This window comes from Ictalurus furcatus, chromosome 3, assembly GCF_023375685.1.
Source record: "Ictalurus furcatus strain D&B chromosome 3, Billie_1.0, whole genome shotgun sequence".
In the NCBI taxonomy this organism is placed as follows: domain Eukaryota; kingdom Metazoa; phylum Chordata; class Actinopteri; order Siluriformes; family Ictaluridae; genus Ictalurus; species Ictalurus furcatus.
The window spans coordinates 31,623,152-31,767,330 of record NC_071257.1 but is presented as its reverse complement, the minus strand read 5'-3'; the positions used below and the strand labels follow the sequence as shown (position 1 = coordinate 31,767,330).

Here is a 144,179-nt window from a genome sequence, read left to right as displayed (position 1 = left end):
TGTGTGTTTACCTGTTTTTCCTGTTGCATCACTAAAGATGCACCTTAAAGTTTGGAAACGGAAAAAATATGTAATCCTGATTGGGTAATCTTGTTTCTCACCATAGCAGCTGTTAGTCAACACACAAATGTGACTAATCATATTTGTGACGTTTTTGATGTTATACATGTGTGACACTTATTTAGTGATCTGCACTACACGTGTTATATTAATCATTTTGCAACCATCATTAAATTTGCCTTTGTACCAGTTGCCAAAACACAGCAGCTTGTCAAACTGGTTGACCATCCTTTGCTTATAGAACATACCGTTTCTGAATTACTGCCACTAATGCTACACCCTGGACAATTCATTTTAAGAAACTGATTTTAAGTAGTGATCAATTTTGTCAACTAATTAGGAGTCAAGAATTACTACCTAGCAAACATGGTCTACCACACTGATCAGCTTGGCATGTGTTTTAGTGGTTGGACTTCTGAGCAGGGCACAGGCAAATCTAACTTGGTCAGTCACCAAAAATCATGGTGTACCTGTAAACTGACAAGTGACAAAACCAACATAAATTGACTCACCAGTACAGTTTCAGTGCTCCTTGGCAGAGATTCTCACACCCTGTGACAGGGTCAAGATAAAATTTTACGGGTTACATAGTGATTTAATGTAGCATCTAACCCTAACCCTACCAACGTGAAGTGGTATCTCAGTGGTTAAGATGTTGGTTAAGCTGTTGGACTATTGATCAGAAGGTTGTGAGTTCAAATCCCAGCACTGCCATGCTGTTACCACTGGAGCCCTTGAGCAAGGCCCATAATCCACAACTGCTCAGTTGAAAAAATAAGATAAATGTAAGTCGCTCTGGATAAGGGCATCTGAAAAAATGCTGTAAATGTACCAAATGACTACAATTTTGTAGATAGGAGTAGAGCTTATATTAGACTTCATTCCAAACAATGGAAACTCTGTATTGTATTTGTTCAGTGTATTCCTGGCTAAGCTTAAGGTATCTTAATGTACACTGGCCCATCATGTGAAAATGAATCTAAGTTGTGAGCAAGAGAATATAAAGTCAATGATGTTGAAACAAAAGCAAAGCAGATCTGATTTGATACAACATAAGTTTCTTTTCTGTTTTGCCAGATTCAGAAACATGCAGGAGTTGTTATGGAGATGGCTGCTCAGGAAACATCTTGGAGGCGGTCATTACAGAGCAGAAATTAACATCAGGATACTTTGGCCCATCCAAACCAAATGGTAATGCTTTAAAAATGTAGGACATAAGACATAAGTCATGTAAATTATATATATATATATATATATATATATATATATATATATATATATATATATATATATATATATATATATAGGGTGCCAATATTAGTGGAGGGCACTGCACCAATTTTATCCACTATATTTACATTTTCGTGTCATCTTTAGGAAAGTGTAGTCATGGAGGAGAAGCTGATCTATCAAGTTGGGGGCAAGGTGGCATAAATAAGGATACCCCAACCTCCAGCCATGGTCACCTACATGAAGAAGCAGCATTGGTAGCCACTAATGCTACCACAGAACTACTGGATGACATTAGAGCAGCACTTGGAGATTCTGATTTTCTTCGGTATCAAAGGAAAAATTTTACTAAAGAGAGGAAGTCTCTCACTAAAATAAGAATTAATCATGAATGATAGTGTTAATAGAGTTAATAATGAATAGAGTAGAGTTAATAATGAATTATATGAATAATAGCACACACATACATACTGATATGTGCTGAACTTGCTTACTTAGTAGGTATAGGTGTGCCATGTCCATTTGCTTCTTCAGGTGATATTTCCCTTTCCCACCTGTTATTGAGAATACTTTGATGATTCTTCAAAAATTATGTTAAAGGTGTCGGGGTTTATTACACATTTTAAAGTCATGTTTGCAGTCGTTACGGTCGTTGCAGTCGTTATGGTAGTTACTACCTCTGCCTCCTCTTTAGCAGCAAATCCAAGCTAGACTGCTCAGTAGTACAGTTATGTGCTTGTTTTATATTCCTCAGACTGTTGGGACTAGGCAAGACGTCAGCACTGTGTTTTGTTATAGACACCACTAGCAGCATGTCTGATGACATTGCCAAGCTCAGAAAAGTGACTTCAGCTATCATTAACAGTAAAAAAGGCACTGCAGTTCAACCATTACAATACATCCTGGTGACATTTAATGACCCAGGTAAGTTTGATTCCTGGAGCGCTGCTTGTTTATAGAATGTTAATTTTAAACAGGATGCCATATTGCTATAATATGCTGCATGTGATTACATACATATTAAATACATAATCTAGAGTTTCTTCTAATTTGAACAGGGAACAAAATGTTGCAATGTACAATGCGAATCTTCATCTGCACCTTGGATGATAACATGACCATTACAAAGTGCTGACAGTGGAGATCTCCTTACAAACAACATGGCCATATGAACGATTATTTAAAAAAAAAAAAAAAAAAGTTAAATAATAAAATACATTTGTTGTTAGTCTTAGATTATGTGGAATATCTGCAGTACAAGTCCCTATGTAAGCTGCTACTAAAGAAACAATAACATGTTAAAATGAGCACATTAACATAAATGTATGATTTCATTTGCAACCTGAACTACTGTCAGGGCTGTCAAAAGTGTCCAAATTGTCAAACTAGTGAAAATTAAACACCTAAGATAACATAGTGTTTCTGATATCAGAAATTAATGGAAAAGATGAAGAAACTTGAAAACACCTCAGAAAACATATGTGGAATGTTGCCTCCTCTGTACTTACACTCTTTCAGATTATGGCCCACTTACAAGAACAGTGGATCCTAAGGTGTTTCAAGACGAAATCAATGCACTTATACCTGATGGTGGAGGAGATGATCCTGAAATGTGTCTCTCAGGACTCCAGGTATGAGACAGTAAATCGTTAGGCTGCAGCATTTCTAAAAACATATATTCAATAGAGACGTCATATCATTTGAAAAAAAAGAAAAGAAAAAAAATCTAAATCAAAAATAAGCCTAGGCAAAAATCAACTTTTTAAAGTTTGGTCGTTTACATTTTAAGTTAAGTCTTTTTATTTATTTATTTTTAAAGTTATTCAAATAAAGATGTGATATCATTTGTAGAAAAAAAAAAAAAAAAAAAAAAAAAAAAACATCACTTACTTCAATATCAAAATTAGGCAATATCTATGATTTTTATTTTGCCTAGGCAGTATCAACTTTTATTCAAGTTGCTTTTTTCAATAGTCTATCAGTTTGTCCGTAAGTGAGTCAGTCACTCACTCAATTTGAAGTCAGTCAATCAGTCACTCAGTTGGTTAATCAGTCAGTTAACCATTTAGTCAATCAGTCCATCAGTCTGTAAATAAAAACAACCAATTTAAAAAAAAAAAAAAGTTAGCTGTTTTTATTTAAAGTTAAGTCTTTTTACTGAAAGTTGACTAATGTTTAAGGTGTCTGTTGACATTTTTAAAATTTAAATTGTATTAGAGCTGATTTTTTTAAGTTGAATTATTAATAGACTTTTTAAAAAGTTGACATTTTTATTTTTATTTAAGATTGATGTCTTTTTTAAACATTGACTTCTTTTGTTAAGTTTTTTTTTTTTTTTTTTTCCTTTGCATATCTAGAGCTTCAGGCAACAACAGAATTGAGCACTTAGGCTTGTAGTCTGAATATAGTGTAAGTTCAGTGATAGCCACCTATGTGCAGGTGTATACATCCGTATAGATAGACATGGTATAGTAGTCACTTAGTCCTCTCAGGGTATGCCCACGCATGCATGTTTCAACAATGGAATGATTAGCCACTCAGTCAATCACTCAGTTAATCAGTAAGTCAGTCAGTGAGTCACTCTGGTTACTATGTCACTCAGTCAGTCGGTAAGTCAGTCATTCAGGTGGTCAGTTGCTCAGTCAGCCACTCACTCATTCATTTATTTTGTCAGTAAGTCAGTGCATCAGTCACCCAGTCAGTTAAACAATCAGTCATTTAGTCAGTAAGACATTGAGTCACTTATTTTGTCGCTCACCACAAATGACCTCTTTAGTAAGATTTATCTTCATTGTTACTCGTATGCTTGTAATTAATCAGTGAATACTTTTTTTCCAGCTCGCCCTCACTGGATCTCCAGTGCAGACTGAGATTTTTGTTTTCACAGATGCTGATGCAAAAGATAAACAGTTGAAAAATGCTGTGCAAGCACTGATTGAGACAAAAAAATCTGTAGTGAGTACATGCAAATCATCATAAACACACAACCAAACTACTGATACTGTTATATAGAAATCTTCAAACTTTAAACCATACTGGTCATTTATTTTTAATCCAGCCTTCACTGTGGCACATCTACATCAATATGATTAAATCTTCTTCCTTTCTTACTGTGAAGGTTACCTTCATACTAACTAGATCCACTAGTTCTCCAAGTGCCACGCCCTTATATAGCCAACAGCAAGTTTCTCCTCAGCTTGTCGATATACAGCTCTACCAGGACCTGGCTCAGGCCTCTGGGGGCTATGTAATTGAAGTCACCAACATGAACCAAGCTTCTAACACCATTGAGGCTACCTCCAACTCTACAATGGTAATTAAAGACCTACTTTGATAGTTAAATCATGTTACCTCATATGGTTACATTTCAGTTACATTTCATTTAGGATGTATTCCTGGGATAGGCTCCAGGGCCACTGTGACCCTGAAAAGGATATAGCACTTACTTATGAATGAAAGAATGGCGTGCTTTGGTAATGTTTATCTTTCAATTATTTTACTTGAACACTTTTCTTCTTCTTCAGGTCACTCTATTTCAAACTATAAGAAACCCAGCAAAATATGAAACCTTCCCAGTCTTTGTGGATTTTTCTGTGCAAAACCTGATAATTTACATCACAGGCAACTCTACAGATTACACCATCACTAGTCCCACAGGTGAGTAGACTGGGAAATTAACCAATGAACCCTCATTCTGAGAAACCACTCATGTAACATCAACTTTATACAACACCGTGCTAAATTTTTATAATAATGCTATGATCTAACCCAGGAGTCTCAAAGAACTCCCCCATACTGCAAAGCAGTGAGACTTCATGGCCTATTCAGGGTTTTGCTAACCTTGACATTGTGCAGCCAAATGAATTAGAGCAGGCTGGACTCTGGCACTTCAGTATTAACTCAACACAGCCCTACACCATCAAAGTTGTCGGTAAAATCAGTTCTCTTTGTGGAACATTTCTGCTTAGATGTGAATAAATAAATGCCAGAAATTAATTTTGTTAATGATTATTTTTATTCACTATCCAGGTCAAAGTGAGATTGACTTCCTTTACAACTTTGTACAACTTTTCCAAGGGCTTCATTCAAGCTATGCTGTATTAAACTGCAGACCTATAGCAAGTAAGTGAACACCTTTTCTTAAATGATAATCAGTTAAGTCAAGTAAAAATTTTCCCAGATGTTTCTACTTTTCCCTTTAAAATGGCAGTGGTAGCATAGCAGTTAACTTGTTGGACTTCTGCTAGGAAGGTCATGAATTCAAATCCCAGCACTGCCAAGCTGCCACTGATGGGCCCTTGATCAAGGCCCTTAACTCTGGACTGATCAGTTGAGATATGAGATATGAACACTTCATGAATGCCATTTCTTCATGATCTTCTGAAGTTACATCAGTTACACATTCTTTTCACACCACAAGAGGGACCCCTGTGAATGCATGATACTTAATCCTCTTTTCCAAATGATAGTAAAGTGTTTTTTGTTTTTTTTTGAGTATATATTTTAAAAATATCTAAAAGTGTCCCAACATTAGACCTTTTTAAATCAACACTAAATGCTTGCCCATTTGATCAAGCTTTCAGTTATAAAGCACTCTTGTTAGATCACAGTGATATTACTTCATTACTGTTCAATCTTTTATCTAATTTCTGTAGTACCTTACACTTTTTTGGTCAAGTTTACAGGTTGCATGTCAAAAAATTTGAATATCGAGGAAAAGTTATTTTTTTTCTATAATTTTATTCAAAAAGTGGAACTTTCATATGTTCTAAATTCATTACAAAAAGTGAAATATTTCAAGCTTTTTTTTAATCTTTAACATATTAGAATAAAGAATTTATAATACAGAAATATCGACCTTCTGAAAAGTATGTTTTCAAATTTATGCACTTGATGCTCAGTCGGGGCTTTAATCCTTTTGCACGAATTACTACGAATCGGCCTGTGGCACTGCTGAGGTGTTCTGGAAGCCCAGGATGCTTTGATAGCGGCCTTCAGCTCGTCTGTATTGTTGGGTCTGGTGTCTCTCGTAGATTCTCTATGGGGTTCGGGTCAGGCGAGTCGGCTGTCCAATCAAGCACAGTAATACCATGGTCAGCAAATCAGTTAATAATAGTGGGCACTGTGGGCAGGTGCCAAGTCCTGCTGGAAAAGGAAATCAGCATCTCCATAAAGCTTATCAGCAGATGGAAGCATGAAGTGCTCTAAAATCTCCTGGTAGACGCTGCATCGACTCTCGACTTGAGAAAACACAGTGGACCAACACCAGCAGATGACATGGCACCTCAAATCATCACTGACTGTGGAAACTTCACACTGGACTTCAAGCAACTTGGATTCTGTTCCTCTCCACTCTTCCTCCAGACTCTGGGACTTTGATTTTCAAATGAAATGCAAAATGTATTTTCATCTGTAAAGATGACTTTGGACCACTGACCAATGGTCCAGTTCTTTTTTCCTTAGCCCATGTAAGACGCTTATACATAAATGAACATACTTTTCAGAAGGTCGGCAAGATTACAACAACGAAAGGCTTGAAATATTTCACTTTATGTGCAATGAATCTAGAATATATGAAAGTTCCACTTTTTTAATTAAATTACTAAAAAAATTAACTTTTACATGGTATTCGATGTTTTTGAGATGCACCTGTATTCATTTGAATCTAACTTTTATATTGTTAATAAATTATATAATTTCAAGTTAATTGTTCTTCTATACTTTCTGTTTTATTTGTAAGAACTTTGCATTGTCTTGTGTATGAAATTGTGCTATTTAAATAAGCCTACCTTGCCTTCCCTTCATTTAGACGCCAATATCAGCCTGTTGCTGTCCATGGTCGGCGGGGACAATTTGAGACCTACAAAGGTGTCTGTGGTCAATGCATCAAGTTCAAACTATTTTCCAGGGAAACTAGTCAAGATAGGTAGTGGGCAATACTTGGTGAACTTCAGCAGCATCCCAGCAGGAGAGTTTACTATTCGTGTGGATGGAGAGGCCAGCTTCTTATCAAATGTCATCTTGAAATTTCAGAGACAGTCATCAACTCGGTTCCAAACATCAAAAGTGATTATTACTGTAAGTTTGAATACAAAGAAATCCCCACTCACCCCACATATATTATTATTATTATTATTATTATTATTATTATTATTATTATTTGAGTGCACCATTACAATTTGGTTTTCTTTTTCTTCTGTTCATGGAAATGAATCATTCAAAATTTACAATGGACTAAGAGACCAAAATAGTCATTTCCATCCAATAAATTATCAAATGAAATCAAGGCTGCAAAAAAAATTATTAGACTGATATAAATATACTTATTTTGACAGTGAACAGTGTATTTTCTTGATTCAACATTATTAATTTAATTAAATAGATAGACAGATAGATAGATAGATAGATAGATAGATAGATAGATAGATAGATAGATGGATAGATAGTTAGTTAGTTAGTCACGGTACCATAAACATATCTTCATATGTTCACGACGTATAAAGTATCGAAGTATCACGACACTAAATAACTCAAATCTACAAAATGAACCAAATTTGCAGAAATACATAGATATAAATGAAAACCCTATTGGAAAAACTCAAGAATAATCATGCCATTGGCAACAACAAATCAATGTGCCACATATTTCATCTATTGTTCATTAAAACAATTAAATCAATGAAATTGTCCTCAGACTAAGACTGAACAATTATATAAGGAATAAATCACTGAATTTGGAAATAACAGTTAAACATGAAACACAATCAAACAGGACATTTCAACCACATTTTTTTGTTGTTGTTGTTTTCAAGGATTATACAAGAGATAAAACATATTCATTCAAACATATTCTTTATTTCTTCTTTTTACATCACCAAAAAAATATTCTGGACTAAATGTCCATTTCCCAGGCATTGCTTCATCTTCACCATAACGTCAAGTTGAGTGACAGCAGCACCTCTGCCAACAACTTTCAATGGAAAATTGCTAAATGTTGTCAGATGACAGGCCTCCAGTTCAGTAATATTTTTGGGTTTGTGTGCTGCAACCGTCTTCTTCAAATCCCACCAGAGATTTTCTATAGGATTTAAGTCAGGTGACTGTGATGCCCCTCTAGATTCTTCCAGGAACACTTCTGCAACCAAGCCTTGGTGGAATTTGAGGTATACTTGGGATCATTGTCCTGCTGGAAGGTCCAATGATGCCCAAGCTTCAGCTTCCTCACAGACGGCATGACATTTTCTCCTAGGATTTCCTGATACATCAATGAATCCATCTTGCCTCCCCCACACTGCAAGTTTCCAGTGCCAGAGGATGCACAGCAGCCCCAGAGCATCACCGAGCCACCACCATGCTTGAGTGTGGACAGAGTGTTCTTCCTTCATTCTTCTTTCTCCAGACATACCGCTGATCCATTGTGCTGAAAAGTTCCACTTTTGTTTCATTGCTCCACAGAAAAGAATCCCAAAATTTCTGTGGCTTATTTTTATGATTTTGAGCCGACTTTTCGTGTGCTTTTGGGTCAGTAGTGGTGTATGTCTTGGAGTTCTGGCATGGAAACCTTCTCCGTTCAGTACGGACCTTACTGTGCTCACTGAAACCTCAGTGCCTGTTACCACCAAGTCTTGCTGCAGGACTTTTGCAGTCACGCGAGGGTTTTTCACAACCTGCCTTCTCAGAAATCTGTTTGCAGCCATTGCTAGCTTCCTTTTCTGCCCTGTCCAGGTATTTCATACAGTTTCTGACCCTAACCAGTTCAGGTTTTTGATGTGTTCCAGCTCAAGCACACCTAGTGCAACTAATAAAGCCCTTGATTAGTTGCATCAGGTGTGCTTAATGTAACACATTTTTTGCATATTTGTGCTGTTGTGAGAGATTCTATTCAGGGGGTTGAATAATTTTGAAACTGGAGGTCATTATAAATTGCATTTTCCGTTGAATTTGGGGAAATCACTTGAAGCATTTGTTGTGTTGAACTATTTCAATTGCTTTTGTTTGATTTGTTCATCGCAAACAGCTGAAAGTCTGTAAATTTTGGCAATAAACCTGATTTGCAATGGGGGTTGAATAATTTCGATTGCAACTGTAGATAGATAGATACATAGATAGATAGATAGACACATTCTGACTCCACCCCTATAGTAACAGAGAAAGATGATAAAACATTAGGTCCATCAGCATCAGCAGAACCATTGCTTGTGATGATCTGACAAAATTTGAAGTAGAAAAAAAAACCTGACAGATTTTGTTAAAATTCAAAATGGTTGACTACTTACATATTCATTACATCCAAGCATGTTCCAGGAAATCCAGAGAAAGAAGAATCATAATTTGATGTTAAACAGTTCAAAAGATTTATTAATTGAGGAATTATAGCACCCTCTACTGGTGAATTTAGACAGGTAAACTTCTTAAGTGCTTATCCCTTAATATCTTTTGGTAGACATTTTCTGCTCATGAAAACTGACCTGTCAAACTTGGGCTATAAGATCAAAACAGTAATTAATCAAGAGCTATCAGAGTTTTCTTTAAAAATGTACTTTCTTTCTAATTACCCTCAGGCTCCACCTTCTGAAAGAATTGAACCAGGAAAACAAGTCACTCTACCTTTCAGAGTGGCAACCGATGGCTCTGGAGGAAGATTTAATATCAGAGTCAGCAATGATCACAATTTTGACACTAGCTTTAACACATCCATAACTCTCGAGAGTGGGGGCAGTGCCAATGGCACAGTAACTCTGACTGCTCCTACAAATGCTTCCTTTGGAACTGAAGTCACTGTGACAATCCAGGCTGAAGCAGCTGATGGAAGCGACTTCAACTACGTTGTGTTGCGTCTTGCTGTTGATGCTCCGGTAATCACTTTACATTACATTCAATATTCCAGGATTCTTTCAAAGGATTTGTCAGTGCCTAAATGTAGTTTTTGAACAGTAGGACATTTAGGTTTCCAAGCTAACCATTACATTACACCTTTTTACCATCATTATTTCTGATTTGTGGCAGTCTGGGAAAACCCAGTGTATGTCCCTGTGGCTGAATTTTGGAAAACATCCAAAACATTTTGGACAAGATTTTTGACAAAATGTGTTTTTCTGTCTATATCTGTATATTTTCTGCTTATATTTCACCAACATAACAGAAATGTTTGATTTACTTTTTAACCTTACCTTGGCTATATTTCTAGAAAGACCACGTTGGCTACAAACACCATGGTAAAAACAATCAGTCTGCCTAAAGATGTCTAGAACCTTTCTAGCTAAGTGTGATTTCCTCACACAGTGATTGTCATGCTTTCATGATGTTTTTGGATAGTTACATGCCATGTCAAAATTGACACAAGCCGAATGAATTCTGTTTGTAATTTAATACTCCTGTCAAAATATCCTTACATTTTAAAATCTTTATTTCTTCATTTTTCAATTGAAGAATTTAAAATGCATATAATATAGGATTAGTATTTATTATTTAGCAAAAACTTGCAGATTTACTTCTATATATTTGCATGTATATGTCATCACTTCCATGTGTAGGGTTTTCACAGGCTGCCACACATGATACTCATTACAGACATGCCATTAAAAACAATTTGTGTAGAATCTCAACTGTTTTTTTTTTTCTTTAAGTCCAAAGATTTCATCCCTCCAATGTGTACGATAGTTAGCATAAATGCTGACTGTCCGGGCGACTGCAGAAACTCCTCATGGGACCTCACTGCCGAAGTGACTGGTGGATTTGGATCAAATATTCCGAGTGTGAGAGTCCTCCAGGGAAATGGCAAACTCATCATCACCAGCGTCCTCAATGACACGGGCATTGTCACTACAGTAGTCTACACCTCATCTTGCTGTTTCCCAGAGTTGGAACTGGTTGCTATAGATGAAGTGGGAAATGTCGTCACCTGCTTCAAATCTCCGAGCGCTATAGCTGCATCTATAATCCTCAATTCTGGTGTGGAATTTTTCTTGGTTTTGCCAGTTAAGCCTTTAAGCCTTTGGCTTAATATGGGAGTCTCACTTTATCAATTCATGCAGCTCTAAGAAAAAAAAAGAAAAAAAAAACTTAATTCATCTGATTTTGGTCAATATCTTCATATTTAAGATTACATATTACACATTATTCATGTATTATACAGTATGAGGAGAAAATGTATAAATGAAATACACAAACATCAATCTTCAATCAGCTATTTTGTCTTATAATCACTATAAATCAGCATGTTCTGTTTGTAACTAGAAGGAAATCCTACTTGCCTAATATACTCATTAACGTAAAACTAAACTCTGCTCAGAGTTTAAACTGTGAATGTAATACTGTTTAATAAATGTATGATATATTTATAATTATATATTTACAAATAATATTTAATAAATACTTTTTTAAACTAAGGAATGTAATATTTTTAATTGGAGGATCTGTTGTTATTTTATGTAATTAATTTAATGCACATAGACAACCTTATGAAAAATAATTTCCATGCCATTACTAATATAATATTCACTTTTACACTACATGTTTAAAATATGAGTAAAATTCTTGAATTACTGGGTAATGTCATGAACATACAAGGTAAAAATGTTTCCTGAGTCTTTTGCGATTACATTATAGTAGGCCTACATGCAACAAAGGTTTAAAAGGTTTCAGGATCTAGGATGGCATTTATCTTGTTTGCAGTTGTACAATGGATAAACAGTCTATTTTATTACCAAACTGTACTAAGAACATTTATTTTTTAATTCAACTTAATTACATGCCAGCACTTGAATTTACAGATTTATAGATTTACAGGTGATTATGAGGGAAGGATACATAATGGGTACAATATGTTTCCCCTCATTTTCTTGAATTTTCCTGTCCTTTGATTTGCGATGACATAAAATGTTTGCAAACACAGACTTCATTTGAAACTATCACAGCTCTGTTGACGTCCTGGATTGGATTGGTCAGAAGGTGTTGATTGAAACATGCACCACTTGTGTTTTATTCCTTGCTTAAATCCTTAGTTAATAATTATAACACAGTCCAAAACAAAAGATTTTCTAACAATTAATTTAGGTTATTTAGTGAAAAAATATTTAGATAAAATTCGGGTTAGATTCAAAATGAAGAAACAGAGTTTTGGATCCCACCCTTCACCACTGACTTTGCCTTCATTTTCAATATATGCTCCTAGGCTTACCCCAAGAGGCATGCTTTCATACAACAGATTTACAGAACATCGAATGATTGTAGAAGACGTGTTCAAAAGAAATTGCTCATAGTGCTGATATGAGTAAAGCCGTGCTTTGAAGGTTATTTTATCCTTATATAAAGTCCTGGCACTTTATCCCTTTTAACCTTATGTATAATATCACATAAATCTTAAAAGACAATAGTCCCCTGAGCAACAATTTCCAAAGAAAAATGTCAAAATCTAAATGCAACTACGACAGTCCTTTTGTACTTAACATTTTCTTGCATGAATTATGAAATCTTGATCACGGAGGTTTTTTTTTTTTTTTTTACCTTCATGTTACTTTAATATAAATTTTCAAAATGTTAATGACGTGTCCACTCCAGTGGACTGCATGAGTTCAAACGAAAGTCATGTGTAGTAATAGAATAATGAATATAACAGTCTATTATGTTAAAAATATGAAAATAAAATAGTTTAAAGCTGTAAACCAGTTTTATTGAACATAGCACCATCAAAAACTGAGCACTAGATATTAATAATGAACTTTTTTGCTCATAATTGAATAATAATAATGAGGTTTTTTTTATTTTTAAATAAACGTTAAATAAACGTGCTTCTTCAAACCTTTCAAAAAGTTTCTAAAGGTTCCATTATTATTATTATTATTATTATTATTATTATTATTATTATTATTATTATTATTTATTACTATTTATTACTATTTTATTTAGTTTTATTTATCTTAATTTCTTCAGTGTTTCTAAAATGTATTAGTTCATTAGATCTATTTAAAAGGGAAATTGGCAAAGCATCTGGGGCACAAAGCCACAACACTGCATGCAGATGTAATAGTTTTTTCTTGTGCAGGCAGCATCATGGCATTTTTGCATTCAGTGAGATGGGGATAGTGGCTTCCAGGGCCAAACCTGACTTCAAGGGGTGTCTTGGATACTGTTCTGCACTTCAATGTAAGTGGGGTTCCACTGGGTCTTCCTTTTTTTGTTTATCTGGATGGAACTTGCATTTATTAATGCCCTAGCTACAGTTGCCTTGAAATGTAGAAGATTCTTCTTTTCCAGTCACTGTTTGTTTTTGTGTCGATGAGGATACATTGCAACACATTGATCCATGAGATTTACTGTTCCCATGTATTGATTGTACAGCCTTACTGAAAGTGGCCTTGGAACGCCAACTGTCTTTTTGCCTTTGTTGCTCCATCTCTGGGCCAAATTAGGTGAGCAATGACCAGCACAGGATGAAGCCATGTGGATCAGTGAACCAGTTGAAGCCATGTGGATCAGTGAACACTGTCAATCAACAGTTCCTATAACAGATGGCACACAGAGCTAGGAGAATATTTGAAACTATTTTAAATAGTCCTAACATTCTTAACGGAATTGATGAAGCCCTTGAAAGAAACATACATAATCTATACCCCTTATCCTATTGCATCATGGCGAACCTGGAGCCCATCCCAGGGAGCATTGGGCACAAGGCGGGGTACACACACATTCACACACCCATTCATACACTATGGACACTTTGGACATGCCAATCAGCCTACCATGCATGTCTTTGGAATGGGGGAGGAAACCGGAGTACCTCGGGGAAACCCCTGAACCCCTATAATTCACCTAAATGTTTCACATTCCAGAAGTGGTAGTAGGTTCCTAGTGGCCAGACTGATGCACTACAGGTGATTTCTACACTCACAAGATGTCCACCTTCTTTAGCTTGCAAGAACCAGGTCTGTCGATGATTTAACTCAATGGCTGGAATTGCCTGACGTTCCCTTGGGCAACTGGCATTTTTGAGTAAAAGTTTTATGTCCGTATATAATAATTGAATATTATTAAAACTAATTGTGGTATTGATATCTGTGCAAGACTGTCGCCTCTATAGAACAAAGGCAGGGAAAAGTGACTATCCAGCGAATATCAAACATAAAACTAATTTTATCGCAGTGAAAAACCTGGCTAATTTTCCTGGTGGACATGTCCTCTCTTACTGTAACCCTCTTACTGCCTTTGAAAAGCACTTAATGCACTTCTCGGCACGAAGCAACATGTCTGACAAAGCCACTGATGCATCCCCCCCCCTTTGTTTAGGGACTCGGTATTCCATTTCTGGTGTCAAATGTCTGTGAAACTTGTTCAGTTTATCTCTCAGTTGTTGAATCTTTTTATCTTAATACAAATATTTACACGTTTAGGAATTTGCTGGAAATAAAATCAGTTGAATTTGAGAGGATGTTTATATATATATATATATATATATATATACATACATACATATATACATATATATATATAGTGGAAGTGAGTTGGAGAAGGTAAGTGATTGCACAGAATTCTGTAGAATTCTGTAGAATTCTGTTAATGAGAGGTTCTGTGTTGTAGTGAGCAGTGGCAAGGATAAAGAGAGGATAAAACTGCACTTTGAGCTGGAGAAAGAAGAGAGCTGTGTGTGTTGATGTGGTTTTGACTAATATCCAATAAATTCCTTAATAATACTTTCTATCTGGAAAATAACATACTAGCTCCCTGCTATAAAATATAAAACCTGTTTATATAAGTCTACATCATAATGAGAAGCTTTGTAACTTACTCAGGTCGAGGTCCGAGCCTCTGGGGCAGGAGCGGACTTATGCCTCAGGCTTACTCTTCAGCCCAAATTGATAAAGAAAATAATAAACTCTAGTCTTAGTCTTAGGACTCACCAGTCACTTGTAAAGTTTACAAATCTCCACCCAGGTGGATTTGGTTAATTGCAGAATAGTTTCAAGCAGGTTAACAATTATCAATACAGTAAATAACAATAACTATATTGTAGATCTTCACCACGAGAATCGTGGCAAAGAACAAACAGTTTCACACATAATATATAGTATTACCAAGGTACATCAGATTCTTCACAGAATCATTAGTATACTTAGAAACAAGTTAAATGTTGGCAGGTTAGGAGCTGTCCTTCAGAAAAGAAAACAATTGAGTATACCTTTCATTTCTTTAAGCATATGTGTGTACGTGTTTGAATCACTGAGCACAGGATGTTAGGCTAACCCACAATATCCTGTTGAATCCTCCTGCTAGCTTCATAATGTCTCAGTGACTTTCAATTAGTCGTATGTCAGTTATAGCATATAAGAAAGCAAGGTTTTTCAGCATCTTGTTATTCTAACACTTTGTACTTTTTCATATCACATATGCAAGCAAAAGCAGTACAGCATCTTTGTTATTTTAATATTTTGTATTCATTCAGTTGACATGTATGCCAGAGCTTGGCTTAGATCATGTTCATGTTGGTCATATATATATATATATTTCATCATTTTGTTATTATTCTTATGACAGGGTACCTTGATTATCATACTTTAACATAAACCTCCTATCTCCCTCACAATCATCTTCTTCCCATCATGTTTCCCTAGCTTATCTCATCATTTTCAATAATCTCTTTCAGTTTTCTTTTGGTTCTCCAAACAGGGAAGTAACCCTCTGAACAGTTACTTCTCCGAAAAACAGAGAACTCATTGAGATCATAAACTGCACAAAATGCACAAAATGCATTTGCCCATTTTCTTTAAACTGTTCTTTCTCTGATCTGAACTGCTATGTTTACAGAACAGTTGGTATGTCAGTAAATCTTAATTTTTCTGCATAGATTGGCACCCAGTTATATTTCTGTGTTCAATACCTCAGGAACTTTATGATCATCTAACCAGCTACTTTTAACTTTTCTGCAGACTCCGATGAGGTTCAAAAGTGACTGGGCTTTTTCTGTTGCAGCTCCAAAATTATGGAAAATCCATGGTATCTCCCATTGTGGACATTTTTAAATCCAATTTATAAACTTTTTTTTTTTATTATTCTCCCAAGCATATTGGGTCTTCTATTTTTGTCCTGTCTTTTTATCAGAAGTTTTGTATTTTGATGTTTTTATTTCTCCTTTAGTATCATTCTTTAGTTTTACTCTTTTTTTTAAATTCATTTATTTCATTTTATTTGTGTTTTCATTGTTGTTTGGATTTACCTGATACTACTGAGAAATTTTGGCCAATGTTCTTTGTCCTGACATGTGCTATGCAAATAAAGGTGATGCTATCATCATGTTTCATAATGGGAGTGGCTTTCACAACCATTTTTGAAAGTATTACAGAAAGGAAAAAGCATAAGGAAATGTTCACTGCAACAGAGGTTCACTGCGGTCATCTAGACCATCAGCTTTAAGGTATGATTCACATTATTGCATACTGTTTTATTCATTTCGTTATTTAAGAAATATATACAGTGGGGTCCAAAAATATGAGACCACATTGGAAATCTGGATTTGATCTTTGAAATGGATGAAAAGATTTCAGTCCATGCCAGCTCAATTGCACACTTTTATTAAAGCAATATCGGGACATACCAAATACTAAGAAATTCTGAAATTAATGTAAATATTTCAGATGTTCTTTTCTTCACTCAAGTTGTTGTCAAGTAACATCATTTACAATGAAAATTGCATTAAATTAGAAAATAATGCAAAAGAGAAGCATTTTCACTAGTGCACTAGACTTTTGGACTCCACTGTATATAAATATTCAGAAAGCAAGTCTGTTTATATAGTCATATTATGTTTGGAGGTTATTTATGCCAAGTTTTTATCTCTCTCCAAAGTTTTGATGACGATAACCACAAACATGCTGATCAAGACATTGATGTATTCCATGATGTTCCTCATGACAAGTCAAACTCTGGCCTTTAAGATTTTGTGGTCAAATTCAAAGAAGCATCAGGACATAACCCGTGATGCAATTTTACAGACAACAGCCGATATCTGCAGATTGCGAGCGTTACAAGAGGGACAAAGTTTTGTTCTGGTGAACAACACTGTTAATACAGTATCTGTTGAAATATAAAAGTATTTTTTAATAAAACATGTATTTTATATCAGTGCGTGAATTTCCTATTGCAGGCAGGTGAACCGACAGTAACTTCAGTGGCAAGAGGGTGTTACTCATCTGATTCAGCCAAAGATTTTCAAAGGAGCATTGATACAATAAGTAAATGCAATTCCTGGGTTGACATTAGGCATCCTTTTACTGGAAGTTACCATTTTGACAATGAGGAGTTTTTAGCTGGACAGAATCTTATTACTAAAGGAGTTTCTGCTGTCAAATACAGTATCAAGCAGCAGAGTTATCAAGCTGCCAGAGAGGCACTTGGTAAAATCCTACACACTTTGCAGGTATGACACCATGTCACTGTACGATAATTGCATTGCTAATAATTAAGATACTACTGTATATTGTAGAATATAGAAGATACTATATTGTATATTTCAAAATAAATGTAAAGATGTTACACGTCATTGCTATAATAACTAAAGAGATGACCTAGTTTTATTGGGCATTATATGGTAGCTATTAAGTTAAATATAAGGATTAATTTTTAGTGTTTAATTAATAACTAACAAGGCCTACTTTGATCTGTCGTGTTTGTATTGTAATCTGACCCTGGTTTATGTCTTTCACTAAGGATTTCTACAGTCATAGTAACTGGATTGAACTAGGAAACAGAGAACCTTATTCCACCCTGATTAAACCAGACACCCCAGTTAACAACATAGCAGGTAAATGAACACCCATGTGGTTACATGAATGTTTCTCTGCAGATGTGTTTACCTGTTTGTTTGTTTGTTTGTTTGTTGTTTTTTTTTTCATAGAATAGTAGGACCGGTGGTGCTATACATGTGTTATTTAATCATTTAAGACAATGACAACTAATCTCACCACATTTGTTATACATTAATAACATAAGAAGATCCCTTCATGACAGCTTTATTGAAAACTATTATGACAAGATGCTAGTTATAGGGGATTTTTTTTTTATCTTATTAATATCTATCCTTGTTTTTCTCCTGAATCAACCTCAATCTGCTGTCACCTTAATACCCCTGAGCTCAGAGTATAGCTAACTGGCTATCAACTTTCATAATGAATCATAATAATAATTTTTTTTTTAACCTTTTATGAGCATCGTTATAGTGTAATTAGTGCACAAAATAATATTATTCAACATGTATGTAATCAGGTGCACTGTATGTATTAGGATTTACTGGCATAAAGTTGGCTTGATGTTGAATGTTCGATATTCACAGATATGACCAAATATCTATAATGTTACATATGACATTGTTATAGACGTTTCTAACTTCAATAGCATTTGAAGGGAATGGCGTACGGTCACAAAACCAACTGGAAAATTTTCCTGTAGGTGCCAGGTATAATGCACACTTTTTACATTTTTACATTTAATAAAATAAATTATGAAATCATGTGTGAATATTGCCATGTATTTCACTACCAAATGGGCTCATACACAAAATATTCCATAATTTAAAGCTAAATAGCATTTGAAGGGAATGACTTACAGTCACAAAACCAACTGTTCATCTTGGTGTCATATATGATGCACACCATTTTAGATTTTTGATATTTGATTAAATAAACTATGAAATCATATGGAAATATTGCCATGTATTTCACTACCAAATAGGCTCATACAGGGTGAAGCAGGAAGGCAGAGCGTCGTTCTCCGTCAACTCTGCAGGCTGAACTTGGTTGGCCGTGTCAGCAGACTCAGGCGTGAGCAGAACTTGGTTGGCCATGTCAGTAGACTCAGGCGTGAGCAGAACTTGGTTGGCCGTGTCAGAAGAATCTGGCGCAAGCATAATGTTGTTGGTTGTGACGTCGACCTCAGCCACGAGTAGGGTTTGGGAAGCCGTCTCTTCGACCTCAGACTGGAACTGGGCGTAGGAGGTAACCTCATTGTCCTCCAATAGGAACTTGACTTCAGAGGCTGTCTCATCGACCTTGGACAGGAACTTGGCGTGCTCTCTGAGGTTGAGGTGTGGGTTGGTCTCTTCCGCACCGCAGAGAGATGACATGATATCCCCAGCCTGGCTTGAATACAGAGCAATGGCTACTGCAAAAGTTCAAGGCGAAGCCTGAGGGGGAAGCGACACCCCACAAAGCTAGAGGGGGAGCGACGCTCTCCGCAAGGTCTGAGGGGAGAGCGAAGTTCTCCGCGAGGCCAGAGGGAGGAGAAAAGTTCTCTGTGAGGCCAGAGGGAGCAGCAAATTTCAGAAGCAGCAAAGTTCCTTCGTTCCTCCTGCTGGCTGTGCAGTAGCCATCGCTCCGCATTCAAGCCAGGCTGGGGATATCATGTCACCTCTCTGTGGTGTGGAAGAGACCGCCCCACACGTGAACCTCAGAGAGCACGCCAAGTTCCTGTCCGAGGTCGATGAGACAGCCTCTCAAGCCAAGTCCCTGTCAGAGGTTGACAAGATGGCCAACAGCATTATGCTTGCCTGTCGCTCTGCCTACCTGTTCCACTGAGGACGTCTCTCTGCCTTCCTGTTTCACCGTGTATGAGCCCATTTGGTAGTGGAGTACATGGCAATTTTACATATCTATAATATTTGCATACGGTATAAAAACTTCACAATACTCACACATGATTTCATAGTTTCTTTTATTAAATAGCAAAAATCTAAAAAGGTGTGTCATAGATGACCCCTACATGAACACCTTACAATTGGTTGTGTGACTGTAAGTCATTCCCTTCAAATGCTAGTCAGCTTTAAATTATGGTATATTTTGTGTATGAGCCCATTTGGTAGTGAAATACATGGCAATATTCTCACATGATTTCATAGTTCATTTTATTAAATGAAGATATTTATTCTCGCTTTTACTTCTGAGACACTCTGCCTCGCTAAGATACTCTTTTTATACCCATGTTGCCAATTAACCTAATTAGTTGCAAAATGTCCAGCTGTTTCTTTTAGTAACACTTACTTTTCCAGCCTTTTGTTGCCCCATCCCAACTTTTTGCGTGTTGCGGCCATCAAATTCAAAACTACCTTATTTTTGTTCCTTAAAATGGTACATTCCTTCAGTTTAAACATTTGATATGTTTTCTATGTTCTATTGTTAATAACATATGGGTTTATGAGATTTGCAAATCAATTGCATTCTGTTTTTATTTACATTTTACACAATGTCACAACTTTTTTGGAATTGCGGTTGTAGACACCAGTAAATCTTACACTTCATTCCAAGCATTGGAAACTTTGTATTAAAAATCCTGCTCATTGTATCCATTGCTAAGCTTAAAGTACCTCAATTGCTGACCCATTATGTGGAAATTATTCTAGAAACAAAATGTACAGCATACCATGTTGGAGGGAACATGAAACAAATATCTGATTTCATAAAACATAATTTTCTTATGTTCTTTGCCAGATTCAGCAACCTGCAGGCCTTGTAATGGCAAAGACTGCACAGGAAACATCCTGGAAGAGATCACTGCACAGAAGAAACTAACATCAGGATATTTTGGTTTCTCGAAACCAAAAGGTAATGTGTAAAATCTGGTCAGCAATGAAATAAAGACAGAGGTAATCTAATAAAATTAGGAAGGAATTCAAAGGAATAAAGAATAAAATGCATTTTATATAACTATGTAGAAAAGATAGCAAACTAATATGCACTGCAAGCAATAAGAGGAACATACTGCATGTCATTGGGTAGGTGGAGAAGCAAGATGGTTGTAAATTGGGGAGGGACAGTGAAGGCACAGAGATGGAGAGGAAGAGGGTTCTGTAGTTTTGGGGCAGCAACATAAAAAGCCCAATCTCCCATTGTGTAGAGCCGGGAAGAAGGGACAGCGAGCAGGTGAGCTGAAGATCTGAGAGTATGTGCTGATGAGTGTGGAATAAGGAAGCTAGAAAAGTAGGTGGAGACCAGACCATGAAGGGACTTAAATATCAAAAGAAGTATTTTGTACTATACACTCCTGGGCAAAAATAAGTCTAAAATGGCAAATTAAATAATTAAACAAATGCAATCTTGAGACCTCATTTGCCACCATTTGTTCGTTTACTTTTTCTGCAGTGAACTGTTTGGGGGAAAAGCTAGAAAAAGGGAAATTTACTTCTTGCATGCAAAGGTAAAATCATTACCAGTCTTATATGGCTTATCCACATACTGATACTATGGGCATGGGTTCAGAACAAAGAAGTCAATAAGCCATTGCCTAAGTTTCAGTTAGACACATAAAGTCAATGCTTTGGTTCATACAGTGCCCTCTACTAATATTGGTACCCTTGCTAAATATAAGCAAAGAAGGCTGTGAATAACTGTCTTTATTGTTTAAACTTTTGATCTTTTGTTAAAAAAATTTCAAAAAATACTCTGCTCTCATGGGTATCAAACAATTGCAAACACAACACAGGTTTATCAAAAAAAAAATCTTTGTTAAATATAGGTGTGCAACAATTATTGCCACCCTTTAAGTCAATACTTTGTGCTACCTCCCTTTGCCAAGATAAGAGTTCTGAGTCTTCTCCGACAATGCCTGATGAGGTTGGAGAATACATGGCAAGGGATCTGAGACCGTTCCTCCATCAAGAGTCTCACCAGATCCTTCAAATTATGAGGTCCATGCTGGTGGACTGCCAGAATATTAAATAAAAAATAAATTCTGTTTACAATGAAATTTTTTAATTAAAAAAATGTATACCAATTTTATTCACTCTGAGAAACAAATCACTTGTATCTTCACATTTCATTTCATCTTAAGGAAAATGCAGTCATGGAGGAATAATTGATCCATCAAGTTGGTGGCAAGGTGGAATAAATAAGGATGCTTCAGATTCCAGCCATGGTCATCTACATGAAGTGGCAGCATCGGTAGCCACTGCTGCTACCAGAGAACTACTGCAAGACATTAGAGCAGCAGTTGGAGATTCTGAGTTTCTTAGGTATCAGAGAAAGCCTTTCAATGTATTAAATAAGATTTAAGAAATGATACACAGTGTTGATCTCATACAGATCTTTAAACAAAATACAACATAAAACAAAGGCAACCTGAGTAAAGACACATTACAGTTTTTTTTTTTATTGAAGCAAAAAAAAAAGTTATCCAACACATATTACCCATGTGAAAAACTAATTTCCCCCTTAAACTTAAAATCTGGTTGTGCCATCTTTAGCTGCAATAACTGCAACTAAACACTTCCGACAGCTGGAGATCAGTCTTTCACATCACTGTGGTGGAATTTTGGCAAGTCTTCTTTGCAGAACTGCTTTAGTTTCGCCACACTGGAGGGTTTTTGAGCATGAACTGCCCATTTAATTTTCTGCCACAGCATCTCAATTGGGTCAAGTCAGGACTTTGACTAGGACACTCCAAAACTTTATTATATTTATTTATTTATTTTAGCCATTCAGAGATGGACTAACTCCTATGCTTTAGATAAACTTACGGCCTGAAGACCGGACATTCTCCTTTAGGATTTTCTGGTAGAGAGCGAGCAGAATTCATGTGTTTTTTTTATCCAGAAGGCCCTGAAGCAGCAAAGCATCCCCACACCATCACACTTCCACCACCATGCTTGACCGTAGGTAAGATGTTCTTTTTGTGGAATTCAGTGTTTAGTTTACGCCAGATGTAATGGGACCCCTGTCTTCCAAACAGTTCCACTTTCCACTCAGTCCACAGAACATTCTCCTAAAAGGTTTGAGGATCATCAGGGAGTGGTTTGGCAAAATTCAGATTTGTCTTAATGCGCTTCTGGGTTGGCAGTGATTTTCACCTCACCATTCTTCCAAGGATGCCATTTTTGCCCAGTGTCTTTCTGATAGTGGAGTCATGAACTCCATATGACCTTTATTGATGCAAAAGAGGCCTGTAGTTCCTTTGATGTTGTCCTTGGGCCTTTTGTGACTTCCTGGATGAGTAGTTGCTGTACTCCTGGAGGAATTTTGGAAGGTCAGCCACTTCTGGGGAAGTTCAGTACTGTGCTGAGTTTTTCCATTTGGAGATAATGGCTCTCACTGTGGTCCTTTGGAGTCCCAGAGCCTTTGAAATAGCTTTGTAACCTTTCCCAGACTGATGTATTTCAATAAAATTTTTCCTCATTATTTCTGGAATTTCTTCCAACTTTGGCATAGTGTGTTACTGGGTAAGACCTTTTAACCAACTTCATGCTGTTGAAAAGGTTCTATTTATGTGTTGGTTTGATTGAATTGGGCGGGGGGGGGGGGGGGGGGGGGGAGGGTACAGTTTCACACAGGCCAAGTTGATGTTGGAGAACTTTTTTTGCTTCAATATATAGCATTATCATTTTAAAATTTTACCTTTTTGTTTACTCAGGTTGCTTTAGTTTTATCTTAGATTTTATTTTAATTTCTGAAACAATTTAGTATGAGACAAACACAAAAACAGAAGTAATCAGGATGGGGGTAAATACTTTTTCACAGTACTATACATAAATAAAAGCATACACACATGCCCAATCCTATGTACATGTTAGGTGTGCCATGTCCATTGGCCTCTTTGGGTGATGTTTCTAGCTTCACGTTTTCGATGTTATTCACAACCATATTCTGATGATTCCTCTAACATAGTGTTAAATAGGGTTAATCACACATTTTAAAATTATAACAGTTTATATGGTAGTTATTTCCTCTGCCTTCTCTTTAGCATTGAACCCAGGTTCATCTGCTCAGTAGTACAGTTATGTGTGTGATTCCTCATCCTTCAGACTGATGGGACTCAGCCAGACGTCAGTGCTGTGTTTTGTTATCGACACCACTAGCAACATGTCTGAAGACATTGACGAAGTCAGGAGAGTTACTTCATCCATCATTGACAGTAAAACAGGCACTGCAGCTCAACGTTCAGAATACATCCTGGTACCATTTAATGACCCTGGTAAGTTTGATTGCTCTTTATATGTAATTCAGTCTAAATTGCATGCTGTATTGTATTGCTATTAACTTTAACAGAGAGAAAAAAAGAAAGACTGGTGAGAGAACAGTTGTATGTGATTACATACTGTAGTATACATATTAAATAGCTAAGTAAGTGTCACGTTCTGTCACATCAAAGAGGAGGAGACAGATGCAAATGCAGTTTAAGAAGTTTTATTATATATATAGGTGCATCACAAAAAATGTTAATATCGTGGAAAAGTTCATTTTTTTCCTTTATTTAATTCAAAAAGTGGAACTTTCATATATTCTAGATTCATTATACATAAAGTGAAATATTTCAAGCCTTTTTTGTTTGTTTTGTTTTAATCTTGATGACTACAGCTTACAGCTCATGGAAATCAAAAATCCAGTATCTTAAAATATTAGAATAAAGAATTTATAATACAAAAATTTTGACCTGAGAAGAGCTCTAATCAGCTAATTAACTCAAAACACCTGCAAGTGTTTCCTGAGCCTTTAATCTCTCAGTCTGGTTCAGGACACACAACCACAATCATGGGGAAGATTAAAGTAAATTTTGCATTTCATTTGGAAATCAAGGTCTCAGAGTCTGGAGGAAGAGTGGAGAGGAACAGAATCCAAGATGATTTGGGGTGTCATGTCATCTGCTGGTGTTGCTCCACTGTGTTTTTTCAAGTCGAGAGTCAATGCAGCATCTACCAGGAGATTTTAGGGCACTTTATGCTTACATCTGCTGATAAGCTTTATGGAGATGCTGATTTCATTTTCCATCAGGACTTGGCACATGCCCACAGTGCCAAAACAACTAGTATCTGGTTTGTGACCATGGTATTACTGTGCTTGATTGACCAGCCGATGTGCTTGATCAGTAGCAAAGGGAACACCAGACACTAGATATGAGAGGGGTATAAATAAGACCGGCTCCACCTGCCCTCCCTAAGCAGGTTCTGATCACTGCACGTAATCTTGAACACCTAATTCTAATTTCATGATTTCAAGGTGTGATAAACGGTGTTGGGTAGGTTACTCAAAAAATTTAATCTACTACAGATTACTAATTACTAAATTGTAATCTAGTTACATTACTGATTACTGCATGTAAAAAGTAATCAGATTACTAATAACTTTACTTTCAGTTTACTTTCAAAACCTATCAAACCTACAAAAATACACTGCAAAGTGAAACTCGTGGTATGACATGATCAGAAAAAGTTGGATTTATCATAAAACATGCCTTGGGTGTTGTCACTGTTGATCTATCAGACCAATAAAATATAAAACTTTTCTAACTAGGCTCGTTTGGTTTCGCTAGCCAAGGGGAGGCACAGCTAAGCTATCATTGTATGGGTTTAGCTGCTACAGTGCCATTATCTTTCCTCTGCTCATAGCATGTTCACGTAAACTGGAAGTCATGTAGACATTTACACACCTTGTTTTCCGGCTCAGCATCAGAGGATGTTAGTGTTTTCGTTTCAACCCCTTTACCGGTAAAAAAATAAATAAATAAATAAATCTGTGTATATCATTTGGCAGAATTGAGAGCTGTCAGCCAATAAGACACGAGTATTTCCACGGATTTTCCTGTAAACACTGTCTGATTGGTCTCGCCTCTGTTCACTGTAGATATAAAATTACAACACGGCCGTCTTCTTTTACTGACATTTAGTTGCGCAATGACAAACCGCTCCAAGTGGAGATTTATACGGGGCTAAAGAAAAAGTCTTCGGGGGAAAACATGATTTATTTTAAAAAATACATTTTACTTAATATTGTTTTCTTAACAATACATTTGTAACACAAGCAACAAAATTTTATTGACATCAGTAACTGTAATCAAATTACATCAATTTATAATGTAATGCGTTACATTACTGCATTATCAGAAAAAGTAATTAGATTACAGAAACACGTTACTTTATAACGCGTTACACCCAACTCTGGTGATAAATGTAGGGGTGTACTTACTTTTTCCAGGTGACTGATCTGTTTTTTTGTTGTTGTTGTTGTTGTTAATTTAAATTGTGACAGTTACTGCAAAATGTCAATTTTATGTATCATTTGATAGAGTGTATCAACTTCATTAACAGGCACTGTTTCAAAGAGGATCAAATGTTTGCTTGACAAATTTGTCACGCAATTTGTCATAATTTTTCACCTGACTGTATATAAACAAACAATAAACTATTTCCTCTCTGCCTACACATTCTTTCAGATTATGGCCCACTTTCAAGAACAACTGATCCTAATGTATTTAAAAAGCAACTCAATGCACTTACAGCTGCTGGTGGAGGAGATTCTCCTGAAATGTGTCTCTCAGGACTCCAGGTATGATAAAGTAGTTTAGCTGTTGGATGCTCTTTAAGTCAGTCAGCTCCTCACTCATTCAGTCAGTCAGTCAGTCAGTCAGTCGGTGAGGCTCTCAATGTTGGTCATTCCATCAGTCAGTCAGTCAGTCAGTCAGTCAGTCGGTGAGGCTCTCCCTTAGTTAGTCATTCCATCAGTCAGTCAGTCAATCAGTCAGTGAGGCTCTCAATCAGTTAGTCATTCTGTCAGTCAGTCAGTCAGTGAGCCTCTCAATCAGTTAGTCATTCCATCAGTCAGTCAGTCAGTCAGTCAGTGAGCCTCTCAATCAGTTTGTCATTCCATCAGTCAGTCAGTCAGTCAGTGAGGCTCTCCCTCAGTTAGTTATTCCGTTATTCCATCAGTCAGTCAGTCAGTCAGTCAGTCGGTGAGGCTCTCCCTCAGTCAGTCATTCCATCAGTCAGGCAGTCAATCAGTGAATATCTCAATCAGTTAGTCATTCCATCAGTCAGTCAGTTAGTCATTTGTAAGTCACTTTGGATAAAAGCGTCTGCTAAATGAATAAATGTAAATGTAATGTAGTCAGTCAGTCAGTGAGGCTCTCCCTCAGTTAGTCATTCCATCAGTCAGTCACTCAGTCAGTCAGTGAAGCTATCCCTCAGATAGTCATTCCATCAGTCAGTCAGTCAAATCCCTGCTCTAGGCTGGCCCATACATAATACCTGTTTAGTCTTGACTAATTGCAAGCATACAAGTAGCAATCGTAGCATACTTTTTGTTCCAGCTTGCCATCACTGGGTCTCCAACACAGACTGAGATTTTTGTTTTCACCGATGCTGATGCAAAAGATAAAAGGTTGAGAAATACTGTACAAGCCCTTATTGAGAGAACAAAGTCTGTAGTGAGTACATACAAATTTTCATATACTGTACACAAAAAAATGTATTTAAAAAAAGATTTAATCTATAAATTGTAGATCCGATCATGTATTCGTCTTGCTTTCATCGTAACAATGCAATAATATAAGCAAAACACTGATTACATATTCTTTCTTTCCCTGAAGGTGACTTTTATGCTAACCAACTCCGTTAGTTCTCAGCATCGCAGAAGGAATGACGAGATTGGCCAGCAGCAAGCTTCTCAGGTTTTCAATTCTCAGGTCTACCAGGACCTGGCTCAGGCCTCTGGGGGCCATGCTATTGAGGTCTCCAAAGAAACACTGTCCCAAGCTACTAACATTATTGCAGTTACCTCTAGATCTACACTGGTAATTAAAGGAATACTTTGATAATAGAATAATACTACCGCCTACAGCTAAATGCCAGTTGCATTATAGCCATCATTTGGTCTGCCATTCCTTTTAATACATATTCCTGGGATTGGTGTTAGATCTGCTCTGACCCTGAACAAGATATAACACTTACTGAAGATGAATGAAAGAATGAATAGTACCATCAGTGACATGTTTTATCAATGTTTTTCTTCCAGTTAATTTAGCTGACTTTCTTTGACTTAGATTCCCACAAACAAAAAAAACAGTTCAGCCTACTACTCACCCCACTCTGCCTACTTTAGTAAATAATGCATAAATTATTTTGTAAATTGAATTAAATTAAATTAAATTTTATTTATATAGTACTTTTAACAATATTTAATGGATATTAATTTAGATTTAGATCCCTAATGAGCAAGCCAGAGTCTATTTTGTCAATGAAAAACTCGTTAAGACTGCATGAGGAAGAGACCTTGAGAGGAACCAGGCACAAAAGCTGGATAGTTTGATCATGAGTCATTATTTCTGAGTCAGTTATTTCTGCAAATTGCTGTAAATTCAAACAATACTGAGTGTGTTGAAAAGTATGAGCATCATTTTTTATTTCATTAGCATTTTTAGCTTTAAGTCTAGACCCTGAATAATTTTGCATACCCTGAAAAAAGATCAGATTTAAGAGAACAAATTACATATAGTATACATAAAAATCATTTATCATCAAAACTTAGTTTCAGTGCTTGTATGGAATTTAATTTAAACAATTTTCTAATTGCTAGATTGAATTATATAGAGTGAGTGTGATCAATTCATGTAGTATTAATGAAATCCAGTTATGCCATGAAATCTTACAAGGTTGTTAGCACTGTCAGGAAGAAATAAATATAGTATTCAAAGAAGATCGAAAACACAATGATAATATTGCTGCCTCAGCACACAAAGTTTGATTTCATTCAGGGCTTTAAAAATGATCAAATCATGTAGGATTTACAAAAACAAATTATTGGAATCTAAATCAATTAATTTATGTGAAACTGATGTAAATTAATTAGTTCAGTGAGCTGTTTTAATTGTAGACTGTTTTCAGAGAGTTCAGTCTTGTGCAAGTGAAACCATCCACAGCAATCTTTAGGGTGTTTATGAATTACCAACCACAGCAATCTCACAGTAAACAGCTATCCATGTGGGGCAATCTTCAGGAGTAGCTATAGTTAGACAGCTGACAAGGGTCAAGGAAGGGTATTTTAATCAAGGGTTTAAGAACTGCTAGTTTAAAGGAGTTAGGTACATAGCCAGGGTTAAGGGAGGAGTTAATTGTTTTAATAGAGGTTCGACTGCTTCTAGAAGTATCTGTATAAGGAAATGTGTCTTTAATGGATGTAGTGCACAAGCGTTAGCAGTGCTAGCTCAGTAGTTAAGACGTTGAACTACTGATCAGAAAGTCATGAGTTCAAACTCCATCACCACCAAACTGCCACTGTTGGGCCCTTGAGCAAGGCCCTTAACCCTCAACTGCTCAAATGTATGAATAAGATAAATACAAGTCGCTCTGGATAAGGGTGTCAAAAGCTATAAATGTAAAGTTGGAAATTATGAAAGGGTTAGTCTGGCTGTAGGTCTGTATTCCAATCAGATCAGGTTATTTAAACAGGAGGAAGAAGGTGTGGCTCTGTCGTAGTAGGAACAAAAACCTGCAGCTTCACCTTTATGGATAAGATTGGACTGAACTACATACTATAAATTCTATATCCTATTATGGTATTTACTTATAAGTCTTGACATTTTATGCAGAATCTTCCTTCTTAGATTCGCATTTTTGTACAGTTTGTTGTTATCTTTAAAGCTTAGTGACCTTGCATGAGCTGATCTGCTGTGTTAAAATAAAAAATTAAAATTAGAACTATTTCTAAGCGCATTCATATTAGCATTGAGTGATGAGTAACACTCACTTTTCTGCTTCTAGGTCACTCTATTCCAGGCTATAAGAAATACAGCAAAAGTGGACATCTTCTCAGTCTTTGTGGATTCTTCTGTGCAAAACCTGACCATTTTCATCACAGGCAACTCTCCAGATTACACCATCACTAGTCCCTCAGGTGTGTAGATTGGGAAATGAATCAATAACCCTCATTCTTAGATACCACTAAGAAACTTGTGTAATGTCAACATTATGCAATACTATGCTAAACTTCTATAATAATGCTGTTATCTAACCCAGGAATCTCACAGAGCAGCACTGAACTGATTGGGGCGTTGGGGCTTATTCAGAGAGTTGGTAACTTTCACACAGTGCAACCAAATATTTCAGACCCCACTGGATTGTGGCTTTTCAGTGTTAAATCAACACAGCTCTACACCATCAGAGTTGTTGGTAAAAATCTTTGTACAACTCTCCTAATTTTGTATGAAAGAATAAATTGCAAAAAAAATAATGTTTACAAAATTATTTCTGTTTTTCTATTTACTATCCAGGTCAAAGCGAGGTTGATTTCCTGTTTGACTTTGTAGAACTTTCCCAGGAGTTTCATTCAAGCTATGCTGTATTAAACAGCAGGCCTGCAGCTAGTAAGTGAACGACTCTTTACATGTGACAATCAGATACTCTAGTTCTGAATAAACACATGTTTCTGCTTTGTTTGCCTTTCATTCAGACACCAATATCACGTTGATGGTATCCATGGTCGGTGGGGACAGTGTGAGGCCTACAAAGGTGTCTCTGGTCGAAGCCTCAAGTTCAAACTCTTTAAATGGAACACTAGAAGAGGTAGCTAGTGGGCAGTACTTAGTGACCTTCAACAGCATCCCAGCAGGAGAGTTTACTGTTCGTGTAGCTGGACAGATCAGTTCCTCTAGATCTTCAGATAACACCTTTCAGAGACAGTCACCAACTCAATTCCAAACATCAAGTGTGACCATTACTGTAAGTTTATATTCCAAAAAATTCTTAAACAAATAATAATAATAATAATAATAATAATAATAATAATAATAATAATGCAAGCTAATTAATCAGCATGTGCAAAAGAACTATGAGATCAACACAGCAATTTCCATCCAACAAATAATCAAATTCAATCAAGGTTCACAAAAATTTATATATACTGGCTTTTACATTTTCTTATTTTGAGGAGTAAGAGAGTATTTTCTTGATACTCACCCTAAGAGTCAATGTGTTCATTCCGAAATTTTCTTGAATCTTATTTATTAAGCACAGAGTATACTGGAGACCAGCATTGCTTTTGGTCCACATTATTTACTGCTCATGAAAGCTGCTCAAGTGCAGTCAAAGTTTGCAAAGACTGATTATAATGGCTTTTACAGATTTTTAGGGATTGACTTTCTTTCTACTCACCCTTAGACTCAACCTGTTGGAACAATTGAACCAGGAAAACCATTCACTCTGCCTTTTACAGTGGAAACCAGCGGCTCTGGAGGAAGCTTTAATATCAGAGTCAGCAATGATCGCAATTTTGACACCCACTTTAACACATCCATAACTCTCGAGAGTGGGGGCAGTGCGAATGGTGCAGTAACTCTGACTGTTCCTGAAAATACTTCCTCTGGAACTGATGTCACTCTGACGATTGAAGCTGAAGAAATGGATGGAGGTGATTCCAATTACATTGTGCTGCGCCTTGCTATTGTTGCTCCGGTAATTACTTACATTACAGTACATTAAATATTCCAGGATGCTGTCAAAGAAAGTGCTAATGCCTAAATTCATTTTTTGAACAGAAGGTCATTTCAAAGTTTTCAAATCTGATTGTTAACTTCTTATAACTGCTGAACTGATGATCAATTCTTACATGTGTGGCGGTCTAGGAAAACCCAGTGGAGCTCACTGTGGCTGAATTCTGGCAGACATCCAAAAATGATGAAAATGGTTGTTTTTTTTTCTGCATGGGGCATATAATGACCTCAAGTTTAAGTGATTTATATATATATATATATATATATATATATATATATATATATATATATATATAAATTGCCTTGGCTATCTTTATGCAAAGATCATGTTGGGTACAAACACAATAAGAGAAAGCAGTCTGTCTGCCTAATGATGTCAAACACCTTAACATAGCAAATGTCATGTTTTGTTGACATTTTTGGATAGCTAAATGCCTGCTGTCAAAATGATGCTCCTGTGCCACAAATGGAAGGAAATCTTGAAATTTAAATCAAGTAATTTAAAATGTCGAAATCTCACCATGTGTAGGGTTTTCACAGGCTGCCATGCATTATAGTTATTACAAAGTGACTGGGGCCAAACTGGGTAAAAACTCAACTTTTTTTTTCTACTTCTTTAAGGTAACAGACATTACTCATCCACTATGTGAGGAGGTTACCATAAATGCTGACTGTTCAGTGAACTGCAGCCTTTCCTCATGGTACCTCACTGCTAAAATGACTGATGGGTCAGGTATTCAAAGTGTGAGAGTCCTCCAGGGAAATGGCACACTCATCACCACCACTGTTCTCAGTGACACAGGGATGAATGTCACGATGGTAGTCTACAACTCATCTTGCTGTTTCCGAGAGTTGGAACTGGTTGCTGTGGATGCAGTGGGAAATGTTGCCACCTGCTTCAAATCTCTGAGAGCTAGAGCTGCTCCAGGCGGCCTCACTTATGATGCAGAATTTCTCTTGATTTTGCCTGCTTGTCTTTGGCTAAATATTGGAGCCTCTGTTTACCAATTTATGCAGCTCTAAGAAATCTGCATATTTGGGCCTATATAATACTAATTCTGTAATTATTTTATACATTACGCAGTAAAATGGTAGGTTTGTTAAAGAAAGAGATATAAAGAGGGTTTTTTTGTCACATGTTGTAATTTTCAGTTTTATAATACAAGTTTAAAATATAAGTAAGTTCTTAAATGACTGGGAAATGTCATGTACATGCAAGATTTTTAAAAATACATTGCTATTACAATGTAATATCTACATGCAGCATAGGTTTTCAGGTTTCAGGTTCTAGTTGTACTTAATCTTGCAGGTTCTAGTATAGAATTAATGTTTGCAGTTGTAATTATGTAAACATAATTAAAATGTAAGTGCATGTATGTATGAATGTAAGTTTTAATTAAACTGAATTACATGCTGGCACCTTATTTACAACAAGATTTACAGATGACGATGACGATGATCGGATGTTACTTAACTCATACAAGGTTATTTGAGCCATGTTTTGCACATAAAGTCCCCTCCAAAACTATTGGAACGGCAAGGCCAATTCAATTGTTTCTCCTGTAGACTGAAGAAATTTCGGTTTGAGATCAAAAGTTAAATACGAGCAGAGAGTTTAGAATTTCAGCTTTTATTCCCTGGTATTTATATGTAGATGTTTTAAACAACATAGAACATAGTACATTTTGTTTCAGACCACCCAATTCAAAAGCGAAAAACATGTGGCTATGTCAAGATCACGAGAAAATTAAATCGTGATCACGAGAAAACAACAGAAAAAAAATTAATAATGCATTTCCTCTTAGGGCTTATGTAGAAAATAATCCAAGTAACAACCACTACAGATGAACAGACAGATTTTCACATTTGACCGGTGAGAGCCGCAAACAGTTGTCATGGGTGAGTTTCCTGGATAACAGTCAGATTAACCAATCATGCTCAAAGCAACACGGTGAGACAGCCAATAGGAATTGTTTCAGCATGGAGACATAGTAACTATAGGAAAAGATATGTTAAAAGAAAGAAAATAAATGTGTATTTAGTTTAATTTGTAGGCTGTTATATTTAATTAATTGAGTTAATGGTGTTTTAATAGCAGTGTTTCAATAAAAATTTATATAAATACAATTTACTATAAATGTATGGTAAAGTTTTATTAATTAATACCTGTTAACCTAGGTAATATTATTAATTAATGTTACCTATTACCTAGGTAACATTATTAATACCTACAGTATAGGCTGTAGTATTTATTATTATTATTTTTTTTTTTTTTTTCCTCAGTTGGCCTCAACACAAGCACAGATAAGTATAGGCCCAGTGTTTCGAAGTGGTTCATTAAACAAAATCAAGCCCCCAAATATAAAATAAGGTTTTAGTGTGATTACTTGCACAAGAACCAAATTGAGTAGTGACAGCAGTGGAGATGGAACAATCAACAAAACTCTCCTACAGCTACCACTGCTACAAAACAGCTATATAGCAAACACTGCTGTATCCGTATGACATACTGTATGTAGGCCTATATAAAAAGCTAATGGCTGGCTTGACATCATGGTAACATTACTGTTACATTCATGCAGCCCATAGAATAACCATCTTGCATGTTAACAAATACTTGACCTTTCATTTAGAACCAAACTTATGCCAAAATGCCGTACAGACATGACAATGACATTTTCCCCTTTACTGTGTTGTAGTGTTACATGATGTCCTAGGTGTAAGATTTTGCCTGAAGCAACATTCATTTGCCAACATTCAACATCCAGAATTCCATACAAGCAACGACAAGTGTCTTCAGCCTGCTTTACTGGTCTCTCAAGGTTGAAACTTTCAAACATGTTGCTGCTCTAAAGGATTTAATGCTTATCATTCTTGATCTTACCATTTCCTGCCTGATCTATTGCAATGCATTGTTTTCCTGACTTTGCCTTTACTCATTTTACTTTTGTCAGATTCATCGCCATATATGTGCTTTTACTCGCTGTGGCATCTCTGATTGGGTCTGGTCAGAGGCACATGCCTGAAAGTTTCAACCTCGATAGCAGTCTAGCTTTGTACGCTATGCATTATGTTTGATGTAAGGAAAAATGTTTGCTAAATTTGTATCCAGAATTACAGAGATTGAATGAAAAAGTACACATAAATATAAAACTAACTAAATTTTACAATTGTAACATTTTAAAGTGCTAATTCAACACTAGGGATTTTACTGTGGTATGCATTTGTAAATTATCCATTTGGAAAGATTTAAGGTGTTTTCTTTCTTCTCACTTTTTTTTTGGTGAGGGGGGGGCACTTTAATATTATTTGTGGTTGAGATACATGCAAAAGAGAAGTGTTTCATTTGTTCTGGGAAGTCTGTGAATTGCAGAGCATTCTGCATTTCTGTAAATTGTATCACATATTTCTGCATGAAATAAACTTATGCTCAAATAATGTATTCTTAAAAGGGCCAAGATGTTATCATAATGCCATGTCTGTTATGTTTGGTTATGGGAGTGACTTTCATGTACATTTTGAGACTCATAAGGACAAGCACTAAAGAACTTTCACTTTGACACTACAGTACTACAGTGTAGTTCCACTAAAGTCATCTAGAGACTAAAGCTTTTAGGTATGATCTGTATGACAATAATTGACAATTATAATGCTTAGAATGCTGCATAATATATTTAATTAAGAAATGTAGATAGAAATAATAAGAAAGCATGTAAAAGAATGATATATAAAGTTTGTATTGAAGGTTATTTATGACAAGGTTTTTTTTTTTTCTCTTCACAGCGGTGATGATGATACTCACAAATTTGCTGATCAAGAAATTGATCTTTATATATCTTATAATGATCCTCATGACAAGTCAGACTCTGACCTTTATGCCTTTGACGTCGAAATCCAAGACACATCAGGACATAACGAGTGATGCAATTTTACAGACAACAGCTGATATCTGTAAGTCACGAGCACTCCGGGAAGGACGAAGTTTTGTTCTGGTAAATAAAACTTTAAATCTATCTATTGAAATATAAAGTTATTTATATTAAAACATATATTTTATATAAGACTGTTTTGTGCCTTGGACCAGTCCAACTCAAGCGGTCCAATAATTGTAAAGTTGGTTGCTTGACATTTTTTTGAGTGAGTGATTACCTCTTACTATTGGCATTGCAAAACCACCAGTTTTTTAAAACCACCAGTTTTTTTTATCATTATTATTATTTTCTTAGTTTACCCAGTTGTGTGTCATGGCATTCAATAAATTTTGGCTGCACAGCTGGTTATACAGCTTTTAAACTTTGCAGATTGATATCAAATCAAATGTAGCACATTTTAGACCTCAATGACGAGCATAAGCTATTGTATGTCAATTATAAACACATGTACTGTCAAACACTGTTCATTTTTTACTATTTGTTAAGCTTATATTATATCTGTTCATTTCTCAAATGAATAAACTAGGCTTTTTTGACAGTACATGCATTTATAATTGACATACAATAGCTTATGCTTGTCATTGAGGTCTAAAATGTGCTACATTTGATATTGGCAACAGTGAAGAATGAGCTATCACAGGGTTCTTCGAATCTGCAGAGTTTAAAAGCTGTATAACCAGCTGTACAACCAAAATTTGTTGAATGCCATGACACACAACTGGGTAAACCAAGAAAATAAGTACCCCCTAAAAAATGTAAATTAGAAATTGACCCTAAAAGTGGAACTGTGCGCAATCGAGCATTACAATTGAACTTAAGTTCTAAGGAACAAGAATGTGCAAAATGTTTATATATCTCCATGTACCATGTAATGTGCTCTAGTGATCAGTTTTTGTTTTGAGGTACTAGGAAAATCCCGAGATGATACACTGAGGATTTTGTAAACAGCTGTATAGCCAAAAATTGTTGTGTGCCATGACACTAAGATGGCCGTCGTAGTACAAAACAAGTAAAAAAAAAATTCAAATGGTGGTTTTGCAATGCCAATACATAAGATAAATAAAGATAATCACAAAAAAATATAGGAAAATTAAAAATGGTCAAGCAACCTGCATTGGTCCACTTGTGATGGAATGACCCCCTTTCTAATTGCAGCCAGGTGCATTGACAGTAAAGTCTGTGGCCGGAAGCTGTTACTCACCTGATTCAGCCAAAGGTTTTCAAAGCAGCCTAGAGGAGATAGTTATATTCAATGCCTGGGTCGATGTTCGGTATGTTTTTACTGGAAGTTACCATTTTGACAATGAGGAGTTTTTAGCTGGACGGAATCTTATTACTGAAGGAGTTTCTGCTGTCAAATACAGTATCAAGCAACAGAGCTATCAAGCTGCCAGACAGGCGCTTGGTAAAATCCTGCACACTTTGCAGGTATGACACCATTTTACTGAAGAATAATAGCAGTGCTAATTTAAATGAAGATATATTGAGTATTTTTGAATAAATTTAAAAACGTTACACTGCATTGCTGTAATATTTACAGAGATGTTCTTGTTTTAAGCAAAATGCAAGACTTAACATTTAACTTAGTTTGCAACACTTTGTGTTGTAATTCTGGCCCTGGTTCGTGTCTTTCTCTAAGGATTTTTACAGTCATAGTAACTGGATTGAACTGGGAAAAAGAGAGCCCTATTCCAACCTGATTAAACCAGACACCCCAATCAGCAACATAGCAGGTAAATGATCTAGATGTGGGTATGTACATATTTCTCTGCCAATATCTGTATCTGTTTTTCTTGTTCCATGACTACTGAAGTACTTTCAGTTTTGGTTTGAGTGGTCTACAGTAAATTATACATTTGAAAAGTTATTAAGTTTTGTTAGTGTAAAAGAAGATACACTCTGCAGGAAGATTTGGCATCCCATCAGTGGTGATTTTCCAGCTTTCCTCTCAGTGTTCCCAAGATTAGCTCCAGTTCCACTGCAACCCCGAGGTTACTGAAGATGAATGAATGAAAGAGGAATTCTGTGGATATTAGAAAATGCCATTGTTTCTTATAAAGCTATGTCAGCCCTTGTTCTTCTCCTGTTTAAACTTCCATCTGCTGTTACCTTGATGTCTGCCTCTACCCTGGCTAGTAGCTTTCAAACAGAAACTGAAAAATGCATGTTTCCAATTATGAATTCTGTTTTTCATCATAGCAGCTGTTCACCAATAAAACTGTGATTAAACAAATTAAGGGAGGCATTTATTTGATATTTGGGCAGTTAATGGAATCATAATGTCCTTTTTATGTGCATCATTATTGTGCAAGTACTTCACAAAACAATATTATTTGACACATATATAATAAGCTGCACTATATATGTGTTATGTTATCCATCCGTGGATAAGCATTTGGAATCGTGACAACATATGCCTACCAGCTGCCTTTTTTCATACCCGCTGCAAAAAAAAATCAGGCCAAGTTGGTAAAACTAGTAGACCGTCTTTCCCGAATCAAGAGTTTCTGAATTACCACTACTGATGCTACATCTTGTTGTCAGGGATTTTGTAGAGGTGGTGCATGCAAATGCAGACTTTATTTTAGAAAGTGCAAAATAAACAAGTAAAACAGTGAAAACCAGAACCATAAAGTTAAACAATAGTGTGGCAGCAAGGGCGTGGCTGAGTGTTACTAATGGATACTAGGCAAAAACACACAGACTAAGAACAAGGCTGATGTACACATGATAACAAACGAACACAATGACAGCAAAAGCTTAGGTGTTGAAAAATATGTCAGTGCTAATCAGGTTGAACAAGACACAGGTTAAACTGGTGGGGAACATGCAATGTGCTGTGGTTAATAGCTAACATAGTTCACATATTAGGTGACATGTTTTTTTTACCTGTTTTGGCAGATTCAGAAACATGCAGCAAATGTAATGATGATGTCTGCACAGGAAACATTCTGGGGGAGGTCATCGCACAGCAGAAACTAACATCAGGATACTTTGGCTTGTACAAACCAAAAGGTAATGCTTTAAATAATTCAAACAAATAAATAAATTCAGAAGTAATAGGGCTGAGATGAAGTTATAGAAAATTGTCAAATGATTTTTATTCATATTTTCCATTTGCCCTCTAAAAAATTGTTTAATTTCCACAAAAAAAAAATATATATATATATATATATATATATATATATATATATATATATATATATATATATATATATATACCAACTTTATTCACTCTGACAAACAAATAAAATATTTTGTATCTGCTCATTTTCATTTCCTCTTAAGGAAAGTGCAGTCATGGAGGATCATTAGATCCATCAAGCCTGGGGCAAGGTGGCATAAATAAGGATACTACAACCTCCAGCCACGGTTATCTACATGAAGTGGCAGCATCAGTGGCCACTGCTGCTACAAGAGAGCTACTGCAGGACATTAGAGCAGCAGTTGGAGATGCTGAGTTTCTTAGGTATCAGAGAAAGTCTTTCAAAGTATAAAATAGGATTTAAGCAGTGATATAAATAAAAGCATACACACATACCCACTGCTATGTACTTGCTTATTTAAGTTGGTGTTTTCTGGCTTCACATTTCCCACCTGTTATTCACAACAATACTTTAATGGTTCCTCAAGAATAATGTTAAAGATATCAGGGTTTATCACACATTTTAAAGATGTTTAAAGTTGACACAGTAGTCATTTCCACTGCCTCTGCAGGTTTATCTGCTCAATAATGACAATTATGTATAGCACTTTTCTTGTTTGTCATCTTTTAGAATGTTGAGACTCAGCCAGACTTCAGTGCTGTGCTTTGTTATCGACACCACTAGCAGCATGTCTGAAGAAATTGACGAAGTCAGGGGAGTTATTTCATCCATTATTGACAGTAATACAGAAACTGCAACTCAAACTTCACAATACATCCTGGTGCCATTTAATGACCCTGGTAAGATTGATTCCTAGAATGCAGCCTTTTATATATTTATAATTCTAAATAGCATGCTCAATGTTTCTGTCATCAGCTGTTGTTTTCCTTGGTCGACCCATTCAGTGTCTGTTGCTCACTGCACCAGTGGTTTCTTTCTTCTTCAGGACATTCCAAATTGTTGTATTGGCTATGCCCAATGTTTCTGCAATACTTCTGATTGATTTTCCCTCTTTTCTCAGCTTCAAAATGGCTTGTTTTTCTCCCATAGAGACCTCTCTGATCTCATTGTTGGCTTATCCTTTTTAACAACAAATGCAGTCTTCACAGGTGAAACTAAAACCAAGAGTAGATGTTCAGAGCTATTTATTGTTTAAACAATTGATCTAGCAGGATACACCTGGGTAACAAGAAACACATGCCTGTCGTGTTCCAGTATTTTTGCTTACCTACAAATCGGATGGTCTGATACAAAATGTGCTATGTTCTGTCATTTAACACATCTACTTATAAATAAAATGAAATAAATTAATCTCCTATTTGATCTCAAACCCAAATGACAAACGAATTGGCTGTGTCATTCCAATAGTTTTGGAGGGGGTTATACATAACTTCAAATATAAGCACATAATGTCTTAAGTTTGTGCTTGTAACAAGTACAGCAAAATGTATGAGAATAAAAAATATGTATTGATAAGCATAGAGATATGATTGAAAAACAAAATGGATGGGGAAAATGTATTCTGAAACCACAAATTAACAGCATTAGGACTATGTTGTAAAGCTGTTGTGGGGAATTACAGCTTTGAGACTTACAATTACAGCAATTTCTATGTTATATATTAATGTAATTTTTTGGTTCCTGACTTTTTCACTACAAATCAGGAATAAGTATTATCTATGGCAATTGTAATAAAGAATAATGTTCACTCAGTACGGCATAATGTAAGCATATCCAAAATGATTAAGAGAATGCAGTAACATAGTACAATGTACTGATATAAACAAACAAACAATTTTCTCTGTTTTTACATATTCTTTCAGATTATGGCTCACTTACAAGAACAACTGATCTTAACGTGTTTAAACAGCAACTCAATTCACTTATAGCTGCTGGTGGAGGAGATTCTTCTGAAATGTGTCTCTCAGCACTTCAGGTATGATAGAGTAACATAACTTGCTAACATGTTGGGTGGTCTTTAAATGGCTTGTTATTGAAATAAGTTTTGTTTAATGTTATTATTGATTCTTTGATTCATCTCTATTATGTTTTTTTTTTTTTTTTTGCCAAATAAAGCAGTCTTTTAATTCTAAAAAGATATTTAAAAAAGAGAATTATTATTTAAAAAATAAGGCAAAAAAAAACTTTTTTAAGTTGGCTGTTTATGTTCAAAGTTGAGTCTGTATATTTATACCATATTGACTTCTTTTATTAATTTTATATGCTTTTATAGATGGACCGGGTGCACTGATCACATTTTAGTCACCTTTTAGTCACTAGTCACAGGGTGCATTAATCACCATTGTTGTTTTTTTTAACAATTGGTTCGATCAGTCACACTTTCATTTTGTCAGTAAGTCAGCCAGTCACTTATTCAGACAGTCAGACAGTCAGTCACTCTGTCAGTCAATCACTCAGTCAGCCACTCAGTTAAGGTCCTTTCACACTGGGCATGATTAAGCTCCACGAACATTTGATGCGATGATGCTCTTGAATCAAAACAATAGATCCCTATGGAGCTATTCACACTGGGCATAATCATTCACGGTGTGACAAAGCGATTTTTTTTTCAACCAGTGTGTCGATTATTTTTCCTGTTGGTCAGTTAGTAAGTTAGTCACTCAGACAATCAGTTAGTTCACCACTCAGTAATTGAGTTGGTCAGTTAGTCCATCAGTCACGCAGTCTGAAAATCAATCAGTCAAAATTCCCTAAGCCTTTACGAATTACAAGCATACAAGTAATACTCATTGCATACTTTTTGTTTCAGCTCGCCCTCACTGGATCTCCACCACAGACCAAGATTTTTGTTTTCACTGATGGTGATGCAAAAGATAAAGTGTTGAAAAATGCTGTGCAAGCACTGATTGAGAGAACAAAGTCTGTAGTGAGTACATGCAAATTTTCATATACACACGTCAACAATTCATGATACTATTTAGAATTTTTCAGAATTTTATCAAATCATATAATATGTACTTTTCATATAATATGTATTTATTCTTCATTTTGCCTTCATCATGACACATTTATTTAAACATGAGATAATGTGCAATATAGACAAAATGCTGATTAAATCTTCTTCCATTCCCAATCTGAAGGTGACTTTCATGCTAACTACCTCCGTTAGTTCTCGGCGTCGCAGAAGAAGTGGCGCGCGTGCAGATGACCAACAACAAGCCTCCCCTCAGCTTTTCAATTCACAGATTTACCAGGACCTGGCTCAGGCCTCTGGGGGCCATGCTATTGAAGTCACCAAAGACACACTGTCCCAAGCAACTAACATTATTGCAGTTACCTCCAGAGCTACACTGGTAATTAAAGGAATGCTACCTTATATGGCTCACTATTAGTTGCATTATAACCATGACTTGGAATGGCATCCCATTTAGGGTGTATTCCTGCTGTCAGATCCATTACGATCCTGAACAGTATATAGCACTTAATGTATATGAATGAAAGAATGAATGTTACCATGACTGACATGCTTTGATAATATTTTTCTTTCAGTTATTTCAGTTGGCATTCTTTGGCTTAGCTTCCCACAAACTTGCAAAAAACAGCCCAGCCACTGTTGCACCTCACTCTGCCTACTTTATTAAATCATGCATAAATTATTTTAATAAATAATGAAAGGGTTGGTGAAGCTGCAGGTTTCTGTTCTATCCAGACAGGAGCCACACTTGAGAATGGATTTAAGGCCTAGATCAGCTAATTTAATCGGTGAAAGATGATGTGGCTCTGGAAATGTAGGATTAAAAACCTATTTTTTTCCATTACTATTCCATTATCTACATTTTTTTAAACTAAACTGATTAATATATGCATTGAGTAATGAACAACGCTAAAAAAATTAATAGGTCAACCTATTTAAAAGAAGGGCAGAATATTACAGAAATTTAAAGTAAAATGTGCAATTTCAACAAAAGTAAATATGTAAATTATGTCAACTTTATGTTAATCTCATTAAATAGAAATATGTGAATTTGTTAACTTAATTTACTTTAGCATGGACATTATATTAATATGTAAAAGCTACATATTTTAATTAAGTGGAAATTCTGCCCTTAATTTAAATACATTGACTTACAGTATGAATACTTTTTTTTCAATGAACACTCACTTTTCTGCTTCTTCAGGTCACTCTATTCCAGGCTGTAAGAAACTCTACAAAAGCTGAAAGCTTCTCAGTCATTGTGGATTCTTCTTTGCAAAATCTGACAATTTATATCACAGGCAACTCTCCAGATTACACCATCACTAGTCCATCAGGTGTGCAGATTGTGAAATTAACTAATAAACCCTTATTCAGAAATACCACTCAGAACCTCATGCAATGCGAATATTATGCAATACTATGCTAAACCTTTATCATAATGCTGTTATCTAACCCAGGAGTCTCACAGACCAGCACTGAGCTGAATGGGGCTTTGGGGCTCATTCAGAAAGTTGGTAACTTTCACACAGTTCGTCCAAATATCGCAGAAAAGGCTGGACTGTGGCTCCTCAATATTAACACCATACAGCCCTACACCATCAGAGTTGTTGGTAAAGTCATTCTCTTTCACTTCCCACTTTTCTTTGTAGATCTTTCCCGCTTAGCTGTGAATAAATAAATCACAAAAAATGAAGGAAACTGCGGTTAATGGTTCTGAAAATGTTCAGACATTGTTGGCAAATAATTGACTGTTTTTTTTTTAATTCACTATCCAGGTCAAAGCGAGGTTGACTTCCTCTTTGACTTTGTAGAACCTTCAGAAGGGCTTCATGCAAGCTATGCTCAATTAAACAGCAGGCCTGTAGCAAGTAAGCATACTCATCAGAAGTGAAAATCACTGAAAAGCTCATTTAAAACTAATGCTTCTTCTCTACTTTTTCTTTAATTCAGACAACAATGTAACCCTGCTGGTGTCAATGGTCGGTGGGGACAGTGTGAAGCCTACAGAGGTGTCTCTGGTGGAAGCTTCAAGTTCAAACTCTTTTAATGGGATAATAGAAGAGGTAACTAATGGGAAGTATTTAGTGACCTTCAACAGCATTCCAGCAGGAAAGTTTACTGTTCGTGTGGCTGGACAGATCAGTTCCTCTAGATCCTCAGATAACTTTCAGAGACAGTCACCAACTCGATTCCAAACATCAAGTGTGAACATTACTGTAAGTTTGAATACAAATAAATTCCCACTCAAACTTAATAATAATAATAATAATAATAATTATTATTATTATTATTATTATTATGATTATTATTAATATTATTATTATTCTTTTTTACTACTGTTTTATTTATTATTATTGTTGTTGTTGTTGGTGTTAGTATTATTATTATTACTACTATTATTATTATGTACAAAGTTTGGTCTGAATATGTTACACTATTGCTGAGAGAAATCTTCACTTAAATTCAATTTAAAATGAAATTGCCAATTTATCTAGACACAATAATCTATAATCACTACATATTTTTTTGTTTTGTTTTGTTTTTTTGTTTGTTTGGTTTTTTTTGCTTTTTTGCAAATTAATTAAAATTCAAAACTGAAATATCTTATTCAGATAAGTATTCAGACACTTGGCTAAGACAATCCAAACTGAACTCAGGTCCTAGAGCTGGAGTCCACCTCTGGCAAATTCAGTTAATTTGGAAATTATTTAGAAAAACACACACCTGTATGTGTAAGGTCCCACAATTCACATTGCATGTCAAAAACCAAGAACCAGCTATGGAATCCAAGGATATGTCTGTAGACCTATAAGATTAAATTGTTTTGAGGCATAGATCTGTGTGAGAGTATAAAACCATTTCAAAAACGTTGACTTCGCAAGAGCACAGTGGGCCATAACAGGGCTAGAAGGGCCTTGATCAGGGAAGTGATCAAGATCCCAATGGCCACTCTAACAATGTTTCATTAGTCACTGTTTCAAATTTCATAAAAAGCATTCCAAGTGTTTTATGGGCTGCCAAAGACTCCCATATCAAAATATAATAATACTCATAAAAAGAAAACATACAATTACAGTAGGGTTCCTATGCATCTTCTATGTTTGTCTAAAAAAGAAAATAAATAAATAAATAAATAAATAAATAAATAATAATAATAATAAATTATTATTATTATTATTAGTAGTAGTAGTAGTATGTTCATTTTAAAATATGTTCTTTATTAAGGACAAATTAATTTCCTTTCTATTTACTGACAGACTCAACCTGTTGGAACAATTGAACCAGGAAAACAATTCACTCTGCCTTTCACAGTCACAACCAAGAGCTCTGGAGGAAGCTTTAATATCAGTGTCAGCAATGATCGCAATTTTGACACTCGCTTTAACACATCCATAACTCTCGAGAGTGGGGGCAGAGCGAATGCCACAGTAACTCTGACTGTTCCTGAAAATACTTCCTCTGGAACTGATGTCACTGTGACAATTGAAGCTGAAGCAACAGATGGAAGTGATTTCAACTATGCTGTGCTGCGCATTGCTATTGTTGCTCCGGTAATTACTTACAGTATATTACATTAGATATTCCAGGACTCTGCCAAACAAATAGTCAGTTTTTAAATTAAGTAGTTGAATAGAAAGCCATTTAGCTTTCAAAATTGACTATTAACTAAAACTCTTTACCATTGCTGAACTCATCATTATTTCTGATACGTGTGGTCTGGAAAACCCATTGGATGTCACTTTGGCTAAAATCTGGCAAACGTCCAAAAATTATAAAATATCAGATTTTGGACAAAATGTGTTTGTTTCTGCCTATAGTATATTTTGACACCTCAACTGGAAGAAGCCATATGGGCACAAACATGATAGTAAAAACAGTATACTTAAAGATGTCTAAAAACTTAGCTAAGTGTGATTTTTCTTACACAGTGAATGTCATGCTTTGATGATGCTTAGTCATTACCGACAACTTGTGTAGAAATGTAACTGTTTTTCTACTTCTTTAAGGTAAAAGATGTTATTCCTCCAGTATGTGAGGCAGTTACTCTAAATTCTAACTGCTCAGACAACTGCAGTCTCTCTTCATGGTACCTCACTGCCAATGTGACTGATGGGTCAGGTATTCAGAGCGTGAGAGCCCTCAAGGGAAACGGCATACTCAGCATCATCAGTGAGCTCAATGCCACAGGCGTGAATGTCACTATGGCAGTTTATGACTCCTCTTGCTGTTTCCGAGACTTGGAATTGGTTGCTGTGGATACAGTGGGAAATGTTGCCACCTGCTTCAAATCTGCTGCATCAAGCATCCTCACTTATAGTGCAGAATTTTGCTTGTTTTTACCAGTCTGCCTTTGGCTTAATATAGGAGTCTCAATTTACCGATTCATGCAGCTCTAAGAAAAAAATCTAAATGTATCTGAAATGGAATAATATCAGCATATTTAGGTCTACATAATACCTGTTCAGTAATGTTTTTTTACAGAGTGAGTAGTGAAAATATGAAATACACACTCACCAAATCAGTAAATAACTAGAAGGAAATCTTACTTGCCGAATATACTCCATGATTTTAAACTCTGAATGTAGTAGTGTCTTATTGAAGGGTAGTACCGTATTTTATATGAATAATTAAATGTCAATGCACATAGATGATGCTTATGTTAAGTTGGTTAAAAAAATGCCTATCAGAATGTTTTGCATGCAATCCAAATTTTGTTTTAATCATGACACACTCATGTTGTAAAAGTTTAAAATATGAATGAATTTTTAAATTACTAGGTAATATGCAAAGTAAAAGAAAGCATATATGCAATATAGGGTTATAAGGTTTTTAGTATTAGTATGCCATTTATCTATCTTGTTTGCAGCTGTATAGGGGATACACAGTCTATTTTACTTCCAAAATGTAAGTGCTTGCACTTGAAATGCAAAGAGATATACAAATGATGATAAGGGGATGTTACTTAACTGGTACAAAGTAATTTGAAACATTTATTCCATTATACAGTCATTGTGCTTCAATTTTTCTTTTTTCTTCAAAACTATATATTGATTACTGTCTATATACTATATACTGTCTTGGAAAAATCTTTTATGGTTTATTCATTACATACTTTTGTACTACAGTGGTACTTGGAAGTTTGTGAACCCTTAAGAATTTTCGATGTTTCTGCATAAATATGACCTAAAACATCATCAGATTTTCACACAAGTCCTAAAATTAGACAATGAGAACCGGAATAAACAAATGAGACAAAAATATTACACTTGGTCATTTATTTATTGAGGAGAATGATCCAATATTACTTATTCTTGAGTGGCAAAAGTATGTGAACCTTTGCTATCAGTATCTGGTGTGAGCAGCTTGTGCAGCAATAACTGTAATTAAACTTTTCTGGTAACTGTCCTGCATATTGGGTTGGAGGAATTTTAGCCCATTCCTCAGTACCGAACAGCTTCAATTCTGGGATGTTGGTGGGTTACCTCACATGAAATACTTGCTTCAGGACTTTCCACATCATTTCCATTGGATTAAGGTCAGGACTATGACTTGGCCATTCCAAAGCATTAACTTTATTCTTCTTTAAACGTTCTTTGGTAGAACAACTTGTCTGCTTAGGGTCGTTGTCTTGCTGCATGACCCACTTTCTCTTGAGATTCAGTTCACGGACAGATGTTGTGACATTGTCCTTTAGCATTCGCCTGTATAATTCAAAATTCATTGCTCCATCAATGATGGCAAACCGTCATGGTGATCTTTAGCAAACTGCAGAAAGACAGCAATGTTCTTTTTGGAGAGCAGTGGTTTTCTCCATGCAACCCTACCATGCACATGATTGTTCTTTAGTGTTCTCCTGATGATGGACTCATGAACATTAACATTAGCCAATGTGAGAGAGGCTGTTAGTTGTTAGAAGTTACCCTGGGCTCCTTTGTGACCTCCTGGACTATTACACATCTTGCTGTTGGAGTGATATTTGTTGGTCGACCACTCCTGAGGAGGGTAACAATGGTCTTGAATTTCCTCCATTTGTACACAATCTGTCTGATTGTGGATTGTTGGAGTCCAAGCACTTATCATAGATGATTTTTTGCAGAGATGTTTATGTCAAGCCTGATGAGCATCAACAACTCTTTTTTTTATTTTTTGAAAGCGTATTATGGCACAAACAGCGGAGATTTCTGAGGACCTCAGAAGACGAATTATCTACACTCATAAGGCTGGAATGGTTAAACAAATTTAAACATATATATATGTAGTGGGGGCAATAAGTATATTTTCAGTAAATATATTTCCAATGAGGCTATTGGCTACATTTTCACCAGAAATCAGTATTAACTCAAGAAATCTGGAAATATAAATAATTCACAACATTAAAGTCCATAAATAAAGTTATCTGTAATAAAGTGGAATGACACGGGGAAAAAAGTATTGAACACGCTAAGAAAAAGCAGTTCAACAAGGCAATGTAAGGCAAGGAATCAGCTTAAATCCATAAGTAATTATACCCCCTATATGTGCAAATTAATATCAGCTTGGTTAGTAAATTGATGGTCTATAAAAAGGCTTTTCGTTCCCAAGGTGTCACACAAGAAACATCTCATGTTGGGTAAAAGCAAAGAGCTCTCCCAAGACCTTCACAACCTTATTGTTGCAAACATATTGATGGAATCGGGTACAGATGTATTTCAAAACTTCTGAATCCTCCAGTAAGCACCATTGGGGCCATTATTAACAAGTGGAAGCAACATCACTCCATCATCAACCGGCCATGCACAGGAGCTCCTCTTAAGATTTCTGACCAGGGACTCAGAAGAATAGTCAGAAGAATAGCTGAAGAGCCAAGGTCCACTCAAAAAGAGCTCCAGAAACACTTGGAGGCAGCAGGTGCCGTCGTCACAGAGAAAACAATAGGCAATGCACTCCACTGCTCACGCTCACCCCGCAAGACTCCGTTACTAAAGAAAAGGCATGTCAAAGCTCATTGAAAGTTTGCTACAACTCATTTGGACAAGCCTATGAAATACTGGGAGTGTGTTGTCTGGTCAGATGAGAGTAAAATTGAATTTTTTGCCTGTCATACTACACACCATGTTTGGAGAAGAAATGGCACTGCATATCACCCTAAAAACACTATACCAACAGTGAAGTTTGGAGGTGGAGGCGCAGACTTCATATAATTGAAGGAGTGATGTATAAGCCCTTTACCAGAAGATTCTTGAGAAGAATCTGCTGCCATCCACCAGGATGATGAAGATGAGACGTGGGTGGACCTTCCAGCAGGACGACGATCCAAAGCATACAGCAAAGGAATCTCTCAATTGGTTTCAGAGAAAAAAAAATCAAGCTGTTAGAATGCCCCAGTCAATCACCTGACCTGAATCCAATTGAAGAAGATTTAAAGACAATATGTTTACAAGAATGGGCCAAAATCACACCTGAATACTGCGGCCAATTAATTTCATCATATAGAAATCATCTTGAAGCTGGCTTTACAAACAAAGGCTTCTCCACTAAGTATTAAATAAATCTCAGTTAACATGTTCAGTACTTTTTTCCTGTGTTATTTTAGCCTCTTTATTACAAATAACTTCATTTATGGACTTTAACGATTGGATTTCTTTATATGTGTGGAATTCTTGAGTTAATACCAAAGTCCAGTGAAAATTTAATGTGAATAACCTGATTGGAAATATATTTACTGAAAAAAAATGTTGACACATCCAACTGTATCTACATATACTGTGGAAGTGGTAGATCAGTGGTTAAGACATTGGACTTCTGCTGGGAAGGCTGTGAGGTCAAATACCAGCACTGCCAAGCTGCCACTGTTGGACCCTTGATCAATGACCAAATGATGGCATGATTTTAAACATGACCTGCCCTCCTGTTTCTACTGTTGCTAAATCTAGACTCCATGGAAGGAGTGGTGGGCTTGCTGTTATTTCAAAGAATGGACTGCCTGTTAAAATTGTTGATCTTCATTTGAAATCAGCCTACCTGTCTTCTGTCATTAATGCAGGCAGAACTAAACCAAACTGCCTCTTCAAAATTGTAAATAAAAAACTTCGGCCACCCTCCTCCACTCTTACAGCCTCGGTTACACTTTGCAATTATTTTCTTAACTTTAGAATAAAACTGATAACATGGATTTTCTGGCCCGGATTAAAAATCCAGAGGCCCCTGGGCACAACGTCTTGTAGGCCACTAAATGGATGCTATTTATACTTATAAATAGTGTCAGATACTATTTGTACCTCAGTATTGTTGTACATTAACAGGATGCAGTAATAACATAGTGTAAATGACTATATTTATTAAAATTATTCAATCTCGGGTCGAACGCTTCAAAAGCTACTTTCAGGTGCCACACTCCCTACGGCCTATGCCTCTGTAGGCGTTAAGTGGGATGTGTCTTTTTTAATCTTGTGTGGCCCCTCTGTTTTCAGCAATGTAAAAAAAAAAAAGAGAGAAGAAAGGGGGGAAAAAAATTCTTCCCCTCGCTTGGGCCCCAAGTGTGCATGGGCCCCCATGCCCATAATGCCCATTGGATAACTCGGCCCAGCATTTATGAACAACTTTCCCCTCATCCCTCAAGTGAGAGTCAACTTACCTGCTCCCCCCTTCCTCATCTTAGTCCTTGTCAACGTTTCACCCCAATTGATCCATCAATCCAGCTACTCTACTTGCTCTCTTGACCCCGCTCCTACTCCACTTCTCAAAGCATGTTTACTCACTCTCTCAGCGCCTATTTCTAATATCATAAACAGTTCTCTGGTCACAGGTTCTGTTCACATCTCCCTTAAAATTGCCACAGTTACTCCCATCCTCAAAACACCCTCTTTGGATCCAGAAGTCCTTAGCAACTACAGACCCATTACAACCGTCCATTTTTATCTAACCTCCTGGACAAAGTTGTTGCATCACTACTGGTAGCTGTGGTAGCTCAGTGGTTAAGACATTGGGCTAGTGAACTTAACATCATGAGTTCATGCCCAAGCACCACCAAGCTACCATTGTTGGGCCCTTGAGCAAGGCCCTTAACCCTCAAATCTCAGATGGATAAATGTAAGTTGCTCTGGATAAGGGCATCTGCCAAATACCATAAATACAAATGTACTTCAATCTCATCTATTCAGTAATAGTCAATATGAACCTTTCCAATCTGGCTCTCAACACAGTACAGAAACTGCCAATGATCTACTTCTTTCAACTTCTGGTTCCATTAGCATTCTTGTACTTCTGGACCTTACTGCCGCTTTTGATACTGGTGATCACATCATACTGCTCCCATCTTTGGTCTAAATGAAGCATTTGTGGTACAGCTTTGGCCTTGTTTACATCATATCTCACAAACAGACATCATTTCATCTCTATTGGTAAATTCATATCTCACACTGTTACTGTCTCTCAGAGAGTTCCCCAAGGTTTCATTCTAGGTCCACTCTTATTTATTATCTATATGCTTCAACTCAGCTCCATTATTCATCATCACATTCAAATCCATATTTACGAAGATGACACCCAGATCTAACTCAGCTCCAAACCCTCTACTCTACTTCCTCCATCTTCCCTAATAAACTGCCTTGACAATATTAAACACTGGATGTCAGCTAACTTTCTAAAAGTAAACAGTGCAAAGACCTAAATCCTCATCACTGGAATATAGGCTGCTCTAAGCAAGGTTAATGATCTCTGTCTGACCATTGATGGCACTGACCTATTTCCTTCTGATACTGTTCACAACCTTGGCATTATCATGGACTCATCACTGTTCTCATATTTCATCTGTAACCAAAACTGCCTTCTTTCACCTCCATATTATTGCTCACCTCTGTTCTTCCCTTAGCTTTTGTGTTGCTGAAGCCCTGGTCCATTCTTTCATTACCTCACATTTAGATTACTGCAATTCTCTGTTCATTGTTCTTTCATCACGTTCCCTAAATAAGCTTCAGTATGTGCAAAACTTAGACTGGTTACTGACTCACACTAAAAAATCTGCTCACATAACCCCAGTTCTGTACCATTTGGACTGGCTTCCCATATCTGCCTGCATTCAGTTTAAACTTCTCATTTTAACATATGTTCCGCATACCACCAAACACGCTGTAGCAGACATTAAGGGGTCCTGAAAAACTATTCAGAAATGCGTGCATCCATTTTTTGTTTGATGTGATGCTCAAAGTAAGCCTCTGCCTTGATAGTGATTTAAAAGAAAGTCTAGTGTTAGCAAAAGTGAACTGTAAATCTGCTGGATGGTTACATAAATGTTATTTAAATGTTAAATTACAGGCAAAGTTCACACAGTGGAACACAGCCTGAAGCAGGCAAGGCAAAGACATAAACAGTAAACAAACAGGTTAAAAACCAGAGAATCAATAAACAAATAAAAGCTTGGTATAGTCAGACGTGCAAAGCCAAACTGATCGTATACTCTGCGAATTGCTTGTGAATGAAAGTCTCTTTTTTAAGAGTCCTGAGTGAGTGCAGCTGATTGAACACAGGTGACTGTGAGCAGGGTTGCTTGTGTGCCCTGGGAAATGTAGGCTGAGGCAGCCATGTTTGAAGGTCAAGGTGTTTGCTGGGAACTGGAATTCATGAACTGCTGCAACCTGACATTTATCACTTTTAGGGACACACACGTTAATATTACTTTTGGTTGAGATACATGCAAAAGAGAAACATATTTCAGTTCAGGAAAGTCTGTAAATTACAGGTCATCACACATTTATAAATAAAATAGAAATAAATTACTTATGAGGGGAAAATCATGCCTGAAAATCATGCCTTCATTTTATATACAAACCCAGTACTTGGTTAAATCTTACTCCTCCCGATCATCTGACTCCTCCCTTGTTTTTTACCATGGTTTTGCCTTTCGATTTGGATTTGTCTGCCCATCTCTTCAATAAAGCTCTTAACTGCACTTGTATCTGTCACCTAAATTCCATTACATCTCACTGTGTAGTTACAGAACAAAAAGCTTTTTTGGATCAGTAAATAAATAAGAAAAGTGCGGTTTTGCTGGTAATTCTCTCCGGGTATGTTTACCTGTTTTTCCTGTTCAATCAGTTCAGATGTACTTGCTGTTCTGGTTTGATTGTTCTATGTAAATGATACATTTGGAAAGACTTTAACATGCTCTTAGTGTCACTAATGTCTTTTATGTATAAATGTTATTTAAATGCAATTTTCTTTCTTATTGTTAGGTAATGGAGGCAAAGATGGATGCAGCTGCAGGTAAAACAGCTTTTAATAACACAAAGGTAAACAAATCCAAATCAGATTCAAGGTCAAAAACAGGCAAAGTTCACACAGTGGCAAACAGATTAAAGCAGGCAAGGCAAAGACATAAATGGTAAACAAACAGGGTCAAAACCAGAGAAGCAATAAACAAATAAAAGCTTGGTATAGTCAGGCACACAAGACAAACTGATCATATACTTCGTGAATTGCTTGTGAATGAAAGTCTCTTTTTTAAGAGTCCTGAGTGAGTGCAGCTAATTGAACACAGGTGACTGTGAGCAGGGTGGCCATGTTTGTGTTTGCTGGGAAGTCAAGTCAAGTCAACCATATACAGCTGGTACAGTAAACAGTGAAATGAAACAACGTTTCTCCAGGATCATGGTGCTACATAAAACAAGACACTAACCACATGAGACAACACAGAACTAAATAAGAGTGCACATAAATAAAGTGCACATACAAACATATGCTAACAACACAAGACAGTACAGTAACTACTAAGACAGTACAGTAACTACTAAACTGGAGTTCATAGACTGCTGAACCTGACAATTATCGCCTTTAGGGGGAACACTTTAATGAGATACATGAGATGCAAGAGAAATATTTTTCAGTTCAGTAAAGTCTGTAAATTACAGGCCATTACACATTTCTGCACAAAATTAAAATATCTGAAAATAACGTATTCTTAAATGGGCCAGGAGTCCATCATAATGCTATGTATGTTATGTATGGTTATGGGAGTGGCTTTCATACATTGTACACGTTTGTACTGCATAAAACGACTGCATAAGGCAGAAGCACAAAGGAATTTTCACTACTACAGAGTGTGGATCCACTAAAGTCATCTAGAGACTAAAGCTTTAAGGTATGATCTGTACAACAACAATTTATTATCATAATGCTTCAGAGCTGTGATAATGATAATCACAAATCTGCTCATCAAGAAACTGATCTATATGCATCTTATAATGATCCTCATGGCAAATCAGACTCTGGCCTTCATGCCTTTGTGGTCGAAATCCAAGCCACATCAGGACATAACTCATGATGCAGTTTTACAGGCAACAGCCGATGCAAATCGCAAGCACTCCAGGAGGGATGAAATTTTGTTCTGGTGAATAAAACTCTAAATCTATTGAAATATAAAGTATAAAAAACATTGTGGTAACACTTTCTATGACGCCTGTACTTATAATGAATTATAGCCCCATTTATAATTATTTATAATTAAATATATTAGTTATAATATAATTTATTTAGTTATTTTTAATCCCATGTCCATGTCATAAGAAGTGGAAACAGTACCTTCTGCATGCCTATATTACATATGTGACAGTGCTAACAGGGCTCTGGTGCTGATTTCAGTGAAGGTGTTTTATTTGTAAAATTGCACATTTTGTAGCTAAGAGTTCCGTACTTTTCCAAGTTGTTATTTCATTTTGTGCCATTTGTATATATTTTTTGTGCATTTTGTTGGTGGTTTGTGCAATCTGGACATGTTCTATTTGCGTAATAAATACATCTTCATGATTTCTTAACATTTGCATTATGGAAACTGCATCCTACGCTTTCACTTTTCTTAAAGCCATAAATGATGCATTTATAAAGGTTAGTAATTGTATTATAACTCACAATAAGTATTTATAAGGCAGCGCAACATAACTATCAACAACAATATAAAATTATTTATTTATTGGACACAGAAATAGATCTGTATTACTAATAAGCCATTGTAACTAATATAATAGCATTATAAAAATTCAGGCTGCATTTTTCTTAATAAATTAATGGAACCATAAGACTGACTAATTAATACTTATAAATTGGTGTATAATGGATTATGAGCATGGGCACTAAAAAAGCAAGTGTATCACTTGCTGGCAACCTGAAGTGTGACTGAGGAAGCAGCACCCTTCGAGCTAACGCTATTACATTAATTTCTTCTAATCTCTATACTTTAAAATTATTTACCTTACGTTATATAAATATAACTGACACTACTTTAGATAAAACAATCGTAACGTTGCGCTGTCGCTAAATTTGATCTGGTTTTTTTTTTTTTTGTTTTTTTTTTTTTTACATCCGCGACTAGCTTGTAGCCCGTAGCCCGCTAGCATCACCTACCGCTAGCCTTGTTTACGTTTCACATTTCTCACTTACCGCTGTTCTGTTAAAAAAAAAAAAAAAAAAAAAAAAAAAACATGTCTGCTGTCTCTCCGGTTTTGAGTGCAGATGAGGACTCGCTCGAGCTTCACATGGTGCGGCTGGAACTGGAGGATGTGGAGAAGCAGATCCGCGGCCTACTCGACAAGCAGGCCCAGCTGCTGGAGCGACAAACTGCGCTGGAAACATCTTGTGCCTCTGCCCATATATCCAAGGTAAGCACACAGCGTGGTATTTCCACTCCCAGCCCCTCTACGCCATGTGTTTCTCTGTGCAGGGACCGTGCACCTAGGACTTTCCCAGCCGTGGTCTCCGTCACGCCGGCGCCAACACACCTCGGGCCTTGGGTGAACCAGCGGCGGAAGGCGCGGGCTGGACCCTCTCCACCTCCGGTGTTCGAGATTCCAACCAGGAACCGCTTCGCCCCTCTCCGCCAGACCAGACCCAACGCTGTGATCGTCGGGGACTCCATTGTGCGGAACGTCCGTGTAGCCTCATCTAAAGGTAAGGTGCGCACACACTGTTTTTCTGGTGCTTGTGTCCTTGATGTCGCTGCGCAGGTATCCGGGATCCTGAAGAAGGACGAGCGCATTGGAGCGGTTGTGCTGCACGCGGGGACGAACGACACCAGGCTGCGGCAGACGGAGGTTCTGAAGAGGGACTTCTCCAGCCTGATCGAGACGGTACGAGGCAGATCACCCACCGCGAAGATCATCGTCTCTGGACCTCTTCCCACATACAGACGTGGAGCAGAAAAGTTCAGTAGACTTCTAGCATTAAATGATTGGTTAGTCTCTTGGTGTAATGAGCAGAATCTGGTGTTTGTCAATAACTGGAATCTGTTCTGGGAGCGTCCTAGGTTGTTTCGTCCTGATGGCCTGCACCCCAGCAGCCTTGGAGCGGAACTGCTATCAGACAACATTTCCAAGGCGCTACACTCCAAGTGACTGCCTACCGTAAGTACATCTTCCAATAATAACAACATTCAGTATAATCAATGTTCAATTAAAAATCCGGCACCGGTAGTACATACTATAGAGACTGTGTCTGTTCCCCGAGCTATACAAATATATAGAAAATCTCGGAAAGTCTATCTTCGTAACCTAATTAACATAAAATTAAATCATATTGAATGCACAGCCAGCACTTTTGATCTGAAGCTAGGACTATTAAACATTAGATCTCTTGCGTCTAAGGCTCTTATTGTTAACGACATCATTACTGATCAGGAATGTAATTTAATGTGTTTAACAGAAACTTGGATTAAACCAAACGAGTACATAGCATTAAATGAAGCCAGACCTCCTGGATACAGTTATGTACATCAGCCTCGTTCAACTGGTAGAGGAGGAGGTGTTGGTCTCATCCATAGTAAAAATCTAGTCGTCACACAAAAACCTAAGCATAAATTTAATTCTTTTGAAATTCTTTATACCAGTATAAGTTATGTAGCCACAAAAAATAAGTCAATTCCTCTAATTATTATTTACAGACCCCCAGGGCCATATACTGAATTTCTTAGTGAATTTGCAGACTTTGTCTCAAACCTGGTTGTGTCTGTAGATAAAGCATTAATCGTCGGAGACTTTAATATTCATTTTGATAACCTGGAAGACCCTCTAAGATTAGCGGTTGTGTCCATCTTAGATTCAGTAGGGATTAATCAGAACGTAATCGGGCCTACTCATAATGGTGGTCACACTCTTGACCTCATACTAACATACGGACTAAGTATAGAAAATATTATCATTCTTCCGCAGTCTGAAGTTGTCTCAGACCATTATCTTATCTCGTTCATAATACGAATTGATCATAATATTTCCACCTCGCCTCGCTACCGCGTAAAACGTACCTACACATCAGCTACTGCACCGAGCTTCATAAATAACCTCGCAGAAACATCAATTAGATTTGGATCACCGTCAGATCACATAGAACTCGATCAGGCGACTGAAAGCTTGGAGTCAACACTCCGCTACACGCTAGATAGAGTGGCTCCACTCAAAAGGAAAATAATTAGAGAAAAAAAATTAGCACCCTGGTATAACGATCAAACGCGAACCTTAAAACAGACAACTCGACAATTAGAACGTAAATGGCATCAAACCAAACTGGTGGTATTTCAAACAGCATGGAAGGAGAGCCTACTGAAATATAGGAAATCTCTTGGCGATGCTAGAAAAATCTATTTCTCCGCCTTAATAGGAGACAACAAAAACAATTCTAGATTCCTTTTCAACACAGTAGCAAAATTAACTAGGAATAAAACCACTAGAGAGAGAAACACTCAATCATTACATAGCAGTGAAGATTTCATGAAATTTTTCATCGATAAGGTTGAAAATATTAGACGTGAAATACAGGCCATTAAATTAAAACCGGACAGTACTGTAACAAACCCATTACATGACAATGTAGCAATATCAGATCAATGTTTAGAGTATTTTGCTTCACTTAGAGAGACCGAACTAGCTACATTAATCTCTTCAGCCAATTCATCAACTTGCATACTAGATCCCGTACCTACATGTTTGTTTAAACAGATTTGTCCAGGAGTAATTGAACCACTTCTAAATATAATCAATTCTTCCCTAAGCACTGGCTATGTACCTAAATCACTTAAATTAGCAGTTATTAAACCCTTGATTAAAAAACCTGATCTTGACCCGTCTCAATTGTCCAGCTATAGACCAATATCAAATCTCCCCTTCATCTCTAAGATTTTAGAAAAGGTTGTAGCAAAGCAGTTATGCTCGTACTTAGATAGGAATAACATTCATGAAATGTATCAGTCAGGGTTTAGACCTCATCATAGCACAGAGACAGCATTAGTTAAAGTAGTAAATGACCTTCTACTGACCTACGATCAGGGTTGTGTCTCTCTGCTTGTGTTACTCGACCTTAGTGCAGCTTTTGATACTATAGATCACACTATTCTCCTTGATAGATTAGAAAATGTTGTTGGTATTAAGGGAACAGTCCTCTCCTGGCTCAGGTCTTATCTGACCGATCGTTATCAGTTCGTAGATGTAAATGGTGAATTCTCCATGCGTACTGAGGTTACTTTTGGAGTTCCACAGGGTTCTGTTTTAGGCCCACTGCTCTTTACTTTATATATGCTACCCCTAGGTCAAATTATTCGTAAACATGGAATTAGCTTCCACTGTTATGCTGATGATACACAGTTGTATGTTTCAGCGAAGCCAGAGGACAGACAGAAGCTTAGTAAAGCTGAGGATTGTGTAAAGGACATTAGACATTGGATGTTAACTAACTTCCTTCTACTTAATTCTGATAAAACAGAAATACTTTTATTAGGCCCACGTGTAGCTAGAAGTAATCTTTCTGATCACATGGTTACTCTGGATGGTCTTTCTGTTTCATCATGTGCAGCAGTTAAAGACCTTGGAGTGATTATTGACTCCAGCCTATCATTTGATGCTCATGTAGATAATATTACTAGGATAGCCTTCTTTCATCTCAGAAATATTTCTAAAATAAGAAACATATTGTCACTACATGATGCGGAAATACTAGTTCATGCATTCGTCACCTCTAGATTAGATTACTGTAATGCCTTACTGTCTGGATGTTCCAGTAGGAATATAAATAAGCTCCAGTTAGTCCAGAATGCAGCTGCTAGAGTCCTAACTAGAACTAGAAGGTACGACCATATCACACCGATATTATCAATACTGCATTGGCTCCCAGTAAAATCTCGCATTAACTATAAAATACTTTTATTAACCTATAAAGCACTAAATGGTCTCGCGCCACAATATCTAAGCGACCTTTTGGTTTTATATAATCCGCCACGCCTACTTAGATCAAAAGATGCAGGCTATTTGACGGTACCTCGAATAGTGAAGGCTACAGCAGGGGGAAGAGCTTTCTCTTATAGAGCCCCACAGTTATGGAACAGTCTTCCTATTAGTGTTCGGGACTCAGACACAGTCTCAGTGTTTAAGTCTAGGCTTAAAACGTATTTGTTTACTCAAGCCTACCCTGACTAGATTCTGTTCTACTACTTCGCAGTCATAATAATCTTTTTTCTCCCTCTCTCCTTTCGCCGAGCCCCACATGAATTTATGGAGATACTAGAGATCCAGATCCTTTCTGCCTCTGGATGGAGCTCAAATCTTCTCTAATTCCAGACTGCTGGGACTACGGCTGCTCCTAAGGCCATACAGACTTCATATAAATCCATAATGAACTTTTTCACACTATCTGTTGTTACCCAGATGAGGATGGGTTCCCTTCTGAGTCGGGTTCCTCTCAAGGTTTCTTCCTCTTAAAACATCTTAGGGAGTTTTTCCTTGCCACCGTCGCCACTCAGTGGCTTACTCAGTTGGGATAAATTTGCACCTTTAATATCTGTATACCATGTTGATATTTCTGTAAAGCTGCTTTGAGACAATGTCTATTGTAAAAAGCGCTATACAAATAAAATAAATAAATAAAATAAATAAAACTTATAAGTAATTATAACAATAATATAAATGTAGCTATAACTGTTATTATAATGAAGTATAGGTATTTATGTGTCATTGTAAATGTGTTTTGCTTGCTCAAATTTTGCCTATTACCTGAAGACACTTAACATAGAAACAGATACTCACATATTCAATTGGAGAAAGAAAAATAAGACACCAGCCGTGAGTGAGAAGAAGCAAGGGTCCAGGTTTATTCGTTCTGTTCCACCACACGAGATCCACACAGTTTGAGATGCCCCAAAATGCGATCTAAAAAACCAGAGCTGAAGCTCTTCTACTTATACAGTTTTCTTAGGGTCAGGATGACCCAGACACCAATGTGTTTTAGAAAGAGCTTATCAAAATTACCATTCTGTTTTAGAAAGGGCTTATCAAAATTACCAGTATGTTTTGAAAAGAGCCTTTTCCGAACACCATTAGGTTTGAAAGAGGTACGAGACACAACATTTCGGAGAGACCTTGGTCTCACAGTTATCTCGCAGGTGCAACGTGACTCAACTACCCTTATACATGGCCCCTCTTGGTTCTCTCTTAAAAATTAAGGCCTTCGTCTGTATTACTCCTGACTTTTTCTCGTGAGACAAGACTCTTCCCCACCTCCAAGTATATTATGAGTAAGTTTCTTTCACATTTTTCTGTATTTCTGGTTTATAATTTCCTTTCATGTTTGCTCTACATTTCTGTTATATATATATGGTTATACTGCTTGCAAGTGGTTTACTGTACTCCCTACTTCATAATATCATTATATTATCCTTATAATATCTTAATACTCCTTTTATTATTCTTATAATGTTCTGTTTTTCTGTTAAAATCATGCCTTCATTTTATATACAAACCCAGTACTTGGTTAAATCTTACTCCTCCCGATCATCTGACTCCTCCCTTGTTTTTTACCATGGTTTTGCCTTTCGATTTGGATTTGTCTGCCCATCTCTTCAATAAAGCTCTTAACTGCACTTGTATCTGTCACCTAAATTCCATTACATCTCACTGTGTAGTTACAGAACAAAAAGCTTTTTTGGATCAGTAAATAAATAAGAAAAGTGCGGTTTTGCTGGTAATTCTCTCCGGGTATGTTTACCTGTTTTTCCTGTTCAATCAGTTCAGATGTACTTGCTGTTCTGGTTTGATTGCTCTATGTAAATGATACATTTGGAAAGACTTTAACATGCTCTTAGTGTCACTAATGTCTTTTATGTATAAATGTTATTTAAATGCAATTTTCTTTCTTATTGTTAGGTAATGGAGGCAAAGATGGATGCAGTTGCAGGTAAAACAGCTTTTAATAACACAAAGGTAAACAAATCCAAATCAGATTCAAGGTCAAAAACAGGCAAAGTTCACACAGTGGCAAAAAGATTAAAGCAGGCAAGGCAAAGACATAAATGGTAAATGTTATTTATAAATGTTAATGATAAATGTTCTGTTTTCCTTCTGTATGTGTGTGCATGGTGGCATAGGCCTGTGTGTGTGTGTGTCTTTTAGTTGACCGTCCACCTACGCTCTGAGGCCTGCTGCACATGTATGGTTTGCGCCTTGCTTATCTGTGTGTTGTGTCTTAGGTAAACATCCGTTCATACAGTCCACCAGCCCAGTGAATTCTCAATAAGATTACATATTACTCATACTAGGTCTCCCTCGTGTTTATTTCATGTATATTTTATATACAACAGTTTATAGAGCAGTAATACTTGTTAATAAATAATTATAAATGGGGCTATAATTCATTATACGCATGGGCTTCATAGAAAGTGTTACCGTTATTTCTTATTAAAACATTTTAAAATTATTTTTATATTAGACTGTCTCGTGTCTTTCTTACTGCAGCCAGTCCCACTGACAGTAAAGTCTGTGGCAGGAAGCTGTTACGCATCTGATTCAGCCAAAGATCTTCAAAGAAGCCTTGTTAAGATAAAACATCACAATGCCTGGGTCGACATTTGGTTTTATTTTGTCCCTTCTTACCATTTTGTCAACGAGTTGTTTTTGCCTGGATGTCAAATTATTACTAATGGACTTTCAGTTGTCAAGTACAATGTCAAACAGCAGAGTTATCAAGCTGCCAGAGAGGAACTTGGTAAAATCCTATACCCTTTGCAGGTATGGCACCCTGTTACTGTAGAATAGCAGCATTGTTAATAATTGAGGTGAAGATACTATATTGTATATTTCTAAATAAATTTAAAGATGTTACACTATGTTTCTATAATATCTAAAGAGATTACCTAGTTTAATGGGACATTAGTTGCTAGGTTTTAAGCAGACTTAATGTTTAGGGCACAATAAATTAGTAATAGCCTGATTGAATTTGCAGTGATTGTGTTGTAATTCTGACTCTGCTTCATGTCTTTCTCTAAGGATTTCTACAGTCATAGTAACTGAATCGAAATGGGAAAGAGAGAACCTTATTCCAACCTCATTAAACCAGACACCCCAATTAACAACATAGCAGGTAAATGCACACTGTGTTGGTGTTTCTCTGTTGGTGTATTTGCTTGTTTTCCTGTTGAATGTACAGTAGATTTAGCTTTAGTTTGTGTGTGTAATAGCATATTATACATTTGAAAAGACATTAAGGTATTCTTAGTAGAAAAAAATACACCCTGTTAAAGAATCCAGCTTGGCCTGACCAACTACCAGCTCAGCAATGAAGCCAGGAATTCATTTCTGGGGTGGAGATCATTTATAAATGGTCTGCACTTATATAGCGCTTTTATCCAAAGCGCTTTACACTGGGTCTCATTCACCCATTCACACACACACTCACACACCAATGCTAGCAGAGCTACCATGCAAGGCTATATACTGAGCTGTATGAAAATAGAAAACAAATATTTATGTTATTTAATAAGCTGTTAATAAGCTGTTGGTATTGCGTTTCTTTTACTGCAGTAAAGTTAGTTTCATATTCAAACATTTGGGTATTTCTGGTAATAGCATACACACAGTACACCAAACTCTACATGATTTGAATGTAGCCTTGAAAGGCGAACTATTGTTTAATTAAATCAGGTAACTACTGATTTGGAGTTGGTAAAACATTTTTCTATGAGTATCTGTGTCACTGAAACATCAGTGTGGCCAAAAAGGAAAAGTGCAAAAACAACCTAGCATTTTGCTGCATAGGAGTTGTGAAATGCAAGCTACTTCAACTACTGCTCACACAGACAAGCTGAATTTATCAGTGAGAAATAAGGGGACATGTCATTAGCACAGTAGCTCCAAAACTATTTGTACAACAAAAAGTGCCTTTTACAACACCCATTAGGTGGCAATATCTAAGCTCATATTTGTAATGAGCATGCAAATTTTTATATATATATATATATATATATATATATATATATATATATATATATATATATATATATATATATTGGTAATTGATATAGGGCCCCAACAATGATTCAAGCCCCCCACCACCCTAAGTAAACTGGTTTTAGGTCTTTGTCTTGAATGGGTCTTGCTTCACAGAGTCTTGACTTGATCTACTCTAGTCCTGGTCATGGAATTGTCTTGGACTTAACAGTGGCTGTCTTGACTAACACAATAACATGGTACAATGAATATAAGCAAACAAACAAACAAATAAATAGTTCCTCTGTGTTTACATATTCTTTTAGATTATGGCCCACTTACAAGAACAACTGATCCTAATGTCTTTAAACAACAACTCAATGCACTTACAGCTAATGGTGGAGGAGATGCTCCTGAAATGTCTCTCTCAGGACTCCAGGTATGATGCAGTAATTTCCTACCCTGTTGCTATCATGTTACGGATATGAGATTTTTAATTCAATTAATGATTCTTTGATTCATTTCTATTATGCATTTGGCAAAATTTTAAAAATATACTTCTAATTCTATAAAGATATTGAAAAATATGTGAAATGATTTGTTGGGAAAAAAATTGTTACTTTGATATTTTAAAAAAACACTAGGTAAAATCAACTTCTTAAAAAGTTGACATTTTTTATTTACAGTTGGCACTTTAAATAGTCAATATGTTTTTAAGTTCACTATTTAATTTTAATTTTAAAAGAATTGTGCTTTTATTTAAAGTTGCCTTTTTTTAGTTGCTCCTTGTTTTTATCTTTAATTTGATAGAATTAAACTATAGAATTAAGCACTTGTAGCATATGCTGTAGTTTTAATTGTTTAATACTGTTTTTTAATTGTTTTCCTTTGGTACCAACACTCAAGTTGTGAAGAACATAAGGTTATGGTTATAATCTATGAACACCAGATAAAAGCCAGGGGTGGGTAAAAAATATTAAACGGCATTAGTCAAACAGCATTAGTAATGGTCACGGGTCCACAGCAAAGTCTACAAAGTCACAGCAGGTTTCACAGCACAGGCCGTTCACAATAGAGACTTTTGCTATCACATCATTGATGGGTCTGTGATCAATAAGAACCTGAGCTGTGAAAAGATTGGGTCCACCAGCAGAATTGAAGCCTATATCCCTTTGGCATTGACAGTACTCACTCATCCAAGGTAGTTGTTGCCCAGTACGCTATGTTTTTAGCTGTGATGCATCCCAGCATCAGTGCTTGGCCATCGTGGGCATGGGTATGGAAGTATAATAGTGCCAAATGTCCTCAAGGCAAAATGGCATGTTGAATTACATAAACTGAATAAAAACTTATCGCAATAACAATACTTGATTTTTTCTGCCCAGCAATTTGACACAAATCGGAAAAAAAAAACCACAGCAAAATCAGTGCTTGAATTAATTTTCTCTGCAATTCATTGCGTTTGTATATTTTAATTGAACACAAAATTCCATCATTCAAAATTCAATGCACACATATTTATCCTTCCTAAAATACGGTTCCAAAATATTCACTTGTTAAAATACCATCTTCATTGTTCGTCAGGTAATATTTTGACACATTATTTTTCAACCTCACAAATTCAGGTTGCAAAAATTCAGGTCTTAAAATTCGGGTCTTAAAATTTGAGTCTTCACATCTGGGTCTCACAGGAAGAGCAATGGATTGCCGATACTATTGTAACATGTTACTCTGGGCCGGCCCCTAGTGGTGGGATTGTGCAGACAAGCCACAAGAGATGATGAACCAAGCGGTATGTTCAGTTACACTGTTAATCAATATGACAGTATATATTTTTATACATTTTTTCAGTTATTTTCTCTGCAAGTAAAGATGTTATTCATATCAAATTTGGTGGAATTATGTTAGCTTTTACCACTAGCTAGTCAGTCACTATGCTTCCCTTATGCTTTGGTCATCTGCACGGAGCCTACGTAGGTAAATCGATTTAGTGGAGTAACCTACCAAGCTGAACTACACTTCAGTTCAATTCAGTTCAATTTTATTTGTATAGCACTTTTTACAATAGACATTGTATCAAAGCAGCTTTACAGAAATATCAACACGATATATAGATATTAAAGGTGCGAATTTATCCCAACTGAGCAAGCCACTGAGTGGTGATAGTGGCAAGGAAAAACTCCCTAAGATGTTAAGAGGAAGAAACCCTGAGAGGAACCAGACTCGGAAGGGAACCCATCCTCATCTGGGTAACAATGGCTAGTGTGAAAAAGTTCATTATGGTTTTATATGAAGTCTGTTTGGCCTTAGAAGCAGCCATAGTCCCAGCAATCTGGAATTGGAGTAGATGAGAGTTCCATCCAGAGGTAGGACATCTGAAATGGATCAGGCAGGTCTGGAGAGCAGAGAGGATCAGGATCTCCATAAAATCGTGTGTGGCTCGACAGAAGGAGAGAGGGAGAAAAAAAATTATTAGGACTGTGCTTAGCATAACAGAAAGTCTAGTCAGGGTAGGCTTGAGTAAACAAATAAGTTTTAAGCCTAGACTTAAATGCTGAGACTGTGTCTGAGTCCCGAACACTAATTGGAAGACTGTTCCATAACTGTGGGGCTCTGTAAGAGAAAGCTCTTCCCCCTGCTATAGCCTTCGCTATAGCCTTCACTATTTGAGGTACCGTCAAATAGCCTGCATCTTTTGATCTAAGTAGGCGTGGCGGATCATAGAAAACCAAAAGGTCGCTTAGATACTGTGGCGCAAGACCTTTTAGTGATTTATAGGTTAATAATAGTATTTTATATTCAGTGCAAGATTTCACTGGGAGCCAATGCAGTGTTGATAAGATCGGGGTGATATGGTCGTATCTTCTGGTTCTAGTTAGGACTCTAGCAGCTGCATTCTGGACTAACTGGAGTTTGTTTATGCACCTACTGGAACATCCAGACAGTAAGGCATTACAGGGTTTTAGTAATTGACTAGCTAATTATAGTTACAATGATAGGACTATAGTAGTTACTGGGATATTAAACCCATTTGATTTCCCCACAGCACTTGCTCTTGGACTATGTTTTAGAGCAATTCCGCTCTCGCCTGAACCATGCTGTTGGGCATATTCCTTTAGACGTGGAATACATGGAATTGATTTGCTCACAGGAGTTGTTTTTTTTTTTTTTTTTTTAGTTCAGTTTCTGAGGCAGTGAACATTCCACCGAACATTTTAGCAGGAATAGTAGAACTTCTTACTGTAATTATGCAAAATGTGCCCAGGAGAGAGACCCGCATGGTGATCATTCAACAGGAACAAGGGCCAATGGGGCGTCCACGTCTCAAAGTCCCACCTGATCACATCCCAAACCTGCTGGATCTGAATTTGTCTGTTCCCACTATTGCCAACCTGTTAGGGATAAGTAGACGAACCTTATACAGATGAATGGCGGAATGTAATTTCTCAGTATATAGCAGACTGACGGATGAGGAGTTGGATGCTTCTGTAACCACTCTGAAGCAAAGTATGCCTCACTGTGGATATAGAATGATGAGAGCAGCACTTAAGACACAAGGACACCGGGTGCAGTTTGACCGAGTAAGAGCTTCAATGCACCAGGTCGACACCGTGGGAGTCATATCTCGTTTGACACAGTTTGCACAGATTCGCACAGAGGGTAGTATGAATCCTAACCAGTTGTGGGCAATGGGAAGTGTCTACCATCCTGTACCTGAACCCAACATTGAGGCATGTGGTCTACTTTTTGCATGTGATGCTGTCTGTCTTTATTTTTTGAACTAAGAAGAAATAAGTAAGAATGCTGCAATGAATCGAATGCTCGTTTTGTTGAGAGCTTTAGGAAGGACTTTATGTGTTCTGTTTAATGGTCCAAGATTTGTCTTTTAGGGACTGAGCATACCGCACATTGACTGGGAGAGTAGCGGCCTCGTTGCTGATGCACACGCCATCATTGTTCCTATGACTGAATGCCCCCTGAGCGATGAACAAATGGCAGCACTACAGGCAGCTGCAGACCCCAAAACAACTTCACAGACATTTGGCTGGGACATCTATTTATCGGCAGTTCAGTTTTGCCAGTCAGTTCTTATGGGGTAATTGTCTATAGTAACAGCAGACCACATGTGTTTGTTACATGATAATAAATGTTTCAGCATATGAAAATAACCTGTTGGCAAGAACATTGGTTTTCTTTTATGTCCTGAAACTGAGTAAATTTAGCCTTAGTACAGCAGGTTAATAGATGGAGCCAAATATATTTTTAAGGAAGACACGACTATTGCTCACAATTAAAAAAGTACAAAATGTACATATATTTTGAAATAATAAATCTAACATAAGGCATGGAAAAACAGTTTCATTTTCACCAAAAACATTCAGGAGCCACTGCATCTAAAATAGTGTGGTGGGGTACAGTAGAAACTTACTACATGCCATCTTGGCAAATACTGCATGTGCCATGCATGTTAAAACAGAACAGACTTTCACATCATAGTAAACATTAAACAGTAACAGTGTTACGAAACGGGACTTGGAAGCAGAAAGCAAGTGCAGATGAAAGTCTTTATTCACAAACAGAAATCAACAAACACCGAGGTACGTGGTCTAAACATGGAATGAGGTCTAAACATAAAACGAGGCATGAAGCATAACACAGGAACAGGACATGAGAACTCGACCGTTTAGCATCGAGGGAGCTAACACATACATTGCAAACCTGAACTTAAATAATACTGCGCGAAGTTCAGAGCAACACCAGGGGTTTAAATAACAAACGTAATCAAACTAGAACTCAGGCAGCTGGAAACAATCAAGACACACCCTTGCACTCCCGCCAATAACTGCACAGGGAGGAGACAGAACAGAAACCAAAACAAGTGCACGTGTCCATTGAACAAAGTCACTATCGTCTATGCGTACTCACAGCGTGTGCACGTGCGCGCCCTCCGGCTCTCCGTGCACGTCGCGCGCTGCAGCGCCATCTGCAGGGGAGATCGGGACAAACAGCACTTTCATGCATATAGTAAAGTAGCACTGAAACATTTACACTGCATGATTAAGGCAACAATGAAATAGTGAACGGTAGTGAAGAAATATTCAGTCATAGCTGCTGAATAATCAAAGTTAAAGTTACACATGTCCAAAACCATACTTGCATGACCCAATGCACATAATCAAGTCCATCCTGAAGGACTGGTAATCTTTGTAGTGCGCTGGTAATCTGAGGATACAGAAGCAGGTAGAGGCTCTTGGGAGGTCATCACTAACAACTTCCACAGCCAGACTTTCTTTAGCAACTTCCCATCCAACCCAGAACTTGAGCAGGTCATTCAGGTCCTTGCTAGATGCTGAAATCGAATAAAAAAAATCTTATTTTAAAAAATTGTTGAAGTTATTCTGCCAATTATGACAGCAACAATTTGTGGTCTTAGACAAGGCACATAATTCACTTTATTTTAAAAGGCAAAATATAACTGCCCGGGGTTCGATTCCCGCTGGGGCCATGTGTGTGCGGAGTTTGCATGTTCTCCCCGTGCTGCGGGGGTTTCCTCCGGGTACTCCGGTTTCCTCCCCCAGTCCAAAGACATGCATGGTAGGCTGATTGGCGTGTCTAAAGTGTCCGTAGTGTATGAATGGGTGTGTGAGTGTGCCCTGCGATGGACTTGCAACTTGCACCCTGTCCAGGGTGTACCCCGCCTTGTGCCCAATGCTCCCTGGGATAGGCTCCAGGTTCCCCCGCAACCCTGAAGAAGGATAAGCGGTAGAAGATGGATGGATGGATGGATGGAATATAACTGCAAAACATTTACATAGACATGAAGACACAAATGTCAGATGACGACGTATTTTTAAAATCTTATTTATATTTAATGTAAATAAAGAAGCTAATATAGTTCTGGAGGTACATTGCTGATACCATACCCATCTCAATGAACTGCCTCAAGTACCTAGAGATACGTTGGTTTGTTTCAGCTGGGTATTCCTCATCATCATCATCATCATCAGCAGGCCAGGATATTCGAGAAAGCAGCATCTACATCATGACCAGTAGACTGTTGTCTAAACATTGATATTGAATATGCTTAGACGAATTCTGAGGAGAAAAAAATCAAATATTAACCTAATGTATAAAAGTATTGATTACCTCAGAGGATCAAGAGTCTTCAGATTCCATTGGAAAAAAACACCACATCCTTCCTCTCAGTCAGAAGCGACCAAACCATTGTATCTTTAAGTCCTCGTCTGAGTGGTTTCATTTGGCGTGTTTTTCTCCCAAGGACCTACAATATTTACCAAAACGAGCAAAACAGCCAGTAAGCATCACAGAAGGCAGTTTAATTTCTGTCACTATAAATCATCCAACATATCTTCTAAATCGTTCAATGTATCTTCAGTTTGAGAAGCGCTTACTCGCTAAGCAGACAATTCATGTTTTATTTGTCACTACTTCAAAATTCTATAAGTAAAATGTGGATTAAATATGCAAGCCAGATTTACAGAGCATAGAGATCTAAAACACAAATGGAGAGAAATTCAAAAAACTACATTCATCAGAGGGCCAATAGTTCATTACCTGATACTTCAAAGGAGTTTCCATTAAAATGATCTTTACTCATAATTCCAATATACTCAGAAGACATAACATAAAACATGGTCTTGTCCAGGAGGGAAATACAGGTATTTGAATATGTAATCACATACCACAAACAAGAAATTTAAATTACCGCATCTGAAAGCGGACGTACGTAGAGCCACCTTCTGTTTTCTTCGGTTGGACCCAGGAGATCCCAAAACAAACAAAGCTCCAAATCTTTCTCATGTTGGTCCTCATCCAATGGATACTGTACATTAAGCTCAATTAAATTTTTTTATAAAATTAGTACAAAACATCCTTAGAGTAAAAAGAATACTTACTGAAAAGTTGACCAAGTATCTATATTGTATATATATACCAGGTTGATGGTCTCTCACACATCAATATCAGGGCAGTCATCCAACAGTAAAGTGGCTATATCATGTGAACCAAGCAGCAGCACATGGACAAAACCTCTGATGAGCCCTGCAAGACATGGTCTGCCATGAAGGAAGGAATGGCCGAGCAGTCGTCCTGCTACCAGGAAGAGGTCACTTTCATTAAAAGACTGTGAAGATGAGGGCACCAAGTGGTCTGGCTGCCCCTCAAACAGGCAGGTAACTCCCGTGTTTCCTGTTCAACATAAAACATGCAGAAACCTTAAAACTGTTTGACATAATTCTACTTGTTGACAGGCCAAATCAATTATAAAAATTGCCAGAAGTTAGAGTAATGATGTTGCATACCCAAGTTCAAACTGAAACCATACTTCAGTTTGTGAAGATTGTGGAAAAAAAGTGCCTGGTAACACCATCACCAATTGCAGTGTCCCCTAAAGAACACACAAAGCACACACAATAGCTACAATACTGTAGTGCTATGGTACACATTGCATTGAACTCATTTTCAACTTCATCTGCTCTTTTCTATGCTTTACCTTGCAATTGGCATCTAAGGGGGCATGCCCACTCCACATCTTTTTGCTTGTAGAAGTTTATAAGTTCTCTCTCTTGTTCTTGACCATCTGAGCTGAGGTCCATGTACATCAGAAGCGGCTTCCCAGTCTCATGGAGACGAAGAATTTCCTGGGTGTACAAGGACACAGCCACTTTGGGATCAGGGTCTGTCTTCCAATCTAGATGGGCAGAAAGCACAGATGTGGCGTGTGGCAGTGATAGATGAAATGCACACAAATGTCACCCAACAGTTATCCACTGGCATTAGTCAAGTACAAAAAGAAGCAGAAATTGTATTTACCGTTATCCACACACAGCACTTCAATTGTGTTCATTGTGTCATTGACTGTTCTACAGTTAAAAGAAAATCCACACATATAGGACACGGCACATTTTAAAAATACCATCATATTTTAATAATATCAGATTTTATCCATCTTGATTACTTTTCCCCACATATGCTGGCATGAATTTCCAAGACATCAAGGGCCATTTCTTCCTGACATATAGGACAGCAGGCCTATGGTGTATGACACATTAATACAAAAAATATGGAATAGATATGGATACAAATGTAACTAAGACAATATTGAAATGCAAAATTTATATATACACATGTACACACACATACACACATATATACACCCACACACACATATACACCCACTTTTTTTTCCTTGTCTTTCCAAAATTACATGCATTCTACAACTGGTGGTTGGTAGTGTACTCATGAAAACAAAGAGGACCATATGGTTCTTGACATACAGCACCAACAAACTAGTCAAATATATAGTGACAGTTCAATTGTACGCAACTCCAAACTTGTATCAAGTAAGATTACGTGTTCACTGTTCCCCAGTTTTTCTTATTTTATCAAGAATTACCTGTTCACTGTTGCCTGGTTCGGCGTTATCCACAATAACAACAGAGCATGAGCTGATGTGGTCAGGAAGAACTTGAAGACGATAGGATGAGTTGAATTTTTTACATATTGCCTTTGGAATGTTGCGGAAGGCCTCAGATGTTGGTGGAAATCTAGTAGTGTCAAGCTCCTGCTGGAGTGGAACTACAAATACAGTATCTCACAAAAGTGAGTACACCCCTCACATTTTTGTAAATATTTGATTATATCTTTTCATGTGACAACACTGAAGAAATGACACTTTGCTACAATGTAAAGTAGTGAGTGTACAGCTTGTATAACAGTGTAAATTTGCTGTCCCCTCAAAATAACCCAACACACAGCCATTAATGTCTAAACCGCTGGTAACAAAAGTGAGTACACCCCTAAGTGAAAATGTCCAAACTGGGCCCAATTAGCCATTTTCCCTCCCCGGTGTCATGTGACTTGTTAGTGTTACAAGGTCTCAAGTGTGAATGGGAAGCAGGTGTGTTAAATTTTTTGACACCGCTCTCACACTCCCTCATACTGGTCACTGGAAGTTCAACATGGCACCTCATGGCAAAGAACTCTCTGAGGATCTGAAAAAAAGAATTGTTGCTCTACATAAAGATGGCCTAGGCTATAAGAAGATTGCCAAGACCCTGACACTGAGCTGCAGCATGGTGGCCAAGGCCATACCGCGGTCTTTACAGGACAGGTTCCACTCAGAACAGGCCTCGCCATGGTCGACCAAAGAAGTTGAGTGCACGTGCTCAGCGTCATATCCAGAGCTTGTCTTTGGGAAATAGACATATGAGTGCAGAGGTTGAAGGGGTATGGGGTCAGCTGTCAGTGCTCAGACCATACGCCGCACACTGCATCAAATTGCTCTGCATGGCTGTCATCCCAGAAGGAAGCCTCTTCTAAAGATGATGTACAAGAAAGCCCGCAAACAGTTTGCTGAAGACAAGCAGACTAAGAAAATGGATTACTGGAACCATGTCCTGTGGTCTGATGAGACCAAGATAAACTTATTTGGTTCAGATGGTGTCAAACGTGTGTGGCGGCAACCTGGTGAGGAGTACAAAGACAAGTGTGTCTTGCCTACAGTCAAGCATGGTGGTGGGAATGTCATGGTCTGGGGCTGCATGAGTGCTGCCGGCTCTGGGGAGCTACAGTTCATTGAGGGAACCATGAATGCCAACATGTACTGTGACATACTGAAGCAAAGACTGGGCCGCAGGGCAGTATTCCAGCATGATAACGACCCCAAACACACCTCCAAGATGACCACTGCCTGGCTAAAGAAGATGAGGGTGAAGGTGATGGACTGACCAAGCATGTCTCCAGACCTAAACCCTATTGAGCATCTGTGGGGCATCCTCAAATGGAAGGTGGAGGAGCACAAGGTCTCTAACATCCACCAGCTCTGTGATGTCATGGGGGAGTGGAAGAGGACTCCAGTGGCAACCTGTGAAGTTCTGGTGAACTCCATGCCAAGAGGGTTAAGGCAGTGCTGGAAAATAATGGTGGCCACACAAATTGTTGACACTTTGGGCCCAATTTGGTCATTTTCACTTAGGGGTGTACTCACTTTTGTTGCCAGCAGTTTAGACATTAATGGCTGTGTGTTGAGTTATTTTGAGGGGACATCAAATTTACACTGTTACACAAGCTGTAGACTCACTACTTTACATTGTAGCAAAGTGTCATGTCTTCAGTGTTGTCACATGAAAAGATACAATCAAATATTTACAAAAATGTGAGGGGTGTACTCACTTTTGTGAGATACTGTATAACAGTATTTTATTTTGTTCTTGACAATTTTAGTATCCTTCCTGTATAGCTACAGTCTGCAGGGGCCACCACAACAAGTTTTCTATGTCCCCAACCACCTTTAAGTGAAAACAAAACATATAGAGGCAAAACCATTATAGACTATACACATACCTACACATCTACATTACAGCTACACAAGTTAATGAAGCGATAACCAATACTATACCTGCCTCCAATTCTTACCTCCTGTTCTGTAAAACAGCCAACTACCAGTGGCATCCTTCAACTTCAGGTATAATTCAGAGAGCACATCACATGCCTTTTACAGGGAAAATGAGACCACAATTATGAAACAATGAAATTAACCAAGCTAGTAGACAGTCATCTGAATATATTCAATTAGTCAAACAACATATGACAGAACAATATTACTTACCACCTCATGAGTCATATTTTCATCTAAATGTCCTGTTCGGCATCCCAATCCTGCTTGAGTGTGAAGCAGCTGCTCTTGGTCATTTGGAGACCTCTCACTCTGGTTTGGGAGAAGGTGGAACAATACCTGAAAAGGCTTTGGTTTGCTGGGTACAGGATATGCACCAGAAAAACGGCGTTTTACTTTGCGATTTACAAACAATTATGGGAAGGATCTAGAAGAAAAGGATTTCTTCTAATTATCAAAAAAGACATAGCCTACCTATATACCGGTAAACTATTATGTTTTAATAGAATACAAAGTGCTAAACCTGGTCATATCTGCCTGAACAGATGTCCTTGCTGTGTGTCCTCCTTGACTGTGTTGTCTGTAAATTAAAAAGTATTTACAAAATATTCTCAGTAAATGGTGTACAAATGTACAACATACAAAATACATACAAAATACTACCTGTTGCTGTCCTGGCTAGACCCAGCTGAACCTCCTTGAAAACTGCTCAACAAGGACACAAGATGCATGGCTGACCTCAGCACTTCCTCATTGCCTGCCTAGTAAAACAGTCATGAATGCAATGTACTCCATATACTGTAGAAACAGAACTGTGACACCCCTTTGACTTCAGTGGAACAAGCTTTTGCCCAGTATAGTAGTGCATGGTGCACCTCAAAGGTTTCAAACATTCAGTTGAACTCTATCTGGTTTAACTGCTATGAGTGACTGCTTACTTCAGCCTGAAGGACTGAAACCCTATTGTAATTGTAAGGATTTTTATTATTCTTTTTTTATTTTATTATTATTCTGCCCTAAAACTGATTGTGCAGACCAAATCATAAGTATTAGAGAGCTGAAACTTTGAGGGAAGGTAGAACCCCAGAGTACTACAGCGTTGCAAAGTTTCGGCCCGTATACAATCTATGGATGTTTTAGATCAATATTTATCTTAAAAAAGTTGAAGTTTTGATTTACCTTTGCAAGGGCACAAAGTGGGCATGGCCACTTTTACTTAAATGGCTACAACTCTTGAAAGGAATGAGAAATTTTCACACACACACACACACACACACACATTATATATATATATATATATATATATATATATATATATATATATATATATTAATGCTCAATGTCCAAAATAACCTTTAACACATGTGTTTTTTGTTTTTTTTTATCTTGTTGAAAGATAGTTTCATAAGACAATCTAGACTTTAACCAATAGGTGTCACCACTGCACTGCTAAAGTTTGTCCCTCATAGCACCATACACGCTGTAGCAGACATTGAGGGGCCCTGAAAAACTATTCAGAAATGCGTGCATCCATATTTGGTTTGATGTGATGCTTAAAGTATGCCTCAGCCTCCGATGGTGATTTAAAAGAAAGTATAGTGTTATCAAAAGTGAACTGTAAATCTGTTGGATGGTTAAATAAATGTTATTTAAATGCAATTTTCTTTCTTATTGTTAGTTAATGGAGGCAAAGATGGATGCAGTTGCAGGTAAAACAGCTTTTAATAATACACAGGTAAACAAATCCAAATCAATAGGCAGATTCAAGGTCAAAAAAGCAGGTAAACAAACATGCTCAAAACAAGAGAAGCACTAAACAAATAAAGGCTTGGTATAGTCAGGTGCACAAAGATAAACTGATCATATACTTTGCGAATTGCTTATGAATAAAACTCTCTTTTTTTAAGAATCCTGAGTGAGTGCACCTGATTGAACACAGGTGACTGTGAGCAGGGTTGCTTGTCTGCTCTGGGGAATGTAGGCTGGGGCGGCCATGATGGTAGGTGTTTGCTGGGAACTGGAATTCATGGACTGCTGTAACCCGACACATCACTTTTAGGGGGACACACGTTAATATTACTTTTGGTTGAGATACCTGCAAAAGAGAAACATATTTCAGTTCAGGAAAGTCTGTAAATTACAGGTCATCACACATTTCAGAACCTTTTCTGTTTTTATTGTAAAATTTTAACCTATTAATTAAAGTGAAAAACAATAAGAATCATTTTAGGGGGCTAAATGAAAAAAAAAATTACAATAACCTGCTTGCATAAGTGTGCACACCTTTGTATAACTGGGAAGGTGGCAGTGTTCAGAATCAACCAATTACATTCAAACTCATGTTAAATACTAAGTTGTATACACCTGCCATCAGATAAAGTGAATGATTACCCCCAAATAAAGTACAGCTGTTCCTATATTTCCTGTGTCTTAAATTTATTACCACATTCCCCCCTTTGAGGATCTCTAACCCTCACTCTTCTCTTAATTTAAGGTATACCTATGTATAAATACTGCCTTTTTCACCCTTTGGCCACCATGAGTCAACTGTCTTATTGTTACTGTTATATACCCTGCGTGCCATCTGTCCAATCTCTCCAGCCCTATATCGTTCACTGCAGATGAGACCTCTACAATTGCCTGACCTGGGTGTCTCTCAAGCAAATTTCAAGCTATCGAAGGTAAAAAGTCTCAAGAGTAAAAAGTCACTCTTGTACTGCTGTCCCATTCAAAATAACATGGCAGCTGTAAAACTGGACGTAATGACCTATCACCAGGCTGAGCAGGACACACATACCAATACACTGTCATGGCTTCTACTTGGGTAGATAACTAATTCAAGGTGCTCAGGTAATTGGCTGATGTGAGTTGTTACTATGTTGTTGAGTACTGAATATCCAGTGGTACAACTGATCATATTCTGCTGACTACATCATGCAATAATAATGCTCCTATTTTTGACTACATTTAATGGTAATATCCTTATTGCGTTCCTATTTTCTCAGATAGGCCTTATTGACCACTACCTTGCATTTTCAGGACTCAAAAGAAAAATTCCCACCCTGCCAGCACTGCGTTCTTGACAGTGGCTACATCTGGCTCAGTTTAATGACAATATGCATCACCGTAACCACAATACACATCATGATATAAGTATAACCCTCCAACAGCCCATTCTGATCCATATGTAGCACTTGTATGCTCTGATACAACTTTATTGAGCTACTGGACCTGTTCTATGTTTGGATGGAGTGGGGTAACTGTGAAAAATTAGACCAGAGACCAGGTTCTTTATATACAAAAGCCAGCAGTTTACTGAAGATCAACAAAGACAATACATTAAACAGACATCAGAACCAATGAATAGTCCTGCAAGTAGCAAAAGGTAGGTAGAACCCACTTTAATCCTTTTTTTCCTCTTTCCCTTTCCTTCACCTAGGTCACAAATAATTTGGTTTACCTAGCTTATTTTATTAGATTAGACAGGTCTAAGTATCTTAATTTAGGTTAATAGGGTGTGCCTATTTTCTCTTTCTCTATTTGCCTTTTTTCTTGCGTTAACTCTTTTTTTCCTTCCCTTACAGGTGAGAAAACATTTATGTCAGTTCCAAATCAAAATCAATTCAAGTAAAACACTCTTAAACCTTGAATCATAACATTCACAATGATGAAACAGAATACAATGTGAAATAACACTTCAGATCCAGTTCAAGTTCAGTTTCACTTATACCTTCAAATTCAATTAAGATCAATAAAGTTCAGTTCAGTTCCAAGGGAAAAAATTAGTCCCAACACTCCTACTGCTCTGGCAGCGAGTTTACCGGCGTCCCATCGCACACAGCAGATCCTCTCTGGCACGAAGAAGCCGACTTGACACTAGCAACTTTGTCCATGGGTTTGCCTCGCCATCTTGTATCCCATGTCTGTGTGTGTGTGTGCGTAGTCCCCACACGCGGCAGACCAAAATCCAATTTCAAACAGGAACATAAACAACAACAACAACAACAACAAAACAAAACCTGACCTGTATAACAGGGCATAAAAGAAATATATTATTCTAACCACATGAATAAAGCAAATACCCCTTTACAATTTCTGTGAAATGTAACATTACTGCTACATTACTGTACATGTTTAACTAGGCCTCAGAATAGTGACAGAAGTACCTCTCTCCTGCCGTCAGGCCGATAACATCTTTTTCCTTTACATAAGCTAAAACTCACATTTAATTAACTTAACACAATATAAATTCACACTTTGCTTCTATAACTTATATAACTATAAGTTATTACTGGTAAATAGTGTTTGCGGCTTTCTCCAGAGTTACATCGTTAGCTCTTTGCTAGCATTTACAGCATTCACTTCACGTCATCACGTGGAAAGTGCAGACACAAAACTCAGGCTAGACCTCAGGCAAAGAGAGCAAGGCCCATGGACAACTCCAGCACTCTGGATTCTTTCTTCAAGAAAGCTTAGTTTCCTTTTAAACATGGATCCTTCACTTAATCAATTTTACATCATATTATTTAATGATATCACTGTCTATGATTTCATTTACAAATTGTTACTTCATTCCGTCTTGACAAAATTGAAACAAACAAAACAACCCCACAAAAAAGTGCATAAAAATCTACATTCCCTAAATCATGTTTTTCTCTGGCTTGCATATATGAACATGCTATAAACATACAACAACAAAAAAATTCACTTCTTGGGTAGAAAACTGTTAAGCGTCTAAGCTTGAGAATTTTTGTTCCTTTCCAATGATTATTTTTATAAATATTATGGTGTTGCTTTTTAGTGTGGTGTTGCTTTTTAGTGTGGTGTTTTGGATGAGTAGTGTTGTGCTCAGTTACCCCCACAAGAGGGCAACACAGTATAACTACCTAGAAATCTGTTGTCAAATGCTAATTGGTCATGTTAACTGGAATGTTATATCAGAAACTATATTTGTGTGCATTAGTGATGCAACACAACTACGTTTACAAATACGAGACATATTATTCGTTTTTCTTTTAGAAAGCATGCCAGAAAGGTGAGTAACTGCCTGATACGGGTTGCTATGGTTTAAATTAAGCTACTAGTTTTTTGTCATTATATAAAGTTAATATATCTCTAGTCGAGAACCAGTTCTGTACTCGAGTGATTTAGCTGAGGTTGAGGAACTGTCAGAGCCAGAATTCACACACCGTACTGACAGATATGCCATTTCTACGTCTGGGTTATTTATTTTTCCTTCTATTTCTGGGGCAATAATGGTAGGGTATATATTTAATTTAAACAGAAGAAGAAAAAAAAAAAAACATTCCCACTTTAGGTTTAAATCCAAATACATATTTCAGCACTATACAGCTGTAGATAGTGGCATTGTGGTACACCCATTGTACGTGTGTATTGCAAGCTTAAAAACAAACATTTCAGAATTTCACACTTATTACCCAAACTAACTAACATTTAGCTTCCCACCCATCATTTCTGGGTCTTATAAGTCATTCTCAAAGAAGGGCTTGTAGTTTGAATTGAATGGGTGTTACTCCAAACTTCAATAACACAACTTACATTAGGAGTTAGTGATGCACTGAAGCAATTTTCTTTGAAAATTGTTAGAAATGGTATTTGCACTTGTTCTACCAAATACATTTGCCTTCTTTTGTGAGTTACGTAAGTAGTGACTGATTTGTTTCGTGTTTGCATGACATCACAGGCATCATTCAGCTGTGCTTGTATCCTCTGAGCTGAAAGAGACTGAGAGACAGAAAGGACAAGCATAGAGACTCATGGTACTGGGTTGCTGGTACTGGGACAACGGCTGCAGTTTGGTGACTTGTCCAATCCCTTTGGTACCTCCATGTCTGAAAAGTAGCTTGGCTCCCACTTTGAGGTACTCTGGATGTTTTATGAACTGGAAGCGTGCCACTGCTTTCTCACCTGTCCGTAGCTCCTCCTGACAGAGAAGGATGAATGACGGATAGATACATTTCTTGGTGTTATATATTTTTCGTTCATATTCATAGACTACCCCAATTTCTGTCGATATAAATGGTACTGAATCAGTCAGAGAGGAATAAAGATGGACAATAAGAAAGCACGTGATCACATAGCAGGCGCTAGCAAGACTAAGCATGCGCATACTACTATGTACGTACACTACCAGTCAAAATTTTAGACACACTCATTCTTTATTTGTATTCCCCCTGTTGGAAACTCTCTATTCTCTATTCCCTCAGATATGTCTAAGTATGTTTAGGTTATAGTTTAATTTCTGTCTCATGAACTTTCCAGAACCTGTCTGATGTGTGCGTGCCAGTAAACATGTCACCATAGGAACTTCCTATTTTCTGTTAAGTGAACCATACCATATATGTTCAGAAACCTGTACGTTCTTGTATTGCCTAAGATGTTTTCAGACAGTTTAACTGCCATGTTATTTCCACACAGCAGTACACCTACCCAGGATATCTGTGAATCTGCAATAAACCAGACGTCTCTCTGAACTGCTCTGGTTGCCAGTGTGTTCATTTAGACTTTCCAGGTCTGCATACTCTCCGTGGTAAACCACATGCGCTAGTTTTTCTTTCGAGTAAATGAACCAAGAGGCTGAAAAGGGTGACGGAGGAAAGGTGAAGATAAAGCTGTTATTTGCTTTATCCCAACCCCCCCCCCCACACACACACACACACACATTTTATAATAATAATAATAATAATAATAATAAAATCAAAATAATTTAGTATTTTAGCATCTTCAAAGTAAACACCCTTTTTGTCTAGAATTTCCAGAAATATATTCTTGGCATTTTCTCAAACGATTTCTTGAGGAATCCCCCTGAGATGCTTTTTAAACAGTATTAAAGGAGTTCCCACCTACGCTGGACACTCATCGGCTGCTTTTTGGAATATTTTGCTCCAAAAAAATGTTAGTGTTCTAATGAAGAAATGAATATGTTGGCGCGATTATTTTTTTTTTGTCTACAACACCGATTTCAAACATTTAATAATACACTTTCAGATCAAAAGGTTTTTAAGCTTATGAGAAACATTTCAGCCGAGTGTCCACAAACATTTGACTGGTACTGTACGTACTACAATACGGACAGTCTCGCACATATTAAAACTGGAGAAGTGTTTAGATCTTACCGCAAAGAACGAATCCAAGTTGCCTAGAAACTCATTAGCTTGTGTTCATACCATGCTGTGGTATGAAAAGTCCACTGCATGCTCCTGATTAATGTCATTGTTAATTTTTGCCCCAAAGCCTTAACATTGTGCCCCTACAATTAAACAATGATTGGCCCGTGTCCTGTATCATAAGTTTCATACTATTTATATAGTATTTGTGTCCACTCAAAGCTTTTATCAGCTAGCGAAGGCATTCTAAGGATCTTGTAAATGAATAAAAAATAAAAAACTAAGCTAACAAATCACATGGTCAGATCAATGCGTGTGAGCTTTAGGCAGCCATCTAGAAGATAATGACATAGCTAATGGTTACTGTAAGCCTAGTAATGTACTGTGTAATATTTTCCCTGGAATTCCTTATCCCAGTGTTCTGTGTTCTACCCGCTACTCTTATCATACAACTGATAAAGTAGAATTACTTTCTCTTACCTTTCTCAGGAAGTGAAACCTTCTTGCCTCTGGGCTCGAGAACCCTTTGAAGTCCTTTTTCTTCTCTTGAAGGCTGATAACAAAAGGAGTCGTACTCTTGCAGTGAGATATACGAATCGTCCTTGGTATGGACTTCGGTTTATTAACGTGTAGCAATGTAACTCGTCCGTTTCGTTTTGTACCAAGTACGCCACCCCAAGAAAAGGGGGATAATAAAGACTATGCCACGTGTAGCTATGCGGCTCGTTTTGTATCCTGCCAACTACGCCACCTGTAGTAATGTGGCTCATTCATTTCGTTTTGAACCAACTTCGCCTCCCCGAGAAAATGGGGAAAATAAAAAGACTACGCCACGTGTAGCAATGTGGCTCGTTTCGTTTAGATACTATAGTGATCCTGCCGACTACACCAAATGTAGCAATGTGGCTCGTTTTACTCTACAACTACTACTGTGTAGCTATGCGGCTCATTTTGTTTTGGACCAACTACGCCACCCCGAGAAAATGGGGAAAATAACCCATATAAAAGACACGCAAGTACGTTCCACGTAGAACAGGCAAGAGGCATGGGTTTCCATATAAAAATACATTTTATTTTAAAGTTTAAAAGACTGGCCAAGAATTATTTTTAAAAAAGGAGCAGCCAACACAATCAGGCATTGGTTAAATAAAACTATCACAAGAGGAAATTAACAATAATCATAGGAGAACTGAGGCTTCCTGTATGAAGGGCAGGCTAGTACGACAGCACCAGCTATACAAAAGGGAAAAGCACCCCACTAATCAGAATCATACCCACAAAATTCACTGCAAATAAACACAGCAATAATGACGACCCTTAATTAAGTAAAGCCAAAGGTGCAGCAAAGAACTCCCCCCAGCCTCAGGAAGCACTCAGCTCCTACAAGGAAAAAACAAAAACACACAAAATCAATTACAATAAGCTCAAAGCAGACAAACAAAACAAACTTACTGTCACAAAAACACAGATAACCTCAAGCTCAAACTGATTACAGGTAGCAAGTTTACCAAGACTGACCAAAACCACTACTACCACATAGCAGTATCAGCATAATTGATAAACTGTTACAACACAGTTGAATTAAAGAAAACTGATCTTAGTGACAGTAACCAACACAAAACAAAATAATGAAACAAAGCAGAACAAAATAAAGCCAAACAATCAAGCAGCCCCAAAGCAGCATCAAGCAGCAACAAAGCAGCAACGTGGCTCCGTGAGTGAGGGGGAGGCGCTATACAGATATCACCACATCTCACTCAGCCCGCCTTAACACATGCCAAATCGAGGACCCTAAGAACAAACAGGTGTTACAACCTCAATTTGGAAAGCATGCAAGATAGTTTAGCTCGAGTAACAGAACTAAACAATTTACCTACCGTGATCTGATGACACGATACTCACGATGGCACATACGAACATCATGATGGCGTCTTTAATAGTTGTGACAGCAACAGCTAGCGTGCCAACCGGAGCTACGTTAAATTACCATGCTACACGGTTGGAAGCCTTGATGGCACACCACACCGATTGTGAGCAGCACATCACACCTGCACACAGTCTCGGTAGCCCAACGTCACACTAAACAAGTAAATCGCATGGTAAATGGACAACGCTAGCATCAAACAGCTAAGCAACAAAGCTAAAAACACATACCTCTGTAGTCCATAGCAACTAAAGGAAGGGGCGGGTTTTCGACCATGACGCATTCTGGGAGGCATAAACAACCACTTATATACTGTGGTAGAGAGAGAGCCCATTGGCCATGTAGTTAATAAGGGTGACGTTTCAACCATGACACACCCCACTACAAAAGTAAAGAACGAAAGGATTACAATTACCTTTAACTCAAAATATAAACAAAAAATAAAATAAGAAAAGCCTTAGACCATGCAGGATCTGAATAGTGGTTTTCTTTCCAAGAAATTAAAACGACAAGACCTTCACCCGAGGAATGGCAAGTCTATGCTGGCTTCTTCCAAGTATTTATACCTTTTTCTACTGCGGTTTCAGGTGCTAGGGTTTAAGCTTGATGATCAAAATATCATGAGGTTTTTGTGCACCAGCTCGCTTTCTGCAGAAAAACTTAGAATATAGCAGTCTTTTCTCAGAAAAGCGTACAGCGCTAGCTCGCTTTCTTAAGAGAAAAACAAGAATGTAGCGGTTATTTCTAAAAAAAAAAAAAAAAAAAAAAACACGTACAGCATAAAGTTCAACATATTGGTAAAGAATGCTTACTTAAGAGAAAAACAGGAAGCTGTGTGGTTTAAGAAACAGAATGCATGTTCTCTCACGTTACACTAATATGCTTCAATGTCATACCTATGCGTGCTATCAATTTCTCCAATTCAGCCTCCTGATTCAAGGCACTCAGCACTCTATCACATTTTTCCATTAAACGATTACTTTCCAATATTAGTTCTTCAGTTCTATTCACATCCAGCGTGTCGAGTTGTAAAGCTCGCAGGTCTCGCTGGAGAACGTCAGGATCAGCCTTCTTAGCGGAAGATTTTCCTATCCGTCTTTCTCCATATCGCTGGATACCTTGGGGCAGGCTTGTTCCCTTTTTTCTTCTTGGACCTCTTTTTCTCCTGACGCGATTGTATTTCCCCGGGCTGTCAAGGTTGAGGTTCTTTTCATAGTTTAATCATAAAACATATTTCAAGGTAGTTATAATATATGAACTTAACATATTTTATCAGCTTGTATATACATTAAGCAAGAAATAACGGCAGGGCTGAGACTACAAATTCCGGAGATCTAGGTCTCCTAGAACAACTGCCAGGCTAAATTAATAATTAAATAGACATCTGTGATCTTATACTCTCTAGAACATTGTGCATGAGTAACCCCCATGTAGGTATGAATCAAAAAATGTGAGAAAAAGAAAGAGAGACACAGGGACGTATGTATGTCATGTATGGCAACAAGTATACAAACACAATCTCACCTTCCCTTGCAGAGCCTCCACTGTGGCCATCTGTGTCACGTTGCCCACGTGCACTGTCACCTGGATGCCCTTGTGGAAAGTCTTAGCATGGAAGAGCAATACAATCTCAGCTTCAAACATCCAGCAGATAGTGGGATTCATCTCCGGACTCACTATCACCATTCCCTACAGTAAAAAAAGAATGTGTACGTAAGAGCACGGAAAAAAAACCAAGCCCTCTAACCGAATCATCCCTTGCACGCAGAGACGCACACAAACCTTTTTGTAACAACGAGCGGTCGAACTCGCCCAGTGCCAGTGTAGCTGCCTGTCCTGCCCGAAGCTCTCTACACGCTGATCCGTTTCCCTGGATGCTGCACACGGTGAGATTGCAGAACTGGCCGTCATCCATTGGCCCTACCGCTAACTGCTCCCCCTCTCGGCAGATCCTGCTGCACTGAAGCAAGGTCGGATTAGGACATGGTTAATTAAAATAAATAAATACATAAATAAATAAATAAAATAAAATTTAAAAAAGCTTCCGCTTCTACATCCACTATGACTCAAAATGTCGTACTTGTTATTACCTGTAAAGAGTTCCACCCACTACAGTCCCAACAGCAGGTACTGTATAAATCTCATGAACCTGCAGGACAAATTAAAACCAGGGTAAATCTCGAGTTCTCGGGTGAAGAAGAATTTCTTTAAAAGAAGGATTAGGGCATGTTCCATATTTGCTTTGTAAGATTGTACGAACCTGGAACTCGGTGAGTTGCTGCATGAGCTCCTCATTCTCTTTGCTGTTGCTGAGGGGAGGCAGGATTTTAAAGAACACCTTGAGCAGCTCTAGGTTCTCCACCGATACTCTGGACAACGTGAAGACCGGCGTGACGCTGTACAGAGCAACAACGGAAAGTCGAAACGAATGAGACAGAGGGTAAAGGACAGCAAGACAGTCAGGTCTGAGAATTGCAAATTATAATTCAGTTTCTTAGTGCAATGAAACGGAATCTTTTCTAACAAGACATCAAAAGTAAAAAATAAAATAAAATAACAAATAAATAAACACCAAGACCAATTCGGGTTAAAACTGTTGAATATGCCCTGTTTCCAGTGCTTATTATTATAGTGGTTTAAATAAATAAATATATAAATAAATAAATATATAATCCACCTGGGGGACTGTGCAAACTGCTGGGCCGCAGTGACTGCATCGCCTTCGTTGTTCACCACAAGTGGAATTTTGTTGCAGCCGGGCTGCTTGAGGACACGCTCCAGCTGCCGCACAGTTCTCTCCACCGTGCCTTTTGTGCACAGATCCACCTTACTGACCACGATGAAGATCGGCACCTTCAGAGCCATCGCCAGTCTGAAGTGCTCCCGCGTGGTGCCCACTGAAAATCAGATCATCGCATTTGCGTGGGTGATCACTTGTTGTAGACTTGACATGTATAAATCTACACACGTTATTTTGAACTTTAGCACTCCTCACAGGAAAACAAAGAAATCTAATGCATGTTTATGCTTTCAAGAGTAATAGATATTTCAGGATGCATCTCGGCAGTCATCGTAAGGGAGAATCGTGGCGAAGACAAAAGATGTCGACTTTGTATACAATTACATAAACACTGGAGACCTTATCCTAAAGGATATTCTATAGTCCATAATGAACAAGTTCCAGAAGCAGCTGTATTTTTTACATGTATATTTGTAGGTAATACGTGAGCTATTCATATAGATGTGTGTTTGAACAGCAGCTCTGAGAGCAGAGAGGATCTAGAGAGGTCACGTCAGGGTTGACAAATACAATTATATCAGAACAGAACATACCTGTCCACTAACCAAAGACAACAATATCAAGGAAAGCTATATCACAACCTAGAGAAGAACAAAGCCTTTTTTCCCCCTAAACCTAATGCTAAAAAAAAAAAAAAAAAAAAGAACAAAATAAACTGATGCCTCATTTATTGCCTTACGAGAACCTACTGCTACTCGTATATATATATATTTTTCATCCTTCGGTCACCCTTGTTTCCCTGAGCTCGTGCCACGACTTTGTTATGTAAAACATGTTTTTGGTTTTCTCAAACATAATCTGAATGCTTTTTTCCCACCCTTGCTCCACATCTATACAAATGCTTTCCTGGGTACTCCGCTAGGTCTTTTGATGTAGCACTGAATCCAGCATGAAGGTTGTAGAATGCAATGATCAGACGTATACTTTTGTTACAATTCTAAATGATTTCTGCCTGCTGATAAAGACAATTCTGCTCTGGGGTGCATCTCAGGCCAGAAGGCAGGACTGCAGGAGAATGAAATTTGATTTAACAGTGGACATAAAATGTCATATGCTACCACACAGAACGACATTATTATTTAAAAAGTGATCGTACAGAATCAATATTATACAAAAGATAGAAACTACAGCACCCAAATAGCCTGGGTTGGGACCTGACCCTAGCCTTAACCCATAAGACAGTACAATAAAGAACACCTCATTAAATGTCATTAAAGACGTTCATTGAATGTCATTAAAACCCATTAGGGACAACACAACAACGTGATCTATACAACTTCCTGTTGTGCGATAATGGCAAGTGGTGCTTAATTCCACCAAGAACAGAACATCCCTGGATTTTAAACAAAATAGTCCTCTTCAGTGCTGCCTGGTTCAATGCAAATAAGATACAAAGCAAATGGCTTGACAGCAATAAAAAGGAAATGGTCTGGCAAAAGCAGGAAGCACAGTTTTTGCTTTTTTTAAAATATACAGTAAAAATAAACTTGATATCAACTTAAGCTCTGGACATATGACATATAAACCCTGATCCCTCACCTCTCCTTTGCCGTTAAAGCCCAGGATCTCAAGGCTGATACTGGAGGTCCTTCCTGTCCGAATCTCATGGAGATGCCCAAAGAGGTGTAGTCGTGCTCTGCCCCTACCGTTGTCCAGCTCCCCTTGAGTAAGCTGGGAGGAGTGTGGACTTCCCTGAGGTCACGTTGCCCAGCACAGCTACCCAGTCCAGGAACTATGAATACAACCGTATTAAAGTGTCAGAGAACTTGTTCATCGCATTAGGGCTGCACAATTAATGGAATATCGATTGCGATTACGATTTTGACTGCCCACGATTAAATGAACATGATCGACTGCGATATTGAAGTTCGGCCTCTGCTCATAGAACAATCCGCTGTTTTCTCCACTCAAATCAAGCGCTTCCTACACTTACAGCCAATCACACAGGGCGACGCAGGGATGACGTCATTTCGTAATGCCAAAACCAGGAAATGGAGTTTCTCTGCGAGCTCCAGCGCTTGTGCAAGGGGAAATCATGACACTAGCTAGCACGATGCTAAATGGCACTACAGAGGGAAACTCAAGGCTCTGCAGAGCGACCATTTCACTAGCATTTGTGACTGAAAAGTATTTTGTGCGACTGTGAATAAATATTTATCCGCACCGGTGCGAGTGACCTGTTCGGAGTTGTATAATACAATCAGAATAAAAACTACAGGAAGTCCAAAATGCATCTACACCGAGAAAGAGTTACTTTCACACTGCTTTTCATCTCCTCAGTCAACCGAGAAAAGTGTGTAAATACTGCAGAGAAGCCATTATGATGAAGAGAGTAACTCTACATCATCGGTTTCTCTGAACTCTCCGAGCTCACAGCCGCCATCTTTTATTGATCCCGCAAAATGGCCTGAACTTTCACCTGCTCGTGTAGACACAGCGGCTGCGCGCGGAGTAAATTAATAATAATGCTAACGCTACAAGGTGGGTTTAATTCAAACTCCTTTATTAAAAAATTCCTCACCAATCATAATCAAGAGTAGCAACTGTTCAGAAGGAGTACGCTGCTGCTCTCCTCCACGCTCTTCACCAACTCTAATACATAGCGTATTCACTTCATTTAAAACTCACGGTTGCCAGATATCATTAGAATAGTCAGTACCAGTTTCCATGTTTTGATATAAGACCCCTCAAAAAACACAATATTATCAGCAAACATGGCAACACTGTACTGGGGAAACCGATCTAAAAGGAACAACTGATAAATAAACAAACAGAAAACTAATAAAATGTCAAGATAGAAAATGTGCTTAGTAATAAACAAATAATTTAATATTAAAAATAGATATAATAAATTCATTAAATATATCTAAAATGAGAAATGAAATAATGTTTAATTACTGTGGGTTGCATTTAATATCAATTTGACATTAAGCTTAGTTCGCTATCTCCTTAGAAAGCTATTAGCCTTTTTCCTAATATAGATCATGCCTGTGTTAGTCTACTTTTAATTAGGACTCTTTATTGTTTAAGATATTTAAAAACAAATATTTTATGCTTGTTTATGCTTGTATCAATTAACCAACAGTATTTGTCATTGCTTTTATTTTAACTCAATTAACAGTGAGCGGAGAGCTTACATTTAACTGTTTATGACCTCCTGATTAAAGTTTAAATAAAAAAAGATTGGTATCTGGATCGTCCATCCATCCATCCATCCTCAACCACTTATCCATAATCGGGTCGCGGGGGTAGCAGCTCCAGCAAGGGACCCCAAACTTCCCTTTCCCGAGCCACATTAACCAGCTCTGACTGGGGGATCCCGAGGCGTTCCCAGGCCAGTGTGGAAATATAGTCTCTCCACCTAGTCCTGGGTCTTCCCCGAGGTCTCCTCCCAGCTGGACGTGCCTAGAACACCTCCCTAGGGAGGCGCCAAGGGGGCATCCTTACCAGGTGCCCGAACCACCTCAACTGGCTCCTTTCAATGCAAAGGAGCAGCGGCTCTACTCTGAGTTCCTCTCGGATAGCCAAGCTCCTCACCCTATCTCTAAGGGAGAGGCCAGCCACCCTCCTGAGAAAACCCATTTCGGCCGCTTGTACCCGTGATCTAGTTCTTTCGGTCACTACCCAACCTTCATGACCATAGGTGAGGGTAGGAATGAAAATTGCCTGGTAGATCGAGAGTTTTGCCTTCTGGCTCAGCTCTCTTTTCGTCACAACGGTACGGTAAAGCGATTGCAATACCGCTCCCGCTGCTCTGATTCTCCGGCCAATCTCCCGCTCCGATGTCCCCTCACTCATGAACAAGACCCCGAGGTACTTGAACTCCTTCACTTGGGTTATGTTCTCATTCCCTACCCGGAGTATGCACTCCATCGGTTTCCTGCTGAGAACCATGGCCTCAGATTTAGAGGTGCTAATCCTCAGCCGCTTCACACTCGGCTGTGAACCGATCCAGTGAGTGCTGGAGATCATGGGCCGATGATGCCATCAGGACCACATCATCTGCAAAAAGCAGCGATGAGATCCTCAGGTCACCAAACCGCAACCCCTCCCCACCATGACTACGCCTCGATATCCTGTCCATGAATATCACAAACAGGATTGGTGACAAAGCGCAGCACTGGCGGAGACCAACCCCCACCTGGAACAAGTCCGACTTTTTGCCGAGCATCTGGACACAGCTCTCGCTTTGGGCGTACAGAAATTGGATAGCCCTAAGAAGGGAACCCCTCACCCCATACTCCCTGAGCACCTCCCACATTAGACCCCTGGGGACCCGGTCATACGCCTTCTCCAGATCCACAAAACACATGTAGACCGGTTGGGCATACTCTCAGGCCCCCTCCAAGATCCTTGCGAGAGTAAAGATCTGGTCCGTTGTTCCACGACCAGGACGGAATCCGCATTGTTCCTCCTCAATCCAAGGTTCGACTATTGGCCAAACCCTCCGTTCCAGCACCTTGGAGTAGACTTTACCAGGGAGGCCGAGAAGTGTGATACCCCTATAATTGGCGCACACTCTCTGGTCCCCCTTTTTAAACAGGGGAACCACCACCCCGGTCTGCCACTCCTTGGGCACTGTCCCCGACTTCCACGCAATGTTAAAGAGGCGTGTCATCCAAGACATCCCCTCCGCACCCAGAGCTTTCAGCATTTCTGGATGGATCTCATCAATCCCCGGGGCTTTGCCACTGTGTAGTTGTTTGACTACCTCAGTGACCTCCACCACGGAAATTGACGATGATCCCCCATCAGCCTCCACCTCTGCCTCTACCATAGAGGGCGTGTTACTCGGATTCAGGAGTTCCTCAAAGTGTTCCTTCCACCATGCAATTACTTCCTCAGTTCAGGTCAACAGCATCCCATCCTTACTGTATACAGCTTGGATGGTTCCCCGTTTCCCCTTCCTGAGGTGGCTGATGGTTTTCCAGAAACACCTTGGTGCCGACCGAAAGTCCTTCTCCATGTCCTCTCTGAACTTCTCCCACACCCACTGCTTTGCCTCTTTCATGGCAGAAGCTGCAGCCCTTCTGGCCTGTCGGTACCTTGCAACTGCCTCCGGATTCCTCCGGGATAACCCATCCCGGAAAGCCTCCTTCTTCAGTCAGACGGCTTCCCTGACCACCGGTGTCCACCACGGTGTTCGAGGGTTACCGCCCCTTGAGGCACCTAAGACCTTGAGAACACAGCTCTCCACCGCAGCTTCAGCAATGGAGGCTTTGAACATTGCCCACTCAGGTTCAATGCCCCCAACCTACACAGGGATGCCAGAAAAATTCCACCGGAGGTGTGAGTTGAAGATCCCACGGACAGGAGCCTGGATTCAGCCAAAAAAAAAAAAAATATATATATATATATATATATATATATATATATATATATATATATATATATATATATATATATATACCGCTGGCAACAAAAGTGAGTACACCCCTAAGTGAAAATGACCAAATTGGGCCCAAAGTGTCAATATTTTGTGTGGCCACCATTATTTTCCAGCACTGCCTTAACCCTCTTGGCATGGAGTTCACCAGAGCTTCACAGGTTGCCACTGGAGTCCTCTTCCACTCCCCCATGACATCACGGAGCTGGTGGATGTTAGAGACCTTGTGCTCCTCCACCTTCTGTTTGAGAATGCCCCATAGATGCTCAATAGGGTTTAGTTCATCACCTTCATCCTCAGCTTCTTTAGCAAGGCAGTGGTCGTCTTGGAGGTGTTTTTTAGGGTCATTATCATGCTGGAATACTGCCCTGCGGCCCAGTCTCTGAAGGGAGGGGATCATTCTCTGCTTCATTATGTCACAGTACATGTTGGCATTCATGGTTCCCTCAATGAACTGTAGCTCCCCAGTGCCGGCAGCACTCATGCAGCCCCAGACCATGACACTCCCACCACCATGCTTGACTGTAGGCAAGACACACTTGTCTTTGTACTCCTCACCTGGATGCAGCCAAACATGCTTGACACCATCTGAACCAAATAAGTTTATCTTGGTTCCAGTAATCCATGTCCTTAGTCTGCTTGTCTTCAGCATACTGTTTGCGGGCTTTCTTGTGCATAATCTTTAGAAGAGGCTTCCTTCTGGGACGACAGCCATGCAGACCAATTTGATGCAGTGTGCGGCGTATGGTCTGAGCACTGACAGGCTGATCCCCCACCCCTTCAACCACTGCAGCAATGCTGGCAACACTCATACGTCTACTCATTGAGGGAACCATAAATGCCAACATGAACTGTGACATACTGAAGCAGAGCATGATCAGTATGCAGTATTCCAGCATGATAACGACCCCAAACACACCTCCAAGACAACCACTGCCTTGCTAAAGAAGCTGAGGGTGAAGGTGATGGACTGGCCAAGCATGTCTCCAGACCTAAACCCTATTGAGCATCTCTGGGGCATCCTCAAGCGGAAGGTGGAGGAGCACAAGGTCTCTAACATCCACCAGCTCTGTGCTGTCATCATGGAGGAGTGGAAGATGACTCCAGTGGCAACCTGTGAAGCTCTGGTGAAATCTATACCCAAGTAGGTTAAGGCAGCACTGGAAAATAATGGTGGCCACACAAAATATTGACACTTTGGGCCAAATTTGGACATTTTCACTTAGGGGTGTACTCACTTTTGTTGCCAGTGGTTTAGACATTAATGGCTGTGTGTTGAGTTATTTTGAGGGGACAGCAAACTTACACTGTTACACAAGCTGTACACTCACTACTTTACATTGTAGCAAAGTGTCATTTCTTCAGTGTTGTCACATGAAAAGATATAATCAAATATTTACAAAAATGTGAGGGGTGTACTCACTTTTGTGAGATACTGTGTGTATATATATATATATATATATATATATATATATATATATATATATATATATAGTGGCAAGAAAAAGTATGTGAAACATTTGGAATTTCATGGTTTTCTGCATAAATTTGTCATAAAATGTGATCTGATCTTCATCTAAGTCCAGGGTATTGACAAATATAATGTGTCTAAAATAATAACACAAAAAAAATCAGATTTTTCATGTCTTTATTGAGAACAACCAAAAAAACTTCATAGTGCTTGTGGAAAAAGTATGTGAACCCTTGAGTTAATGACCTCAAAAAAGCTAGTTGGAGTCAGGTTTTAGCACACATGGAGTCTCGTTAAGAAAATGAGTTTGGAGGTGTGGACTACAGCTACTTTGACTGATAAAAACCCCTCAAACTTTTGGAGTTTACTCTGCACAAGAGAAACACGCTTATGTGAGCGATGCCTTGACAAAAAGAGCTTTCAGAGGATCTACGATCAAGAATTGTTGACTTACATAAAGCTGGCAATTGTTACAAAGTGATTTCAAAGACTTTAGAAATTCATCAGTCTACAGTTTGGCAAACATTCTACAAATGGAGACACTTTGGGACTGTTGCTACTCTACCAAGAAGTGGGCGCCCAGTCAAAATGACACCAAGAGCACAACGAAGACTCATCAATGAGGTAAAGAAACAACCCGAATGACAGTCAAAGATTTGAAGGCATCATTGGAACTGGCTAACATCTCTGTTCATGTGTCTACAATACGTAAAACATTGAACAAGCAGGGTATCTACAGCAGGACACCACGAAGGAAGCCACTGCTTACTAAAAAGAACATTGATGCACGCCTGAAGTTTGCAAAAGACCACATTGACACTCCACAGCGGTATTGGAAAAATGTTTTGTGGACTGAAGAAACTAAGATTGAACTATTTGGAAAAACCACACAGCAATACATCTGGTGTAGAAAGGGCACAGCATATCACATTGATATATTCCAAAGGATATCAGACAATTCTTCAGAATAATGTGAGAATGTCTGTACGTCAGCTGAAACTGTGTAGAACTTGGGTGATGCAACAGGACAATGACCCAAAACACCGGAGCAAGTCCACAACAGAATGACTTCAGAAAAACAAAATCCGCCTTTTGGAGTGGCCAAGTCAGAGCCCAGACCTCAACCCAATAGAGATGCTATGGAATGACTTGAAGAGAGCCATACACATGAGACGTCCAGAGAATATGACCGAGCTGAAGCAGTTCTGCCAGGAAGAATGGGCTAAAATTCTTCCTGAACGATGTGCAGGTCTGCAGAGACACCCCACATGTGAACCTCAGAGAGCACGCCAAGTTCGTGTCCAAGGTCTATGAGACAGCCTCTCAAGCCAAGTTCCTGTCAGAAGTTGACGAGATGGCCCACAGCGTTATGCTGGCCTGTCACTCTGCCTTCCTGTTCCACTGAGGACGTCTCTCTGCCTTCCTGTTTCACCGTGTATGAGCCCATTTGGTAGTGGAATACATGGCAATTTTACATATGTATAATATTTACATACGGTATAAAAACTTCACACTATTCACACATGATTTCATAGTTTCTTTTATTAAATATCAAAAATCTAAAAAGGTGTGTGTCATAAATGACACCTACATGAACACCTTACAATTGGTTGTGTGACTGTAAGTCATTCCCTTCAAATGCTATTCAGCTTTAAATTATGGTATATTTCGTGTATGAGCCCATTTGGTAGTGAAATACATGGCAATATTCACACATGATTTCATAGTTTATTTTATTAAATGAAGATATTTATTCTCGCTCTTACTTCTGAGAGACCCTGCCTCGCTAAGATACCCTTTTTATAGCCAATCATGCTGCCAATTAACCTAATTAGTTGCAAAATGTCCAGCTGTTTCTTTTAGTAACACTTTTCCAGCCTTTTGTTGCCCTGTCCCAACTTTTTTGAGACATGTTGCGGCCATCAAATTCAAAATTACCTAATTTTTGTTCCTTAAAATGGTACATTTCCTCAGTTTAAACATTTTATATGTTTTCTATGTTCTATTGTTAATAACATATGGGTTTATGAGATTTGCAAATCAATTGCATTCTGTTTTTATTTACATTTTACACAGTGTCCCAACTTTTTTGGAATTGCGGTTGTAGACACCAGTAAATCTTACACTTCATTGCAAGCATTGGAAACTTTGTATTAAAAATCCTGTTCATTGTATCCATTGCTAAGCTTAAAGTACCTCAATTGCTGACCCATTATGTGGAAAATATTCTAGAAACAAAATGTACAACATACCATGTTGGAGGGAACATGAAACAAATATCTGATTTCATAAAACATAATTTTCTTATATTCTTTGCCAGATTCAGCAACCTGCGGGCCTTGTAATGGCAAAGACTGCACAGGAAACATCCTGGAAGAGATCACTGCACAGAAGAAACTAACATCAGGATATTTTGGTTTCTCGAAACCAAAAGGTAATGTGTAAAATCTGGTCAGCAATGAAATAAAGACAGAGGTAATCTAATAAAATTAGGAAGGAATTCAAAGGAATAAAGAATAAAATGCATTTTATATAACTATGTAGAAAAGATAGCAAACTAACATGCACTGCAAGCAATAAGAGGAACATACTGCATGTCATTGGGTAGGTAGAGAAGCAAGATGGTTTTAAATTGGGGAGGGGCAGTGAAGGCACAGAGAAGGAGAGGAAGAGGGTTCTATAGTTTTGGGGCAGCAACATAAAAAGTCCAATCTCCCATTGTGTAGAGCCGAGAAGAAGGGACAGCGAGCAGGTGAGCTGAAGATCTGAGAGTATGTGCTGATGAGTGTGGAATAAGGAAGCTAGCAAAGTAGGTGGAGACCAGACCATGAAGGGACTTAAATATCAAAAGAAGTATTTTGTACTCTACACTCCTGGGCAAAAATAAGTCCAAAATGGCAAATTAAATAATTAAACAAATGCAATCTTGAGACCTCATGTGCCACCATTTGCTCGTTTACTTTTTCTGCAGTGAACTGTTTGGGGGAAAAGCTAGAAAAAGGGAAATTTACTTCTTGCATGCAAGGGTAAAATCATTACCAGTCTTACATGGCTTATCCACATACTGATACTATGGGCATATGACTTGGTTCAGAACAAAGAAGTCAATAAGCCATTGCCTAAGTTTCAGTTAGACACATAAAGTCAGTGCTTTGGTTCATACAGTGCCCTCTACTAATATTGGCACACTTGCTAAATATAAGCAAAGAAGGCTGTGAATAACTGTCTTTATTGTTTAAACTTTTGATCTTTTGTTAAAAAAATTCAAAAAATACTCTGCTCTCATGGGTATCAAACAATTGCAAATACAACACAGGTTTATCAAAAAAAAACAAAAACTCTGTTAAATATAGGTGTGCAACAATTATTGCCACCCTTTAAGTCAATACTTTGTGCTACCTCCCTTTGCCAAGATAATGTCATATCCCAGCCCAGCCACGACTCAATTTCCCAAGAAGCAACACACACCCCTTACACACGCATGCGCTCACCTTCCCCGGAGTTCTAATCACACACACCTGTCACCAATCTCACACACACTCACATCACAGCATATAGAGACTCTTTCACCACAATGACTTTGCAAAGTATACGTTCAGTAGACTTGTTCTCTGTCATTTTCCAAGCTGTTGATTCCCTGTGTTTGTTTGCTTAGTTTCATCGACCTTATCTTCCGTTCCGACTACGTATTCTGCCTTACCCCTATTGTTTTGTTTGCCGATCGCCTGACCTCTGCCTGCCTTACGACTACGAACTTTGATCACCCCCTTTGCCTACGTATTCATCCTGCCGCCAGCTTCTGCTTCCGTGCTCCCTACAGTACGTGACAGATAAGAGTTCTGAGTCTTCTCCGATAATGCTTGATGAGGTTGGAGAATACATGGCAAGGGATCTGAGACCATTCCTCCATCAAGAGTCTCACCAGATCCTTCAAATTATGAGGTCCATGCTGGTGGACTGCCAGAATATTAAATAAAAAATAAATTCTGTTTACAATGAAATTTTTTTATTTAAAAAAATGTATACCAATTTTATTCACTCTGAGAAACAAATCAAATCATTTGTATCTTCACATTTCATTTCATCTTAAGGAAAATGCAGTCATGGAGGAATAATTGATCCATCAAGTTGGTGGCAAGGTGGAATAAATAAGGATGCTTCAGATTCCAGCCATGGTCATCTACATGAAGTGGCAGCATCGGTAGCCACTGCTGCTACCAGAGAACTACTGCAAGACATTAGAGCAGCAGTTGGAGATTCTGAGTTTCTTAGGTATCAGAGAAAGTCTTTCAATGTATTAAATAAGATTTAAGAAATGATACACAGTGCTGATCTCATACAGATCTTTAAACAAAATACAACATAAAACAAAGGCAACCTGAGTAAAGACACATTACAGTTTTTTTTTATTATTGAAGCAAAAAAAAAAGTTATCCAACACCTATTACCTTGTGAAAAACTAATTTCCCCCTTAAACTTAAAATCTGGTTGTGCCATCTTTAGCTTTAACTGCAACTAAACACTTCCGATAACTGGAGATCAGTCTTTCACATCACTGTGGTGGAATTTTGGCAAGTCTTCTTTGCAGAACTGCTTTAGTTTCGCCACACTGGAGGGTTTTCGAGCATGAACTGCCCATTTAAGTTTCTGCCACAGCATCTCAATTGGGTCAAGTCAGGACTTTGACTAGGACACTCCAAAACTTTATTATACTTATTTATTTATTTTAGCCATTCAGAGGTGGACTAACTCCTATGCTTTAGATAAACTTACGGCCTGAAGACCGGACATTCTCCTTTAGGATTTTCTGGTAGAGAGCGAGCAGAATTCATGTCTTTTTTTATCCAGAAGGCCCTGAAGCAGCAAAGCATCCCCACACCATCACACTTCCACCACCATGCTTGACCGTAGGTAAGATGTTCTTTTTGTGGAATTCAGTGTTTAGTTTACGCCAGATGTAATGGGACCCCTGTCTTCCAAACAGTTCCACTTTCCACTCAGTCCACAGAACATTCTCCTAAAAGGTTTGAGGATCATCAGGGTGTGTTTTGGCAAAATTCAGATGAGTCTTAATACGCTTCTGGTTTGGCAGTGGTTTTCACCTCACCATTCTTCCAAGGATGCCATTTTTACCCAGTGTCTTTCTAATAGTGGAGTCATGAACTCCATATGACCTTATTGATGCAAAAGAGGCCTGTAGTTCCTTTGATGTTGTCCTTGGGCCTTTTGTGACTTCCTGGATGAGTAGTTGCTGTACTCCTGGAGGAATTTTGGAAGGTTGGCCACTTCTGGGGAAGTTCAGTACTGTGCTGAGTTTTTCCATTTGGAGATAATGGCTCTCACTGTGGTCCTTTGGAGTCCCAGAGCCTTTGAAATAGCTTTGTAACCCTTCCCAGATTGATGTATTTCAATAAAAATTTTTCCTCATTATTTCTGGAATTTCTTCCAACTTTGGCATAGTGTGTTACTGGGTAAGACCTTTTAACCAACTTCATGCTGTTGAAAGGGTTCTATTTATGTGTTGGTTTGATTGAATTTGGTGGGGGGGGGGGGAGGGGATACAGTTTCACACAGGCCCAGTTGATGTTGGAGAACTTTTTTTGCTTCAATATATAGCATTATCATTTTAAAATTTTACTTTGTGTTTACTCAGGTAGCTTTAGTTTTATCTTAGATTTTATTTTAATTTCTGAAACAATTTAGTATGAGACAAACACAAAAACAGAAGTAATCAGGATGGGGGTAAATACTTTTTCACAGTACTATACATAAATAAAAGCATACACACATGCCCAATCCTATGTACATGTTAGGTGTGCCATGTCCATTTGCCTCTTTGGGTGATGTTTCTAGCTTCATGTTTTCGATGTTATTCACAACCATATTCTGATGATTCCTCTAACATAGTGTTAAATAGGGTTAATCACACATTTTAAAATTATAACAGTTTATATGGTAGTTATTTTCTCTGCCTTCCCTTTAGCATTGAACCCAGGTTCATCTGCTCAGTAGTACAGTTATGTGTGTGATTCCTCATCCTTCAGACTGATGGGACTCAGCCAGACGTCAGTGCTGTGTTTTGTTATTGACACCACTAGCAACATGTCTGAAGACATTGACGAAGTCAGGAGAGTTACTTCATCCATCATTGACAGTAAAACAGGCACTGCAGCTCAACGTTCAGAATACATCCTGGTACCATTTAATGACCCTGGTAAGTTTGATTGCTCTTTATAAGTAATTCAGTCTAAATTGCATGTTGTATTGTATTGCTATTATTAACTTTAACAGAGAGGAAAAAAGAAAGACTGGTGAGAGAACAGTTGTATGTGATTACATACTGTAGTATATATGTTCCTTATGAAGGACTGCCGCTGGAGTAATTGCAGATGGTACTAAGAGCATATATGAGATAACTAACTGCTATGTATGAAGCTATCTATTCACAGGACCAGAGCTGGGGATGGAGAGAGGAGACAGAAGTTCCTTGTCCCGTGACCCCCGACTTGTGTACCAAGGGGTGTTCCATCCCTGGAGTGAAGGGTGAGGCGTTACCGCCTCAACGTGGGGTGGTGGTCACCATGAGCAGCGAGAGAATGGCTGAAGCAGCTGACTACAAGAGAATGGTTGAAGCATCTGACTACAAGAGAATGGCTGAAGCAGCTGACTACAAGAACATGCGACCCCCCATCCCCGAGGATGCTCTAGGATCCTCCGATGACGAGGTGGCGGGGAACACGTGAAGGTCCTGTATGAAGCTGTCAACGGGGGGTCTGCTCTCAAGAGACATTACCGCAGAACTCTCAATTCAATGGCAGGCCAGGATGAGAAGACGATGTGATGAGCCATGCCCTGGGTGTAAGTGCTAGCCTAACCTCTCCCCAAGGGTGGCCCAAGGGTACGTAAAGTGCCTGGGCCAAAGACAGCCAGCATACAGAGAGATACTGCCAACAGAGATTGTCAATTTGGGTTGTTATAAAATGTTTGTGATATGACATGTGATGTGCAACAAAGTGTGACGCAATCAGGCACGAGAGAAGTATAACGGTGCTGTCGAGCACATGGTGCTGGCAGGGTGGGAATTTTTCCTCCTTAGAGGTTTTTTCGCCCACCCCTGAGTGCGAGGTTTGGTTTTTGGGGAGAAGCAACACACTGCACAGTCCCGAAAAATACAAAACTGAGGGCTGACAGGCCCAGTTGAGAAAGATAGGGACGTGTAGATCCAATCAAGTAGTTACTCGTAGCAGCCACTTATACTAACGACAGTAGTAGTAATAATCACTATTTAGGGGGTACACAGTTAATCAACGTGTAATCAAAGGAGTCAGGATTCAAAACAATATATATATGTGTAGTCTGTGAGGCTTTATAGCCTCAGAGGGGGAAATGTTGTATATAAAATATACATGAAATAAACACGAGGGAGACCTAGTATGAGTAATAGGTACCATCAATTATTGAGAATTCACTGGGCTGGTGGACTGTATGAACAGATATTCACCTAAGACACAACACACAGATAAGCAAGGTGCAGGGGTATAACAATACATGTATTTGATTAGGAGTCAGCAGGTCTCAGAGCGTAGGTGGAGTACGTCTGCACGCAGGCAGAAGGTCAACTAAGAGACACACACACACACACACACACACACAGAGGCCTGGTGTGTATGCAGAAAACAGAAATTAATCTGTTTCATATTCTGTTTCATATTCTGTTTCATGAAAAACTATTATAGGGTAATGTACATGCAAGCACTATAAACAAAAAAAAGAAATGTAGAACAAACATAAAATTTACTCATGATGTAGAGATGGTGTGTTTGAAAGTGTCCGTTCTCAACGAAAATCCAGTCAGGAAGCGACACAGACAAGGTCAAGTTTTTTTTTAAAAGAGTGAACCAAGACAAAATATATTTTGGAGCCGGAACTGCACCTGCGTGATAAGGGTCCTCAACAGTGCCAATTGATGTACGTTATGGTGTTCCATGGTAGGATAGCTAACTCTAAACATATTGATGTCTGGGTCATCCTGACCCTAAGAAAACTGTATAAATAGAAGAGCTTCAGCTCTGGTTTTTTAGATCGCATTTTGGGACATCTCAAACTGTGTGGATCTCGTGTGGTGGAACGGAACAAATAAACCTGGACCCTTGCTTCTTCTCACTCACGGCTGGTGTCTTATTTTTCTTTCTCCAATTGAATATGTGAGTATCTGTTTCTATGTTAAGTGTCTTCAGGTAATAGGCAAAATTTGAGCCAGCACATATTAAATAGCTAAGTAAGTGTCACGTTCTGTCACATCAAAGAGGAGGAGACAGATGCAAACGCAGTTTAAGAAGTTTTAATATATATAGGTGCATCACAAAAAAATGTTAATATCGTGGAAAAGTTCATTTTTTTTCCTTAATTTAATTCAAAAAGTGGAACTTTCATATATTCTAGATTCATTATACATAAAGTGAAATATGTCAAGCCTTTTTTGTTTGTTTTGTTTTAATCTTGATGACTACAGCTTACAGCTCATGGAAATCAAAAATCCAGTATCTTAAAATATTAGAATAAAGAATTTATAATACAAAAATTTTGACCTGAGAAGAGCTCTAATCAGCTAATTAACTCAAAACACCTGCAAGTGTTTCCTGAGCCTTTAATCTCTCAGTCTGGTTCAGGACACACAACCACAATCATGGGGAAGATGAAAGTAAATTTTGCATTTCATTTGGAACTCAAAGTCTCAGAGTCTGGAGGAAGAGTGGAGAGGAACAGAATCCAAGATGATTTGGGGTGCCATGTCATCTGCTGGTGTTGGTCCACTGTGTTTTCTCAAGTCGAGAGTCAATGCAGCGTCTACCAGGAGATTTTAGGGCACTTTATGCTTACATCTGCTGATAAGCTTTATGGAGATGCTGGTGTCATTTTCCATCAGGACTTGGCACATGTCCACAGTGCCAAAACAACTAGTATCTGGTTTGTGACCATGGTATTACTGTGCTTGATTGACCAGCCGATGTGCTTGATCAGTAGCAAAGGGAACACCAGACACTAGATATGAGAGGGGTATAAATAAGACCGGCTCCACCTGCCCTCCCTAAGCAGGTTCTGATCACTGCACATAATCTTGAACACCTAATTCTAATTTCAAGATTTGAAGGTGTGATAAACGGTGTTGGGTAGGTTACTCAAAAAATTTAATCCACTACAGATTACTAATTACTAAATTGTAATCTAATTACATTACTGATTACTGCATGTAAAAAGTAATCAGATTACTAATAACTTTACTTTCAGGTTACTTTCAAAACATACAAAAATACACTGCAAAGTGAAACTCATGGTATGACATGATCAGAAAAAGTTGGATTTATCATAAAACATGCCTTGGTTGTTGTCACTGTTGATCTATCAGACCAATAAAATATAAAACTTTTCTAACTAGGCTCGTTTGGTTTCGCTAGCCAAGGGGAGGCACAGCTAAGCTATCATTGTATGGGTTTAGCTGCTACAGTGCCATTATCTTTCCTCTGCTCATAGCATGTTCACGTAAACTGGAAGTCATGTAGACATTTACACACCTTGTCTTCCTGCTCAGCATCAGAGGATGTTAGTGTTTTCGTTTCAACCCCTTTACCGGTAAAAAAAAATAAATTTAAAAAATCTGCGTATATCATTTGGCAGAATTGAGAGCTGTCAGCCAATAAGACACGAGTATTTCCACGTATTTTCCTGTAAACACTGTCTGATTGGTCTCGCCTCCGTTCACTGAAGATATAAAATTACAACACGGCCGTCTTCTTTTACTGACGTTCAGTTGCGTAATGACAAACCGCTCCAAGTGGAGATTTATACGGGGCTAAAGAAAAAGTCTTCAGGGGAAAACATGATTTATTTTAAAAATACATTTTACTTAATATTGTTTTCTTAACAATACATTTGTAACGCAAGCAACATAATTTTATTGACATCAGTAACTGTAATCAAATTACATCAATTTATAATGTAATGCGTTACATTACTGCATTATCAGAAAAAGTAATTAGATTACAGAAATGCGTTACATTATACTTTACTTTATAACGCGTTACACCCAACTCTGGTGATAAATGTAGGGGTGTACTTACTTTTTCCAGGTGACTCATCTGTTTTTTTGTTGTTGTTCTTAATTTAAATTGTGACAGTTACTGCAAAATGTCAATTTTATGTATCATTTGATAGAGTGTATCAACTTCATCAACAGGCACTGTTTCAAAGAGGATCAAATGTTTGCTTGACAAATTTGTCACGCAATTTGTCATAATTTTTCACCTGACTGTATATAAACAAACAATAAACTATTTCCTCTCTGCCTACACATTCTTTCAGATTATGGCCCACTTTCAAGAACAACTGATCCTAATGTATTTAAAAAGCAACTCAATGCACTTACAGCTGCTGGTGGAGGAGATTCTCCTGAAATGTGTCTCTCAGGACTCCAGGTATGATAAAGTAGTTTAGCTGTTGGATGCTCTTTAAGTCAGTCAGCTCCTCACTCATTCAGTCAGTTAGTCAGTCAGTCGGTGAGGCTCTCAATGTTGGTCATTCCATCAGTCAGTCAGTCAGTCAGTCAGTCAGTGAGGCTCTCAATGTTGGTCATTCCATCAGTCAGTCAGTCAGTCAGTCAGTCAGTCGGTGAGGCTCTCAATCAGCTAGTCATTCCATCAGTCAGTCAGTCAGTCAGTCAGTCAGTGAGGCTCTCCCTCAGTTAGTTATTCCGTTATTCCATCAGTCAGTCAGTTAGTCATGTGTAAGTCACTTTGGATAAAAGCGTCTGCTAAATGAATAAATTTAAATGTAATGTAGTCAGTCAGTCAGTGAGGCTCTCCCTCAGTTAGTCATTCCATCAGTCAGTCAGTCAGTGAGGCTCTCTCTCAGTTAGTCATTCCATCAGTCAGTCACTCAGTCAGTCAGTGAAGCTGTCCCTCAGATAGTCATTCCATCAGTCAGTCAGTCAAATCCCTGCTCTAGGCTGGCCCATACATAATACCTGTTTAGTCTTGACTAATTACAAGCATACAAGTAGCAATCGTAGCATACTTTTTGTTCCAGCTTGCCATCACTGGGTCTCCAACACAGACTGAGATTTTTGTTTTCACCGATGCTGATGCAAAAGATAAAAGGTTGAGAAATACTGTACAAGCCCTTATTGAGAGAACAAAGTCTGTAGTGAGTACATACAAATTTTCATATACTGTACACACAAGCAATCTATTGATACTGTTGATTTAGAAGTTTAAAAAAAAAAAAAAGTATTTAAAAAAAGATTTAATGTATAAATTTTAGATCCGATCATGTATTCGTCTTGCTTTCATCGTAACAATGCAATAATATAAGCAAAACACTGATTACATATTCTTTCTTTCCCTGAAGGTGACTTTTATGCTAACCAACTCCGTTAGTTCTCAGCATCGCAGAAGGAATGACGAGATTGCAAATGGCCAGCAGCAAGTTTCTCAGGTATTCAATTCTCAGGTCTACCAGGACCTGGCTCAGGCCTCTGGGGGCCATGCTATTGAGGTCACCAAAGAAACACTGTCCCAAGCTACTAACATTATTGCAGTTACCTCTAGATCTACACTGGTAATTAAAGGAGTACTTTGATAATAGAATAATACTACCGCCTACAGCTAAATGCCAGTTGCATTATAGCCATCATTTGGTCTGCCATTCCTTTTAATACATATTCCTGGGATTGGTGTTAGATCTGCTCTGACCCTGAACAAGATATAACACTTACTGAAGATGAATGAAAGAATGAATAGTAAAATCAATGACATGTTTTATCAATGTTTTTCTTTCAGTTAATTTAGCTGACTTTCTTTGACTTAGATTCCCACAAACAAAAAAACAGTTCAGCCTACTACTCACCCCACTCTGCCTACTTTAGTAAATAATGCATAAATTATTTTGTAAATTGAATTAAATTAAATTAAATTTTATTTATATAGTACGTTTAACAATATTTAATGGATATTAATTTAGATTTAGATCCCTAATGAGCAAGCCAGAGTCTATTTTGGCAATGAAAAACTCGTTAAGACTGCATGAGGAAGAAACCTTGAGAGGAACCAGGCACAAAAGCTGGATAGTTTGATCATGAGTCATTCCTGTAAATTGCTGTAAATTCAAACAGTACTGAGCGTGTTGAAAAGTATGAGCATCATTTTTTATTTCATTAGCATTTTTAGCTTTAAGTCTAGACCCTGAATAATTTTGCATACCCTGAAAAAAGATCAGATTTAAGAGAACAAATTACATATAGTATACATAAAAATCATTTATCATCAAAACTTAGTTTCAGTGCTTGTATGAAATTTAATTTAAACAATTTTCTAATTGCTAGATTGAATTATATAGAGTGAGTGTGATCAATTCATGTAGTATTAATGAAATCCAGTTATGCCATGAAATCTTACAAGGTTGTTAGCACTGACAGGAAGAAATAAATATAGCATTCAAAGAAGATCGAAAACACAATGGTAATATTGCTGCCTCAGCACACAAAGTTTGATTTTATTCAGGGCTTTAAAAATGATCAAATCATGTAGGATTTACAAAAACAAATTATTGGAATCTAACTGAAATTAATTTATGTGAAACTGATGTAAATTAATTAGTTTAGTGAGCTTTTTTAATTGTAGACTGTTTTCAGAGAGTTCAGTCTTGTGCAAGTGAAACCATCCACAGCAATCTTTAGGGTGTTTATGAATTACCAACCACAGCAATCTCACAGCAAACAGCTATCCATGTGGGGCAATCTTCAGGAGTAGCTATAGTTAGACAGCTGACAAGGGTCAAGGAAGGGTATTTTAATCAAGGGTTTAAGAACTGCTAGTTTAAAGGAGTTAGGTACATAGCCAGGGTTAAGGGAGGAGTTAATTGTTTTAATAGAGGTTCGACTGCTTCTAGAAGTATCTGTATAAGGAAATGTGTCTTTAATGGATGTAGTGCACAAGCGTTAACAGTGCAAATGTATAAATAAGATAAATACAAGTCGCTCTGGATAAGGGTGTCAAAAGCTATAAATGTAAAGTTGGAAATTATGAAAGGGTTAGTCTGGCTGTAGGTCTGTATTCCAATCAGATCATGTTATTTAAACAGGAGGAAGAAGGTGTGGCTCTGGCGTAGTAGGAACAAAAACCTGCAGTTTCACCTTTATGGATAAGATTGGACTGAACTACATACTATAAATTCTATATCCTATTATGGTATTTGCTTATAAGTCTTGACATTTTATGCAGAATCTTCCTTCTTAGATTCGCATTTTTGTACAGTTTGTTGTTATCTTTAAAGCTTAGTGACCTTGCATGAGCTGATCTGCTGTGTTAAAATAAAAAATTAAAATTAAAACTATTTCTAAGCACATTCATATTAGCATTGAGTGATGAGTAACGCTCACTTTTCTGCTTCTAGGTCACTCTACTCCAGGCTATAAGAAATACAGCAAAAGTGGAAATCTTCTCAGTCTTTGTGGATTCTTCTGTGCAAAACCTGACCATTTTCATCACAGGCAACTCTCCAGATTACACCATCACTAGTCCCTCAGGTGTGTAGATTGGGAAATGAATCAATAACCCTCATTCTTAGATACCACTAAGAAACTTGTGTAATGTCAACATTATGCAATACTATGCTAAACTTCTATAATAATGCTGTTATCTAACCCAGGAATCTCACAGAGCAGCACTGAACTGATTGGGGCGTTGGGGCTTATTCAGAGAGTTGGTAACTTTCACACAGTGCAACCAAATATTTTAGACCCCACTGGATTGTGGCTTTTCAGTGTTAAATCAACACAGCTCTACACCATCAGAGTTGTTGGTAAAAATCTTTGTACAACTCTCCTAATTTGGTATGAAAGAATAAATTGCAAAAAAATTATGTTTACAAAAATATTTCTGTTTTTCTATTTACTATCCAGGTCAAAGCGAGGTTGATTTCCTGTTTGACTTTGTAGAACTTCCCCAAGAGTTTCATTCAAGCTATGCTGTATTAAACAGCAGGCCTGCAGCTAGTAAGTGAATGACTCTTTACATGTGACAATCAGATACTCTAGTTCTGAATAAACATATATTTCTGCTTTGTTTGCCTTTCATTCAGACACCAATATCACGTTGATGGTATCCATGGTCGGTGGGGACAGTGTGAGGCCTACAGAGGTGTCTCTGGTCGAAGCATCAAGTTCAAACTCTTTAAATGGGACACTAGAAGAGGTAGCTAGTGGGCAGTACTTAGTGACCTTCAACAGCATCCCAGCAGGAGAGTTCACTGTTCGTGTAGTTGGACAGATCAGTTCCTCTAGATCTTCAGATAACACCTTTCAGAGACAGTCACCAACTCAATTCCAAACATCAAGTGTGACCATTACTGTAAGTTTATATTCAAAAATATTCTTAAACTTATAAAATAATAATAATAATAATAATAATAATGCAAGCTAATTAATCAGCATGTGCAAAAGAACTATGAGATCAACACAGCAATTTCCATCCAACAAATAATCAAATTCAATCAAGGTTCACAAAAATTTATATATACTGGCTTTTACATTTTCTTATTTTGAGGAGGAACAGTGTATTTTCTTGATACTCACCCTAAGAGTCAATGTGTTCATTCTGAAATTTTCTTGAATCGTATTTATTAAGCACAGAGTATACTGGAGACCAGCATTCCTTTTGGTCCACATTATTTACTGCTCATGAAAGCTGCTCAAGTGCAGAATTTACTTTCTTTCTACTTACCCTTAGACTCAACCTATTGGAACAATTGAACCAGGAAAACAATTCACTCTGCCTTTTACAGTGGAAAACAGCGGCTCTGGAGGAAGCTTTAATATCAGAGTCAGCAATGATCGCAATTTTGACACTCGCTTTAACGTATCCATAACTCTCGCGAGTGGGGGCAGTGCGAATGGTGCAGTAACTCTGACTGTTCCTGAAAATACTTCCTCTGGAACTGATGTCACTCTGACGATTGAAGCTGAAGAAATGGATGGAGGTGATTCCAATTACATTGTGCTGCACCTTGCTATTGTTGCTCCGGTAATTACTTACGTTACAGTACATTAAATATTCCAGGATGCTGTCAAAGAAAGTGCTAATGCCTAAATTCAGTTTTTGAACAGAAGGTCATTTCAAAGTTTTCAAATCTGACTATTAACTTCTTATAACTGCTGAACTGATGATCAATTCTTACATGTGTGGCGGTCTGGGAAAACCCAGTGGAGCTCACTGTGGCTGAATTCTGGCAGACATCCAAAAATGATGAAAATGGTTGTTTTTTTTCTGCATGGGGCATACAATGACCTCAAGTTTAAGTAATTAATATATATATATATGATGTCAAACACCTTAACATAGCAAATGTCATGTTTTGTTGACATTTTTGGATAGCTAAATGCCTGCTGTCAAAATGATGCTCCTGTGCCACAAATGGAAGGAAATCTTGAAATTTAACAAGTCAAGTAATTTAAAATGTCGAAATCTCACCATGTGTAGGGTTTTCACAGGCTGCCATGCATTATAGTTATTACAAAGTGACTGGGGCCAAACTGGGTAGAAACTCAACTGTATTTTTCTACTTCTTTAAGTTAACAGACATTACTCATCCACTATGTGAGGCAGTTACTATAAATGCTGACTGTTCAGTGAACTGCAGCCTTTCCTCATGGTACCTCAAAGCCAACATGACTGATGGGTCAGGTATTCAAAGTGTGAGAGTCCTCCAGGGAAATGGCACACTCATCACCACCACTGTTCTCAGTGACACAGGGATGAATGTCACGATGGTTGTCTACAACTCATCTTGCTGTTTCTGAGAGTTGGAACTGGCTGCAGTGGGAAATGTTGCCACCTGCTTCAAATCTCTGAGAGCTAGGGCTGCTCCAGGCGGCCTCACTTATGATGCAAAATTTCTCTTGATTTTGTCTGCTTGTCTTTGGCTTAATATAGGAGCCTCTGTTTACCAATTCATGCAGCTCTAAGAAATCTGCATATTTGGGCCTATATAATACTAATTCTGTAATGATTTTATACATTAAGCAGTAAATGGTAAGTTTGTTAAAGAAAGAGATATCAAGAGGGTTTTTTGTCACATGTTGTAATTTTCAGTTTTATAATACAAGTTTAAAATATAAATAAGTTCTTAAATGACTGGGAAATGTCATGCACATGCAAGATTTTAAAAAATGCATTGCTATTACAATGTAATATCTACATGCAGTATAAGTTTTCAGGTTTCAGGTTCTAGTTAGAGTTAATCTTGCAGGTTCTAGTATAGAATTAATGTTTGCAGTTGTAAACTCACTATAATTAAAATGTAAGTGCATGTATGTATGAATGTAAGTTTTAATTAAACTGAATTACATGCTGGCACCTTATTTACAACAAGATTTACAGATGATGATGATGATGATGACGATGACTGGATGTTACTTAACTTGGTTATTTGAGCCATGTTTTGCACATACAGTCCCCTCTAAAACTATTGGAACGGCAAGGCCAATTCAATTGTTTCTGCTGTAAACTGAAGAACTTTCGGTTTGAGATCAAAAGTTGAATATGAGCAGAGAGTTTAGAATTTCAGCTTTTATTCCCTGGTATTTATGTGTAGATGTGTTAACAACATAGAACATAGTACATTTTGTTTCAGACCACCCAATTTAAAAGCGAGCAAAAATATTGGAACATGTGGCTATGTCAAGATCACGAGAAAATTAAGTCGTGATCACGAGAAAACAACAGAAAGAAATTAATAATCCATGGCCTCTTAGGGCTTCTGTAGAAAATAATCCAAGTAACAGCGACTACAGGTGAGCAGACGGATTTTCACATTTGACCGGTGAGAGCCGCGAACAGTTGTCATGGGTGAGTTTCCTGGATGACAGTCAGATTAACCAATCATGCTCAAAGCAACACGGTGAGACAGCCAATAGGAATTGTTTCAGCATGGAGACATAGCAACTATAGGAAAAGATATGTTAAAAGAAAGAAAATAAATGTGTGTATTTAGTTTAATTTGTAGGCTGTTATGTTTAATTAGATAGCTAGATAGATAATTTATTGGTCCTCAAGAGGAAATTTGTTTCCACAGTGGGTGCGTACAAAAACATAACAACATCATACATATAGACCATCATAATCAATCACAGGCATAGAGGGGAGAAGGGGACAAGGAGAAAAACATCAGGATCGTCATGCAACAATGCATCTGACATCACAATGGCTGAGTACCTGTGTGTTTATTGCTCGTATAGCCATAGGAACAAAACTCCTACCATAGCTGGCCTTTCTGCACATGGGTAGTCTATACCTGCAGCCAGAAAGAAGGGGGTTGAAATATTTATAAAATATTTATAAAATTAATTGGTTTAATGGTGTTTTCCTTGCAGTGTTTGAATAAAAAATTATATAAATACAATTTACTATAAATGTATGGTAAAGTTTTATTAATTAATACCTGTTAAACTAGGTAATATTATTAATTACTGTTACCTATTACCTAGGTAACATTATTAATACCTACAGTATAGGCTGTCGTCTATATTATTATTATTTATTTTAATTTTTTTCTCAGTTGGCCTCAACACAAGCACAGATAAGTATAGGCCCAGTGTATAGAAGTGGTTCTTTAAACAAAATCAAGCCCCCAAATATAAAATAAGGTTTTAGTGTGATTACTTGCACAAGAACCAAATTGAGTAGTGACAGCAGTGGAGATGGAACAATCAACAAAACTCTCCTACAGCCACCACTGCTACAAAACAGCTATATAGCAAACACTGCTGTATCCGTATGACATACTGTATGTAGGCCTATATAAAAAGCTAATGGCTGGCTTGACATCATGGTAACATTACTGTTACATTCATGCAGCCCATAGAATAACCATCTTGCATTTTAACAAATACTTGACCTTTCATTTAGAACCAAACTTATGCCAAAATGCCATACAGACATGACAACGACATTTTCCCCTTTACTGTGTTGCAGTGTTACATGATTTCCTAGGTTTAAGCTTTTGCCTGCAGCAACATTAATTTGCCAACATTCAACATCCAGAATTCCATACAAGCGACAACAATTGTCTTCAGCCTGCTTTACTGCTCTCTCAAGGTTGAAACTTTCAAGCATGTTGCTGCTCTAAAGGACTTAATGCATATCATTCTTGATTTTACAATTTCCAGCCTGATCTACTGCAATGCATTGTTTTCCTGACTTTGCCTTTACTCATTTTACTTTTGTCAGATTCATTGCCATATATTTGCTTTTACTCGCTGTGGCATCTCTGATTGGGTCTGGTCAGAGGCACATGCCTGAAAGTTTCAACCATGATAGCAGTCTAGCTTTGTACTCTAAAAAAAAGGCTATGCATTATGTTTGATGTAATGAAAAATGTTTGCTAAATTTGTATCCAGAATTACAGATATTGAATGAAAAAGTACACATAAATATAAAACTAACAAAATTTACCATTAAATTACAAAGAAAAACATTAAATTGTTAGTATGGTCAAAACCCTTTATATAATGAGCTTCCTATTTAATTACAGATAATTATTGTAATTCTACATAAATTTATATGTAATTTAAGAAACCAGAAAAATACGGTATAAAAAATATAGTAATTTTTCTGGAAAAAAACAACAACAACAAAAAAAAGAGAAATAAATGTAATTTGTCATTATTGGTATAATACTTAAAATAAGAGTTGGGTTGTTAATTTACAGATAATGTCCATAATTTTACAGTGTTTTGTATACAATTAGAAAAGAACAGAAATCTATAGTGTCCCGTTCCAGTACGTGATGATCTTGGTTGGTCGTGTCAACAGACTCTGGAGTGAGCATAACTTGGTTGGTCGTGACGTCGGTTTCAGGCATAAGGAGAACTTGCTTGGTCGTATCAACAGTCTCTGGCATGAGCATAACTTGGATGGTCGTGATGTCGGTTTCAGACTGGAACTTGGCGTGGGAGGTTACATCGTCGACCTCAGACAGGGACTTGGCTTGAGAAGTGGTCCCTTCGACCTCAGACAGGAACTTGGCATGGAAGGTTACATCATTAAACTCAGACTGGGACTTGGCATGGGAGGTCAAATCATTGACCTCAGACAGGGACTTGCCTTGAGAAGTCGTCTCTTCAACCTCGGACAGGAACTTGGTGTGAGAGGTCATCCCTTTGACCTCGGACAGGAACTTGGCATGAGAGGTCGTCCCTTCAACCCCGGACAGGAACTTGGTGTGAGAGGTTGTCCCTTCGATCCCAGACAGGAACTTGGCATGAGATGTCGTCCCTTCAACCTCGGACAGGAACTTGGTGTGAGAGGTCGTCAATTCGACGTCGAACAGGAACTTGGCATGAGAGGCTGTCTCTTCGACCTCTGACAGGAACTTGGCTAGAAAGGTTGCCTCTTCGACCTCTCACAGGAACTTGGCTGAAAGATCGCCTCTTCGACCTCGGACAGGAACTTGGCTTCAGGGGTCATCTCTTTGACCTCTGACATGAACTGGTCTTGAGAGGTCAGCTCTTCGAACTCGGACATGAACTTGGATTGGGAGGTCATCTTTTTGACCTCTAGCTGGAGCTCAGCAGGTGAGACCACCTTGTGGATCTCGGCAGGTGAGACCACCTCATGGATCTCAGCAGGTGAGACCACCTCATGGATCTGAAGTTGTAGCTCTGGAGATGAGGTCACCACATTGACCTCCAGCTGGAGCAGGGCAGGTGACACCACCTCATGGGTCTCAAGTTGTAGCTCTGGAGATGAGGTCACTGTGTTGACCTCTGGCTGGAGCTCAGCAGGTGAGACCACCTCGTAGGTCTCAGGTTGGAGATCTGGAGATGAGGTCGCCACGTTGACCTCTGGGTGGAGCTCTGCAGGTGCTCTCTTGTGGAGCCGTTTGGGAATACACCAGCTGTTCTTGAAACATCCCCGAGAGCAGAAATATGATCCCTGTATCCCATGTTTCCTGCATTTGGGACACTGTAGCTGGGCCTCTTTGCAGCAGTCCTCGATCTTGTAGGTCAGTGTCACCTCCACCACTGCCCTGTCGGCTGGAGCCTGAAGCTGAGCTGTGGAGGGTGACCTGTCAATCCACTCATAATAGGTGTGGAATGGCAGGTCAGCCTTGTTTGTCACACTGACTCCCCTCAACAGTTGATCCAAGTCCTTGCTCTGCCCTGGATGCCCAAACACCTCCAAGAATAGTTCCACAAACTGTGTTACATTATGGAGGGCACTGGACCCTGTACTGGACAGATGGTCCGCCCAGTCACGGGCTGGGCAATAAAACCAGGACACCATGAACCCAAGCCACTGTCTCTTGTTTGGCTTGGGTACATTTGGCTGTGGAACAAGAACTGCCTCAGGTAGTCACACAATCCACAATTCTCCTCCGGGAGGTCCATGGTAGTCCACTGGACTGACATGAAAGGTGGCCAGACATCCCCATGTACACTGCCGTGATGCTCTCTTCGCTTTCCTGCTGCATCCATGTTACGGCCTAGTATTCTGTCACATTCCAGTACGTGATGGAGTTGAAGATGGATGCAAGTGCAGTAAAAGACATTTAATAGAGAGAGACAGGCAGACAAATCCAAATCATTAGACAGAAGTGTGGTCAAAACAGGCAATGGGTCAGGCGATCAGCAAGCAGGCATAAATTGGGCGAGGCTAGAAACAGAGTCGGGAAACGAGAAATGAAGTCAATGAACATAAACCAAAATGAGACGAGAACAAAGAACAACTGCTTGGTAAAGAGTTAAACTCAATACTACGCAGAGTCATAGTGTCTCTTATATACTGTGGTGTGATTGTGTGTGAGATTGTAAACAGGTGTGTGTGATTAGAATTCTGGAGAAGTTGAATGTGTGTGTGTGTGTGGGAAGTGTAGTCCATGGCGGCCATGTTTGTAGGCCGCAGTGCAGGATGGGAAATGTTGTCACTGGTTTGCTGTGACATGACACACAGTAAAAACTTAGTGTTAGTTTCCATAAAATTAGGATCTTTTTTTACAGTGTAGCTTCAAGAGACACACTAGTGAAGTACAGTATGCTATAGGCTGTACACTTTAGAGTTTTCATTAGCACGTCCGGCTCCCAAACCAGTCGACACTGGTTCGAGCCCTGCTAGGAGCAGGCGGACCAGCTACAAGAGAATGTTTAAAAAAAGTTGTAGCATTCTGAAAATAAAGCATCATTTTAACAATAACACACATAGAAAAAGTAGAAAAAGGGCATGATTATCACAATGACATAAAGAAGAGCCAGCAGCTTAATCAATGCAAGAAATGGATGTCGAGGATTTAGTTGAATCTGAATTTTGAAGGGGATGAATCTTGCTACTTTTTCATCAGTTACTTAATGGAGCATGGATCTCCCCTGCCCCCACTGTTATCACCTCTCAGGAATAAATGACTCCCCACCCCACCCCCTCCTGTGTGATATCAAAGTGAAGAATAAAACCACAGCAGACTGGGTGATTTTAAAGCATCAAAGCAATAGAATTAAAGAATTAGTAGTGCTTACAAATATACATTCATGCATTATATTACATTACATGTTTAAATTGCAACGCATTCTTGTCTGTACTTAATACAATATAACGAAACATCACTGTTTCGTGGATGACATGTACTGAATAGTAAAAAACTATAGTTTTTATATTTCTTTTTATATAGTTTTTTATATGCCCATAGTTTATATTTTTGTATAGTTTTTAATTTGACTATGTCATTTGCATTTGCAGTGGGATTGTAGTTCATTCCAACATTGGGGACCTTAAGTACGTTTAGCCCCCCTGTTTTTCTGGTTGTTGAAAAAAGTCGTAGCATTATGAGATGAAAGCCATACTATTTCGAGAATAAAGTAGTAGCATTATGAGAATAAAGTATCATTTTGAGAATAATATATTTGTGGTAGAAAAATGGTATGATTATCACAATAATAGAAAGCGATAGAAAGAAGAATGCAAAGTGAATCTTTTTTTTTATTTCAGGAAAACACGTAATTTTTAGAATTATACTTCACACATTTCTGTTTGAAATGTTGAAAATATTTTTGAATAATGTACCAAAAATGGGCCAAGTGAATAATGTAATAATAATTGAGATGAAGATATACTTTGTACTTAAAAATTTATTTAAAGAGATTACAATTGTACTGCTATAATAGCTAAAGAAATAACCTGCTTTAAAAGGACATTAGGTGCTAAGTATTAACAGAACACAAGGTTTAATATTTAGAGCTCAGTGAATAAATGAACAGGGTGCGGGTATGCAGGTATTTCTCTGCTGGTGCATTTACCTGTTTTTCCTGTTCCATCACTATGGATGTACTAACATCCCCAGTGGTTATTTAACACCCAGAGTGGTGAATTTACATCCTACAGTTTTTATATAAGGCCATTGGACTCAAATGAACACTTTGGGTATTAATCAACACTAGGGATTTTACTGTGGTATGCATTTGTAAATTATCCATTTGGAAAGATTTAAGGTGTTTTCTTTCTTCTCACTTTTTTTTTTGGGGGGGGGGGCACTTTATATTATTTGTGGTTGAGATATATGCAAAAGAGAAATGTTTCATTAGTTCTGGGAAATCTTTGAATTGTATCACATATTTATGCATTAAATTAAATTATGCTCAAATAATGTATTCTTAAAAGGGCCAAGATGTTATCATAATGCCATGTCTGTTATGTTTGGTTATGGGAGTGACTTTCATGTACATTTTGAGACTCATAAGGACAAGCACTAAAGAACTTTCACTTTGACACTACAGTACTACAGTGTAGTTCCATTAAAGTCATCTAGAGACTAAAGCTTTAAGGTATGACCTGTATGACAATAATTTACAATTATAATGCTTAGAATTCTGCTTAATATATTTAATTAAGAAATGTAGATAGAAATAATAAGAAAGCATGTAAAAGAATGATATATAAAGTTTGTATTGAAGGTTATTTATGACAAGGTTTTTTTTTCTCTTCACAGCATTGATGATGATACTCACAAATCTGCTGATCAAGAAATTGATCTATATATATCTTATAATGATCCTCATGGCAAGTCAGACTCTGACCTTTATGCCTTTGTTTTCTAAATCCAAGACGCATCAGGACATAACGAGTGATGCAATTTTACAGACAACAGCCGATATCTGTAAGTCACGAGCACTCCGGGAAGGACGAAGTTTTGTCCTGGTAAATAAAACTTTTTATCTATCTATTATTATCTATCTATCCATTTTATCTATCTATTGAAATATAAAGTTATTTATAATAAAACATATTTTTTATATTCAACTGTTTTGTGCCTTGGGCCAGTCCAACTCATAATAACAAATAACAAAACATAACAAAAAATTTTTTTTTTTTTTTTTTTTTTTTTTGTTTTTTTGAGTGTATGTATTGGCATTGCAAAACCACTTTTTTTTATTATTATTATTATTTTTCCTTGGTTTACCCAGTTGTGTGTCATGGCACTCAACAAATGTTGGTTATCCAGCTTTTAAACTCTGCAGATCTGAAGAACCCTGTGATAGCTCATTCTTCTCTGTTGCCAATATCAAATATAGTAACATTTTAGTCCTCATTGACAAGCATAAGCTATTGTATGTCAATTATAAACATAAGTACTGTCAAACACTGTTCATATTTTATTATTTGTTATGCTTATATTATATCTGTTCATTTCTCAAAGGAATAAAGTAGGCTTTTCCCCAGATTTACAATAGCTCTAGCTCTGTAACCAGGGAAATCTCAAACTCAGAATTTTATAGCAGAATGCTACTATATGGGACTTGTTTCTATAAAAATTTCATGTTTCTCTTTGGTCCCCCACCACATATATTCCACCCAAAAATGAGAGGAATATATATATATATATATATATATATATATATATATATATATATATATATATATATATATATATAATATATATATATTTTTTTTTTTAAAAAGAGAGAGAAGTCGCAAACCTGAGATGTTCTGTATGCACACTATACTTACCTAAGAACCCCCTAAAAATATTAAGACTGAGACTTAAACCCTTCCCATTATAAACTGACCCTAAATGTGGAACTGTGAGCAATCTTGAGCATTACAATTGGACTTAAGTTCTAAGTCTAAGAAACAAGAATGTGCAAAATGTTTATATATGTCCATGTACCTTGTAATGTGCTCTAGTGATCAGTTTTGAGGAGCTAGGACCATCCTGAGATGTGACATTAAGGATTTCGTAAACAGTTGTATAGCCAAAATTTGTTGTGTCATGACACTAAGAACGCGTAAAATAAATAAAGTAAAAATAAATAAATAAAATGGTTTTGCAATGCCAATACATTGAGGTAATCACAAAAAAATATAGGAAAATTAAAAATGGTCAAGCAACCTGCATCGGTCCACTTGTGATGGAATGACCCCCTTTCTAATTGCAGCCAGGTGCACTGACAGTAAAGTCTGTGGCTGGAAGCTGTTACTCACCTGATTCAGCCAAAGGTTTTCAAAGCAGCCTTGATGAGATAGTTATATTCAATGCCTGGGTCGATTTTCGGTATGTTTTTACTGGAAGTTACCATTTTGACAATGAGGAGTTTTTAGCTGGACGGAATCTTATTACTGAAGGAGTTTCTGCTGTCAAATACAGTATCAAGCAACAGAGCTATCAAGCTGCCAGACAGGCGCTTGGTAAAATCCTGCACACTTTGCAGGTATGATACCATTTTACTGAAGAATAATAGCAGTGCTAATTTAAATGAAGATATATTGAGTATTTTTGAATAAATGTAAAAATGTTACACTGCATTGCTGTAATATTTACAGAGATGTTCTTGTTTTAAGCAGAATGCAAGACTTAACATTTAATTTAGTTTGCAACACTCGTGTTGTAATTCTGGCCCTGGTTCGTGTCTTTCTCTAAGGATTTTTACAGTCATAGTAACTGGATTGAACTGGGAAAAAGAGAGCCCTATTCCAACCTGATTAAACCAGACACCCCAATCAGCAACATTGCAGGTAAATGATCTAGATGTGGGTATGTACATGTTTCTCTGCCAACATGTATAACTGTTTTTCCTGTTCCATGACTACTGATGTACTTTCAGTTTTGGTTTGAGTGGTCTACAGTAAATTATTCATTTGAAAAGGCATTGAGATTTGTTCGTGTAAGAAGATACACTCTGTAGAAAGATTTGGCATCTCATCAGGTGTGACTTTCTAGCTTTCCTGCCAGTGTTCCCAGGATTAGCTCCAGTTCCACTGCAACTCTAAGGTTACTGAAGATGAATGAATGAAAGAGGAATTCTAGGGATATTAGAAAATGGCATTGTCTCTTATAAAGCTATGTCTGCCCTTGTTCTTCTCCTGTTTAAACTTCCATCTGTTGTTACCTTGATATCTGCGTCTACCCTGCCTTTCAAGCAGAAACTGAAAAATGCATGATTCCAATTATTTAATTCTGTTTTTCATCATAGCAGCTGTTCACCAGTAAAACTGTGATTAAACAAATTAAGGGAGGCATTTATTTGATATTTGGGCAGTTAATGGAATCATAATGTCCTTTTTATGTGCATCATTTTTGTGCAAGTACTTCACAAAACAATGTTATTTGACACATATATAATAAGCTGCACTATATATGTTATGTTATCCATCCGTGGATAAGTATTTGGAATTGTGACAACATATGCCTACCGGCTGCCTTTTTTGTACCAGCTGCCAAAAAAAAATCAGGCCAAGTTGGTAAAACTGGTAGGCCATCTTTCCTGAAATCAAGAGTTTCTGAATTATCACTACTAATGCTATATCTTGTTGTCAGGGATTTTGTAGAGGTGGTGCATGCAAATGCAATCTTTATTTGAGAAAGCGCAAAACAAACAAGTAAAACAGGTGAAAACCAGAACCATAAACTTAAACAATAGTGTGGCAGCGGGGGCGTGGCTGAGTGTTACTAAAGGATACTGGGCAATAACTCACAAACATAAGAACAAGGCTGATGCACACATGACAACAAAAGAACACAATGACAACAAAAGCTTAACAATAAGGTGCTGAAACATATATTTGACACATATTTATATATTGACACATCCGGTTCCGGTTGAGAGGGTACGCTGGCACGTTTTGCTGCCGCTCCTGTCACCGTTTTGTTTGTTTTCTTTTGTTTATTTAAGTCATATTGTTTTCAGTGCCCCTATGGTTGCGATGTGGTGGTGCCGCCATTTTATATACTTTGGACTGTTGGTTTTACTTCTGTGTTCCACCTGGAATAACCTGCAGCGTGCAATCAGGGAATCAATGCGTCAGTCCGGCTGCGTTTGTGGATTGTACAACTTTGTGCTCACAGTGCGCTTCGGAGTATTAAGGCCTTGGCCCAGCTGTGAGTGTGCACTTAATGACCATGGCCTTAAGGTACACTACACGCCAGCCTCTGACTTTAAAACAGAGTTCTTATTGTCTAGCCAAAGACTCTTACAAACTCTGTCGAGATGCTGGATTTCTACATCCTAAACCATATGTCTATTGGGGTTTTAGGCACAGTTTTGCTGTCTCATCCTCTCCTAGCAACTTTGTCCCTACCTGTCGACGTAAGACCAACAAACTGTTTCATACTGGTGTTACAGCCCAGTCTAGGTTAGGCCGCACAGAGTAACCAGCTCGGAGATTCAATGGAATTGACCTTTAACTAAGGGAAGCCAGGAATAACAACACAACCAGGTTTGTGTTAAAAAGTTGCGGTATATTGTAACACACAGTTATAGATATACAGCCCACCAGACATACCTTCAGGGTGGGCCAAGGCCAAAATAATAAACAAAGGATTATTTTGTTAGGTAGCTAGCTTACCTAAAAGGAAGATAACAAAGAAAATACAAGGATACTTCCCTAACTACCTAAGCCAAAAGCAGAGACAAAAAGGACCCTCTCCGAAAGAAATGTCACACCCCTACTGCTGGTGAACCAAGTGAACATAAATACAATGGTGAAGAATATACATAACCAGATACAGGGACAACCAAACTCAAGTCAAAAACCAGGCAAGAGTCAAAACCAGAACAGCAGTCAGAATACAGAATTTTGATAGCCACAAGGGCAAGCAACACAAACCAAACAATCTCCTAACAACAGATCACACCATTCTCACTCCTCTTCCTCTTTAAATATGGCCACCATTTAGTGATGCCATCCGGGGAGGTGGGAGCAAGGCAGGCTAGGGCAGGCTGGAAACTCTGGGACTCTTCGGACCTGCATACAAAAATATGGCACAGCACACACACACAAAAAAACTTCCCATCCCAAAGATAGCGGGTTGTAACACTAGTGTTGAACACAGTAATTTAATATCGGTTCCCTGGGAGACTAAACCACTGTTGTCTCCGCTTCAGAGCCTGGCTTATGCCGCATTATTCAATGTGCGGTCCGTGAATAACAAGGCACTGCTTTTATTGGATTTCCTTACAGATAAAAAGCTGGGATTGTTGTTTTTAACTGAAACCTGGCATAAAGAAAATGATGGGCTCCTGTTTAACCAGTTCACTCCAGCAGGCTTTGAAGTATTAGATCTCCCGAGGTTATCTGGCAGAGGCAAAGGCTTTACTGTGGTTTACAACCTGAAGTTCAATATAATCTCTGTGTCCATTCCCCATTTTCTATCATTTGAATGCCTGGTCTTGAGTATTTATCTACTATCATTGCAACAGTCTATAAGCCACCTAAGGCTAAGACACACGCAGCTTTTATGTGAGTTTGCTGACTTCCTGTCAACGTTGACTATTAAGTTTGACAGAATTCTAATTGTGGGAGACTTTAACATTCATATGGACCAGAGTGACTCTGTGGCGGCTGTTAGATTTCCATGTATCTCAGGAATCTCAGATTATGCCTGTCAGATGCCTTCCAGCCTGTTTTACCATTAACTTCTATTAACTTTTAGTTCTGTGCTTAGAAAGTGTGGTTTACCGCAGAGTCAGGCACGCCTGGAGAGTGCGAAATGAACACAGACTGACAGATATGAGTGTTCACAGAGACTTCTCGTTTATTTCATGCAAAACAAGAGCATTTATACACATTGTCTTTAATTTATTTATTCATTTTCATATGATTCACTTACATGTGATTCATTTACATGTGATTCATTTACGTATGATTCATTTACATGTGATTAATATTCAAGTGATTCATTTTCATGTGATTCATTTACGTATGATTCATTTACATGTGATTCATTTACTAATTTGCTTCTCATTAAATCGAGTTTTAGACTATGATATTACAAAGGTCTTTCCAAATTATTACCTGCTACACTGTATGAGATAACCCCAGTAAAATTGCCAGAATTCTATAATATAATTTGTTCACCATGTTAGGTTTAAATCCTCTAAAAACAGATTCGCAATTAAATAACATTACTCTGTTCCAATTCACATTCTTCAAAGCATTGGCATGTTCTGCTTACTCTCACAATCCACCAAACACACACACATCCAAAGTCTCCATAAACAAATGAGACAGCGTATCCTACAAAAACCGAACGTTGTCCACAATGTGAAAACAACTCGGAGAGTAAGCTGAACTAACCAACAAAATTACCAAGACAAAAAGTCCCATTAAGAGAAAAAGCCCCTACCGACTTCAAGTCTGATAAACAGTCTGCACACAATAACAAATATAATGTCCTTACCTTTTAAAGACTTGTAACAAATAATATAACAGTGTAGCACGTAAAGCCGAGGAAATAACATTAATGAAATTAAATAAATAGAAACTCTAACCTGGTCAGAGCATCAAAACAGAGAAGCACATTAATACAGAAGTAAATTTTAAGAGGAGTAAGTCCACAAAATCTAGGCTAATTAATGCAACGACAATATCTTCAATAAGAATCCGAATTCTATAGAGCTGGAAGGCCGAGTGCAAAAAATAAAAATAAAAGAAGAGTGAAAAAGACTCCGCTGTTTAGGTGATGCAGTTCACCCCGATATCAAGAGTTTAACATAGTCTTCTGCTTCCTCCGCTGAAATAAAGTCCTTCTGAACACCGTTATATGTAATGCGAAGCCGAGCTGGGTGAAGTATTCCATAGCGAGCGCCCTCAATATCACGAAGTTGACGCCGAACCTTGTTAAATGCAGCCCGGGCCCGGGCTGTCTTGGCTATGTAGTCAGGGAAAACGGAAATGGTCAAATCCCACGCTTTAATCCGCTGGAGCTCTCTTGCACGGTGTAAAATGTCAACACAGTCACTGTGATAGTGGAATCTGCACACAATAGCTCGTGGTCGTTCACCAGGCTTGGGCTTTGGCTGAAGGGTCCAGTGGGACCAGTCCAAGACAGGCTCCTTCTCCAGACCAAACGCCTCTTTTAACAAGGCCGACTATCCTAACGTTATTGCGCCGTGACCTTGACTCCAAATCCTCACATCTATTCTCTAATTGAGTCACGGTCGCAGTGAGAGACTCGATAGTAGTCTTCATATGAGCTATGTCATCGGTGCAACCGGAGAGCGCGTGCTCCATTTCCCCAACAGTACCTTTCAGTGTTGACATGGTAGCCTCAGTAGCAACTTTATCACTAGCCAGCTGTTTTCACGGCCTGCAAGTCAAGCTGGATAGTAAACAGCGCTTCCCCGAGAGTCTTCTGGAGCTCCTGGAGCTCCTTTTTAAAAATATCGGTGATGTCCTTCCTCAGTAAAGCCAGCAACTCAAGCCTGAGTGCGGCGAAGTCAGGGTCACCGCTTGGCAACGCGGATTCAGGGGGAGAAGGGGGCTCGCTCGAGGCGCGCACACTAGGCCTCAGTCGTGTCTGAATGCTACCACGGGTTTTCATGTTCTTTCCAGACATTTTAACGTACCACAAAGTTAAAAGTGCAAACAAGGAAACGGAGTAGAATAAGTCAAAATCTATTGTATGACCGAAAAGCGCAAATTAATTACAATTTTAATCGAAATCAGCAGGAGCCTCCAACTTCGCGTCCTACTCCATCGAATTCCGAATCAAGAGTATTTATATACATTGATAAGTGGACGGTTTCTACTGGTCCAAGTGTCAGACAGATTTAAACAAAACACAGAGCACATGGTCATAATACAAAACAAGTCCTGTGTCATGTTGACACGAAAATACATGTGTATTTCCAGGATTATAATCAAGGATAGCAGTTGATCAGGTTATTCAAAGAGGTAATTAAATGAATACAAGGTAATTAAATGAATACATTCATGATAGGTATTTGATAGCAGTTCATAATATAAGAGGGTACATGATATAAGAGAATTTCTTTTCAGCGGCTAAGGAATTTCTGTCGCTAATTGATTGTTTTAGCTTCACACAGTTTGTAAATGACCCGACTCATAACAAGGGCCATACCCTGGATCTTGTGATTGCAAATGGCCCATTTGTATCGCAGTTTTCATCTATTGACATTGGACTGTCTGATCATTCAGCTGTCTTTTTTAACCTGGAACTGTATCATCCAAGTGAGCCTACCATCCTAACAGTAACCTTCCAGAAGTGGAAGTCTATTGATCAGACAGTTTTCTCCGAGTCTGTTGTTTCCACCTTAAGCGATCTGCATCCCTCATCGCTGGAGGAGAAAGTTCTGCAGTTAAATTCTGCTCTTGCTACTAATCTAGACTCTTTTGCTCCTCTAAGGTCACGTAAGGTTACATTCGCCCGCTCTGCTCCCTGGTGTAATGACAATCTGCACTCTTGAAAGGCTGCTTGTCAGAAAATGGAGTGTAAATAGCACCTTACTGGCTTGAATGTCTTCTATCAAGCATGGAAGGAAATTTTAAGATTGATAATATTTGCAAACAAATTTCTGTTACATCTAACTCGTGCCACATCACACCTTTGTCCATTTGGAAATCAATCACTTGCTTGCTTTCTCCAATTCCCACAAGCCTATTTAAACCGTGCTTCGATGTTTGATGCCCTACTATCCTCAGTGTTATAAATGAATCATTGGAGACTGGGGTTGTTCCAGCAGTACTAAAGACTGCTGCTGTTACACCTAGGGCTGCACGATTGTGGCTAAAATGATAATCACGATTATTTTGATCAATATTGAGATCACGATTATTTATCACGATTGTTAATTGATTTTAGATGGGTCGTTAAAGTGCATCATCTCATAGAAGCAAAATATAAATAAAATTGTACCCAAAATATAGGATAATCAAAATGCCATCAACCAAATGAAAATATACAATCAAATATAACAATATGCAACCAAATGAAAACAATTCTGGCCTATGCAGAAAAGGCAATAACAGTGTTTACAGGAAGAGAGACGCAGCCAAATCACCCAATAGAGCGGTGCAGGGATGACATCATTTTGTACCGGAACCCGGAAGTTAGCATCACACCGGTTCCCTCAACAAAAACCCAATAGGATTTTCCCATAGGCTTTTTTTCATTATTGCACAAAATAAGCTCTGTGATCAACAAAAGTTTACATTACTAACATGCTTTGTCCATCAAGATCATTTTCACAAATGAACACAACTTTTATGAAGTTTGAAGCTTAAATACAATCAGCAGAAATAAAAAGCTAACCGTACACTATAAACAAACTATACCACAGTCGCTCGACTTCAGTGTCACCATCACCAAGCTTCCCACAAACTTTTCCAAACTTGATTTAAAACATTTTCCACAATATGGATTTACTCTGTGGATGAATCATCATCATCCACGTTTTTTTGGGGGGAATTGTGCACAGCATACGTGAACCAGTTTCAGGGCTCTACGGTAACAATTTCTTTTTGCTCCTAATTACAAAAATTTAGGAGCACAGCCAAAAATTTTGGAGCATGGTTGACGTTTAGGTTTTTTGTTTAGAGATGGTAAAATTAATGTGCCACAATATAACACACAAGTAGGCATGAGAAAGCTTGAGCTTGTCAATTATGACAGAATTTAGGAAAATAGTGTGAGCCATGACACATTAATTTACCTTCTGATAAACTAAATGTAATATTTTCAGTTAATTTTACAGGCTGTATGCAAAACACAACTGTTAACCTGTTCCACCTTGTAAACAAATGCAATAAACTGCAATGTTCAGTCTTTGAAGTCTGCTCCTCTTAAATATATTTAAAGCTACACTATTAGACATTTTCCACTGTCATGGTTCTGGGCTGGAGTCAGTTCTCAAACTGCTCGGTGTATATTGTGTATATATCTGAATAATCTCATATAGGATGTGATTGGGTGAGTTCATTTACCCGTCAGATGCAAATCACTTTAGTTTAATGGTGTTCATTAGGGATGCGCCGATCCAGATGTTTACAGCCGATACCGATCCAGATACCAATCTTTTTTGTTGTTGTTTAAGCTTTAATCAAGAGGTCTGTCATAAACAGTTAAATGTAAGCTCTCTGTTCATGGTAACTGTTAACTGATCTAAAATAATAGCAATGAGAAATACTGTTGGTTAATCGATAAATAAACAAGCATGAAATATTTATTTTTAAATATCTTAAACAATAAAGAGTCCTAATTAAAAGTAGACTAACACAAAAATGATCCATATTAGGAAGAAGGCTAATAGCCTTCTAAGGAAAAGCCTACCAAGCTTAATGTCAAATTGGTATTAAATGCAACCCATAGTAATTAAACATTATTTCATTTCTCATTTTATTTACATTTTATGAAGTTATTATAATATCTATTTTTTAAATTAAATGATTAATTTATAACTAAGCAATTTTCTGTCTTTATATTTTATTAGTTTTATTTTTGTTTGTTTATCAGTTGTTCCTTTTAGACCGGTTCCCCCAGTACAGTGTTGCCATGTCTGCTGATGATATTGTCTTTTTTTTTGGGGGGGGGGGGGGGGGGGGATTAAATCAGATCATGGAAACTGGAGTTGACTTTTCTAGTGATTTCTGGCAACCCTGAGTTTAAATGAAGTGAATGCGCTGTCTATTAGAGTTGGTGAAGAATTAAGGAGAGCAGCAGCATACTGTATGTGTACAGACTGAACAGTTACTACTCTTAATTATGATTGGTGAGGAATTATTTAATAAAGAAGTTTGAATTAAAACCCACCTTGTAGCCTTAGCATTATTATTAATTTACTCCGCCCGATGCCGCAATGTCTACACGAGCAGGTCACAGTCGCAGGTTCAGGTAATTTAGCGGGATCAATAAAAGGTTTGTGAGATTGGAGAGTTGAGTGAAGCAGACATCTGAAGCTTGTGTAAAATCATGCCTATTTATAGGCCTGCCATGATTAGGTGATGTGGCAATTAAGCGCGTCGCGTGATATAAATATGGCACCTATGAACTGCGCCATTAGCCTCTATTATCTGAAGCGAAGATGCAATTCACAGGCCTGCCCTGGCATGACAAAGCTACACAACATCTCGTTCTGGCCAGAGCGGTTGACATAAGTAAAGAGAGCCCTTACTGGAGCACCCTTACAGGTGCTTTCTCTCTTGTTCCAGTTTGGGGAATGGAGGAGGGCAGAAAGCCTGCAACACCACAGGGTGGGCAGCCGATGTAGGCACCTTAGGAATATAATCCGGCATAGGGTACAGGAATGCCTTGGCCAATCCAGTGGCAAAGTCAAGGCAGGAAGGGGCAACAGAGAGAGCTTGTAGATCTCCTTCTCGCTTGAGAGATGTCAGGGCCAGCAGAAGAGCTACCTTCAGAGTCAGAAGCTTCTCAGAGGCTGACTCTAAGGGCTCAAATGGGGCCCCTGACAGACCTTTCAGGACCACAGAAAGGTCCCAGGAAGGTATGTGCAGAATGCAGATCGGCCTCAGCCACCTGACACCATGCATGAACCTCGAAGTTAAAGGATGTTGCCCCACAGAGGCTCCATCAACAGGGGAATGGCTGGCCAAAATGGCGGCCACATAAACCCTGATTGTAGAAGGAGCCAACCCCACTGAGAAATGTTCTTGTAAGAACTCCAGGACTTTAGCTATTGCCCAGTTCACTGGGTCTAGCTGGTGTTCCTCACACCACCAGACACAAAGCTGCCAATTGAGTGCATACAATTTCCTTGTGGGTGGTGCTCTAGCGTTTAACATGGTCTCTACAACCTCAGTTGTGAGACCAGAATCTATGAGCTGGTGCCCCTCAGGGGTCAGACCTACAGTTTCCATAGTTCTGGCCGAGGGTGATAATTAGCCCTCCGGCTTGAGACAGTAGATCCACTCTAAGGGCTCAAATGGGGCACCTGGCAGACCTTCCAGGAGCACAGAAAGGTCCCAGGAAAGTATGGCCGGCTTGCAGATGGGCCTGAGAAATGTTCTTGTAAGAACTCCAGGACTGTAGCTATTGCGTAGCTCACTGGGTCTACAGTGGATCCCTGCTGATGGGAATCTCCCAAGGAGTGCCATCTAGCAGGCTAGAACTTGTGGGAGCAGAGCGACGGGGGGAAGCGTACAGATGTGACCTCGGCCACATGCGCACCATGGCGTCCAGCCCTAATTGTGCAGGAGGAGTGAGGGTGAACCACAGCAGGCCGTGTGTTGTCTCCTCAGAGGCGAACACATGCAGTCCCACTTGGCCAAACCTCGCCATAAGGACTCCACCACATGTGGATGGAGCCACCAATTCCCCTGCCTCAACAGGATGTCTGCCCCCATATTGCCAGAATGTACATTGCACTCACTGACAAACTTTCCTTCTGCCCAGAGAAGAATTAGTTGCGCCTGCCTGAACAGGGGGCATGGACATAATCTTCCCTGGTAGTCAATATATGAGACCACCGCTGTGTTGTCCGAAAACGATGGTGACCTCTCAATTGAGGAAGAAGGAATTTCAGTGCTAGAAATATGGCCTACACTTCTAGGCAATTTATATGCCGCTCCAGATGAGGTCCGCACCAGAGACCATGAGCTGGACAGCTGTCTAAGACCGCGCTCCAGCCCGTGAGGGAGGTGTCTGTCATTACCGCCTTGTGCTAAGGAGACACCCCTCGAGTGTGACCCAAGGCTAGAAACCGGGGACACTCAAATTCTCAGAGCACGTAGGCATTGCCGCGTGACACTGATTATTCCCCCAACTTCTCAGCCGCCACTGAACGGTCTCCTGTGCATTAGGCCCATAAGCGCCAATAGTCTCCCAAGATCCAGCTTTATCTTGCTCAGTGTTGATATGATTGACCCTACGCATGTTGGGGATAGAAACACCCTCATCGTAGTAGAATCCTTATAACCCCTAGAAAAGTTGCCCAGTGCACTGGGGAAAGCATACTTTTCTGAGGTTCAACCTGAGCCCCAAGCTCTTCATGTGGGTGAGAACAACATCTTGATGTTGAACCGCCAGTTCCCTGGATCGTGCTAGAATTAACCAGTCATCCAGGTAGTTTAGTACATGGATGCCCTGGAGTCACAATGGAGCCAGAATGACATCCATGCACTTTGTGAAGGTGCGAGGGGATAAAGTTAGCGATATTTCTATGTGGAAACATGCACCTTTTAGATCTATCATCACAAAGCGGTCCTCAAACTGAATCTGTGGAACGATAAGTTTGGGCGTCAGCATCTTGAACCTGTGTGTCCGAAGAGTACAGTTCAGATGACGCAGATCTAAAATTGACCGCATACTCCTATTTTTTGCGGACCAGGAAATAACAGCTGTAAAAATCTCCCTCCCTCAGGAAACGGGGTACATGTTCTATGGCCACTTTGTCCAAGAGGGATCTTACTTCCTGCGCTAACGTTGGGCTCTGGTCTGTGGTAAGCACACCTCTGAACCGGGGGGTCGAGCTATAAACTGGACCCGGTAACCCTTTTCTACAGTAGACAGAACCCATGGAGACACACTTGGCAGTAGTTTCCACGCTGCCAGATGGTCTTTTAGTGACGTTACCTATTCCACATTCTATTGGAGGGAAAATAGATTTTCGTTGCCTGTGGCAGCTCGCTGACCAGAGAACACTGAAAACTTGGGACCGCCTTGGCTAGGGGAGGTCCTACAGTAGCACTGGGGGCTAACTGCCCTAACAACCTCATGTCCCCTGATACGTCCCTCCACGGCCCCTCAGGACCGCTCTTCTTTGCCTGATTGGCCTTTATGACTATTCTCAGATCAGGCCTAGTTGCAGGCCACGACTGTGGCCGCTCGGTTCCCCTGGCTGTCCGCGGGTATTGGCGGGCTGCCATACTCGCCTTCTGGGTCTCCCTCACACTAGTGCTGGCCCGGGCTCCACTCGTGGATGCCCGGGTGAACTCGAGACAACAGGGAAGAAACTGGTTGAATGCCGCCTTATGTCGAGCTCACTCAGCAGGTCTGCTTGGTAGGCCTGCAACACTGTCATTGTCTGCAGTGACCCACAAGCAAGACTACTACCGCATAGACCTTGCCCACCAATGCCACGGTTGCCCTACACGGTGGCTTGGATGGCAAAGCAGGCCCCCCTAATTACCTGCCGTCTATGGAGAGAGGTAGCTCGCAAGCGTCTACACCACCTTCAGCATAGCCAAGTAGCCATGCCGTTCATGGCCGAATAATCCAACATCGTGGGGTTATAAATACGGCATAGGCATGGTTTTCCCCCAGAAGCCTGATATTTTGTCATGCACTTCTGTAAGAAAGGGGAGTTTCTGCAGTGTGAGGGACTTACTTTCACTGGGGAGAAAAAGGCTCATCCAGAGCTCATCCTTTAGTAATCACTTCAAGCAGCTCTTTATATGCTGCTCTCAGTATTTAATTACACCCTTCTGGCTCCTCGGAGTCAGAGAGGAATTATTACTATTATTTTTGTGCGTGTGTGTGTGTTTTTTTCTTCTTCCCCTTTTGGTTTTCCATAGCGGAAGGAGGAGTCACGACGCGAGCGCCAAAATCCAGCGGAGAGCTGAAGACAGAGCAAGAGATAGAGCAGCACTCGTCTCCGGCTCCTCTTCCGGATCCATAAGAGATCCCCCGAACCTGAAATGGCTAGCTGCCTCGGCAGTGGCCGGCCCAGATCCGCGAGGCTCTGAAACCTTCTGAGAAGAGCGCGAGTCGCAAGCCGAGCTGCTCAATGTAGGCATTACCATGCGCAGGCTCTCGAGGCTGTCATCGCATGCTACACTCCTAAACACTTCACCCAGAAAGTGTGCACTATTCCCGGTGATGAAACGGGAGCAAGCCGTAACACGCTTACTGAATTCTCTTACTCATATTTTTCTCTCTCGCTCATTCCTTTTTTTTTTCTTCTCTCTTTTTTTTTAAAGGGATAGAAGAGTTCTGTGATTTTGAGAAAAGATAGCGAGGAGATGAAGCGTCTTTTTGTTTGTTTACACAAAAAACTGACATGCAGTCTTTCGCTGAAGATAATAAAGGCTAATGGCATGGTTCAAAGTTGCCATATTTATATCATGCAACGTGCTTAATTGCCATGTCACCTGATCATGGCAGGCCTATAAATAGGCATGATTTTACACAAGCTTCTGATGCCGGTCGCACACGAGAGGCGCTCCCATAGTGTTATGCTAAACGCAACGTCAAAGTTCCCTTTGAAAGGGAACATGAATGAATAATAGTTTTCTGTGCCTGAGTAGCAGTAAAACCGAAGTTATGCTTATAGGTTCCTGTCAGCACATTCTCAAAGCTGGTCCACTGTCTTTATTTGCTGATGGCTCTGTTCTAGAGACTTGAATTAAGATGAAGAACCTTGGAGTAATTTTTGATACCAGCCTTACATTTGATTCTTTTATTCAGAGCACTGTTAAAGCATCCTTTTTTCACCTCAGAAATATAGAGAGACTGCGCCCAATGTTGAACTTCTCTGTAGCTGAAAAACCGATTAACTCATTTGTTGTCACTCGGTTGGATTACTGTAACACCGTTTTAGCCGGAGTTTCTAAATCCACAATCAGTAAACTGCAATATGTACAAAACTCTGCTGCCAGGATCCTGACTGGGACCAGGAAATAGAATCATATTACTCCTGTTCTGGAGCCCTTGCACTGGCTCCTGGTCAGGTTCCATGTTGATTTTAAAATTATGACACTGACATAAAAAGCATTACATATCTGCTTTATTAACTCCTTACATCCCAAATCGCAGACTGCTGTAACATTACACGCAGGGCTTTGGAGTCAGGAAGTAAGCACAGGAGCGCTGTCTTTATTCATAAACAAACAAACAAAAACCAAACACAGGGAACGCGGTCTTTATGGAATTAGATACGAGTAAACATGAGACTAAAGTCGAGGCAGGACACAGGGTATGGAAATGAGACCGCTAGCATGCTACACATACATGCTACACATACATGCTACACATACATGCTACACATACATGCTACACATACATGCTACACATACATGCTACACATACATGCTACACATACATGCTACACCGTTAACACAGATATCTATTACTCAAACATCTACGATAATACTACGCGAAGTGCGCAGCCACACGAGGGGTTTAAATAACCAACATAATTAAACTAAATATAGACACCTGGCTCAAATCAAGCTACACCCTCGCACATCAGCCAATGTCTAAACAGGAATAGAACGAACCAAAACAAGAGTCACGTGTCCACTTAGAAGCCGCGCCACAGTGCCATCTGCCGGCGAGGTGTAACAAGTGCACTCCTCACAGTGTAATTTGTTAACTGTTCCACAAACCCGCTTAAAATCTATGGTTGGCAGGCTTTTTCTGTCTCTGCTCCTTCCCTTTGGAACTCTGTTCCTCTTGAACTTAGGGAAGCTCAGACCTTTGGCATTTTTAAAGCTCAACTCAAGACATACTTTTTTAAACTGGCATTTGACTGCTGATGTCTACTTTTATTATTATTATTATTATTATTATTATTATTATTATTATTATTATTATTGTAGTTGTTATTCTTATTAACTTTTATAATTTTTTATTTTTTCTGTGTACTGCTTATTTTGTGTACAGCGCTTTGAGAAGCTGCTTTTAAAGGCACTTTATAAAATAAAGTTTATTATTTGTGCTAATCAGGGTGAAATGAGACAGGTGACAATGGTAGGGAACATGCAATGTGCTGGGGCTTATAGCTAACATAGTTCACATATTAGGTGACAGATATTTTACCTGTTTTGGCAGATTCAGAAACATGCAGCAAATGTAATGATGGCGTCTGCATAGGAAACATTCTGGGGGAGGTCACCGCACAGCAGAAACTAACATCAGGATACTTTGGCTTGTTCAAACCAAAAGGTAATGCTTTAAATAGTTTAAGCAAATAAATAAATTCAGAAGTAATAGGGCTGAGATGAAGTTATAGAAAATTGTCAAATGATTTTTATTCATATTTTCCATTTGCCCTCTAAAAAATTGTTTAATTTCCACAAAAAATATTTATACCAATTTTATTCACTCTGACAAACAAATCAAATATTTTGTATTTGCTCATTTTCATTTCATCTTAAGGAAAGTGCAGTCATGGAGGATCATTTGATCCATCAAGTCTGGGGCAAGGTGGCATAAATAAGGATACTACAACCTCCAGCCACGGTTATCTACATGAAGTGGCAGCATCAGTGGCCACTGCTGCTACAAGAGAGCTACTGCAGGACATTAGAGCAGCAGTTGGAGATGCTGAGTTTCTTAGGTATCAGAGAAAGTCTTTCAATGTATAAAATAGGATTTAAGCAGTGATATAAATAAAAGCATACACACATACCCACTGCTATGTACTTGCTTATTTAAGTAGATGTTTTCTGGTATCACATTTCCCACCTGTTATTCACAACAATACTTTAATGATTCCTCAAGAATAATGTTAAAGATGTCAGGGTTTGTCACACATTTTAAAGACGTTTAAAGTTGACACAGTAGTCATTTCCACTGCCTCTGCAGGTTTATCTGATAAATTATTACAGTTATGTATGTCACTTTTCTTGTTTGTCATCTTTTAGAATGTTGAGACTCCGCCAGACTTCAGTGCTGTGCTTTGTTATCGACACCACTAGCAGCATGTCTGAAGAAATTGACAAAGTCAGGAGAGTTATTTCATCCATTATTGACAGTAATACAGAAACTGCAACTCAAACTTCACAATACATCCTGGTGCCATTTAATGACCCTGGTAAGATTGATTCCTAGAATGCAGCCTTTTATATATTTCTAATTCTAAATAGCATGCTGGGTGTTTCTGTCATCAGCTGTTGTTTTTCTTGGTCGAACCATTCAGTGTCTGTTGCTCACTGCACCAGTGGTTTCTTTCTTCTTCAGGACATTCCAAATTGTTGCACTGGCTATGCCCAATGTTTCTTCAATACTTCTGATTGATTTTCCCTCTTTTCTTAGCTTCAAAATGTCTTGTTTTTCTCCCTTAGAGAGCTCTCTGATCTCAGTGTTGGCTTATCCTTTTTAACAACAAATGCAGTCTTCACAGTTGAAACTAAAACCAAGAGTAGATGTTCAGAGCTATTTATTGTTTAAACAATCAATCTAGCAGGACACACCTGGGTAACAAGAAGCACCTGTCCGTCACGTTCCAGTATTTTTGCTCACCTACAAATCGGATGGTCTGATACAAAATGTGCTATGTTCTATGTCATTTAACACATCTACTTATAAATAAAATGAAATAGATTCATCTCCTATTTGATCTCAAACCCAAATGACAAACGAATTGGCTGTGTCATTCCAATAGTTTTGAAGGGGACTGTACATAAATAAGACTAAAACCGAGAACAGACAGTTGTACAGACAGTACAATGAAATTCTTCCTTTGCGGTTCAGAGTTGTAAAAGTAACTCACTTTTAACTTCATATCAAGCCACATCACACCACCTGTTAATTTTTTTTTCCTAAAAACAGCATGTCAAGTCATGTTTTATTCATCTTATGCCACAGCAGTTGCTAGTAATTAAAATTTTTATTAATTACAGAATTTCATGTAATACACTATCAATTTATAGTTACAGTTTGTGGAAATAAGTATTCAGAGACTTTTGTTTTTGTTATTTGATATACTTCCAGTGTATAGTACATCAACTTCAAATATAAGCACATAATGTCTTAATTTTGTACTTGTAACAAGTACAGCAAAATGTATGAGGATAAAAAATATGTATTGATAAGCATAAAAATATGATTGAAAAACAAAATGGATGGGGAAAATATATTCAGAAACCACAAATTAACAGCATTAGGACAATGTTGTAAAGCTGTTGTGGGGAATTACAGCTTTTAGACTTACAATTACAGCAATTTCTACGTTATATATTAATGTAATTTTTTGGTTCCTGTCTTTTTCACTGCAAATCAGGAATAAGTATTATCTATGGCCATCATAATAAAGAATAATGTTCAGTACATTATTATCTGAGCATATCCGAAATGATTAAGAGAATGCAGTACCATAGTACAATGTACTGATATAAACAAACAAACAAACAATTTTCTCTGTTTTTACACATTCTTTCAGATTATGGCTCACTTACAAGAACAACTGATTCTAATGTGTTTAAACAGCAACTCAGTGCACTTACAGCTGTTGGTGGAGGAGATTCTTCTGAAATGTGTCTCTCAGCACTCCAGGTATGTTAGAGTAACATAACTTGCTAACATGTTGTGTGGTCTTTAAATGGCATGTTATTGAAATAAGTTTTGTTTAATGTCATTATTCATTCTTTGATTCATTTCTATTATGTTGTTTGCAAAATAAAGCAATCTTCTAATTCTAAAAAGATATTTAAAAAGAGCCTTATTATTTCAAAAATAAGGCAAAAAACTTTTTTAAGTTGGCTGTTCATGTTTAAGGTTGAGTCTGTTTATTTATACCATATTGACTTCTTTTAATATTTTATTCACTTTTATAGATGGACCGGGTGCACTAATCACATTTTAGTCACCTTTTAGTCACTAGTCACAGGGTGCACTAGTCACCGTTGTTTTTTTTAACAATTGGTTCAATCAGTCACGCTTTCATTTTGTCAGTAAGTCAACCAGTCACCTATTCAGACAGATTCTCAGTCAGACAGTCAGTCAGTCTGTCAGCCACTCAGTTAAGGTCCTTTCACACTGGGCATGATTAAGCTACACGAACGTTTGATGCAATGACGCTCTTGAATCAAAACAATAGATCCCTATGGAGCTATTCACACTGGGCGTAATCATTCATGGTGTGACAGTGACTTTTTTTTTCAACCAGTGTGTCAATTATTTTTCCTGTTGGTCAGTTAGTAAGTTAGTCACTCAGACAATCAGTCCGTTCGCCACTCAGTAAGTCAGTTGGTCAGTTAGCCCATCAGTCACGCAGTCTGAAAATCAATCAGTCAAAATTCCCTAAGCCTTTACGAATTACAAGAATACAAGTAATACTCATTGCATACTTTTTGTTTCAGCTTGCCCTCACTGGATCTCCACCACAGACAAAGATTTTTGTTTTCACCGATGCTGATGCAAAAGATAAAGGGTTGAAAAATGCTGTGCAAGCACTGATTGAGAGAACAAAGTCTGTGGTGAGTACATGCAAATTTTCATATACACACGTCAACTATTCATGATACTACTTAGAATTTTTCAGAATTTTAGCAAATCATATAATATGTACTTATCATTTATTCTTCATTTTGCCTTCATCATGACACATTTATTTAAACATGAGATAATGTGCAATATAGAGACCAATATGATTAAATCTTCTTCCATTCCAAATCTGAAGGTGACTTTCATGCTAACTACCTCCGTTAGTTCTCGGAGTCGCAGAAGAAGTGGCGAGCGTGCAGATGACCAACAACAAGCCTCCCCTCAGCTTTTCAATTCACAGGTCTACCAGGAGCTGGCGCAGGTCTCTGGGGGCCATGCTATTGAAGTCACCAAAGACACACTGTCCCAAGCAACTAACATTATCGCGGTTACCTCCAGATCTACACTGGTAATTAAAGGAATACTTTAATAATAACATAATGCTACCTTAAATGGCTCACTATTAGTTGCATTATAACCATGACTTGGACTGGCATCCCATTTAGGGTGTATTCCTGGTGTCAGATCCATTACGACCCTGAACAGTATATAGCACTTATATTGATGTATATGAATGAAAGAATGAATGTTACCATCAAAGACATGCTTTGATAATGTTTTTCTTTCAGTTATTTCAGTTGGCATTCTTTGGCTTAGCTTCCCACAAACCTGCAAAAACAGTCCAGCCACTGTTGTACCTCACTCTGCCTACTTTATTAAATCATGCATAAATTATTTTAATAAATAATGAAAGGGTTGGTGAAGCTGCAGGTTTCTGTTCCATCCAAACAGGAGCCACACTTGAGAATGGATTTAAGGCCTAGATCAGCTGATTTAATAGGTGAAAGATGATGTGGCTCTGGAAATGTAGGAATAAAAACCTGCAAAGTTGTTTTTTTTTAACTAAACTGATTAATATATGCATTGAGTAATGAACAACACTAAAACAAATAATTAATAGGTCAACCTATTTAAATTAAGGGCAGAATATTACAGAAATTTAAAGTAAAATGTGCAATTTCAACAAATAGTAAATATGTAAATGATGTCAGCTTTATGTTAAACTCATTAAATAACAGGAAATTCTGCTCTTAATTTAAATATATTGAGCTACAGTATGAATATTTTTTTCAGTGAACACTCACTTTTCTGCTTCTTCAGGTCACTCTATTCCAGGCTGTAAGAAACTCTACAAAAGCTGAAAGCTTCTCAGTCATTGTGGATTTTTCTTTGCAAAATCTGACAATTTATATCACAGGCAACTCTCCAGATTACACCATCACTAGTCCATCAGGTGTGTAGATTGTAAAATTAACCAATAAACCCTTATTCTGAAATACCACTCAGAACCTCATGCAATGCCAATATTATGCAATACTATGCTAAACCTTTATAATAATGTTGTTATCTAACCCAGGAGTCTCACAGACCAGCACAGAGCTGAATGGGGCTTTGGGGATCATTCAGAAAGTTGGTAACTTTCACACAGTTCGTCCAAATATCGCAGAAAAGGCTGGACTGTGGCTCCTCAATATTAACTCAGTACAGCCCTACACCATCAGAGTTGTTGGTAAAATCACTCTCTTTGTAGATCTTTCCTGCTTAGCTGTGAATAAATAAATCTCAATAATGAAGGAAACTGCGGTTAATGTTTCTGAAAATGTTCAGACATTGTCAGCAAATAATTGACTGTTTTTTTTTTATTATTATTCACTATCCAGGTCAAAGCGAGGTTGACTTCCTCTTTGACTTTGTAGAACCTTCAGAAGGGCTTCATGCAAGCTATGCTCAATTAAAAAGCAGGCCTGCAGCAAGTAAGTGAACTCATCAAAAGTGAAAATCACTGAAAAGCTCATTTAAAACTAATGTTTCTTCTTTCTTGAACTTTTTCTTTAATTCAGACAACAATGTAACCCTGCTGGTGTCAATGGTCGGTGGGGACAGTGTGAAGCCTACAGAGGTGTCTCTGGTGGCAGATTCAAGTTCAAACTCTTTTAATGGGATAATAGAAGAGGTAACTAGTGGGAAGTATTTAGTGACCTTCAACAGCATTCCAGCAGGAGAGTTTACTGTTCGTGTGGCTGGACAGATCAGTTCCTCTAGATCCTCAGATAACTTTCAGAGACAGTCACCAACTCGATTCCAAACATCAAGTGTGACCATTATTGTAAGTTTCAATACAAATAAATTCCCACTCAAACTTTATTATTATTATTATTATGTACAAAGTTTGGTCTGAATATGTCACATTATTGCTCAGATATACCTTCACTTATATTAAATTTCAAATGAAATTGCCAATTTATCTAGACACAATAATCTATAATCACTAAGTAAAAAAATGTTTTTGGAATTTTTTTTGTAAATTAATTAAAATTAAAAACCTGAAATATCTTATTCAGATAAGTATTCAGACACTTGGCTAAGACAATCCAAACTGAATTCAAGTCCTGAACAGCTGGAGTCCACCTCTGGCAAATTCAATGGATTGGAAATGATTTAGAAAGAAACACACCTGTATGTGTAAGGTCCCACAATTCACGTTGCAAGAACCAAGAACCAGCTATGGAATCAAGGATCTGTCTGTAGACGTATAAGATTAAATTGTTTTGAGGCCTAGATCTGTGTGAGAGTATAAAACCATTTCAAAAACGTTGACTTCGCAAGAGCACAGTGGGCTCCATCCATTTGAAATGGAAGATGTTTGGAATCACCAGGACTTTTCTTAGAGCTGGCCATAACAGGGCTAGAAGGGCCTTGATCAGTGAAGTTACCAAGAACCCAATGGCCACTCTAACAATGTTTCAGTAGTCACTGTTTCAAATTTTATAAAAAAGCATTCCAAGTGCTTTATGGGCTGCCAAAGACTCCCATATCAAAGTATAATAATATTCATAAAAAGAAAACATACAATTACAGTAAGGTTCCTATGTGTCTTCTGTGTTTGTCTAAAAAAGAAAATAAATAATAATTATTATAATTATTATTATTATTATTAGTAGTAGTAGTAGTAGTAGTAGTAGTAGTATGTTCATTTTAAAATATGTTCTTTATTGGGGAAAAAATTGATTTCCTTTCTATTTACTGACAGACTCAACCTGTTGGAACAATTGAACCAGGAAAACAATTCACTCTGCCTTTCACACTCACAACCAAGAGCTCTGGAGGAAGATTTAATATCAGAGTCAGCAATGATCGCAATTTTGACACTCGCTTTAACACATCCATAACTCTCAAGAGTGGGGACAGTGCCAATGCCACAGTAACTCTGACTGTTCCTGAAAATACTTCCTCTGGAATTGATGTCACTCTGACAATTGAAGTCGAAGCACCGGATGGAAGTGACTTCAACTATGCTGTGCTGCGCATTGCTATTGTTGCTGCGGTAATTTACTTACAGTACATTACATTAGATATTCCAGGACTCTGCCAAACAAATAGTCAGTTTTTAAATTAAGTAGTTGAATAGAAGGCCATTTAGCTTTCAGAATTGACTATTAACCAAAACTCTTTACCATTGCTGAACTCATCATTATTTCTGATACGTGTGGTCTGGAAAACCCAGTGGATGACACTTTGGCTAAAATCTGGCAAACATCCAAAAATGATAAAATATCAGATTTTGGACAAATGTGTTTGTTTCTGCCTATAGTATATTTTGACACCTCAACTGGAAGAAGCCATATGGGCAGAACCATGATAGTAAAAACAGTATACTTAAAGATGTCTAAAAACATGATAATAAAAACAGTATACTTAAAGATGTCTAAAAACTTAGCTAGGTGTGATTTTTCTTACACCGTGAATGTCATGCTTTGATGATGTTTTTAGTCATTACCGACAACTTGTGTAGAAATGTAAATGTTTTTCTACTTCTTTAAGGTAAAAGATGTTATTCCTCCAGTATGTGAGGCAGTTACTCTAAATTCTAACTGCTCAGACAACTGCAGTCTCTCCTCATGGTACCTCACTGCCAATGTGACTGATGGGTCAGGTATTCAGAGCATGAGAGCCCTCAAGGGAAATGGCATACTCAGCATCACCAGTGAGCTCAATGCCACAGGCGTGAATGTCACTATGGCAGTTTATGACTCCTCTTGCTGTTTCCGAGACTTGGAATTGGTTGCTGTGGATACAGTGGGAAATGTTGCCACCTGCTTCAAATCTGCTGCATCAAGCATCCTCACTTATAGTGCAGAATTTTGCTTGTTTTTACCAGTCTGCCTTTGGCTTAATATAGGAGTCTCAATTTACCGATTCATGCAGCTGTAAGAAAAAAATCTAAATGTATCTGAAATGGAATAATATCAGAATATTTAGGTCTACATAATACCTGCTCAGTAATGTTTTGGGTTTTTTTCAGAGTGAGTAGTGAAAATATGAAATAAACACTAACCAAATCAGTAAATAACTAGAAGGAAATCTTACTTGCCGAATATACTCACTGATTTTAAACTCTGAATGTAGTAGTGTTTTATTGAAGGGTAGTACTGTATTTTATATGAATAATTAAATGTCAATGCACATAGATAACGGTTATGTTAAGTTGGTTAAAGAAATTCCTATCAGTGCTTCCACTTGAAATGCAAAGAGATATACAAATGATGATAAGGTGATGTTACTTAACTGGTGCAAAGTAATTTGAAACATTTATTCCATTATACAGTCATTGTGCTTAAATTTTTCTTTTTTCTTCAAAACTATATATTGATTACTGATATACTGATTAGATAATGACACGTTTTTTTCACATTTTTTGCATTTATTTTGCCACTTTTTTCACCATTGCATAAATTAAATAGTCAAAATGTGCTTTTTACTATTTTGTCTTGCTTATCAATGAAAAAATCAATTACAAAAACAACAATTTAAAAATATTTATTTAACACTGAACATTTTTTTTTTCATTCCAGCAGGCATAAGCTACCAACAAGGCACAATATAACTTTAAATAAATAAATGAGTAAAATAAAAATATTTTGATGTGGTCATCTTTGAGCCCCCCTTGAATAGCCTATGTTAGGCCTATAACTGATTGCTGAAAGAATGGAACACTCTGTAGCCTACAACAAAAAAGTGCATTGACAAGAGTGCAAAAAATGGTTCTATTTGGTTCTACACGGCTGATTATATTGGGGATATATACCGCTCGCGTCCCTGTACATCTCGCGGAGTATTACAGTAGATGTAGTATAGTTAGATACGTTGTTAATGTTATGTTCCCTTAAATAAATACATCTTTACCTGCTTCCGTGCTCTACTCCCTTATGTCTCGCGACATGACAGAATACTCCGGAACAGAAACAAAACAAACGCACGTGTCCACAGTAAACATATGAAGAGCACGTGGCTCGTGAATGTAGCTCGTGCATGCGCGCGCCCCCTCATCGAGGCCGTGACATTAACACGTCTCACTCTGGTTGCAAGGCTATTTGGGCGCATCAAACACATCATTGTTCGGTCAAATTTATCCGGCTTTTTCACTTATTGCTGAACATTAGGTGCATCCCTAACTAAGAACAAGACATCCTTCTAAAATTTATGAGAAGACCAGGAGAAAACTGGTCAGGGAGGCTGCCAAGAGGCCTACAACAACATTAGAGAGACAAACACAAGGAACTGGGAAATCACAGGAGCCTAGCCCAGACCATGACAAGAAATCCTTGACAACTGAATAATAGGGTAACTAATAAGATATTATTATTAAACCTGTTATTTAAGAAGAAAGATTTATTTGTGTTACGTCACGGCCAGCAGAGGACACTGGCTCGACTCTTGACGAGTCACGTGACATTGTTTTTGTTCGCTCGCTTCTGGATTGAGCATTTCGTATTAAGTGATTTTAATTTGTCCAAGGTGTCCATGCTTTGAGTTTATCATGTTCTTTATTTAAATGCCTGGGTAACTGAGCACTTGGCTCAGTATTATATAGTGTCTTTAGTTGATCCTGGTTAGTATTGTTTGGATCAATAGTCTCGTTTGTTTTCCATGCCTCAAATGTTCTCGTTTCCCGGTGAAGACCGTGTTTACTTTAATCGTGAGTTTTGTGTCTAATAAAGACTGTGACCATGCACCTGCATTCAGACCTTCAGTCTACGTTTCGTAACAATTTTTATAAATTATATCATGGTTATTCAAAATAAATTCCATATAAAGGGAAAATCATGCCTGAAGACAAGTTTATAGCAGTATTGGCTTTAGTTTATTTTATATACAAACACGATACTTGGTTAAATCTTATCCTCCCGATAATCTGATTCCTCACTTGTTTTTTACCATGGTTTTGCCTTTCGATTTGGATTTGTCTGCCCATCTCTTCAATAAAGCTCTTAACTGCACTTGTATCTGTCACCAAAATTCCATTACATCTCACTATGTAGTTATAGAACACCAACATTTTATGGATCAGTGAATAATTAAGCAGGGTGTGGGATTGCTGTTATTCTCTGCAGGTATGTTTACCTGTTTTTCCGGTTCCTTCATTTCAGATGTACTTGCAGTTTTGGTTTGATTGTTCTATGTAAATGATACATTTGGAAAGACTTTAACATGTTCTTAGTGTCACTAATGTCTTTTATGTATAAATGTTATTTAAATGCAATTTACTTTCCTATTGTTAGGTAATGGAGGCAAAGATGGATGCAGTTGCAGATAAAACACCTCTTAATACAAAGTTAAACAAATCCAAATCAGATTCAAGGTCAAAAACAGGCACGTTCATGTGATGAGCAAACAGATTAAAGCAGGCAAGGCAAACACATACAAAACTGATCATATACTTTGAAAATTGCTTGTGAATGAAAGTCTCTTTTTTAAGAGTCCTGAGTGAGTGCAGTTGATTGAACACAGGTGAATGGGAGCAGGGTTGCTTGTGTGTTTATGGTGGGAAGTCAAGTCAACCATATACAGCTGGTACAGTAAACAGTGAAATGAAACAACGTTCCTCCAGACTCACGGTGCTACATTAACCAAGACACTAACCACTTGAGACAATACAGAAATAAATAAGACCTACACATTTTTTACATAAAGTGCATGTACAAACATATGCTAACAACACAACAGAGTACAGTAACTACTAAACTGGAGTTCATGGACTGCTGTAACCTGAAAATTATCGCTTTTAGGGGAAACACTTTAATATTGCTTGTGGTTGAGATACATGAAAAGAGAAATATTTTTCAGTTCAGTAAAGTCTGTAAATTATAGGCCATTATACATTTCTGCATGAAATTAAAATATCTTCAAATAATGTATTCTTAAATAGGCCAAGAGTCCATCATAATGTTATGTATGGTTATGGGAGTGGCTTTCATACAGTATACAGGCTTGTACTGCATAAAACAACTGCAGAAGGCAGAAGCACAAAGAATTTTCACTACTACAGAGTGTGGATCCACTAAAGTCATCTAGAGACTAAAGCTTTAAGGTATGAACTATACAACAATTTATTATTATAATGCTTATAATACTGCTTAATATATTTCAATATTTATTTATATATTTAAATAAATTATGTAAACTAATGATATATAAAGTTTGTTTTGGAGGTTATTGATGACAAGTTTTTTTTTCTCTTCACAGCTTTGATAATGACTATCACAAATCTGCTCATCAAGAAACTGATCTATATGTATCTTATAATGATCCTCATGGCAAGTCAGACTCTGGCCTTCATGCCTTTGTGGTCGAGATCCAAGAAGCATCAGGACATAACTCGTGAAGCAATTTTACAGGCAACAGCCGATGTCTGCAAATCGCAAGCACTCCAGGAGGGACGAGATTTTGTTATGGTGAATAAAACTCTAAATCTATTAAAATATAAAGTTTTAAAAAAAACATTTTGGTAACACTTCCTATGACAGCCATGCTTATAATGAATTATAGTCCCATTTAAAATTATTTATAATTAAAGACATAAAGACCCATACTTTTTTATAGCTACATTTATATTATTGTTATAATTACTTATAAGCGATACACTTACTTTTTCAATGCCCATGCTCATAATCCATTATACACCAATTTATAAGTATTAATTAGTCAGTCTTATGGTTCCATTAATGTATTCAGAACAATGCATCCTGCATTTTTATAATGTTATTAAATTAGTTAAAATGACATATTAGTAATGCAGATTTATTTCTATGTTCAATAAGTAAATTATTTTATATTGTTGATAGCTGTGTCGTGCTGCCTTAGAAATACTTATTGAGAGTTATACAATTACTAACCTTTATAAATGCATCATTGATGGCTTCAAGTAAAGTGAAAGCATAGGATGCAGTTTCCATAATACAAATGTTAAGAAATCATGAAGATGTGCTTACTATGCATTATAAATGCCTTAATTAGTCAGTCTTATGGTTCCATTAATGTATTCATAAAAATGCAGCCTGCATTTCTATAATGTTATTATATAACGTTATTATACCATAGTTATAATGACTTATTAGTAATGCACAAAAAATTTCCAAATGGCAAAAAAAAAATTAAATAACAAATTGGAAAAGTACAGAACTCTTAGCTACAAAATGAGCAATTTCACAAATAAAAAGTATTTACTGAAATCAGCACCAGAGCCGTGTTAGCACTGTCATATATGTAATATAGGCATGCAGAAAGTGCTGTTTCCACCTCCTATGAAATGGAGGTGGGATTAAAAATAACTATTTACAACAAATATGAAATTGCGAAATATAAACTATTATATGCAAAATAGGAACAAAATTGCAAAAAACCTAAATAAAAAAAATTAAGAGTCAGAGTCTAGTGCACATCATTGAGCTTGGCTGTCCTTGATATCATCCCCACTCACTGAAGACCAAGACTCAATACTTGGTTAAATCTGATGCCTCACTTGTTTTTGAGCACAGTTTTGCCTTTCAATTTGGACTTGTCTGCATGTCTCTTCAATAACGCTTTAAACTGCACTTGCATCCGTCATGTAAATTCCATTACTTCACACCATGTAGTTACAGAACACAGAGTATAATATTTAGGGATCAGTGAATCAGTAAGCAGGGTTTGGGATTGCTGGTAATTCTCTGCTGGTGTGTTTACCTGTTTTTCCTGTTCCATCATTTCAGATGTACTTACAGTTTTGGTTTGATTGTTGTACTGTAAATCGAAAAAAGTTGAGGTTTTGTCTCTCTTGGCAAAGGTTGAAGTGTTTACAATTGTCACTGGATCGCATGGCCTCTTCTCTGCCACCTGTGACACGTCATTGACAGCTGCAGCCTCCATTGGCTCAGACACGCTGAGCTTGTGGCTTCATCACTCCAAAATCCACAATTCTAGACCTTGTGGCTACCATTCTTTCATCAATGGCCAGGCTCTGGTGAGACTGGTAGTATACCCTGCATGTCAATAAGAGCTGCTTCCTGATGGACTTCACATAAAAGAGCTAGTCATAGCCAGTGGTGCCTTTTAGCTGGTCATTATGCTCATCAAATTTGACATTGCTCTTGTACAGGATTCAGAAGGTGACTTATCTGTGTGTAGTTTGGGGAGTTGTAGTCATTGTCCATGTTTGTAGTTTTCAGTGCATTCTGGAAAATGGAGTCATGAGTTTGCCATGACATGAGTCCCAGGCATGTGCAGGACTTGGTTGGCCGTCTCATTGACCTCGGACAAGACCATGGCTTGAGAGGCCATCTCGTCGACCTCAGACAGGAACTTGGCTTGAGAGGCCATCTCGTCGACCTCAGACAGGAACTTGGTGTGCTCTCTGAAAAACAAACATGATATCAAGGTTTGATATAGACAGAGAGCTAGTCAACTGAGTGTATTACTTCGCAAAGACATTGTGTATGAGAGTCTCTTTTATGTGTGGTAATTGCGAATGTAATTGGGAACAGGTGTCTCTTATTAGTCCTC

The 144,179-nt window shown here is 38.1% G+C and overlaps 7 protein-coding genes and 1 long non-coding RNA gene across 13 annotated transcripts in view; 6 read left to right on the top strand and 2 right to left on the bottom strand.

Annotated features, from left to right (window-relative positions):
• The window catches only part of LOC128605747 (von Willebrand factor A domain-containing protein 7-like), a 12,772-nt gene extending 1,442 nt beyond the window's left edge, over nt 1-11,330 (top strand). Inside the window, exons 5-16 of the mRNA XM_053621461.1 lie at nt 1,138-1,251; nt 1,438-1,618; nt 2,045-2,214; nt 2,809-2,921; nt 4,129-4,245; nt 4,409-4,603; nt 4,815-4,947; nt 5,063-5,221; nt 5,320-5,412; nt 7,100-7,273; nt 9,658-10,145; nt 10,917-11,330. Coding sequence (XP_053477436.1) covers nt 1,138-1,251; nt 1,438-1,618; nt 2,045-2,214; nt 2,809-2,921; nt 4,129-4,245; nt 4,409-4,603; nt 4,815-4,947; nt 5,063-5,221; nt 5,320-5,412; nt 7,100-7,273; nt 9,658-10,145; nt 10,917-11,330 — 2,351 coding nt within the window. The remainder of the gene's footprint in view (nt 1-1,137; nt 1,252-1,437; nt 1,619-2,044; nt 2,215-2,808; nt 2,922-4,128; nt 4,246-4,408; nt 4,604-4,814; nt 4,948-5,062; nt 5,222-5,319; nt 5,413-7,099; nt 7,274-9,657; nt 10,146-10,916) is intronic.
• Nucleotides 11,331-16,075: 4,745 nt separating this feature from the next.
• LOC128606071 (von Willebrand factor A domain-containing protein 7-like) lies at nt 16,076-32,934 on the top strand. The gene is made up of 16 exons (XM_053622070.1): nt 16,076-16,696; nt 17,128-17,330; nt 17,426-17,698; nt 17,989-18,082; nt 20,760-20,873; nt 22,099-22,279; nt 24,065-24,234; nt 26,470-26,582; nt 27,343-27,459; nt 27,622-27,825; nt 29,792-29,924; nt 30,047-30,199; nt 30,301-30,393; nt 30,480-30,748; nt 31,187-31,480; nt 32,140-32,934. The coding sequence occupies exons 2-16, from the start codon at nt 17,133-17,135 to the stop codon at nt 32,539-32,541; spliced, it is 2,808 nt and encodes a 935-aa protein (XP_053478045.1). The 5' UTR covers nt 16,076-16,696; nt 17,128-17,132; the 3' UTR covers nt 32,542-32,934.
• A 1,865-nt stretch (nt 32,935-34,799) lies between these two features.
• LOC128606070 (von Willebrand factor A domain-containing protein 7-like) lies at nt 34,800-46,787 on the top strand. The gene is made up of 16 exons (XM_053622069.1): nt 34,800-35,134; nt 35,302-35,510; nt 36,606-36,878; nt 37,090-37,183; nt 38,352-38,465; nt 38,739-38,919; nt 39,227-39,396; nt 40,420-40,532; nt 41,367-41,483; nt 41,698-41,910; nt 42,736-42,868; nt 42,992-43,144; nt 43,310-43,402; nt 43,485-43,750; nt 44,792-45,085; nt 45,542-46,787. Exons 2-16 carry the CDS (start codon nt 35,307-35,309, stop codon nt 45,929-45,931), a joined length of 2,808 nt encoding a protein of 935 aa, XP_053478044.1. The 5' UTR covers nt 34,800-35,134; nt 35,302-35,306; the 3' UTR covers nt 45,932-46,787.
• An 8,140-nt stretch (nt 46,788-54,927) lies between these two features.
• On the top strand, nt 54,928-59,411 carry LOC128606067 (uncharacterized). Of its 4 annotated transcripts, XM_053622067.1 has the most exons (3): nt 54,928-55,704; nt 55,807-55,903; nt 59,049-59,411. In XM_053622067.1, the coding sequence occupies exons 1-2, from the start codon at nt 54,986-54,988 to the stop codon at nt 55,892-55,894; spliced, it is 807 nt and encodes a 268-aa protein (XP_053478042.1). In that variant the 5' UTR covers nt 54,928-54,985; the 3' UTR covers nt 55,895-55,903; nt 59,049-59,411. The 4 variants fall into 4 exon arrangements, with proteins under 4 accessions (XP_053478042.1, XP_053478038.1, XP_053478039.1 ...); XM_053622063.1 differs by having other exon boundaries at nt 54,938-55,903; XM_053622064.1 differs by having other exon boundaries at nt 54,938-55,903; nt 59,042-59,411.
• Nucleotides 59,412-59,776: 365 nt separating this feature from the next.
• On the top strand, nt 59,777-139,054 carry LOC128606066 (von Willebrand factor A domain-containing protein 7-like). 3 transcript variants are annotated; one of them, XM_053622060.1, is made up of 16 exons: nt 114,449-114,726; nt 114,891-115,099; nt 116,338-116,610; nt 116,821-116,914; nt 130,926-131,039; nt 131,253-131,433; nt 131,741-131,910; nt 133,258-133,370; nt 134,177-134,293; nt 134,497-134,709; nt 135,462-135,594; nt 135,718-135,870; nt 136,022-136,114; nt 136,202-136,467; nt 137,392-137,685; nt 138,183-139,054. In XM_053622060.1, exons 2-16 carry the CDS (start codon nt 114,896-114,898, stop codon nt 138,570-138,572), a joined length of 2,808 nt encoding a protein of 935 aa, XP_053478035.1. In that variant the 5' UTR covers nt 114,449-114,726; nt 114,891-114,895; the 3' UTR covers nt 138,573-139,054. The 3 variants fall into 3 exon arrangements, with proteins under 3 accessions (XP_053478037.1, XP_053478036.1, XP_053478035.1); XM_053622062.1 differs by lacking the exons at nt 114,449-114,726; nt 114,891-115,099; nt 116,338-116,610; ... (9 more) ...; nt 136,022-136,114; nt 136,202-136,467 and adding exons at nt 59,777-60,739; nt 60,904-61,005; nt 61,271-61,895; ... (8 more) ...; nt 105,820-105,912; nt 105,999-106,267; XM_053622061.1 differs by lacking the exons at nt 114,449-114,726; nt 114,891-115,099; nt 116,338-116,610; ... (9 more) ...; nt 136,022-136,114; nt 136,202-136,467 and adding exons at nt 59,777-61,005; nt 61,271-61,543; nt 61,802-61,895; ... (8 more) ...; nt 105,820-105,912; nt 105,999-106,267.
• On the bottom strand, nt 68,566-70,247 carry LOC128606069 (uncharacterized). The gene is made up of 4 exons (XR_008385626.1): nt 70,063-70,247; nt 69,468-69,949; nt 68,888-69,023; nt 68,566-68,802 (listed from the first exon to the last, which is right to left on the bottom strand). It is a non-coding gene; the product is annotated as an uncharacterized LOC128606069 (long non-coding RNA).
• On the bottom strand, nt 80,777-87,760 carry LOC128606068 (uncharacterized). The gene is made up of 4 exons (XM_053622068.1): nt 86,548-87,760; nt 83,991-85,105; nt 83,733-83,897; nt 80,777-83,414 (listed from the first exon to the last, which is right to left on the bottom strand). The coding sequence occupies exons 2-4, from the start codon at nt 84,117-84,119 to the stop codon at nt 83,073-83,075; spliced, it is 636 nt and encodes a 211-aa protein (XP_053478043.1). The 5' UTR covers nt 84,120-85,105; nt 86,548-87,760; the 3' UTR covers nt 80,777-83,072.
• A 2,462-nt stretch (nt 139,055-141,516) lies between the features above and the next one.
• Nucleotides 141,517-144,179, top strand: part of LOC128606065 (von Willebrand factor A domain-containing protein 7-like) — a 24,253-nt gene continuing 21,590 nt past the window's right edge. The window contains exons 1-2 of the mRNA XM_053622059.1: nt 141,517-141,729; nt 141,885-142,093. Coding sequence (XP_053478034.1) covers nt 141,893-142,093 — 201 coding nt within the window. The 5' untranslated portion in view covers nt 141,517-141,729; nt 141,885-141,892. The remainder of the gene's footprint in view (nt 141,730-141,884; nt 142,094-144,179) is intronic.

Coding starts and splice junctions, on each gene's coding strand:
- LOC128606070 (XM_053622069.1), top strand. CDS start 35,307: ATGATGATACTCACAAATTTGCTGATCAAGAAATTGATCTTTATATAT. Junction 38,466..38,738: donor TGGCTTGTACAAACCAAAAG/GTAATGCTTTAA, acceptor TTTCCTCTTAAG/GAAAGTGCAGTCATGGAGGA. Junction 39,397..40,419: donor GGTGCCATTTAATGACCCTG/GTAAGATTGATT, acceptor ATATTCTTTCAG/ATTATGGCTCACTTACAAGA.
- LOC128606071 (XM_053622070.1), top strand. CDS start 17,133: ATGACGATAACCACAAACATGCTGATCAAGACATTGATGTATTCCATG. Junction 17,699..17,988: donor AAATCCTACACACTTTGCAG/GTATGACACCAT, acceptor TCTTTCACTAAG/GATTTCTACAGTCATAGTAA. Junction 30,394..30,479: donor AAACAGCAGGCCTGCAGCTA/GTAAGTGAACGA, acceptor CCTTTCATTCAG/ACACCAATATCACGTTGATG.
- LOC128606068 (XM_053622068.1), bottom strand. CDS start 84,119: ATGACGGCCAGTTCTGCAATCTCACCGTGTGCAGCATCCAGGGAAACG. Junction 83,898..83,990: donor CCGCTCGTTGTTACAAAAAG/GTTTGTGTGCGT, acceptor TTTTTACTGTAG/GGAATGGTGATAGTGAGTCC. Junction 83,415..83,732: donor TGGAGGCTCTGCAAGGGAAG/GTGAGATTGTGT, acceptor AACTATGAAAAG/AACCTCAACCTTGACAGCCC.
- LOC128606067 (XM_053622063.1), top strand. CDS start 54,986: ATGTCTGCTGTCTCTCCGGTTTTGAGTGCAGATGAGGACTCGCTCGAG.
- LOC128606066 (XM_053622060.1), top strand. CDS start 114,896: ATGATGATACTCACAAATCTGCTGATCAAGAAATTGATCTATATATAT. Junction 116,611..116,820: donor AAATCCTGCACACTTTGCAG/GTATGATACCAT, acceptor TCTTTCTCTAAG/GATTTTTACAGTCATAGTAA. Junction 131,434..131,740: donor GGAGATGCTGAGTTTCTTAG/GTATCAGAGAAA, acceptor GTCATCTTTTAG/AATGTTGAGACTCCGCCAGA.